Source organism: Tursiops truncatus, chromosome 1 (assembly GCF_011762595.2).
Source record: "Tursiops truncatus isolate mTurTru1 chromosome 1, mTurTru1.mat.Y, whole genome shotgun sequence".
NCBI lineage: Eukaryota > Metazoa > Chordata > Mammalia > Artiodactyla > Delphinidae > Tursiops > Tursiops truncatus.
Window position 1 is genome coordinate 32,059,712 of NC_047034.1, and position 113,485 is coordinate 32,173,196.

General features: G+C 47.0%; 2 protein-coding genes and 1 long non-coding RNA gene across 8 annotated transcripts; 1 reads left to right on the forward strand and 2 right to left on the reverse strand.

Moving 5' to 3' along the window:
- Positions 1-27,045: 27,045 nt before the first annotated feature.
- On the forward strand, positions 27,046-63,841 carry ADORA1 (adenosine A1 receptor). 6 transcript variants are annotated; one of them, XM_073801926.1, is made up of 5 exons: positions 27,047-27,183; positions 27,537-28,441; positions 59,200-60,022; positions 62,176-62,423; positions 62,639-63,841. In XM_073801926.1, exons 2-3 carry the CDS (start codon positions 28,101-28,103, stop codon positions 59,837-59,839), a joined length of 981 nt encoding a protein of 326 aa, XP_073658027.1. In that variant the 5' UTR covers positions 27,047-27,183; positions 27,537-28,100; the 3' UTR covers positions 59,840-60,022; positions 62,176-62,423; positions 62,639-63,841. The 6 variants fall into 6 exon arrangements, with proteins under 6 accessions (XP_073658023.1, XP_073658027.1, XP_073658030.1 ...); XM_073801929.1 differs by having other exon boundaries at positions 59,200-59,956; XM_073801924.1 differs by having other exon boundaries at positions 27,537-27,701; positions 28,044-28,441; positions 59,200-62,423.
- LOC141278223 (uncharacterized) lies at positions 40,091-43,563 on the reverse strand. The gene is made up of 3 exons (XR_012330570.1): positions 43,219-43,563; positions 40,924-41,137; positions 40,091-40,748 (listed from the first exon to the last, which is right to left on the reverse strand). It is a non-coding gene; the product is annotated as an uncharacterized lncRNA (long non-coding RNA).
- MYBPH (myosin binding protein H) lies at positions 61,666-77,585 on the reverse strand. The gene is made up of 16 exons (XM_033852058.2): positions 77,456-77,585; positions 76,597-76,718; positions 75,399-75,522; positions 74,627-74,809; positions 73,952-74,068; positions 69,772-70,012; positions 69,530-69,664; positions 68,607-68,774; positions 66,122-66,210; positions 65,548-65,743; positions 65,226-65,365; positions 64,446-64,605; positions 63,072-63,208; positions 62,737-62,923; positions 62,356-62,406; positions 61,666-61,803 (listed from the first exon to the last, which is right to left on the reverse strand). The coding sequence occupies exons 2-15, from the start codon at positions 76,713-76,715 to the stop codon at positions 62,390-62,392; spliced, it is 2,013 nt and encodes a 670-aa protein (XP_033707949.2). The 5' UTR covers positions 76,716-76,718; positions 77,456-77,585; the 3' UTR covers positions 61,666-61,803; positions 62,356-62,389.
- Positions 77,586-113,485: the final 35,900 nt, after the last annotated feature.

Below are 113,485 nucleotides of genomic sequence, written 5' to 3' on the forward strand. Positions count from 1 at the left end.
ATGCACATAAAAACTACAATGAGATATCATCTCACACCAGTCAGAATGGCCATCATCAAAAAATATAGAAACAATAAATGCTGGAGGTGTGGAGAAAAGGGAACACTCTTGCACTGCTGGTGGGAATGTAAATTGATACAGCCACTATGGAAAACAGTATGGAGGTTCCTTAAAAAACTACAAATAGAACTACCATACGACCCAGCAATCCCACTACTGGGCATATACCCTGAGAAAACCATAATTCAAAAAGAGTCATGTACCAAAATATTCATTGCAGCTCTATTTACAATAGCAAGGAGATGGAAGCAACATAAGTGTCCATCATCGGATGAATGGATAAGGAAGATGTGGCACATACATACAATGGAATATTACTCAGCCATAAAAAGAAACGAAATTGAGTTATTTGTAGTTACGTGGATGGACCTAGAGTCTGTCATACAGAGTGAAGTAAGTCAGAGAGAGAAAAACAAATATGCTAACACATATATATGGCGTCTAAGGAGAAAAAGAAAGGTCATGAAGAACCTAGGGGTAAGACGGGAATAAAGACACAGACCTACTAGAGAATGGACTTGAGGATATACACTGTGGTAGTGGTAGTGGTAGTATACACTACCAAACGTAAAATGGATAGCTAGTGGGAAGCAGCCGCATGGCAAAGGGAGATCAGCTCGGTGCTTTGTGACCACCTAGAGGGGTGGGATAGGGAGGGTGTGAGGGAGACACAAGAGGGAAGAGATATGGGAACATATGTATATGTATAACTGATTCACTTTGTTATAACGCAGAAACTAACACACCATTGTAAAGCAATTATATTACAATAAAGATGCTAAAAAATAAATAAAATAAAATGGCAATAAATACATGTTTGTCAATAATTACCTTAAATGTCAACAGACTAAGTACTCTAATCAAAAGACGTGGACTGGCAGACTGGAAAGAAAAACAAGAGCCTACATTATGCTGCCTATAAGAGACCCACTTTAGGGCAAAGGAGACACATAGATTGAAAGTGAGGGGATAAAAAAAGATATTTCATGGAAATAGAAATGACAAGAAAGCAGGGTTCACAATACACATATTAGACAAAATAGACTTTAAAACAAAGGCCATAAAGAAAGATAAAGAAGGACACTATATATTGATAAAAGGATCAATACAAAAAGAGGATTTTACACTCATCAACATATATGCACCTAATATAGGAGTGCCCAAGTACATTTAAAAAAATGCTAACATACATAAAAGAAGAAAATGACAGGAATGCAATAATAGTAGGAGATTTAACACCACACTCACATCAATGGACAGATCTTCGAGACAGAAAATCAGTAAGGCAACAGAGATCCGAAATGATACAATAGAACAGTTAGATTTAATTGATATTTTCAGGATATTACATCAAAAAAAAAAAAAGCAGAATACACATTCTTTTCAAGTGCACATGGAACATTCTCTAGGATTGACCACATCCTAGGGCACAAAACAAACCTCAACAAATTTAAGAGTATAGAAATTATTTCAAGCGTCTCTTCTGAACACAATGGCATGAAACTAGAAATCAATCACAGAAAAAGAAATGAGAAAAAAAAAGATTACTTGGAGACTAAATAACATGCTACTAAAAAACCAATGGGTCAATGAGGAAAGCAAAAAGGAAATTTAAAAATACCTTGAGACAAATGACAATGAAAGCACAACCATAAAAAAATCTATGGGATGCAGCAAAAGCAGGTATTAGAGGGAAGTTCATAGAGATACAGGCTTTCCTCAAAAAACAAGAAAAATCTCAAACGACCTAACCTACCACCTAAAAGAATTAGAAAAAGAAAAATAAACAAAACTTAAAGTCAGCAGAATGAAAGAAATAATAAAGATAAGAGAGGAAATATATAAAATAGAGATTCAAGAAAAAATCAATAAAATGAAGAGCTGGTTCTTTGAAAGAGTAGAAAAAATTGACAAACCTCTAACTAGGCTCACCAAGAAGAAAAGACAGAGAACACAAACAAAATGAGAAATGAAAATGGAGAAATATCAACTGATACTGCAGAAATACAAAACACCATAAGAGGATATTATGAATAATTATTTGCCAACAAATTCAACAGCCTAGAAGAAATGGACAACTTTCTAGAAACATACAGCCCACCAGACTGAATCAGGAAGAAATAGATAATTTGAACAGACCAACCACTAGAAATGAAATAGAATCTGTAATTTAAAAACTCCTTACAAACAAAAGTCCAGGACCAGATGTCTTCACAGGGGAATTCTACCAAACACACAAAGAAGAACGTATATTAATCTTTCTCAATCTCTTCCAAACTCAAACTCAATCATCATGCTGACACCAAAACTAGACAAAGATACCACCAAAAAAGAAAATTACAGGCCAATATCTTTGATGAATATAGACGCAAAAATTCTCAATAAAATATTAGCAAGCTGAATCCAACAACACATAAAAACGATCATATACCATGACCAAATGGGATTCATCCCAAGTTCATGAGGATGGTTCAACATACACAAATCAATCAATGTGATATACCACTTAAACAAAAGAAAAGACAAAAACCACATGATCATCTCAATATATGCAGAAAAAGGATTTGACAAAATTCAACATCCATTCATGATAAAAACTCTTACCAAAGAGGGTATAGAGGGAACATATCTCAGCATAATAAAAGCTATTTATAACACAAACACATGGAGGATAAACATGTTATTAAATAATCAATGGATCACTGAAGAAATCAAAGAGGAACTCAAAAAATACCTAGACACAAATGACAAATAACATGACAATCCAAAACCTAGGGAATGCAGCAAAAGCAGTTCTAAGAGGGAAGTTTATAGCAATACAATCCTACCTCAAGAAACAGGAAAACTCTCAAATAACAACCTATCCTTACACCTAAAGAAACTAGAGAAAGAAGAAGAAACAAAACCCAAAGTTAGCAGAAGAATAAAAATCATAAAGAAGAGCAGAAACAAATGAAATAGAGATGACGAAAACAATAGCAAAGATCAATGAAATTAAAAGCTGGTTCTTTGAGAAGATAAACAAAATTGATAAAACTTTAGCCAGACTCATCAAGAAAAAAAGGAAGAGGATTCAAATCAATAAAAGGAGAAAGGAAAAAGGAGAAGTTACAATGGACACCACAGAAATACAAAGGGTCAGAAGAGATTACTACAAGCAACTATATGTCAACAAAATGAACAACCTAGAAGTGGAAAAATTCTTAGAAGGATATAACCTTCCAAGACTGAACAAGGAAATAACAGAAAGCATGAATAGACCAATCACAAGTAATGAAATTGAAACTGTGATTAAAAATCTTCCACCAAACAAAAGTCCAGGGCCAGATGACTTCACAGGCAAATTCTATCAAACATTCAGAGAAGAGCTAACACCTATCCTTCTCAAACTCTTCCAAATAATTGCAGAGGGAGGAACACTCCCAAACTCATTCTAGAGGCCACCATCACCCTGATACCAAAACCAGACAAAGATATTACAAAAAAAGAAAATGACAGGCCAATATCATTGATGAACATAGACGGATAAATCCTCAACAAAATACTAGCAAACCAAATCCAACAACACATTAAAAGGATCATACACCATGATCAATTGGGATTTATCCCAGAGATGCAAGGATTCTTCAATATATGCAAATCAATCAATGTGATACACCATATTAACAAATTGAAGAATAAAATCCATATGATCATCTCAATAGATGCAGAAAAAGCATTCGACAAAATTCAACACCCATTTATGATGAAAACTCTCCAGAAAGTGGGCATAGAGGGAACCTACCTCAACATAATAAAGGTCATATATGACAAACCCACAGCCAACATCATTCTCAATGGTGAAAAGCTGAAAGCATTTCCTCTAAAATCAGGAACAAGACAAGGGTGCCCACTCTCACCCTTATTATTCAACATAGTTTTGGAAGTCCTAACCATGGCAATCAGAGAAGAAAAGAAATAAAAGGAATCCAAATTGGCAGTGAAGAAGTAAAACTGTCACTGTTTGCAGATGACATGATACTATACATAGAAAATCCTAAAGATTCCACCAGACAACTACTAGAGCTAATCAACAAATTTAATAAAGTCACAGGATACGCTGTTAATACAGAGAAATCTCTTTCATTCCTATACATTAATAACAAAAGATCAGAAGGAGAAATTAAGGAAACAATCCCATTTACCATTGCAACAAAAAGGAATAAAATACCTAGGAACAAACCTACATAAGGAGGCAAAGGCCTGTATGAGAAAACTATAAGATACTGATGAAAGAAATCAAAGACTACACCAACAGGTGGAGAGCTATACCATGTTCCTGGATTGGAAGAATTAATACTGTGAAAATGACTACACTATCCAAAGCAATCTACCGATTCAATGCCATCACTATAAAATTACCAACAGCATTTTTCACAGAACTAGAACAAAAAATTTTACAATTTTTATGGAAACACAAAAGACCCTGAATAGCCAAAGCAATCTTGAGAAATAAAAACAGAGCCAGTGGAAGCAGGCTCCCTGACTTCAGACTCTACTACAAAGCTACAGTAATCAAGACAGTATGGTACTGGCACAAAAACAGAAATATAGATCAATGGAACAGGATAGAAAGTTCAGAGATAAACCCATGCACCTATGGCCACCTAATCTATGACAAAGGAAGCCTGAATATACAATTGAGCAAAGAGAGCCTCTTCAATAAGTGGTGCTGGGAAAACTGGACAGCTACATGTAAAAGAATGAAATTAGAACACTCCCTAACACCATGCACAAAAATAAACTCAAAATAGGTTAAAGACCTAAATGTAAGGCCAGACACTATAAAACTCTTAGAGGAAAACATAAGCAGAACACTCTTTGACATAAATCTGATGTTTTTTTAGCAAGATCTTTTTTGACCCCCCCCAGAGTAATGAGAATAAAAACAAAAATAAACAAATGCGACCTAATTAAACTAAAAGCTTTTGCACAGCAAAGGAAACCATAAACAAGACAAAAAGACAGCCCTCAGAATGGCAGAAAATATGAAGCAACTGACAAAGGATTAATCTCCAAAACATACAAGCAGCTCATGCAGCTCAATAGCAAAAAAACAAGCAAGCCAATCAAAAAAATGGGCAGAAGACCTAAATAGACACTTCTGCAAAGAAGACATACAGTTGGCAAAAAAACATATGTAATGATATTCAACATCGCTAATTATTAGAGAAATGCAAATCAAAACTACAATGAGGTATCACCTCACACTGGTCCGAATGGCCATCATCAAACCTTCTACAAACAATAAGTGCTGGAGAGGGTGTGGAGAAAAGGGAACCCTCTTGCACTGTTGGTGGGAATGTAAATTGATACAGCTATTATGGAGAACAGTATGCAGCCACTATGGAGAACAGTATGTAGCCACTATGGAGAATAGTATATAGGTTCCTTAAAAAACTAGAACTACCATGTGATCCAGCAATCCCACTACTGGAATTTCCCACCCAGGGAAAACCATAATTCAAAAAGACACATGCACCCCAATGTTCATTGCAGCACTCTTTACAATAGCCAAGACATGGAAACAATCTAAATGTCCATCAACAGAGGAATGGATAAAGAAGATGTGGTACATATATACAATGGAATATTACTGAGTCATAAAAAGGAATGAAATTGGGTCATTTGTAGAGATGTGGATGGACCTAGAGACTGTCATACAGAGTGAAGTAAGTCAGAAAGAGAAAAAGAAGTATATTCGCACGTATATGTGGAATCTGAAAAAATTGGTATAGACAATCTTATTTACAAAGCAGAAATAGAGACACAGATATAGAGAACAAACATATGGATGCCAAGGGGGGAAGGGGAGTGGGTGGGATGAACTGGGAGATTGAGATTGACATATATGCACTATTGATACTATGTATAAAATAGGTAACTAATGAGAACCTACTGTATAGCACAGGAAACTCTACTCAGTCGTCTGTGGTGACCTAAATGGGAAGGAAATCCAAAGAAGAGGGGATACATGTATACGTGTAGCTGATTCACTTTGCTGTACAGTAGAAATTAACACAATATTGTAAAGCAACTATACTACAATAAAAAAAATTTTTAAAAACAACGTATGATGCTATACCTCAGAACATGAAGTCCATAACTTAAAAATTAATAACAATAGTGAAGCAGGATGAACAAATTTATGGATTTTTAACAACACAAAAGCAGTATAAAAGCAGTTAGATTAACATAATTTATACAAAAGTGCACTCTTATAGGCCTATGCTAGATGTGGGTTGATATGAGAGCATTGATGAAGTCCATGAGGACAGGAATTTAAACAAATGGAGTTGTGGAGGGTGCTGCATCAGGGCACCTCTCAACACAGTCTCCAGATTTACTTACTAGTGATGTTTCTCAGCACTGCCCTCAGTGGTTTCATGAGAAAAAGAAAATGGACCCAAGTGTTGCCCAGAGCTAGACCACAGAGTAGGATATTTTAGACTCTGGGATTTATCCAGTGCTTTCTAAAATTCTAGGAAAATTGAGTCTTCTTGGTGAGCATAATTCACTTTCACTATAATCAGTTCCTTGGAAATGAAGCCCCACTGATAGGACTGATGCTTGGTGATTAGACACATCTTCAAGTTTGCACAGAGTGGTTAAGAGCACAGAAGTCAGACTGCCAGGGTAGAGTCCAGGCTCCCCCACTTAAAAGTCTTTCTTCTTAACCTCACTGTTAATATCTGTGAAATGAGAATAATGCTAGAAACTACCTCTTAGGTTTGTTGTGAGGCTGGAATGAATGAGTACATGTAAAACACCTAGGCTAGTCCCTGGAGCATATAAGCACTCAATACATGTAAATTTCAAAAAGGTAAAAAAATATAAAACTTAAAGCAAGGTTCATACTTACCCAAATCTGAGAATTTCTCTTAAAAAGTGACTTTATGTCCATCAAACAGCACCGCATTTCTTCACTGTTGGTGATTTCATTGCACTTAATGTAGTGAAGCAATAAGAAATGAAAGCAGGTTCTAGTTGTCAGTCACTTAGTCCACATGTCCGGCTTAAGCTCAGCGTGAGCACTTCCTCCATCCAATGCATCAACAGTGTTTCACTTTCAAGATTAGAGTGTTTACAAGTCTTGTCACATCTGGAAGACATGAGCTGCCTGAGGTCTGATGAGTTGGGTCCCTCAAAGCCTTTTAATTCCCTGTGGTGGAGAAGCAGTTCAGTAAATCTTTCAACAAGTTTTCCATGACTTTACTACCCAACAGCATCGCCATAAACAAGGTCTCCATACTCTGCTTCATCTTTTTCTAAAATTTCAGTAAAGCGACAATAGTAAAAGCACAAGAACAAAGAAAATTCACAACTTTGTTGACTTCCTCCATGGTATCATGCAATGAGGTGGGTTTCAAAGTTCACAGTACATATTCTTCAAACAAATGATGCAATGCAGATGCCTTTTGATGGGAATAAACTGCTGAGATCCCTCTGCCGCATCTATCCTTTTCTTTGTGGGAGCCCAATCTACCAACAGTGAGCTCAGTTTTTGCATATTTATATCCGTACTCTCTTTAACAACCTCTTCTTGGGAGGCTGAGGTTCTGTCAAAAGTCTCTGGTGGACTGCCTTTCAGGGCCAGTGGGCCACACATCCCTCAACGGTTTTATGGAGAGAGGCAGCATGGTAAGTATGAATCTTGCTTTAAGTTTCTGCACTTTTTACTAGTTTTCTTTACTTAACATTTATTGAGCACTTACTACGTGCCAGGAACTATACTAGGTGTTTTCCATGCAATTCTTCCAACTGGGAAGGCAACAACAGGTTCCCTAAACCACAATTGGCCTTTCTCAATGGGGTGGTGGCAAAGGAAGAGTTGAGAGAACCAAATCAAAATGACCATGTGCCTCCAGACACACACTTACCCTGTGCTCCTTACCTTAGCCAGTGGTTCAACTCTCCACTCAACATCTGAGGTGGAAACCTGGAAGTCATCCTAGACCCCTCCTCCCTCCCTTCCCATATCCCATTTATTCCTGATCTCTCAAGGCCTCTCCCTCACTGGCTTATCTCTATCATAGCACTTTTCACACTGATCTGTAAGCAGCTGTCTCTCTGTCTATCTTCCCCTCTTAAGACAGACACTGTCTTTGATCACTGACTACCCAATGCCATAGGAGGTGCTCAAAAGTTGTTCACTAAATGAGTTAATGAATAAAGTTCTATTATTTCTACATAAAGATTTCTTGAGTTAATCCCTCTACCTTATGCCATTAATTGCCCCAGTTTAGGGTCTTACTCCTTATCGAACTCTTACAATAACCTCCTAATTTATGTTCCTTCTCTCCACTTTGCCCTGCTACCACCCACTTTCCTCATTGCCTCAACAGTCATCTCTCTAAAGCACAAATTAGAGTGTGCTATTCCTCTGATTAAATGCTTTAATCCTTCTCATTGCCCTTAGGATAAATTCAAGGCCTCATCTCTTGCCTCTGTTCCTCCTGAATCCTATGTTTAGCCATACTAAATGGTAGTATATGTGTGTGTGTGTGTGTGTGTGTGTGTGTGTGTGTGTGTGTGTGTGTGTGTGTGTGTGTGTGTTTAGGCCCTGATGCCTTTGCACTTGTGCCTTCTCCCTAGGATGTTAGGATGCTACCCCCCCTTTCTCTGTCTGATAATCTCCTGCCCAGTTTTTGAAACGCAGCTCAAATGTCGCTTGCTCATGAAGCCTTCTGCGAGCCTACGGCCTCCACCTACAGAGTTTTAGACCTCTATTTGAGCTTTTGTTGATTGGCTGTAATTGTTTGCTCACACATCTATGCCCCTATCTCTCTCTAGCCACTAGAATCTGAGTTTCTTGAAATCCTGAGCTTGGTATCCCTAACTCCTTAATAGGCTTTAAAAAGTACTGAAGGGAAGAGGGTGGGAGGTGAACATCTTCTGTGTACAGTGAAAACTGTTTTCAGTCCAAAGAGCCTGGAAGAAGAGCCTGAGTCAATACTATGGCTGAGGTGGCTGCTAAAGATGGCCCAGCCCTCAAAACATGGGCTTTACTCCAATCCCTCTCTTTTCATCTCTCTTCTCCTCTCATTTCTTCTTCCATGCCCTTCTCCCCTCCCTCTCTTCTTCTCCTTTTTTTAAAATTCATTTTCCTTTCCTTCCTTCTTCCTGTTGCTATTTAACTTTAACGTTAATCATATATTGCAAAACAATATTATGACAATATTAATGTAAGTAAGCAATAATAATAGTATGCCCACAATTCTGCTACTACAACAAATCAAATTGTTTTATTTGCCTATATTCCCTTCCCATCATTTTTCATGGTTGCCATCATAATGCAGTTTTAATTTTGTACTCTACTCTTTAACTTAATATCAGAAGCATTTTTCATACTCCTACATAGTCTTCATAATTATCATTTTAATGGCTACATAATATTCTGCTGAATGGATATGACAAATTTTACTTAACTGTTTCTTTTCCAGTAGACATTTCCAGTTTTATCCTGTTGCAGAGAGCACTGTCATATATGTGCCCTTTTACATCTTTCTCTTTCTTGCTCTTTTCTGTTCACTTTTCTTTCACTTTCTACTCTCTTCACTCTCTTTTGCCTCTCCTTCTACCTCACTGGGTGCACTCTCTTTCCTAGAGCAGTAATTTGTCCTCAGGTGGATGTAGAGATCATCTTAATAGGACCCAGGATTTTTTAAATTACTAAACATTTGTTATAAAATACTCCTAAGGACACTTTTGCCATTTCTGCACCCTTAAAACAGTATAAATGATAAATTTTCCTCTTCACAGGGGTAGGAACATAGGACCAGGCAGGACCAGGTTGGAGAAGCCTCAAGCATGTGACAGAACACAATGTTTATAATGGGAGAAAATGACAGAACCTGATGTCTATCAATAGGGAGATGGCTAAATAAACTGTGATGTGTCTATGCTAGGAATATCATGTAGCATTTAAAGAGATTGTTGTAAATCTATATGTACTGACTTAGATAAGACCTTTTTTTTTTCTTTTTTTTGCGGTACACGGGTCTCTCACTGTTGTGGTCTCTCCCGTTGTGGAGCACAGGCTCCGGACGCGCAGGCTCAGCGGCCATGGCTCACGGGCCCAGCCGCTCCGCAGCATGTAGGATCTTCCCAGACCGGGGCACCAACCCGTATCCCCTGCCTTGGCAGGCGGACTCTCAACCACTGCACCACCAGGGAAGCCCAGATAAGACCTTTTTTAGTGAATTTAGTTGCAAAATATTTGTAGTTTACAATTTATGTAAAAAATAACAGCAAAACCCAAACCCACACGATAGAATTATATATTTTCTATGGATATATTATGCAAATATATAGACAAGCTGGTAACAGTGGTCACCTCTGTGTTTAGGGGAAATGGTCTGGATTTAGAGGATTGATCAAAGGGAATGTGAGCCTGAACTGCAATGGTTTCATTCTCCCAATCAAGGAAAGTGTATTCACATATTGCTTGTATAATAAGAAATTAATTTTTAAAATGTTGCCACTGTGTCTCTTTCTGTTCACATTGTACACTGACCAGCCCCTGATTCAGGCCCTGGCCACGAATAAATGCAACATAATAAGAGAATGTTATGAAATATGCAAATGTCCTTTTGGGAAAAGTGGGCTTCTTGCTTTTTCTTCACACTGCACTGCAGGTTGTTTCAGACAGTGCTGGTGGGTCGGGGACAGGCAAGAACCAGGCCTGGTCTTCCAGGAGATGAGGGTGCCCCTACTCAGACTCTGCCTCTCAGCCAGTCCTCCCTACCCCAGTCCTGGCAGGTGGAAGTTGGGAATTTTTAAGTTTAGTCTCTTGCACTGGGTCCTGGATGGAGGACAACAGATGAGGCCACACTGTCCTGCTGTGCAAACCAAGGGGAACAGGTGGAGACCCTGGAGCCAGAGTGTGAATAGTGGCAATTCATGAGTGGTACAGGCAGGCAGAGTGCCCAGCTCAGGGCCAGTGACAGCTGGGCAGCACATGGGTGGGGGAGGGAGCAGGGGCATGGGGGTGGGGTGGGCGAGTTCAACCATGCGGGAGGAGGCATGAGAGGGCAGAGGACAAGGGAGGGAAAGAGGGGGAGCACCTCCTGTCCAACCCCCAGGGTGGAGCAGGCATGAGGTCAGAGGTCCCAGGCTGACCTGAAAGGCTTAGGAAGCTGCAGGGTAAGTGGACATAATGAGAGAAAAGAGTGTTCCTTATCTGGCCCTTCACCCTCTTCCCCCATCCTCAGCTGTCCTCTACCTAGCCCTAAATCCAAGGCATTTGAGCCGTTCCAGCAGCTGTGCCAATCCTTTGGCTGGGTCAGGGCCTGGGCAGGTGTGGGGAGAGCAGCTGTCACCCCTCCCTTTGCAGACAAGGGTAGGAGCAAAAGGAGGTGACCAGGTTGGGGACATTTCAAGCACATGACAGGATGCGCCACACTTTTCTGTCCAGAACTCCTACCTGACTACTGTACCCCTCATCCCACTCCTCTTTAGTTAAGTGATAGAGTAAGAAAGGTAAAAGAACTATGAAAATAATAATAATTTTTTTTTTTTTTTTGCTGTACGCGGGCCTCTCACTGTTGTGGCCTCTCCCATTGTGGAGCACAGGCTCCGGACGCGCAGGCTCAGCGGCCATGGCTCACGGGCCCAGCCACTCCGCGGCATGTGGGATCCTCCCGGACCGGGGCACGAACCCGCATCCCCTGCATCGGCAGGCGGTCGCTCAACCACTGCGCCACAAGGGAAGCCCAATAATAATTATTAATAACATTTACTGAACACGCTATATGCAGAGTGCTATTGATTTTATGATATATCACTGAATATTCCCAACAACCCATTATGAAAGTTAAGCCCATTTTATAAGTGAGAAAAATGAGGTTTCTTGGTTTTGTGCTCAAAGTCAGACACTAAGAAGGGACAGAAGTGAGATTTGATGCCAAATTTGTTTGACACTACAGACTAAACTCATAATCCTTGAGGAGGATTGAATTAACAAAAATCCAGTGGAAAGCCAGCAGACCCACCATCTCCAGAAGGAACAAGAGGTGGATGGGTCTAAGCTAGCCTTTCTCACTGTCAGAACTGAGAGCTGCTAGATGAGGTGTGGTGAAAAGTAAAGGAAGCTGGAAAATCCTCTCCTCTAGAGATTTCTCTGGATAGGAGCCATCCCATTGCTTTGGGCTGGTTTAGAAGGCTTTGCCTAGAAAAAGGGGAACAAAGTACTTTGGATTGGGCGTCAGGAGAGCTCAGTCTATGCATTCCCTCTGGGTGGGCTCTCCAGAGGAGATGGGCAAAGCCTAGAAAGGTTAGGGGGCATGAGCTCTGTCTGTCTCCCACAGGTCTTGTCCATTCTACCCGGGAGCATCCCACCTGAAGCCTTTCACAGTGCATCTGATGGTCCCCCTAGGCTTGAGCCTCCTCCCAGCCTCAGGAACCCAGCCCAGAGCCGGCCCAGGGAGGGAGCCTCTGCTGCTGGAGTGGAAGCCGGCCCTTCCAAGATCCTCACTCCATACCCAGGCTTCCGGCAGCCAGCAGGGGGACCCTGAGCCCCAGGCAACAGTCCTGAGCTGGGTGGCTTCTTCTGGCTTTGGATCCCTTCTCAGAGCATATCCACACACCTCCCTGCACCACAGTTTCCTGCTCTGGAAAAGGGAAAATAATTATACTTACTTCACCAGCAATGCTGTGAGTTAAATGAGTTCTAAATAAACAAGAAAGCATTGCTAGACTTCTTGTTGTTGTAGTCTTGTACTATATTATTCTGAAAATTCAGCATTCAATAAATGCTTCTTGAGCTCTACTGTGTACCAGGAGTGATTTTAAGCCTGAGATGGAATCCTTCCAACCCTTGGGCCAGGGACAGTGGTTGAAATAGAAAAGTCCAGCACCTGGAGAGCTCTTCTGATCAGCTGGATGGAGTGGATGGCTCTTAGGTATAGATGGACACCTCTGGCAAGCTCCTGTTTGTTCTCATGGCCTGGAATTTGGCACTTTGGGGTGGGCTCACAGAGGGGCCAGGGAGCCCAGGGCACAGCCTACCTCTCCATCCATCCTGACTTCAGGAAAATATACTTAGTGCAGAGTCTTTTCACACTCCCAGTGCTCTTTGGTGAAAGGGTCTTAGGCTCAGGGCAGAGGGGCAAGGCAGATGTGAATGGAATATTAAGAGCTCTGCTTAAGATCAGGGAATTAGGGCCAGGACAAGACTGGAGCTGAGAGAATGAGCTGAAGCCAGAATAAAAGTCTCCTGTCCATTCTTTTCCCAGAGCTGTTTCCCAGGAATATTGTCTCCTCAGTGTGATGGGGTGAGTGCCTAGTGCTTTGACTCCTGGCTCCTGACTCCTGGCTCTAGCCTTGATTTTTCCTTCTGCCCACTGAGGGAAGGGGAAGCAGAGAATCCTTGCCTTGCACCCTTAGAGGTGATGTTTGAGGGGTCCAGGAAATTGGGCATGAATATTCTGGCCAGGATGGGGTGGGCTGTGCCGGGAGGTGTGAGCTCTCATGGTAGTCAACTCCAGGTCTTCCAGCCTGTGGTGGGGTGGCAGATGGATTGCCCAGAGGTGCCCTTTTGGCTGCCGTCAAGGGCCAGAGAAGCCAAGAAATTCATAGCAAGTACCCTGTGGGCTGGGGTCAGGAGTGGGGGCTGGGCCAGGGGCCCAGATGAAGAGGAACCGATGCCGAGAGAAGGCTGGTTCTTTAACTGATGTGCAACATGGCAGGGCAGACTGCTGGCTTCCGGTCGGGTGTGGGTGGGGGCAGGGGAGTGGAGGGGCTTTTCGGAGAGACTAGGCTGGGGCAGGAGACCTGGGAGCCTCCCCTCAAGATTCAGTGGGGGCAGGGGCTTGGAGCACTAGTACTTCCAAGTTTCTGAGCATCCAAAACTCTGTGCCCAACAGCCTTCATTAAGCACTTAGGACCTTGACAAGCAGGGTCTCTTCTCAGTCTCTCTTCTCTCTGATTCATCTCTTCCTTGCCACTGCATCCCTCCCTCAGGCTGTGAGCATGCTCAGTTCTCCCCATCTAAAACCAACCTCTTTTTGACCCCACTCTCTTGCAGCTAACAGTCCATCTTTTATTCTCTTCCCTGCCAAACCCTTTCAAAGCCTCATCTACACCCACACCCCCACCATTTCCTGCCTGCTCCAGTGTTAACCTGTGAGATGGTACTTCTACCCCACTCTTCCCCCTTCTTGTCACAAAATCTTACCACTTCCCCCTCGTATCATTCACAGCTGCTCTCCAGCCCTGAACCCCCCCAGGACCCTTCTTCCTGAAATACCTGCTAGCCTGCTCCCCACTTTGGCTGCTCTCCTTCCCTGGTGCTATGGGCACAGCCCTGCTTCTTTCCAACTTCTCTTCTACATCCTCTCCCTGAGTGATCTCATCTCTCCCAGAACACACTTGAGATGACCCAGACATCAAGGGGAGTTCCAGTTGTCCCCTTCGCCATTTCCACAAGCCTGCTGGACCCTGTGCCTGGATGTCGCCATAGGCACATCCCACCAACCTGTCCAGGAGTGGACTTCCCATCCTTCTCCAGGCCCCACAACCAGCTTCTGCTGCTCCCTATCTCAGGCCTCAGCATTTGCCCAGGAGTTCAAGCTTGAAATCCAAGGGTGATCTTTGCCTGGCTGTTCTGCTCTACTGGGCAAGGAGCCCGGGAATCCTATGTGACATCTCTCTTGTTCATCTCCTCTGTTCCCACTGCTTCCTCTTATGTTTGGCTTTTAATCTTCTTTGACCAAGACTGCTGTTACCTCTGACAGGTCTCCCTGCTTTTACCCTTTCCCTCTTCCATCTCACTCTGCAGAGTCACAGAATGATCTTTCCAGAGCCTCTTTCAGATCCTTCAGTCTCCTGCTCAAAAATCTACAAAGTCTTTCCATCACCAATAGAATAGACCATGATATCTGCCTAGTGATTTACAACCTGAAAAACGCTTTCAAATAAACAAAATAGGTAATGTGATTGTCCCTCCTTTATGCGTAAGAGAACTGAGGCTCAGAGAGATGTGGTGAATTGCGGGGGTTCCCTCAGGGCTGAAGTGTGGAGCGGGGACAGGCACCGAGGCCTTCCAGCTTTACTTGGGTGCACCGCCCACTGCAGTCTTCTCAGCCTCCCCTGGGAAGCTTTCAGAAACATAACCCCTCACTATCACCCATCAGCCCAGCTGGAGACCAGTGCTCTCGCCAAGCCCCTGGCCTTGCCCAAAACATACCTCTCTTGCTCAGGCTGTTTGCTCTTGCTGTCTGCCCAGATTACTCTCCTCCATGCCACCAGCCCCTCTGCATAAAAACAGAGCGTCTTCCCCATCTTCCAAGGTCGCTACTAGCCCTTGCTGGCCCCATGTGCTCTCTCTTTTGTCTATGGCACTCAGAACACACCCCGGAGCAGACTTGACACTCCAGTCCCCGAGCTTTGAGCTCTTGGATGGCCCCCTAGAATAGTGTCGTCTTCATAGGAGGTCCATAATAAAAACCAGCTGAGCAAGTAAATGAATGGATGGGGCTGCTGGAGTTTCTCCTCCTCCAGAAACCCCTCTCAGACCAATTGGTTCAGTGGTTCTAATCACCCCCTGACCCTCACACACACCTCCCTGAGTAAAGCACATCACATCTGGGTCAGTCTCATCTCTGCTGCAAGGCTCTCCTTTAACTACCCTCAGCCTTGGTTTCCTCATCTATGATTGGGGTCTAATAACATACCCTTTGCTATTTCCCAGGTGTGTGGTGAGCATTAAATGAGATGCTGTTATGTGAGGCATAATGTGTGTTTGTGTGAACACTAAGGTGCTGTGCAACTGTGAGGGGGATTAATTATTGTAGAAATGTGTGTCCACCTGTGTATGTTCACAGCCTGCCTCCCTCCCATGTGAGATGGGGAGGGTGTGAAAGCCAAAACCCTCACTCAACCATGTTCTGAGTTTGAAGCGCTGGTGCTTGAGGGATTCTCTGAGCATGGCTCACCTCCAGACATCTCCCCAGGCACCAGGCTCTGCCTCCCAACTCATGGATGGGTTGGGACAAGTTTGTTGTCTTTCTGGGTCTCAGTTCTCTTATCTATACAATGGACAGGTTGAGTTGAAGCTCAGATTTTCAAATTTTTTTAAAGTTACATGGCTAATAAAATCTTATACCAGCAACCCATATGTCATATAAGTCAAAACAGGAACAGCTCTATGAACCCCTAAAACCTGACCCTCCTTCCCAGCCTTTGGAGGCTCCTTTGCCAAGCCCTGAGTGGATTCTCTGTTTATCGTATCATAGAGATCCTTCTAGCACTGGCGTGAGCTCTTTTCCATGCCTGCTGAAATTCAACAGGAGGAAGTACTCATCAGTGGGGGTAGAAAGACTGAGGTTCGACGTAGAAAACATCTTCCCCAATCCTGACAGGAGGGACTGTGTTTTGGGGTCGTTTATGCCTTCTGTTCCCCACCTGACTGGGAGGTTTTCTTATCTCTATATCCCCAGTGCTCATCTCACTGTCTGATACAAAAAAAGGCGTTCAATAAATGTCTGTTGAATAGAATAGGTGAATGGATTAATGAACGAATGAACAATGGGTTTAAGAAGAAATGAAGGTGACATCCTCAGGACTTAGGAACAGTTCCGTGCTGTCTGGAGGGACTTGGACTAACTGGCCCTGACTTATCCCATGCCCCCCTGACCTCACAAACACACCAATCCACAGGGAATACTCAGCCTGAGTCGACACTACTTCCTACGGACCCAGCATCTCCCCCCATAGGAGCCCCTGATCCTGGAAAAGGGAGAGAGGACGAGGGAGGGAGAAGGAGGCAGAGAGACTTAGATTCCAAATCTGAAGCGGGAAGGGTAGAGGAAAAAAGGAGAGGAAGGGAACTTCAGGGAAGCCGCTGCAGAGGCAGACTTGGCTTGGGGTGGGCCCCGCTGGGGAAAGGCCAGGGGCTTCCCTGCCATCCAGAAATCTTTTCCTTCCAAACTGCCTGTCGTTTCCCAGCCCTGCTCCTCTTCCTCCTTCTCCTCGTACACATGCTGCCCAGAACAATGCTGAAAAATAAGGCAAGGACCAAAATAACCTCCTGCTGTTGGGAAGGGGAGAATCCTAAAACCTCATTTACCCACCTGGAGCTGAGCCGAGCCTTGACACCCCCCTTCCCTGCTGGTGTCCTGAGGGGTGACTGGGAGAGCTTCAGCCTCCATGGGCAGGCCCCTTCCTGACTTGGGGTGTCTAGCCCAGTTTGGAGAACTCAAGGAAGGAAGACATGCAGGGCTGCCCCTCAGGAGTTGCTTCCACATCAGCCCTCCCTCTCCCCTATCCACCCTTTCCCCCAGTGCAGAGACTGTAGGTGTGAAGGGTCAGTGGAGAAACCCGGGACAGGGGCCTTGGGAGGACAGAAGCAGGACAAAGAGGTAAGGGGGTAGAGGGGGTGAGGGCCAGGCCCTGGGGGTCTTTAGACCCTCTGTGATGTTATCTTGCTCCCAGAACCACATGCCAAATAGGAGCTTTTCACTGGGTACCTTTAAGGACACCCAAACCTGGTACCTGTGGGACTTTAGCATGACTGGCTGCACAGAGCAGATTCCAGAATTTTTCACTCTTCTACTCTTTCCACCCCCAGGACTCCACCTGCTTGGTGCTGCCTACTTGCCTTATTGATAAAATATCTGTGCTAGACACACCATAAGTCAGCTCATTAAGCCCTCGTAACCATGCTATGGGTTGGTTTTCCTACGTCAATTTTATGGATGAGGAAACCAAGCCTGTGCTGTTCAAGGCAGGTGAAAGCGTGGAGGTGACATGTCTCCAGAGCATAAGTGGACCCTGGCCATGGAGAGGGTCATCTAGTCAGGGTGTCCTGGACATACTGTGAAAGCCGGAGTTTTTGGCTCAGTGTAAATTCCAGACACCTTTGTTCCACCTGTTCTGCCTACACCTCTCCACATCATCCTCTTGCCCACTATAGACCTCTGACCCCCTTCTCTACTTCCCCCACCACAAACCGCCCCTCCTCTCAGCCCTGGAATCTGTCCTAGATGCGGTGGCCTGGACTTAGAAGTTTCTAGATGGAAAAGTCAAGTGCCCAAGGGCTCCATCTTGGCATTTTTTCCGCCTTGGAACAGACTTACCGGCTGTCAGAGCAGGACAGGATGATAGATGTCAATTGTCTGAGATGACTGATGGATAAACTGAAGCCAGGAGAGGAAAATGAACGTGTCTGGGGCCATGTAGCCAGTGAGTGGCAGAGTATGGTCCAGAAGCCAGCTTCTAGCTCTTCTGACTCTCAATCAAGTGGTCTTTTCACTGCACCAAAGGGACCTGATGCCCAAGAGCACTGTGTTTACCACTAACACCCCCACCCTCTCCCGCCCAGCAGACTCTGAGGAGATGGTGTGCTTTTCCCAGAGCAGCTCTCCAGGACAGACTCTGACTGAATCAGCTCTGTTCTCAAAGAGGCCAGTCCAATCCCCCTGACCCTGGAAACAGACAGGGGGTGGAGGGAGGGAGGGAAGGAGGAAGGGAGGGAAGGAGAGAGGGAGGGAAGGAGGGAGGGAGGAGAGAAGGGAAAACTGTTTTGGTTTATTTTACCCAGAACTGAGGAACAAACACATTACCTACAGGTATTATGCAAATGTATCTACTACATGTCAACAATCCATGGTGAGGTGAGAAGAAGTGTGTGTGTGTGTGTGTGTGTGTGTGTGTGTGTGTGTATCTCTGTTGTCTCCAGAGCTGAAGTTGCTGCTGAAGTTTAGATAGGGTGACCCAATCATACACCCCTTGCCCCAAGCCAGGCCTGCCTGGGTCTTTGCAGGTTTTTATGACAGCTAGATGAGTGAAAATTAGGAAGCTAAGTGAAAATTAAGAGAAAGCCTTGAACCAAAAAGAATTTGGGCCAAGTAAAGGGCTGAGAGGCAGGGGCATGGGACAAAAGCCTTGTATGTTCACATGACATGGGGAATAAGCAGACCTTCAGGATGCCATCGGGAGTGTGGAGGAAATCTGTAGGGGAAGTAGAGGGGAAAGGCGGGAGGAGAGTTGACATGTCCCAGTTTCTCCAGGTAGGCTCTAGGGAAAGATTGCAATTTTGATATTTGAGGCATAGATTCTTTTCTCCCCGTGAAGGTAGAAATGGAAGTTAGCTTTCCCCATGCTGGGCTTCCTCCTCTCCCAGGAAGATTCAACCCACCCTTACCCTTTTCCTCCCAGCTACTCAGGTTCAAGCCCCACCCTAGGCCTCACTGTGACTCAGCACAGACTCCCAGCAGAAGTTGTGTGTTCACCCTTGTTGACTGAAAAAAATGCACAACATGAGAGTTGTGCATTAAGTTTTATTTGGGGCAAAAGGAGGACCATAGCCTGGAGACAGCTTCTCAAATAGCTCTGAGGAACTGCCCCAAAGAAGTGTGGGAGAGGTCAGTATATATGTGATTTGGGTAAAGGGGGATACGTGCAATCAAGCACACATCTTGGCAGAGGGCTGCTGCTGGTCACAAGGAGCAAATGTCTCCATAAATGATTTTAGTGCTTTTCTAGATATGAGAAAATATAAGAAATTGGGCTCATACAATCTTCTCCTGAAAATAACTATCTGAAGGCCTATTCTTCCAGTTTTTCCCAGAACACAGAGTTCCTCATTCCTGATCTCTGCCCTGAACTCCTGGGTGAAGGTCAGAGACTGCAGTGGCTAGTGACCTAATTTTTGTAGAGGCAGATGGCAAATGACAATTTTTAGCTAGCAGGAACCCCTCATGGTCCTAAATTCGACCATAGTTTGGGAGGCATTTTATGACCATTTTGTTCCATGGTGCTAGGAATGCTCATTCCTAGGTCAGGTGAGGATTTCGTTGATAGGCTACTCAATGTGCTATTTTTTTTCTTTACATCTTTATTGGAGTATAATTGCTTTACAATGGTGTGTTAGTTTCTGCTTTATAACTAAGTGAATCAGCTATACATAAACATATATCCCCATATCTCTTCCCTCTTGAGTCTCCCTCCCTCCCACTTTCCCTATCCCACCCCTTTAGGTGGTCACAAAGCACCGAGCTGCTCTCCCTGTGCTATGCGGCTGCTTCCCACTAGCTATCGGTTTTACATTTGGGAGTGTATATGTGTCCATGCCACTCTCTCACTTTGTCACAGCTTACCCTTCCCCCTCCCCATGTCCTCAAGTCCATTCTCTAGTAGGTCTGTGTCTTTATTCCCATCCTGCCCCTAGGTTCTTCATGACCATTATTTTTTTTTTTTTTTAGATTCCATACATATGTATTAGCATACTGTATTTGTTTTTCTCTTTCTGACTGACTTCACTCTGTATGACAGACTCTAGGTCCATCCACCTCACTACAAATAACTCAATTTCGTTTCTTTTTATGGCTGAGTAATATTCCCTTGTATATATGTGCCACAGCTTCTTTACCCATTCAACTGTCAATGGACACTTAGGTTGCTTCCATGTCCTGGCTATTGTAAATAGAGCTGCAATGAACATTGTGGTACATGACTCTTTTTGGATTATGGTTTTCTCAGGGTATATGCCCAGTAGTGGGATTGCTGGGTCCTATGGTAGTTCTATTTTTAGATTTTTAAGGAACCTTCATACTGTTCTGCATAGTAGCTGTATCAATTTACATTCCCACCAACAGTGCAAGAGGGTTCCCTTTTCTCCACACCTCTCCAGTGTTTATTGTTTGTGGATTTTTTGATGATGGCCATTCTGACTGGTGTGAGGTGATATCTCATTGTAGTTTTTTTTTTTTTAATTTTATTTATTTATTTTGGCTGTGTCAGGTCTCCGTTTCTGTGCGAGGGCTTTCTCTAGTTGCGGCGAGCAGGGGCCACTCTTCATCGCGGTGCGCGGGCCTCTCACTGTCGCGGCCTCTCTTGTTGCGGAGCACAAGCTCCAGACGTGCAGGCTCAGTAGTTGTGGCTCACAGGCCTAGTTGCTCCACGGCATGTGGGATCTTCCCAGACCAGGGCTCGAACCCATGTCCCCTGCACTGGCAGGCAGACTCTCAACCACTGCGCCACCAGGGAAGCCCTCATTGTAGTTTTGATTTGCATTTTTCTACTGATTAATGATGTTGAGCATTCTTTCATGTGTTTGTTGGCAATCTGTATGTCTTCTATGGAGTATTGTCTATTTAGGTCTTCTGCCCATTTTTGGATTGGGTTGTTTGTTTTTTTGATATTTAGCTGCATGAGCTGCTTGTAAATTTTGGAGGTTAATACTTTGTCATTTGCTTCATTTGCAAATATTTTCTCCCATTCTGAGGTTTGTCTTTTCATCTTGTTTATGGTTTCCTTTGCTGTGCAAAAGCTTTTAAGTTTCATTAGGTCCTATTTATTTTTGTTTTTATTTCCATTTCTCTAGGAGGCGGGTCAAAAAGGATCTTGCTGTGATTTATGTCATAGAGTGTTCTGCCTATGTTTTTCTCTAAGAGTTTGATAGTGTCTGATCTTACATTTAGGTCTTTAATCCATTTTGAGTTTATTTTTGTGTATGCTGTTAGGGAGTGTTTTAATTTCATTCTTTTACAAGTAGCTGTACAGTTTCCCAGTGCCACTTATTGAAGAGGCTGTCTTTTCTCTATTGTATATTCTTGCCTCCTTTATCAAAAGTAAGGTGACCATATGTGCTTGGGTTTATCTCTGAGCTCTCTATCCTGTTCCATTGATCTATATTTCTGTTTTTGGCCAGTACCATACTGTCTTGATTACTGTAGCTTTGTAGTATAGTCTGAAGTCTGTCAGGGAGCCTGATTCCTCCAGCTCCATTTTTCATTCTCAAGATTGCTTTGGCTGTTTGGGAGCTTTTGTGTTTCCATACAAATTGTGAAATTTTTTGTTCTAGTTCTGTGAGAAATGCCAGTGGTAGTTTGATAGGGATTGTATTGAATCTGTAGATTGCTTTGGATAGTAGAGTCATTTTCACAATGTTGATTCTCCCAATCCAAGAACATGGTATATGTCCTCATCTGTTTATATCATCTTTAATTTCTTTCATCAGTGTTTTATAGTTTTCTGCATACAGGTCTTTTGTCTCCTTAGGTAGGTTTATTCCTAGGTACTTTTTTCTTTTTGTTGTAATGGTAAATGGGAGTGTTTCCTTAATTTCTCTTTCAGATTTTTCATCATTAGTGTATAGGAATGCAAGAGATTTCTATGCATTAATTTTGTATCCTGCTGCTTTCAATGTGCTATTACTGGACTAGACCTTGTTAATGGTAGCCAAACGTCTCTGGACTGCCTGTCTTACTAGTCTGTTACAGTCCAGGAAATGATTCATTATTGTTGCTTTTTCCATATTTAGAGTTACACTATTACAATCGTTCATATAGAACTATGTGATTGGTCAACTGCTTCAAGTCGCCTAGTCATCATTTTATCAGAGGCTCAGTCATACATTTGATAATGCAAGAACAACAATTTTGTAAATCAGGCAAAATACAAATGCCAAGAACTTCCATTAGGTGCACCCCAGTATATCCCCAGTCATCTCAGTCAATTCTGTACCTATCCTTATCTTTAAGGGAAATTATATATTGGTTTTATTCATAAGGCACCCAACCCAGTTTCCTAGTGTTATTATGCTGGTTGTCCTTAATATGGTTCCCAACTTAAGGGGGACCTTAAACTTAAACGATTATAGCCTGGTGTTAGCCATATAAATCCATCCCACAACTGAGGGAGTTTATATTCCTTGGCTGAAATCTTAATTGTTGCTCTGACTGAGCTTGAGTAACTTTAGAAGAAAATTCATATTTATGGTCAGAGTCAGAGTAGGTATTATTAAGTGGCCAGGTGAGGGGATCCCACCTAGTAACACCAGATCAGTAATGAGCTGAACAGAGCTATAATTTCTTTCTTCTAGAATAATTCTCTAAGGGCCTTCCAATTAGAGCCTTGGAGTGGAGAAATCCACCGATGTAACCCAGAAATACTGGATATAGGTAATTGACCATAAACCTAACAATTGGATGAACTTTAACTCTGCATAAGATTGTGATATATAGTTGGTTCATAAGCAAAGGTGTGAGCAATTATCAAAGTAATTGGTATAGAGGCCTGGTCCAGCATCTTGGGTCAGCTCTCTACTTCAGATGTTGTCTTCCTCTTATCCTAGTCTGGTAGTTTCTTCTCTGCTTGAGCATTGTTTTAAGGTGATTTTAAGGTCTGAAGTCCTCTCTATAGGCTGGTTCAGTGCAGGAGCCCTTTCTAAGAGGACATACTAATCCAAGAGTCAATTCTCTTCAGTTTTGCTGTGCACAAGCTACTTAAGAGTACTTGATAAGGGTCCTTCCATCTAGGTTGGAGATAGTCTTTTAAATTATGTCTTTTCCAGTATGTATACTCCCCTGGTTTCAGGTCATGGGGCATCTGATCTTCATCCAAAGATAGATTACTGAGATAAGCTTCAGAAACAAACTTAGAGTGTTTTTTAATAATTCAATTAAACTTTACAATAATATAACATAACAGCAAAGAGCTATGTGTGAAGTCAGTCTTAGGCAGTGAATACAGACCTCAATTAACAAATTTAGAATTTAAAATCCACTGAAACATAATCTTTTCTCTCTAAAATTACCTTCATTTCTACCAAATACAGCCAAGTTGACTAATTTGTTTGCAAAATAAGTCTGGTTTCAATAAACTTGGTCTAATGACTCATATAATTGGTCATACAGGCTTTTTTAACATTTGGCTTTGTTGTAACTTGTCAGAAAGTTCTTACTATGAGTCTTCTTGAAGAGGAAGCATTTTTGCAGGCATAAGTGTAAAACAATAACTGTCTATGAATGACAAAGACTTAAGAAGGCACAGTTAAACACCTGATACGATGTCATTGACAAAGAAACTTGGTTACTGCTGTGACATACAACATTTTAAGATAATAACTAGAATTATGACTGATAACATTTTACCAGGACATACCATAGTTTTAGAAATTCCATATAATTTCTAGAATATCTAGATTAAAAACATTTACCCATACACTATAACCTAAGAAGATTTATTACCCATTTGACAATGCTTCCCATGTAATTAACATACCAAACGAACTTAATTAGTTTAATATCTTTCTTTGGGATGTTTTAGGGCCCCTTAAAGCATCCCAAAGTTAGCTAGAGGTCAAAGAAACTTCATTAGAATTTGATTTGGGAAGTTTGTCAAAAAATAACAAAAAGGTTTTAAAACACTTGGTCAAATAGGATCATAGGTCATTGTGAAATAATACTTATTCACTTAACCAAAGTGACAATAAAAGATTTCAAAGACAAATACAGAACAAATCACTAAAAAGGTAAAGAAGCTTAAAATCTATTATCAAATGTAGATCGACATTTTAAGAAAACTTTGTACTCTTTACAGAGAGAAAAACCAAATTCAAGTTTTGTACCAACTTACTTTTAAAATTTATTTACTCGATTAAAGATATTCTAAATTTAGCCAATTCTGACCATGCACGAAACTCTTCTCAAGGTTCCTTTCCACAAACCTTCCATCACTTTCTGTACCCATATTAGTTTTTCCCTTATTTTCCCCACCCAGAAACAACCAGCTCTAGGACAGAATTACTTTTCCCTTAGTGAAATGCAGTTCCATTCCTCATACCTTCCTTTAATGAAAATACACACCCTACTTTCTTGCTACATACTGAAATGTTTCCTTTATTATTTCAAGTAGCTTTAATGACATATTTAAATTAGAATCCTCAACTCTTAAACACCTTAATTTCTAGTGAGAATGAAAAAGTAAGCAATTGGGAACTGTCTTCTACATTAGCATTCTGTAGATTGAAAAACATAAATACTAAAAATAACTTCTAAAAACAAATGTGCTTTTTAATAGAAAATGTCTCAGTGTGGCACCAAATACATTTATTAATAATCCTCAATACCTTCAGTTTCTCTGTAAAAGGAAGCCAATGTTCAGTAATTAATGTTTCAGTATCCTATTTTATTTGGGAATGACTTAGCTATTCAATAAACTTCTATCATTTAACTTAACTAAGCACAACTCTAAACTTTTAAGTTACCAAATATCTGGAGAGGTTTTTTTTTTTTGGCGGTACATGGGCATCTCACTGCTGTGGCCTCTCCCGTTGCGGAGCACAGGCTCTGGACGCGCAGGCTCAGCGGCCATGGCTCACGGGCCCAGCCGCTCCGCAGCATGTGGGATCTTCCTGGACCAGGGCACGAACCCGCATCCCCTGCATCGGCAGGCGGACTCTCAACCACTGCACCACCAGGGAAGCCCTGGAGAGATTATTTTTAAGTAGACATTCTTAAAATATAATTACTCCTAAAGAGTTCACCCAAAAGCTCTTATCTCACTTACACTTAATTTACTTATAAAAGTACTGATAAAAATTTCATCATACCAAGTTATTTTTCTTGCTGACAAGTTTGCAACGGATGTAATAAGATCTTATTTGACTTCTATGAAATCTAGGTATTGATACAATAAAAATATTACACTTAATGTTGATGACTCTAAAGACATATCTATATTAATTAAATCTACAAACTTTAACTTTAATACCAGGTATTATTTTAATACTGAATATTTCCCAGTTCACATGAACACAAGATTCATTCTGGCAAGTTTCCTTTCTGAGAAATTTATATAAGCACTTAATTTACTCTAAGCCAATTAAGTAGAGCTAATACCATCAAAGGTAAAGACATATATGCCAACATAGACATATAGACAGATACAACCAGAGATCTCATTTTAACACTTAGTCATGATTCAAGTATTACAATCTAAAACTCATTAGAGTGCCTCGGTCCTGATCTCTGCCCTGAGCTCCTGTGCTGAAGATCAGTGACTGCAGTGGCTAGTGACCTAACCCTTGTACAGGCAGATGACAAGTGGCAGTTTTAGTTGGCACCCTCCTCTCAGCAGAACTCCTCTCTTGACATCCTGAAACCCAACAAGAATGCAGTGACCTCAGTGACTGGGGTGTGGCCAGGTGGCATTGGGGTCTCCCAGCCTGACTCTCTTCGCCCTCATAGAGCTCTTTCCCAATATCCATGAACAAGGATTTCTCAAGTCGTAAGGCACCGGTCTGAGTGAGCATCTGCCGTGGGGTGGTCCTTAGGCAATACCAGTGGCCCACCTAAACTGAAACTGTGGCAGGAGACAGCCAAGAGTGGGATCAGGATGGAGCACAGTGGTGGAGAGCCCTGTGCTGGGAGTCAGGAGCATGGTTTCTTACTCTAGTTCTGTTAGGATTTGTTGTGGGAACTTATGAAATTCCCTTCCATCCCTGGGTCTGCTTTTTCATCAATAACATGTGGATATTGGACTGGATACCTATGGCTTAGGTACTGTGCTATGAAGAGGGAGAAGGAGGAAAGAAAAGGGGCACACGAGGAGGTGACACTGATGTAGATGACCTTGTGAAGCTAGGTAACTTCTCTGAGCCTCAGTGCCCTCTTCTGTAAAAAGGAAATTACTAGATAGAGGAGAAAGGAACATAATTACTCAGGATAGAGCCTGCAAAGCAATGCGTGCTGGACTATGCAGGGGCTGATTTCATGGGAAAGCAGGGTTTCAGGACTGAGGGGTCCGGGAGTGTGCCAGGACTTCCAACTGACTGTTGGGGGAAATGGAGAAGGGGGGCATCCTGGAGTCTTGCAGGTGAGATGCCTTGCTGTGACCGGTGGAGGGATCGCTGACACCCCACATGTGAGAAGAGAGGGAGAGTGAACACAGGGAGGCTGCTCCGCTGTCCACTCTTGAGACAGGATTCACACATCAAACCCTACGACAAGCTCACATTTCCCAGCTTTTCTCGCCCAGAATCACTGCCTTTGTTTAGAGGAGGGGATGGGGGAGGAGACAGAGGGCCAGGAGGGAGGGGCCCCGCGGTGCCGCCGCCGCCCCCACCCCCTCCGGTTGTGCGGAGCCCGACTGCCACTCAGCTCTGGCGCCGTGGGCGACGGAGGCGCCGGGTGCCCGAGTGGAGTCCCAGATAGCTGCCATCCCTCTGGACCTGACAGGCTGGCCCTGGATTCTTCAGGCATCCCTGGAGCAAGAGGCTGCCCAAGGCGTGGAGCTGGGAGGGCGCTTGGACGGAACCGTTCAGGTGGCTAGGAGCTCTGCCAGCTTTGGTCACCTTGGGTAAGTCTGTACCTCAGTTCGCCTCTGGGTCATCCCCAGTGGGGATGCAGGAAGGGGTTGAAAGAGGCGACTAGAATGCCCCCTTGGGGCAGGGTGTGTGCGAGGGTCCCTGGCAGAGCCAGACCGGGACCGGGGACTGCTAGGAAGCAGGAGCCAGCAGTGCCTCTGGTGGGTGGGCGCAGGGCATGTGTGCACTGCAAGCTGGGGAGAGGGGACCGCGCACCCTGGCTTGTTGCTGGGCTCAGTCCTCCAGACCCACGTCTGCCAGACCAGTCCCAGGTGCGAAATAGGGGCGCTACCTCTTTAAAAGCGTCCGGGCTGAGCCTCTGCCGCACCATGTGATTGCCTGAAAGGCCCGGCTAGGAGCTCTGCGGCGGGAGCCTGGAGGACCGTGAACTGCTACGCGCGGTGCTGAGAGCCCAGCCCTGCCTGGCGCGGCCTCAAGCCCTGAGTGGCACCAGGTGTCCGGAACTTTGGGCACAGCCTCTGGGACTCCCTGGCCACCAGCAGACAGGATGGTGAGCTCCCTGCATCCTGTTCTGTGGGCACGGGTAGGCAGAGCCAGGCACTGGGGACCCCTGTGGGGTGAGTGTGTGCTGGGAACTGCCTCACACCTGATAAAATAGCCGGTGGAGGAGTGAGTGCTGCTCTTTTATGTTGTCGAATGGATCCGCTGGGACTGATAAGGGGAGGGGACAAAGATCCGGCAGAGAAAGGGTTAGGGTACCCCACCAGCTTGGGCAGGCACTAGATGTGCCAAGTGGGGCACATCTCCAAAGGGCAGCTGGACTTCCAGAGCTGCCTGGGTTCCCCTCCCCTTCCCAGGCAGGCCTTCCCACCCCAGGCTTCCGTGACCACAGGTGCTTGCCTCCTGCCCCTTGGTGCCTGTCTGCTGATGTGCCCAGCCTGTGCCCACCATGCCGCCCTCCATCTCGGCCTTCCAGGCCGCATATATTGGCATCGAGGTGCTCATCGCCCTGGTCTCCGTGCCTGGGAACGTGCTGGTGATCTGGGCAGTGAAGGTGAACCAGGCACTGCGGGATGCCACCTTCTGCTTCATCGTGTCACTGGCAGTGGCTGATGTGGCAGTGGGCGCTCTGGTCATCCCACTTGCCATCCTCATCAACATTGGGCCACAGACCTACTTCCACACCTGCCTCATGGTCGCCTGCCCTGTCCTCATCCTCACTCAGAGCTCCATCTTGGCCCTGCTGGCAATCGCTGTCGACCGCTACCTCCGTGTCAAGATCCCGCTCAGGTGAGTCCAGAGCAGCTGAGGGTACCTGCTGTGCCCCATGCTGGGTGGCTTGAGGGCCATCTAGAGAGGATAAAAGGTAGAGCATAAGACCCCAAGTAAGCTGGATATTCTCTGGGCCGTTGTGCCCCAGCCCTCACTCTGCCTTCCTCTCCTCTGCCCTGCAGTATCAGGCTGAACTCAAGTTGAAGCAGGAGGGGGCTGGCTGGCTGGAGGAATGTGAACCTGGCAGTGCTCAGGACCCCAGAGCTGAAGCTCTGCTGTTCTCCTGACCCGGCCAGGGAACCTGAGGCTGCCTGTTCAGCCTGGCCTGGGGTGGGGCGGGGGCGGGGGGTGCGGGGTAGACAGTGAGCCCTGGATGGGAATGAGCTGATCTCCACCAGTTCGAGGGAAGTGGAAGGGGCAGAGCAGATTGCTAGGGTGGGCTTAGGGTGGCACACCACGGACAGGAGTGCTGCTTCTCTAACCAGAACTGGGAAAGCTTCCTGAGGATACTCTTTCTTGTTCTGCAGATACGCTTGTGCTAGCCAGCTCCCTGCCCCAGGGCTATCCTGTTGAACCCAGACAGTCTGACTACCTCTGCCCAACTCCCACTTATGGGATCTCTGTTGCAGGCAGGAGGAGGCAGGCTCTTAATGTTCCTGTTGTGTTGCAAAACCATGTTGTCTTTCCGGTCACAGCAGAGGTGCTTATGCTATGTCCAGGCAGCACCAGGGTGGGTGACCTAATAGTGGCAGTCCTGTCATGCAAGTGTCCAGTCCACATTGGGGCTCTTTCCCTGGGCCTGCCAGGCCATAATCTTGTCACCAGGCAGTGCCTGGGCCACCAAGTGCCAGCAAATGCCTGGGCACACTGCCAGTGCTGGCCTCACTGGGACATTCTTGTGAGGCGTGCTTGCCCCCTCGTTAAATCCTCTCACCAGCAGATTCCCTTTCTACTACGGAGTTCTAGATGTCTTCAGCACCTGCTGTCCCTGCAGTAGCTTCCATACCTGGGACATGGAGCCTCTGGCCTCACCTGACAACTTGCCCAGGCAGGCCTAGGCACCCATGTTTCTCCTGTTTGCATTACATTTGTACACATTTAAGTTTTCAAAGATTTTATAATGCACCATGGTTTTCCTCTTTTCATCGTGATCCTATAAGGGAGGTGAAGTAGGAGCTGGTAAAGGGGAAACAGATCCAGAGAACCTCCTGAAGCTGATTGGGAGCAGAGGCTTGATTCCACTACTCCCCTTCCTTCCTGATTCCCCCAGTGTCCCAGCCCCCTGATGGCAGTGTTCCTGCCCTGTTTACCTCCTTCACAACCTCCAAGTTTCCCAGGGAAGGTGAGGTGAAGACTGCTGCTCAGGAGAGAAGGGAAGACAGGGAAGGCAGCCCAGAAACCCTGTAAGCTCAGTCACTGAGGGGCCTTCATGCTGCCATTAGCCCCAGGTTGTGGCTGAGCTATATACCAATGAACCTGATTTCAACCCATTAGCGTGGGCTGGGCCTCTGAGCCTGGTGATTATAACAAAGTGTTGCCACATTAGGAAAGTCATGCAGATACGTGAATATAGGAAGGCTGCTTAAGAAATCTGGTCTACTGAGTGGGTGCCAAGGCAAACCAAAGGCCTGGTCGTGATGTAACAGAGGTCACGGGCCCACAGAATGTGCCCTCCTTGTCCTGTGGGAATGGGGATGGCTGTGCTGGCAGAATTGCAGGCTCATTCTTCCAGAAGACAGCTTCTGTTGCTCCTTGCCCCAACCTTGAAGAACTGGGGGTCTTTAGGAGCTATCGTTGGAGGGCCAAGGCAGAGGTATGCATAGAGGCTAAGAATGCAGGCCTGGGTTCAAATCCTTGCTGTGAATTCCTAGCTGTATGACCTTGAGAAAGTCACTTATTAACCTCCTTCAATTTTAACTTCCACGTCAATAAAAGGAGACATTAATGATAGTACCTTCTTCCTAGGGTGATTGGAAGAATATAATAAACTCCTACATATAAAGCACGTGGTACTGTATAATGCACCTGGCGGTATATGCAAGCCATAAGTGGTACGTTTATTTTGTAGTTTTATTATCATTGTTAACATATGGCTCCAAGTGGGTCTGAATAGGCAAGCCCTGCGCCCTCACCCCCCCACACTGATGCTTTTACATAACAGCACATATGCCCTTATACACATGCACGCACACATGGGCACACAAGACATACCACATTTTCAGGGAGGTGTCAAAGTACTGTTAAGTTATATTTATACATGTTTTTCTCCCTTGCTAGACTGTCATGCCTCAAGTGCAGCGACCTGGACAGTGGCCACATTTTGTTCGTTTGTACAAATTCTCCAGAATGCCTAGCATAGTGTCTGGCGCATAGCAGACACTCAGTAAATGTTGATTGAATTGGATGAGTTTTCAGAGCTCACATGGTTGTGCCTCAGGCAGGCCTTCCAGGGGCCTAACCTCTAACCATCAGTGCTGTGGCCTGTATCTTCCCAGCATTCTACCTCAGGGCCCTGACCACAACTGCCCTTATCAGCTCAGGTGGCTCCTTCAGAGCCACACTCCAGTAGTGCCTGAGAGAGGAGTCTTTCTCCTGAGTTAGAGAAAGGCTGCTGGGCCTAGCTTCCAAAGCTGGGATCCTGGAGGCTGGGCTGAGGTGACGGGTCACTCCAGGTGCCCCCGCAGGAGGAACAGCATGCGCTGCTGCCCTCTGGGCAGCTGGAGTCAGCAGGCTGCTGGGTCTGGGAGAACACCTTTCTGCTGGAGGTCCCCAGGTGCCTGGCTCCCTGCCCTGACAAGCCAGTCAGAGGTAGATGTGGCCTGGGAACCAGGGAGCAATGCTGCTCAAGCATTGGTGAGGCATATATGGGGCATTCAGTGACAGGAGTCAGCTGGGCCCCTCACCAAGCAAGGCATGATTTGGTCAGTCAACCACAAATTTTATTTCCTTCCACTTGGCAGAAAGCCAAGAGGAAAAAAGGTTCACTTGGTATAGTGTGATCCAGTTACAAAAAAAAATAGCTTAAATTGTTGACGCATCAATAGCCTGTGGTTATTTATATGTATTTTACAGGTTATTTGCCTGCCACCTCCACATGCTTGGTAATGGATACCCCATTCCCCTCAGCTCCTACTTCTAGGGAATCCCTGGGTTTTCTTGGGGGCACTCTGTGCCAACTTGATACCTACTCCAGGGGGCTTGTTATGGGGAGGAGTGCCACTCCCTGACCACCACAGCCCTCTCTGTGGGAAGGAGACCTGAGCAAGGTCTGTCTGTGACCAGATGGGTTGGTGTGGGGTGAAGGGGTGATGGGTATTTGGGAGTCAGAAATACCTGAGTTTGAACCTTGCTGTTACAAACTAGCTGTGCAACCTTCTTGGTTAGGTTATTCAATCCCTGAGCCTCCTCTTCGCCACCACACCCCCTGCCACCGTCTGTTAAATGAAGGGAATGGATTCTGGATTCGAGGTCTCTGAGGTTCCTTTCAGTTCTAACTTTCTATAGTTCTTCCTGACCATGACTCCTGCCAATACTGTGTTGAAATCCTAGGAAGATTGTGTTGTGATTTTTAGCTCCTAGTGCTTATGAGCTAGGCACAGTGCTATATATATATTTTTTTTTTTTTTTTTTTCTTGCGGTACACGGGCCTCTCACTGCTGTGGCCTCTCCTGTTGCGGAGCACAGGCTCCGGACGCGCAGGTTCCGCGGCCATGGCTCACGGGCCCAGCCGCTCCGCGGCATGTGGGATCCTCCTGGATCGGGGCACGAATCCGTGTCCCCTGCATTGGCAGGTGGACTCTCAACCACTGCGCCACCAGGGAAGCCCACAGTGCTATATTTTTATAGTTTTATCTCATTTAATGCTCATAGTTTCTTGCTGGTAAAGGTTATTGTTATCCCCATTCTAGACACGTCTATAGATACACTGAGGTCTAAAGCTCAGGAAGGTTCAGTAATTTTCCCAAACATCTTATCAGGAGCCAAGACAGGATTTGAATCCAGGTCTGTCTACCAGAGATGTCTTTAACCGGTGAGCCCATATGTGTTTTGAATCAGCCTCGAGAAGCTATAGGATTTATGGAGCAGTTTCCTCACGGCTGTCAGCGGGGGTGATTTTTTCCCCTCTGATTTTTGCCATGGCCTCTGCACTCTGCTTCCAGCCCATGCTTGGTGCCTCTCCCTCCCTCCTCACCTTCACTCCAGTGGGCAGTTGAGCCCCTGGCAGCTCTGCCTCTGTCCACAGCTGGAGGCCTTCCCAACTGGGCTGCTGACCAGGGAAGTACAGCAGAGTGTGGGGGAGGCCAGACTGCTGGACCAGAGCTCTGGGAAAGAGATCTGGTAGATTAACATATGTTTGCTTTTAGGCATCAGTTTAGCCCTCTCCCCCGACCCCCCAGCTAGCTTGGGCTTTTCTGGACAACTAAAGTGCCTCCTGTGCTTGCACCGCAGCAGGTGACCATCTGTGGTCTCAGGGTCCCAGAACAGTTGCTCTCTGGTGGTACCACCTGCTTTCAGCAGAGGTAGGCCATCTCTAGCTCCTGTACGGATGGATTAGTCATTGGCCTAGAGTGGCTGAGATAGAAGAGGAGTGATAGCAAGCCCTGATGCCCAACTCCCTCACATTTGGACAAGAGGAAACAGAGGCCTAGAGTTCCAGCATGTTCAAGGTCACTCAGCCACAGGCTCTTTTCTCCTCCTAATTCTGACTCTGGCTCCCCAGCCTTTGATGTTCTAAACAGAACAGAGAAATTTCAGCCTCCACAGGTTAAGTCAGCAAATTAGTGGTGGGCTTAGTGGGGGAAAGTGATGGAAGGATGTCAACTTTGTGATTAAAAAGGTAATTTCTTTGTTTGAACTAGGGATAGCCTTCAGGTGGATTATGCTAAAGAGTGCTCTGGGCAATCCAGATTAGTATCAGTGGTGAAAGCTTCTCCCAGCTGACATTGGAATGAATCCTTTAGGAGTGCTGCTTGGAAGCAAGGGAATGGCCAGGATACTTTCTGAAGAACCCCTCTACCCAGAGGTCATGGGGCAGAGCCTTGGAGGCTGTGTTGTGTTTGATATTTATTTCCAAGCATAAAATCAATCCATGTTTATTGTTAAAAATTTGAGAAATATAGAAAAGAATAAAGATGACAAAATAACCAGTAATTCTGCCACCTGCAGATCACTACTGTTAAATTTCTGGTGTTCCAGAAAATTTTCCAACATATATAGATGATAGATGATAGATAGATAGATAGATAGACAGATAGATAGATGTTAGATAATTATTTTTGCATAGTTGGGTGCATCTATGGTTTTTATATCCTATTTTATACACTTAATATTACATTATAAGCATTTCCCCCATGTAAATAAAGAATATTTTCTAAGGATTTTTATAATGGTATAATATTGGATTGTCTTTTTATTCATCTTTTAGGTCTTAGCTAAAACAGCCCCTTCTTAGGGAGGCCTTCTCTGACCCCCTCCCCCGCTAGACCAGTTTCATTTCCTCTGTTAGTTACTCCAGGTGGATCTATTTTTCCTTCCCCATCTCTCCTGGCCCAGGTAGTTTTTCTGGGCTTGGTAAGCACCAAAAGGGCCAGGACCACATCTGCTCACATACCTGTGTAACCCCTATGCCTGGCACAGAGTAGGCATGCTATAAACGTTTTTTTGAATAAATGATTATCATATTTTATATGACTTTTATATTTTGTATGACTCATTTTTATAATTTTGACTAGATTGTTACTGATTTTTAATTTTTACAAATAACACTACAGTGATACCCACAATTCACATTGTTTGTAGGATCAGAGCCAAGCCTAGAACTTTGGGTTTTGCCTCCTAGTAGATAGCACAGCTTCTGTCTGTAAGGATTTTCTTATAAGGTTAAATATTTCCCAACTCCCTTTCCTCCAACTCTCCCTGCTCCTCCTGCCCAGTTTCACCAAAATTGCAAAACCCCAGAGATGCACCTGGCATTTCTCTGCCCATTTGCCCTTCTGGGCTAGGTAGGGCAGGACTGTCTGGGCCCCAAGTCTAGTCCATATTACCTAGTCTCTATTCCTCTTAGGCCTGGGCATCCTGTTTCTTTGTGTCTTAGTGAGGAGAGCAGTCCCTAGAGTAGAGGGCTTGGAGTATGGTACTTTCTGGTTGGCCTCATTTGGCAGGATGGTCACAGAACAGAGAGGAAGGAGGATACCTGGCTCTTTGAGCTGCATGAATCACCCCTTCAGCCTCAACCTCCTTCTTAACTCAAGCCCCAAGGAGGCTACCAGCTGCCCAGGCTACCTATAGATTGATTTTGCCTGTTCTTGAACTTTTATAAAGGTAATTGAGTAGTATATACTCTTTTCTGTCTGGCTTCTGAAACTTAAAATTATGTCTGGGATTCATCCATACTATTGAGCAAAATAGTAGGTTTTGCTTGTTTTTTTTTGTTTTGTTTTGTTTTTTCTCATTGCTGTTAGAATTCCATTGAATGAATGTGTCACGATTTTTAAATTCTGGATGTATTTGGAAGAAAAAAATTTTTTCTTATGGATTGGATATAGGGTGTGAGAGAAAGAAGAGTCAAGTATGACCAAACTTTTAGTTCTAAGCAACTGGAAATATAGAGTGTGCATTATCTGAGGTGGGAAAGGCTGCAGGTGATACAAGTTTTAGGAGCAATAAAAGGAGTTCAGATTTAGACACGTTGAGTTTGGTGTATCTATTAAATGCCTCGGTGGAATGTTGAGCAGGCAGTTGGATGGATATACAAGGATGGAGTTCAGGAGGAAGGTCTGGGCTGGGGATGTAAATGTGACAGCCATTGGCATGTAGATGGTGTTTAAATACGTGAGGCTGGATGAGATCCCCAGGAGAGAAAGTAGAAATAAAGAAGAGGATGAAGATGATATGATACTATACATAGAAAATCCTGAAGACACCACCAGAAAACTACTAGAGCTCATCAATGAATTTGGTAAAGTTACAAGATACAAAAGTAATATACAGAAATCTGTTGCATTTCTATACACTAACAGTGAAGTATCAGAAAGAGAAATTAAGGAAACAATCCCATTTACCATCGCATCCAAAAGAATACAATACCTGGGGATAAACCTACCTAAAAGGCAAAAGATCTGTACTCTGAAAACTGTAAGACACTGATGAAAGAAATTGAAGATGACACACGCAGATGGAAGGATATACCATGTTCTTGGATTGGAAGAATCAATATTGTTTAAATGACCATACTACCCAAGGCAATCTGCAGATTCAGTGCAATCCCTGTCAAAATAATGATGGCACTTTTCACAGAACTAGGTGATAATAATTTTTTTTTTTTTTTTTTGCGGTACGCGGGCCTCTCACTGTTGTGGCCTCTCCCATTGCGGAGCCAGGCTCCGGACACGCAGACTTAGTGGCCATGGCTCATGGGCCCAGCCGCTCCACGGCATGTGGGATCTTCCCAGACCGGGGCACGAACCCGTGTTCCCTGCATCGGCAGGTGGACTCTCAACCACTGTGCCACCAGGAAGCCCCCAAATAATTTTAAAATTTGTATGGAAACACAAAAGACCCAGAATAGCCAAAACAATCTTGAGAAAGAAGAACAGAGCTGGAGGAATCACACTCCTTGACTTCAGTCTGTACTACAAAGCTACAGTAATCAAAAGAGTATGGTACTGGCACAAAAACAGTCACATAGATCAATGGAACAGGATAGAGAGCCCAGAAATAAACCCATGCACTTATGGTCAATTAATCTATGACAAAGTAGGCAAGAATATACAATGGAGAAAAGACAGTCTCTTCAATAAGTGGTGCTGGGAAAACTGGACAGCTACACGTAAAAGAATGAAATTACAACATTCTCTAACACCATATACAAAAATAAAGTCAAAATGGATTAAAAATGTAAATGTAAGACCGGATATTATAAAACTCCTAGAAGAAAAACATAGGCAGAACACTCTTTGACATAAATTGCAGCAATACTTTTTTGGATCCATCTCCTAGAGTAATGGAAATGAAAACAAAAATAAACCAGTGGGACCTAATTAAACTTAAAATCTTTTGCATAGCAAAGGAAACCATCAACAAAACAAAAAGACAACCTACTGAATGGAAGAAAATATTTGCAAATGATATGACCAATAAGAGATTAAGAGTCAACGTATGTAAACAGCTCACACAAGTCAACATAAAAAAAAAAAACCCTGATTAGAAAGTGGGCAGAATAACTGAATAGACATTTTTCCAAAGAGGAAATGCAGATGGCCAAAAGACACATAAAAAGATAATCATCAGGGAAATACAAATCAAAACCACAATGAGATATCAACTCACCCTGTCAGAATGGCTGTCAACAGAAAGAACACACATAACAAATGTTAGAAAGGATGTGAAGAAAAGGGAACCCTCCTACACTGTTGGTGGGAAGGTAAATTGATGTAGCCACCGTGGAAAACAGTGTGGAGCTTTCTCAAAAAACTAAAAATAGAACTACCATATGATCCTGCAATTCCACTGTTGAGTATATATCTGAAGAAAATGAACACACTAATTCGAAAAGATACATGCGCCCCAATGTTCATAGCAGCATTATTTACAATTGCCAAGATATGGAAACAACCTAAGTGTCCATCAACAGATGAATGAATAAAGAAGATGTGGTATATATATACAATGGAATACTACTCAGCCATAAAAAAAACAAAATTTTGCCATTTGCAGCAACATAGATGGATTTGGAGGGCGTTATGCTGAGTGAAATAAGTCAGAGAAATACAAATACCGTATGATATCACTTATATGTAGAATCTAAAAAACACAACAAACTAGTGAATGTAACAAAAAAGAAGCAGACTCACAGATATAGAGAACAAACCAGTGGTTACCAGTGCGGGGGGTGGGAGGGGTGGGGGCAATATAGGAGTGGGGGAGTGGGTGTAACATAGGCTTAAGGGTGTATTGTACAACATGGGGAATATAGCCAATATTTTGTAATAACTGTAAATGGAAAGTAACCTTTCAAAATTTTATAAAATTTTTTTTAAAAGTTTAAGAAAGCAGAGGAGAGGACCAAGGACTGAGCATTGAGAGTTTGGGGAGATGATGAAGCACCAGCAAAAGGGACTTAAGGAGAGCTACAGATATAGGAAGAAACCCAGAGCCCCAGGTGTGGTGTCCTAGAAGCCAAGTAGAGAGTATATGAAGGAAGAGCAAGAGATTGGCTGTCAAGGGCTGCCAATGGGTCAAGTGAGATGAGGACTGAGAATTACCATTGGATTTAGCAAGAGCAATGTTAATAGTGATAGGAGCAGAAAGTCTAGTTGGAGAGGGCTCAGGAGAGAAGAGGAATGGAATTGAAAACAGCTGGCGTAGATTACTTTTTTGAGGTATTTTGTTGCAGAGTGTAAAGGCATGGGGCAAGAGCTGTCAGGAGAAGTGGAAACAAGGCATTTTGCTTTGTTGTTTGCGACATTAAGGACATTAGTATGTCTGTGTACTGACTAAGACCATCTAGTAGAGAGTGCAAAACTAATGATAGGGCAAAGGATAGAATTTCTGGATTGATGTCCTTGTTTAGGCAAGCAGGGCTGGGACTTAGGGCAAACACAGAGGGATTGGCTTTAGAGGAGCCTGGAGATCATCCAAGAGGCAGAAAGGCAGGGTATGTGGGTGCTGGTAGGTGACGTTCTCTTCGGAGTGTTTCGGTTTTCTTAGTGAAGTGGGAAGTGAGGTCATCAGCTGAGAGGGAGGAGGTGATGGAGAGAGTAGCAAGTGTGAAATAATTCTTTAGGAAGTAGGAGAAAGGCTAGACTCAGAAAGTCTAGTATAGTTGGAGGCAGCGTTAAGGGCCCACCTGAAGTTCGTGGTGATAAATTTGAGTGTTCAGATGCACAGGCCCAGGCATGGAGGAGGCAGCAAGTTCACTCCTTCACTAATTCAGAAGCACCAGACTCCATGCCAGACATTAGGTATCTTATCATGGCCAAGAAGTCGGTCCTGGTCCCTGCCCTCATGAAATTTAGAGACTATCTGGGAGAGAGCCAAGACACCGATCAACAAGGAGGTAGCTACAATTACAACTTGAGAAGTATTTGAGGAAGGAAGCCATCCTGGAAGTGACTGTGCCTGGCCCTTGTTGGCTTCTCTAAACCCTGTGTCAGTCCAGCCCTCACAGGGCTCAAGGACTAAGGTAGGGCCTTATAGGCCATGTGGTTCATGGTCAAGAGTTTGGATAGGATTCTAGGTACACATTGAAGCCTTTGAGTGCTTTAAGCAGGGAATGACATTATCCAGATTACATTTTTAAAATGTCAAGTCCTTAACCAAATATTAGCAAATCAAATCCAGTGACACATAAAAAGGATAATATATCACAACCAAATAGGTTTTATTCCATGTTAGAGTTAGAACCAACTGGTGATGGACTGGATGTACAGAGTGGGAGAAGGATCAAGTATGACTCCCCAGGATTAAGGCTGACGCCACAGGGTGGATGGGGTGCCAATTCTGGAGATAGGGAAGGGTGGGGAAGGGAGGGATGGGGAGAAGATTCAGATCCTAGTAGGTACTCAAGTGGTAGTGATATAATGGCGGGTCCACTAGTGGTCTCTCTCTTTGCTTGTTCCCCAGCTTCTGTCCCTTCATGTGGTCCAACAGATGGGCCCCCTTTTGCCTCATGCAGCACCAAAGAAGGAGTCCTTCAAATATCCAGCAAGTTTCCTGGGTGCCTCCAGCTGCCCCATCTACTGTTCCCACCTCACTTCTCAGCAGACTTTTGGCTTTCTTAGGCTGAAACCACAGCAATAAGGACATGTGGCTTTGGGCTCCCTAAAGCTTCCAGAAGGAGACAGCAGAGTTGGGGGTTCGTCCTTCTTGCCAGGCTTTATTCAGAATGAGACACAGTAGCTTCTGTGATAGCTAAGGCCCCCCAATTCTCTACCCATCCTCAGTCAGGTGGTCACTCTCCCTGGATGCTCTGTGCCTCCACAGCCTCATTTCCCACCCTTATCGCTGGAACCCACTAGTGGCCTGGCACTGGGGATTGTGTTAATCCCCTGCACAGTGGTCGCTGCTCCCCAGTTCCTCAGCAGGGTCCTCTCACAGCTGCTATATTGGGCACTGGGTGGCCCAGTTTCAGCTAATGTATCAGAGAAGATGGTCAGTCAATAAGCAGGCAGTTATCAAGTATCGGCTCCAGCCTAGCCCTGATGGGCAAAGCAGGAGGGCTGGGGGAGCCCCAAGGCTAGCATAGGGCACACGGGGACAGGGTCTCTGTCGTTCTGGACTGCTTGGTGGAGCACTGTCAGCTCTTCTGTGCAGAAACTATCTTTTGCCTTGTGTAGCAGAGAAAGCTTTGCAGTGCAGTTGGTGAGGTTGGTGCAGAACCTGAGGGTCAGACCTTGCAGCTCTCACCATGCAGCCTGCTCTCAGAGTCCACAGGCTTCCAATTCTCTGCTTCCCACCCCTGGGAGAGCAGGGGCCGAGACTACAGCAGAGCAAGAGCTACTTCTTAGCCCTTTTTTTCTAGCCCAGTGGAACCAAGAGCTCTGCTGCACACCCACCCAGCTAGAATGCAGTGTCCCAGGCAGTGATTCTCTTGGGGGCACCAGAGGGAAAGGTCTGTTGAAAAAAAGCCCCTCTACCCCAGATTTTTTGTTTCATTTTTTTATTGAAGTATAATTGACTTACAATATTAGTTTCAGTTGTACAACATAGTGATTTCATATTTTTTTACATTACAAAATAATCACCAGGATAAGTCTAGTTATTGTCTGTCACCATACAAAGTTATTACACTATTATTGACTATATTCCCTATGCTGTATATTACATTCCCATGACTTATTTTACCCCAGATATTTTTAACGATCACCTTTTCAGAGACACGTCTCTCTCCCCCTGCTTTATGGAGGTATGCGAGTCGAATGAAGGGTAAGAGCGGTCTCCCCAGACAGAAAGTTCAGGTACTTGGAACTGTGTCATCTTGGAGTAGTTACCTAACCTTTCTGAGCAAAACTCTTCTGCAAAACAGGCTTCTTAATACTTCCTCTAAAGGTTGTAATGAGGCTTAGGGATGAGATACATTAAGAGCCTGGCGCATAGTAGGCACTCAGTAAATGGGGACTGTTACTATCGTCAAATAATCCAAACTTGGTTCTCACATACCACTTGCTGTGTGGCCACTGTAGTTCCACTGGGACAAGTCCTCATCGAGATGAGTTGCGTACTCTGTGAGAGCAGGGTGTGGTTCTCTCCATCTGCCTCGCTCATTGTATTTCAGTACCTAACAACACATGCCTGGCTGGCACTCAGTAGGTGGCTGAATCAGTGTCTGTGGGGGGAAGGAAGCCTTAGTGGGGCAGACTGAGTAGCCAGGTAGAGAAGAAGTTAGTTGGTTATTTTACATTCACCCACAGAGGGCAAACGCAGGTACTGGAGAGTGAAGGGTTATTTCATTAAAACGTCCCCAGGAGATGAGAGGAGTAAAGGGTCTCGCTCAAGCTTACCTGGCAAGTTAGGGGGGAGTATTCTGGCCTCCTGACCCCCAGCTCAGCTCCTGTTGGTCCCCGTGCTCCTGTTTCTATGAGGAAAGGGTGTGAATAGTCCCTCCTGAGCTCTGCTTGTCTTCCCAAGGCCTTGTCCAGCCCTTCCTGGACGGTTGGCCTCTGAGGGAGCCAAAGCAAGGGTTCCGCTGGGGGCTGGCAGCTCCGTAAATCCTCTCTGGGGAGGAAGACATTCAGTGTGTTTGGGGACTTGCTGTGCTCAGCAGACACACCTGCCATGGTGGCCCATCCTCTGCAGAGTAAATACAACACCCCTTACCCCACATTATGGGCTCCTGGGGCTGCCATTCTCAGATGGCCCAGCAAGGGCTGGGGAGAGACGCAGAAACCACTCAGCCGCTCTGTCAGGCTCAGGGGCTGACAGTCTGGGAGCAGCCAGCAAGCCAGAGAGTGGTGTGAAGGCATGACACCTTCCCTCTGCCGTCATCACCTGTAATCATGACAGGAGGCCACGGTGGCTTCAGGCTCTTAGTGGTGTGTGTGTGTGTAGGGAGCTATAGCTTTTTTTAAAGGTCAAAAAATTATATCCTGGGTTTTCAGACCTTTCATTCAATTCTGCTTGCTCACCCCTGCCCCCGCCCATCCCAGTCCCTCATTCAAGGCCTTGTTGGGAAGAGTCCCAACAAGGCTAATCTCTTTCCTGTTTGTGCCCCACCCAATCCTCATGCCCTACCCCCACCATTAATCTTCCTTGACGTAGGAACACCGTTTATATGTTCAAGTTAAGAAATGTTTTCTGACAACACAAGTCCTGCCCTCAATGGCACAGACTCACAGTCTCTTGGGCAAGACTGACAATTTACCAGCTGCCACGCAGCAGGAGGCCTGAGCAAGCCTGGCGCACACACAAGCACACAGGGCCAAGGTTACTCCCCCAGCCTAGGATGCTCAACCCCACCCCACCTTTTACCTGTGCTCAAAACTCACCTTCCCTGCCTCCTAGCCAGTTATATCTTAACCTGTCCAGGCCTTGGAGTTGAGGAGAAAGATGAAAGAAGGATGTTTAATATCTAAGACCATGTCTAAAACACACACACACACACACACACACACACACACACACACACCCCTCAGAAATCTGTTCCCTTTTCTTTCCTAATTCCTACTCATTCGTTAATAGTCAACTCAGATGACACCTCCTCTCAGAAACCTTCCTTGTCTTGGTGTGTTTACAGCTCCCCATGCTCCCCTGTAACACAGCCCTTGTCAGATTGCACCGAGGTAACCTCCTTCACTGGCCTGTGAGCAACTTGAGGGTGGGGTCCAAGCCTATTCAACTCTCCTTCACAGTGTCCAGCATGGTTTCTGCCCATTTTTGGTATCTAATGCCTGACCAGTAAGTGAATGGTAATAGTAGCAAGTGACTCTCGAACACCTAACGTTTGCTAGGCCTTTGTGAAATACTTTATGTGGATTCTCTTATTTAAATCCTTGCACAATTTTATGAAGAGGCACTAATAGTGTTTTCTAATAGTAATAATATTTTCCACATTTTCTGAGGAAGCTGAGGCTCAGAGAGGTTAAACAACTTATTATTAGTCACACAACATCTAAGTGTAACTGGAATTGTTGAATGAACAATTGAATGGATGAATGAAAAGACCTGCATTTGAGCCTTGACTCCAACCTTACTGCTGGGTGATTTTGGGCAAATCACTTACTTCTTTGGGTCTCAGTTTCTACACCTATAGAATGGGCACAATTCCTTATGCCTACTGCAGAGAGTTGTCTATAAAGGAGTGCTCTCAGAAGAGGAAAATGGCTGCATTGTTCAGGGATGAGTTGGTTCTGGGTGTGTGTGTGGAGGCTCCCAAACCCCCACCCCAAGCTGTCCCCTGGCCTGCAGAGTACCGCCCAAGAGCTGGCCTGACTGCCTGGCACTGAGGTGGCAGAAGGAGCTAATGTTGGCTGCCGGGCTATGGGTACATGAGTGGAGCAGAGACAGACACAACTGTCACCGGGAAGTAAGAAGGATCAGGAAGTGGGTGCTGCCGCACGCCTGGCAGAGGGGCTGAGTTTGTCTTTGGAGCTGACGTTTAAAGAGAAAACCTCTTCCCTCTTCCCCCTCGGGTGTCGTGCCACACTGTCTACCACCTGCTCGAGCTGTAGACAGCTCTCCTGGCTGCTGGGAGACGGTGCTGCATCTCCAGCACTCAGTGGAGTGGAGGCCCCACACCAACAGCTCCCTGACCACACGAGGTGGGCGGGCACCTTGGGCCTGGTGGGGAGGGAACTCACAGTGACTGGATGTGCGGGCTACTGCTGGGCTTTAACTCCTCCATGATGGGCAGCTCCAGGGCCTCAAGGGGTCTGCACAGGAGCGGTTGTCACCTCCCACCGCTGAAGCCCACGCAGGCAAGGAGGGGCCATTCTCTAGGCCGCAGTCTTCCCGTCAGAACATGGCCTGAGTCTGAGCTCGGTCTACTGTCAAGGTTTAAAGGAAAAAAAACTTGGGAGGAGAATCAAGAAAAGGGGAACCCCCTCCCAAACCAGGGAGACCTGATCCCCCAATTCACTCAGTACAGAGAGAGACCCGGAGCTGGAACTCAGAGGCTGGAACTCAGTCTGCCGCTGTACCCATCTGGACAAGCCACCTCACTTCCCCGGCGCTGCATCTTCCTCAGCAAAGGGGACTCACAGTCCCTGCCTGACTTCTCAGGGTTGCTGCAAAGATCCAGCACGCAGTGTGTGTGCTGAGTCTGAGGAAAGAAGGGATGCTGAGAGGCACAGAGCTCTGAGTGCCTTAGGCGTCAGGCTGGCAATGCTGGTCTCTCAGTCCTGACTCTGCTACTTACTTGTTCTATGATCTTGCCCAAACTCTCTGAGCCTCAGTTTTACACGTGTAAAATGGAAATAATGACATCTTCCTCATTGGATTGTTGAGGGGATTACACGTGAAAATAATGTAAACCCACCGTCTCTCTCCAGTATCACAGGGGCTTGTTCTTCCCCTTTCCTGCCGTTTCATGGGAGGGAAGACGATGGATGGGTAGCGCATGCACACGTGTGTCTCTCTGTCTCTGTCGCGGTTGGGGCAGACAGTTAATACAGCCACCCTCAACTGTGGCTTGAGAGGTTCCTTTACATGCATGCCATGGCCTAACGTTGGTGAGCTCCACCTGGGGAAGTGGCCGTGGCACGGCTCGGAGGTGCATAGAGCCATATACACAGGTGAGGTGTGCTCTGTCACTGTTCTGGGTACAGTCCCCCTCTGCTTCAAGCTCCTCCATGAGTCCAGGGGCTGCCTGACAGGAGAGGATCCTGAGGAAGGAGACATGTGGTCTTGGGGTAGAGGGAGTACCTGCATGCTGGGTGTCCCCTCCATGTCAGGAACAGTGATGAGTGCCTTCTTTGGTAGCATATTTAATTTTATTTAGCCTTGCAAGGCTGGCATCAACACCATTTTTACAAATAAAGAAATAAGAGAACCAGGGAGGTAAAGGAACTGGAAAATAGTTATCCAGCTAGTAATTAGCAAAACTGGGATTTGTACCAGCTTACCAGATACCAAAGTGAATGCTGCTTGTGATATACCCACTAACCCAGCCACTCTCCTCAGGGATTTCCAGACTGTGGGGAACCACAGCCCCTGTCCTCAGAGAGCTTCTAGGCTAAGATGGAGGCAGAACACAAGATTTTGCAGTTAAGAGAAATTGGCACAGGCCGAGCTAAGAGGGCTGAGATTTCTGGGACAGAGGCTGCTAGTGGGCACAGGCCTGGCCTGACCTGCCATCTGGTTTCCTTTAGGCCCTGTGTGCTTTCTCTCAGGTTCTAGGGCCTGCATGTGCTCATTTGCACAGCTACCTCGATCACAAGTGCAGGGAAGTTAAATCAGGAGGTGTTGCTAACATCATGGCAGCAGAAATAATCCCATGAGGTCCGTGGAAGTGAGAATGGAGGAGGTGGGCTAGAGAGGCAGCCCAGCCGACCCTGGGCTGGGTCCTAGGGCTGAGTGTTGTGAGGGATTCCAGGAGACCTTCTCTGCCATCCACAGGTAGTAGCATGCATGCCGCAAAGAGCACTGGGCCAGGTTCAGAGGAACCTGGGTTCAGTCTCAGCTCAAACACTAATCAGCCAAGCTATAGCCTTGGGCACTCACTGAACCTTCTTGGGCCTCTGTAAAATGGCAACAACAGGGGCTTCCCTGGTGGCGCAGTGGTTGAGAGTCCGCCTGTCGATGCAGCGGACGCGGGTTCGTGCCCCAGTCCAGGAGGATCCCACATGCCGCGGAGGGGCTGGGCCCGTGAGCCACGGCCGCTGAGCCTGCGCGTCCGGAGCCTGTGCTCTGCAACGGGAGAGGCCACAACAGTGAGAGGCCCGCGTACCGCAAAAAAAAAAAAAAAAAAAAAAAAAAATGGCAACAACAAAATCTGCCCTGTCTATGAGGCAAGCTGAAATGCATTGTGAGGAGAGCTGTGCGCCCCACTATCATTTTGCTGAGGTGGGGAGCCTCTTGCCTTCCCTTCTCCCACCCTGGCTCCCTGCCTTTCCTCTCTCCATATGGTGGAGGTGGCTGTCCATGAACAGAAACAAGTCACACAGGTGGTTTGCAAGGGACCTGGCAGGGATTTGAGTTCCTATTTCCTGCAGGGTCCAAGACAATGCCTTTCCTTTTTCTGGGCTCCTCAGACAGGCTTCTCCCCAAACAAGGGTGGGGAGGGTTACTTCTGGGCCAGCGTTAGGCTGAATGCCATTGGGCCTTGCTTCTCACACACATTGCAGTCTGAGAAGCTTGGACAATAAGGGGTACTGGGGAACATAAGACTATAATCCCTATTCTCAAAGTCCTCACAGCCTCATGGGGATATTATTGTGTGAAACACAAAACCCTGGTTTGGGACGCAGCTGACCTGAGTTGCAGTTCCAATTCTGACCACCAGCTCTGTGACCTTGAGGGAGTTACCCAGTCTTCTCATCTGTGGAGATGCTGCCTCCCTCCTAAGATGATTGTGGGAAGAGGAAAGGAGAGACTGTATGTAAAGCTCAATGCCAAGTGGTTACTATAGGAACACTGGGAGGTGGGCTAGGCAGATAGCAGCTCCATTTTGGATAAGGAAGCTAAGATTCTGAAAGGTGATGTAATCTGCTAACACAGCAAGTTTGAGTCTGATTAGAGCCCAGGCCCTCTAATGCCTGTCACACGCCTGCCAGTGTTGTGTTATCTGGAGCCTTTTGCTTCCTTGGCCAACTGGTGTAACTCTGTTGGAGATAGTGGATACCAGCTATGGAGGTCAGAGAGGGAGAGTTTTGGGTGGTCAGGCCTTTGTGGGATTTGAAAGTTGGGGACCCTAGAGTTGGACCTTCCAAATGGCCCATATTGTTGGTATTAATATCAGCTGGGTGAGGGAGGCCACTTTGGTGTCCCCACCCTGTGCCTGCAGTGCCTGTCCTACCTGATTCTTGCCTGGTTGAGTCCCCAAGACCCATTGTTGTCAGCAATCTGCATTTCCTTTTTTGTGGCTCTGAGCACAGCACTTTGAAGTTTTTGTGAATGGTGGATGGGAAAAAAAGGCTTCGATATAATAAGCTTCCTCCGCTCCCACATACATCATAATGTGAGATTCCCGCATCGAGGGTCGTGGCAGATGTGAGTGATTTATTGGGCTTTGCAGAGTGGCAGAAGTGACTGAAAATATGGTCATTGATCAATGCTCAGAGAAGCTGCCTCTCCAGACCCCTGCTCTGGGATGCTGCCAGCGGCTCCATGCTGCTCCGTTATCCTGGCACAAATCACAGGGGTGTAGGGCAGCTCCCTGAGAACAGACTGTTCCCTACTTCCACCCAGGGACAGCTGTGAGGGGAAGGGCTGGTCTTGTAGTTAGAACCACCTAATTAAGTGGCTTAATGTATTAAGCTGGATGACTTATAATGGAAAGTGACTGGGTGACTGGGACAGAAACTGGGAATGGAAATCTCAAGGATTCTATGGAAGGTCCCTCATCTGGGTGGGCTGGGTGCAGGGTCTTCTACCTGCCAGGAGGGATGTTGTGGAGAGAAGCAAAAAGCTTCAAAGTGGCTTCCTCTTACCCTCCTTCCTACTTTACTCACATTTAAAGTGGTTATTGATATCATTGGATTAATGTTTACCGTGTTGGTACCTTTTCTATTCATTGGGTTTATTGTTTGTTTCTCCCCTACCTTCTCTTTTCCGCCTTCCCTGGTTTTAACTGAGCATTTTATATGAATCTATTTTCCTTTCTAAAAATATTATTGTGTGCCTTACTGTGTACCAGATACCACAGTGGGTGCTAGGAATACAACATTGAACCAGACCTGACTCCTGCTCTTGGGGTTTGGCATTCAGGGAGGAAACAAATAATTTTACTGATTGCCCCACATGGGGAAGAGGAGGGCATCAGCTCCCACCTTGATCCAGGGGATCCTGCTGCATGCTGTCCTGGGCAGGGGACTCTATGCCCAGCCTGTATCTACCTGGGCAAGACTGGGTGCTTCCCCACCTTCCACTGCATCAGGATCCCCCTATCCCCAGCTCATCTCTGGGGCTGGGGCAGAAAAGAGGAGGAAAACCTGCAGCAAATGCAGGGCGTTGGAGGGGCAGGGTGGGGCAGGGCTCAGGGCTGATAGCTGTTGCTAAACTCTTCTGCGTGATGCTACCTGAGTGGCTGCACTGGTTCCTGGATTGCGCCTGGCCTGCAGCTTCATGTAAATGGTCCCGCACACTGTGGGGCTCAGTGAATAGGCACGTGTTGGGACGTAAGACACAGAAAGCAACAAGAGGCACCAAGGAGGGATGATGGGAAACTGCTGGGTGCTGGGGTTCTTACCACTGTTATCTGGGCTCCAAACTCCACCAACCTGGATGTGAAGTGGGGAGAAAGTCCAGAACCTGGGAGAATATGACTGCAACTTCTTCCAGGTCCCAAGAGCAGGACTGCCTTGGGTTGTGGTGCAGCAAGAGGGACTGAAGTTAGATCCTGGGTAGGACTTTCTTTTTTTTTTTTTTTTTTCCGGTACGCAGGCCTCTCACTGTTGTGGCCTCTCCCGTTGTGGAGCACAGGCTCCGGATGCGCAGGCTCAGCGGCCATGGCTCACGGGCCCAGCCGCTCCGCGGCATGTGGGATCTTCCCGGACCAGGGCACGAACCCATGTCCCCTGCATTGGCAGGCGGACTCCTAACCACTGCGCCACCAGGGAAGCCCCTGGGTAGGACTTTCTGATGTAAAAGTACAAGCGATGGAATGGAGGGAGGCCTGAGGGTGAAGGTGGGACCTTTCTTTAGAAAGAGGACAAAAGTCTCCCTGTCTTCTCTGTCCTCCTCCCACATCCTGCCATCTGTTGCATCTTTTCTAGAATAGAGGGCTAGATGCTATGAACTTTAGGGAGCCCTGAAGGCCCAGGCAGCTAAAGCAGAGAAAGACCCCAAGCCCTATGAGAGCAGTTGCCTCCTCAGGGGGAGCATCCCTGTCCCCCAAGCTAGCCCCTGTGACTCCAGGCTCTGGGCACTAGGGCACTGGGTCTGCTGTCCGGCTCTCAGTGGACCACTGCCTTTGGGCTGCTCTGGAATCTATATAGTCTCTCTGGCCAGAGTTGGATCATGGTCCCTAGAGGGAAACAGGCCTTCAGGCAGATGTTGAGTACTCTGTGGTTCCAGACAGGCCAGGAGATATGCAGAAGGGAGGTGGGAGAAGGGGCATCGTGAGCTCCCCCTGAGTCTGCCTCGCCTGTCTCCAGTCTCTACACTGGCCACTTACTCAAGAGAGCTTTACTGCGCTTAACCAGGAAGTGTGGCTTCTCCAGGGCCCTGTGTGGGGTTTGTGCTGGGCTCAGCAACTCCCACATCCCTATCTGCTCCCCACCCAAGACTCAGATGCTAGGCAGACAGATCAGGGAACACAGACTAATTCTGTACCAGTCTTGAGTTAGGTAGGAGAGCTGAGTGCAAAATGGATACTAAAGCCATGTGACCAGTCTTTCCAAAGTGAAACAAATAACTTGTTGTTTGTCTGTGTCACTGCAACCTGTTCTGTATCTCTTCAGGAGCTGACTGTATTTTCTGGGGGAGTCGGGGACATCCTTGGGAGAGGGGTGGTGATAACACTAGGCACCAGTTGCCACTATTCACAGAGGGGCCTCATGGTCCCAGTGAGCCTGCCAAGCAAGTCTTCTTGTGCCATTATGCTGAGGACAAAAGCAAGGCTCAAGGGATTTTTACTTGGTCAAGGCCACAAGCTGTTAACTGGTAGAGCCACAGCTTGAACTCAGATCTGGCTCAGCAGCACTCTTCATTCCTTCACTCACAACAAATATTTATTTCTCTTTCCATTCCATGTTGCTCCCCATCTTCCTCTCCATGGGGCACATAGCTGGAGCATGAAATCCTTAGGGGGGGACTCCCTTCTGGGGAGTTGTATGTGCCTCTCAACTACTGCCCCTGGGATCCCCATCCCCAAACTGGTTTTTGGTGTTCCCTCCCTCCACTAGTGCCAAGCTCACCTCTTCGTATAAGATGATCTGACACATTTCAGAAGAGGGGAACTTGACCTGCCAGAGCTTGGGAAACATCTCATTCAGTCCTACATTATCCAGATGAGGATAGAGATGCCCCCAAAGGAGAGGAGTTTCACCCAAGGCCAGCTCATTCCCTCCCAACAAAGCCTGGACCAGAACCGAGGTCTGCTGGTTCCCACCACAGTGAGGTGCTCCAAGGGAGGACTGCCCTGCTCTGGGGGTCCTCATGTCATTGCTGTCCTTGCAGGCACCTTGATGGGCAGCGTGGGCCCCCTGCTCTCTCAAGCCTGGCGAGCTCTGCCCATTTCCAGCTCCCTCCTGCCCTCACCCTCTTGATGTGCCAGCCAGGCTGCAGGATTCCCTGCCACCTCTTAAAAGTGACCACTGTCTGCAAAGACCAGAGAGGCTGCTGGGGAATGATTCAATCAGCTCCCTTTTCCTATAATGTCAGGTCTTTCCACTTGGTTGGAAAAGAAATTTGGCCCCCTTTACTACAGTGGTCATCCCAGTAAGGCCTCACTGCGCCAGCCACTCGTAGGTCATTAAATCCATATGCAGACAGGAAAATTTTTTTCCATACTGCCGAATGAGTCAGAAAGTCTCCCACAGCAGGTGGGGTAATTTGCCCTTGGTATTTTCACCATCCTGGCCTTACCCCAAGAGCTGGAGAGAATCAAATCTCAGAGCAGGAAATGGCCAGGAATGCTGAGGTCTGGGTCCAGTTGTCCTGAGTTTACAGTTCAGGTCAGACACCCTCCTCCCTGAAGACCACTCTGTCACTGGGATGTGGGGCTGCACTGGTCTCAGGAGTCAGAGGACTGGGGCTGGGGAGGAGGTGGCTGCATCTCAAAATTACCTGGGGGATTGTGTCAAAGTGCAGTCCCTGGGCCTCCCATCGCCTGTGTGGGGACATTCTGATATGCCCCGGACTGCGGGAAAGGGTTGGGGATTGTAGGCAAGTATACTTTGAAAATATGCCTTCCCCAAACCTGAGAACCTCCCTCCCTACACTACCCCCTGCAGCCTCCTCTAGATCAGGGGCACTGGACAAATCCCAACGCCTCTTTGTAAGGATGAGAGGATGCAACCAGAGAGGAGAGGGGCTTTGTCACAGGCACACAGGCCTGAGGTAGAACTTGCAATGTCAGTTACCTGTGCCACCTTTCAGTCTGGAGTTGATGCCAGGAACTTTGGCCTCGTATGTTTTATTTAGCCTGGGCTGCTCTCCCATCAGACTGGGCATTCCCTCTGCTCAGGGGCTATACCTTCCCCATCAGATGGAGAACTCCTTTAGGTCAGGGGCTATGTTTTTTCTGCTCACTCCCAGATTCAAGGAAGGGGCTCTGAATCTGAAGCAGGGAGAATAGAGGACGTTCAGAATAGAGGACGCTACTGGGTCACATACATAGACATAATTGTTTTTCCCACCAGGCTGTTGAGTTGTTTGTCCTCAGAACGTGACCAGGAGTTATTTCCAAGGCCCATTACACTACTAGCCTAACTAATTTATCCAGCTCTCTTCTTTCAAGGAGTTCAGTGTCTGGGCCCGCTCTCTATAGTTCTGCAAACTAGCCTTGAGGGTGTCCAATGGATCCCCCTTTTGGGGATTGGTGACACTGATATTTAGAGTTGGTGGGTGATGCCACAGGTCCCGAAGCAAGCAAGATTCAAGGCAGGATTATTAGGACCCAGACATCCAAGTCCCTCCCCAGGGTCCCTGATCCAGACTCCCCCGGGGAATGTTACCGTTAAATATTTGGTCCCTGGAGTGTGCCCAGTGCCTTTGATTGTATCCGGTTTCCTGTTTCCTTTGAGAGGGAGAATTTCTCTGAAGGAAGTGGTTTATAGTCCTAAAGCCTTACTTCCCTGGTCTTGAGATCCAAGTTTCCAGTTACAACTAGCTGAGATCAATGATAAGGAGGGAGGCAAGGAAGGAGGTCACCAGAGCTGTGGAATATCGCTCCTTCTTACAAGGCAAGAAAGTGGGAAGGGAAGATGGAGGGTTCAGTCCCAGACTATCCAAACTGCCCATTGCAGAAAGATGCAGACATGATCCGGTCCCCTACCCAGCCGCATGCCCAGTGCCTTGGTGACAATAAACAGGGACAGCCAGGCCTGAGGACCCTGCCCTGGTCTCAGCAGTTCACAGGACACTTCAAACAGAGCCTTCAAACAGAGCCATGTTTAGCCTTTTCCAAACCCATCCTGTGGATTCTCTCTCTCTTCTTTTGAGTCAACACATATTTATTAAGCGTCCGGTCAGTTCTCTCATCCCTCGAGGAGGGAGTTCTTTGTGATAACTACATTCAATTTTTCCTGCTCCAGCTTCGCTCCTGAACCATTGGGATCTAACCAGGAACGTGGAAATCGCTTAGGCGTTTACAGCTGAGGGCTTTTAATGCCAGGAATTGGTCACACAGGTGATGAAGCATCTAAGAAGTCAAATAGGGGATAATGAGGTAACTCAGACATTAGCAACAACAGGAAGCTACCCCTAGGCTGAAGGGCAAAGGAAGGAGGTGGTCCTGGAGCCCAGGGGGGCTACAGGGGGCTAGTGGAAGCTGAAACCATAGGGGGCCTGGCTGGTGGGAGGTAGAGCCAAGGAAGAGATATAACCGCTGCCTGAGACCCATCTGTGACAGAGAGAGGGGGGTGGAAATATCCTTCCACCTCCTTCCTCCAGCACTCCAATGCCTTCCATGAACCCAGCGACCCAGGAGCTTGGGAAATGCAGCCTGCAGGGGTCAGCCGCCCTCCCCCGCGACTCAGAGCAGGGCAGGAAAAGGAGGGGAAGCTGAGGACATACAGCTTCAGGACCAGCCACTCCAGTCTTGTTTGTACAGTGACAGAGCAGCTTCTCTGAGCACCTTCCTCCGTTGGTCAGTTCTTGGTCCACCAAGGAGAGTTTTTGCGGATCTCTGTGCCGCCTGCCCCCCTTCTCTTTTCTCTGTCAAATGCATCTTTCCTGCCTAGGTCCCCTAGTGTGTTCACCACCTGATGGCATTCTGAGCTTTTCCTGTTCTGAGGAGGCTTATTGTTCACGTTCTCAGAGTCAGCTTAAAAGTCAGTCCCCAGTGGTGTCCAGGAAGAGCCCTCCTGTGAGGCTGTAGGCAGACAGAGGACACCCCTCTGTGCAGTCAGGCCTCCGACTGGATTTGATCCCACCTATGAAAGGGGCCTCTTCATGAAGCAAAGGACCAATGGGGAGCTCAGGCAGGCTCATGGCTCCTGCTGGGGCTTAGCTTGAGTTGGAAATGCTGCTCCTCTGGAAGACTCTGGGGAGGCTAGTTCTGGCCCGGGGTAGCCTCTCCTGGTCTCACCGTATGCAGGTACAGAGCTGGGGCTCAGGGCTGCCATAGATGTGCTGGAGGCTGGCTGGTGGCCTGGTGGCACTCACTCATACCTCTCATAAGGGGCCCTCATCAGAGCAACCTTATGTCACAGGACTTAAGCAGGGGACCAGTAGTTATCTGACTTAGCAGCAGATCCCCACAGCTTCTAGCCCAGTGGGTAATGAACAGGGGAAAGATTTTTTTCATCCAGGGCACTGTAATTGCTTCTGAGACTTCAGCTATGCCTTTCTAATCTGACTGTCTCTAATTGAGCACCTACCATTTAATCCTTATCTGTGGTTCCCTGACGTACTCACATGGTAGGTCCTCAATTAATCATGAATGATCGAATAATTTTCTTTATCATTTTTATTTATCATGTATTTATTTATCATTGAATAAAATGTATTTGTCATTGAATAAATCATAAATGATTGAATAAATGGATATATGGACTCATGTATCCATTTTTACGTCTATTTACTCATTCATTCAACAAATAATTATTGAGTACTTTTCTAGGTACTGGGAACACAGTTGGTGAACTTGCAAAATGAATCTCTGTCCTAATGGGGTTACATTCCACTGGAGAGAAACAGATAATAAATTCCTAAACACCTATATATTTATATCTATATCTAAACGAGAGAGGAAGCAGTTGTAGGGGGGGTAGATGAATGGATTCAGAGAGTCAAGAAGTGATAAGCTCTATCAAGAGAATTAAAAACAGCAGAAGGCTATGGAGTGAAGGGCTCCTTTTGCAGGGTGGCCAGGGAATCTCCTCTGAGGAGGTGACATCTAAGCTGAGATCTGGATGTGGGGGAAGGAGCCTCCTCAGCCCTCTCGGGGAGGTGAGCAGGAAGTGCAAAGGCCCCAGGTGGGAGGTGCACACAAAGAAGTGTCCGGCAGTGTGGTCTGGACTTCCTGAGTGAGTGCAACAGGACTGGGAGTAGGGGAAGGGCCCTTGGCCAGGGAGGGGTCAGGGTCAGGGAATGGCCCCACTCTCCCTTCAGTGGTCGGGATCAAAACACGAGAGTCATCCTGATGGTGCATTCTCTCACCTGGACATCCAAACTCAGCAACAGGTCCTGTTGGCTCTGTTCCCAAACACATCTGACAGCCAGGCACTCCTCCCCACTCCCCACTGCCACCCACGAGAGCTCACCACCTCGTCTCTTACCTGGATGGCTGAAATACGCTCTCCCCACGGTGTTCTTGCTTCCCCTGCTGCACACAACACACTCTCCACACGGCAGCCCGAAGTATCTTTTAAAAACAGAAATTGGAGATTACTCCTTTGCTTACAATGGCTTTCCCTGCACAAGAATAAAACCTTGGAACCTTTCGTGTGACCTGCCCAGCCCAGGTGGCCCTGCCCTGGCCCTTGCCTTCACTCTCCGGAAGCCCCCACTAGCGGCTCTGCTACCTGAGCCACTCGGGCCTCAGGACTTTGCCTGCTGGTACCTCATGCCTGGCTGTCCTAGGTGATCATGTCCCTCTCTGCTCAGTGTCTCCTCCCCAGAGAGGCTGTCCTGAGCACGTACACAACCTAAGCTAGCGGCACTCCATGCCCAGCCACTCGCTCTCAGGGTGTCCTATTTATTTCACTTGGTAGGTCTCAAACAGTCTGTTTATTGGTTTATCCCCTGCCTCTAGAATGTTACTTTCCTGAAAGCCTGTTCTCTTCGATATTCCTGAACCCGGCACTTGTAACCGGGCACCTAAGAGCCCTCCGTGAATATCTGTTTAATGAATGAAAAGGGAGGGTGCCTCAGCTGCCTACTTGCCCCAGCACTGACGACTAAACAGCTGAGCAGATCATGAACAGACCAGTCTGAGGGCTACAAAGAGGTTGGACTTGGAGGGAGGAGGGAGGCTCCCAGGCAGGCCTGCTGCCATCTTCAGAGCTGCCCAGTCCAGGGGGTTGCCTGAAGCAGGGGAGGTCCACCATGACTCCCTTCTTCTGTACTGGACCTCCACCCTCTGAGCCCCCTTGTCCTCCATCTTCCCAAAGTGGCAGAGCTGGGGTCCTTCATGGGCTTTGGACTAGGACAAATCTCAGTCTTAGAAATTCCATCTCTACCTCTTACTCACTGAGTGACCTTGGACATGTTTCATAATCTGAATCTCAGTTACTGCGATTAGAAAATGAGAATAATAATCATAATAATGCCTAAGTCACAGGGCTGTCTATAAAGTTGGTGCCAGCACATGAAAAGCGTCAATAAATGTTAGCTTCTATCAGCATTGTTATTATTGCTGTCAATCAGTTAACTATTATTTTTGAGCATCCCCCCTCCCTTAGCCTCCAGGACCTCCTCCCCTCCTATGGCAGCCCTGCCAAGGTGTCCAGGGAAGTAGCAAAGGCTTCCTCTGCCTTGCCCTATTTGGGTACAGGATTTGTAGCCCTCCTTCCCTAACTTTGACCTCTAAACCACACTTACTTATTCTTGCAGCAGCTATATTATGAAAAACTTGTTTGTTCAGCTAGGCCAGCTCTTGGCAACAGGAGACTCGTCGACCTCTTTCCTTAAGCTCTCCCTTTTCCTCTTGGAGTCTCTGCCACCCCAACTACTCTAGGTACCCAGTTTTTTCATTTTTCTCATCATCAATAAGAAGATACTGACAAATAAAGTAATTCATACTACGGAGTCAGCGTTATCTTGGCTTTAAAAATAACACACAGAGAGGGCGATTCTTAACCCAAAGGAACATCTCACCAATGGGGGAATTTTAGGCACTGTGTGGGAGCTACAGGAGCGGGCAGGGCTCTCCCTGGTTTCTTCAACAACGTCTTTAAGGAGCTGCCTGCCCTGCTTGCCTGTGGACAGGGCTCCACTTGGTGTTCCAGTGCCTCCATTCTGTTGCTTCCCCTTTGTCTGTCTGAGACTGCACACTCCTGAGGACAGCCATCTCTCTGGCTAGCTCTCACAGGGCTGTCTATAAAGTTGGGGGTTATGAGGCCTTGGACCATGACTTGGTGGGACAAGTGTTTGTGGCACATTCAGCACGCCCCACCCCATGTGCACTCTAGGACTTGCAGCCTCTGCTTCTCTTTCCCACGTGTAGGGAGAGGTAAGTTTTTCTCCCAGCTCTGAGAGGCAGCCCTTCCTGTGAGAGCCAGCCCTACCTCAGCCAAGGTCCTGGGTCCAGCCCTTTCCCACCATGGAGAAAATAGCAAGAAAAACAGATGAGAACTGATACCCTAAGCTGCAGGGTCTGCTGGGACCTGGCCCGGAGGAGCCCTAGGAAAGCTTTAACCCCCGGGGCTCCAGGCAGTTGGGAAGGGTGAGGGGAAGAGAAAAGGCGGTACCTCTCTAGCTAGAAGTTACCTCCTCCTCTGTCACCTGGGACACTGTCAGAATTCACCTCCTCTCTTGGTGGGTCATCACTGCCCAAATGTGGGTCCTGGGCGAGATACCCCCTCCCCTAGTCCTCAGGCTGGACGGCAATACCAGAGGTCACTTTGTTTACCCCCCTTTCTCTGGGTGGTACCACCTTTGAATAGGGTCTAGACATTCCCATTTTAAAGCTTGTAGGAAAGGGCTGTTCCCAATCTGCCAGTCATCCACATCTAAACAACCCACAGTCAGCCTGGTGCCCTGAGGAGAGCTGGTCTTGGAGTCAGGAGATGTGGGCAAGTCGTTGCCCATTTCTGGACCTCGAGTTCCTAATCTGTAAAATGGGGATTCCATTTTGCGCTGTACTCACCTCACAGGGTGGTTACGGGGATTACCTGGGACATGAACGTAAAAGGACTTTGTAAATGATCAATATGACGTAAATCATAGCTGTGATGGGCCGTGATAGGGGGTACTTGGCCTACATCCTTCCTTCCGCAGCTGCCGCTCCATTGGGCTCTGCGGCGGCTCACCACAGGGACCTGCACCCTGCCTGTGACAGCTGTGGCAGAGTACCTTAGCCTTTTTTTTTTAAATTTTTATTTATTTATTTTTATTTTTATTTTTTTTACATCTTTATTGGACTATAATTGCTTTACAATGGTGTGTTAGTTTCTGCTTTATAACAAAGTGAATCAATTATACATATACATATGTTCCCATATCTCTTCCCTCTTGCGTCTCCCTCCCGCCCACCCTCCCTATCCCACCCCTCTAGGTGGTCACAAAGCACCGAGCTGATCTCCCTGTGCTATGCGGCTGCTTCCTACTAGCCATCTACCTTACGTTTGGTAGTGTCTATATGTCCATGCCACTCTCTCACTTTGTCACAGCTTACCCTTCCCCCTCCCCATATCTTTTGATAGAATGACCTGCGCTCCTTTCGTCTCACCCCATGGACTTGCCCAGAGCTTCTTTCACTATAGGACATGTGGGAAGCACTTTAAGCTCATCAGAAACAAACCTTGAGCCAGATGTTTACAGAGCCATTATGCTGTGTTTGCTGAGCATCTAGAGATAGCAGGGTTTCTCCGGTGCGTGTGTTTTCAGGGGCTTGGAGGGTTAGGAGCTCAGGCACAGGAATGTTGGTGGCGTGCTTACAGGGCATTTCCCATATGTTAGCTCATCTGAAGTGGGTCCCACAGTCTCACTTTACAGGGGAAGAACTGACCTAGTAAGTTGCAGACCTGGGGCCCAGATATGGATCTCTCTGACTCCAAAGTATGCACCAGGCTGGCTTTCCTGCTGGGGATTCAAGAGGTGGAAATAGGCTTTAGTTACAGCAAGAGAGCAAGGATTAGACCTAAGAAAACTTCAGGAAGGCAGAAGCAAACTGGCCAGATTTCAAGGCCCCTTGGAGCTTTGGGGACACAAGGACCATATGATTACAGAGTAGGGGATGGGGCACCACACTGAAGGTGTTGGAGTCATCTAGGGGCCTCAGTCTCCCCACTGGAATGATGAGATTAGAAATGAGGTTGCTTATCCAGTGCTTGCTTTCTACATGGAGTGGGGGTGGGGTCCAATTTCTCCCATCCCTCACATCGTTCCCCTTCCCACTCCTGTAAAGCCTTCAAGGAGCAGTGGGCTTTGGTCCAGGGTGAGAGGGACCTGAAGAATCATTGCTGTGAAGGAGAATGCCGCAGATTCCACAGGCACGGGACAGAAGAAAACGGAGTCAGAGGGAGGCCTCCGCCTCCACACCTGTGGGTCTCAGTAGCCGTTCACATGCTCAAGAGGGGACTCCCTCCATCCCAGAAGCTACATTGGAAAATAACAACTGGGCAAGCTGCCGGGCTGAGCCAGCTCCTCAGCACAGAGCTGGGCGGGCCCCAGCCCTTGGCGCTAGCTCCAAGGCCAGTGCGTGGGCAGAGGACATGCTGGCTGCTGGCTGGATTGGTTTAAAGGGAAGTGGGGAGCCCCCCCTCGGAGGGGCATCCCCTCAACCCTGGGGGCAGGGGTGGGGGAAGAGTCACGGCCCATGGGCAGCCTCATCCATTTTCTGTGTCATCCAAATGTTTTCATCATCTGTGTATGTCATGGCATGAAAAAGCTTGGTAGCTCTGCCCCTTGACATCGTCCTGCTTATTTCCTTCAAAGGACATATCACAACCTCTAGCTGTCTTGTTTATTTATTTCCTTACTTTTGTGTTATCTATTTCTTCACCCAAAATGTGAGCTGCATAGAGGTAGGGATTCTTTATCTTACTCCTAGCACAGAGACCAATGGCACAGAAAGCACGCAAAAATGAATGAAGACACCCATGCATGCATGCATAAGTGGGAGTTCCTTGCGTGCAGTCCTCAGTGAACATCAGTTTTCTTTCCTGAGAATAATTCCCAATTAGCTTGGGGGTGGAGAGCTGGTTCTTGAGATCAGCCCTTCAGGAGATAAGTACTGTACATGACTGAAAGGGGAGGCGAGGTAAGGATGGAGGTGGGAGATGGGGGCACTGGCAGAGATGGGACGCAGCCAAAAGGAGGGGGTGTGGGAAGGCTTTTTATGATAGTGTGTCAGCTGGCCCAAGGGGAGGGGTGGTTTGTCAATCACCTTGTCGTTGTGGTCAGGAAGCACAGGACAGCGCTGCCACCCTCCATGTGGTCTCGGGCAGAACACGTGGCTACTCTGAACCTCAGTTTTCTCAGCTGTCAAATGGGCATTCATTCTGCTGGTGCTTTTCTACCCCATGGGAACTGTCATGAAGCAATGATAAGGTCACCAGTGGGGGTGTGCCAAGCACATGTGAGCAATTTTTACTTTGGTAATTTTAGTGAAACTCCTAAAGGAATTCATTTGTTATTTTCTTCTCTGTTTTTTCCCACCCTCAGCAGTAGACATGAACCAGTGCATCGCAAGTTCTGGCCTAAATTTTAGATCCCAAAGACTTGACCCTCTAGCCAAAGACATGCACCTCCCCACTCACTGGGCCCTGGCTGGGCCCTGAATCAGTTATAGAGACCCCCGGGGCTGGGTGAACTGAGGAGGGGACCTCACACTCTGCCCTCCTCTCCCCCAGGTACAAGACAGTGGTGACTCCCCGAAGGGCTGTGGTGGCCATCGTTGGCTGCTGGATTCTCTCCTTTGTGGTGGGCTTGACACCTATGTTCGGCTGGAACAACCTGAGTGCGGTGGAGCGGGCCTGGGTGGCCAATGGCAGTGTAGGTGAGCCCGTGATCAAATGTCAGTTTGAGAAGGTGATCAGCATGGAGTACATGGTCTACTTCAACTTCTTTGTCTGGGTGCTGCCCCCACTGCTGCTCATGGTCTTCATCTACCTGGAGGTCTTCTACCTGATCCGCAAGCAGCTCAACAGGAAGGTGTCGGCATCCTCTGGCGACCCGCAGAAGTACTATGGGAAGGAGCTGAAGATCGCCAAGTCGCTGGCCCTCATCCTCTTTCTCTTTGCTCTCAGCTGGCTACCCCTACACATCCTTAACTGCATCACCCTCTTCTGCCCTTCCTGCCATAAACCGAGGCTCCTCATGTACATCGCCATCTTCCTCACACATGGTAACTCGGCCATGAATCCCATCGTCTATGCCTTCCGCATCCAGAAGTTTCGGGTTACCTTCCTTAAGATTTGGAACGACCACTTCCGCTGCCAACCTGCACCCCCCATCGATGAGGATCCTCCAGAAGAGAGGCCCGATGACTAGACTCCACCTCCTGCCCCCAGCTGCGCACATCTGGGGCATCTCAGCCCAGTACTCACCTCCCTGCTGTCCTGCTCGTCTCCCTTGTCTCCCTGACTCTTCCCTACTGGCCTTTGGGCTGTGAGTGCCCTGCACCTCGAGGTCCTGGAGGAGTTTTGGGAGGGCAGTCCATGGGGAAAGAACGAGGTAACCTGAGGGGATGAGGAAAGTGGGGGCAGCACCCTAACCCTAACCCTAACCCTCCCCACCTGCCTGACCAACCCACAGGCAGCCCAGCACATCAGGCTGAGTGGGGCTTGGGGACACTGAGACTGCCATGGGGCCATGTGGGCCAGGAGGGCAAGCTCAGCTCCCGTGGCGGGAAGGGAGGGGAGTCTGCTTGTCTTAGGTGGTAGTGGTGCAGCCCTGGGACCAAGTGTAAGGAGAGGAGAATATCCCCGCCAAGATGGAGGGAAGGGGAGAAACTAGATGTCCTGGCCTTGTTTTCTCTCCTGTTCTGTAGCAGAAGGTGGCCAGAGCCACTGACAGGCAGGAAGCAAGGAGCCTCAGTCCCCACCTCCCAGAACCCTGTGTTCCTGGCCATGCTGCATGCCAGGGTGCCTGCTCTCTTTGCCCTGGGGATCCCAGGGTTATACTTGGGAGAGGCCGAAAGAACGAGTCCAGAAATAATTTCCAGTATTTGCTTTATTCTCCACTAGCCCTTGGACCTGAGTGGGGGCTCCGAGCTCTCTGGAGCTAATGTGGAATGGTAGGTGTGGGCCTCAAACAGCCACTGGGAGACAGTGTTGAGCCCTCATTCTTGCCTTGAGCCTCCCAAGTAGGAGACTTGGAGTGTAACTGCCTGTCCTCTGGGCCACCAGCTCTCGGTGATGGGCATGTGCCCTCCTAGGTGACACCCATCTCTGTTGCTTCTGAGCCAGATGGAGAGGAAAGCCCCAGACATGCCAGCTCTTGGGAGCATTCTGCCTGCCTGGGGAGCGGATGAAGAAGGGAAAGTGGGCTGCTGTGGTCATGCTGGGATGAAGTGTGACAGGGTGGTCAGGCCAGAGGAGACTACCCTCCTGGGTGTATGGGCAGGAAGGTCTTACCAGAATTTAGGTACCCTCAGTACCCCTGACACTTAGCACAGTGTTCATGGGCTTTGAGGCTCTGTTGCAGAGTCTAGGCCTTTAGCCTAAACCCTTGGGGAAGGGTCTACTCCTGGCCAAGCCCAAAGCTCCTTATACAGAAGAATGAGGGGCCAGGTTCTAAGTGTGAATAGCAACTCCAGACATGATTCCAGGCCCTCCCCTCTCTCAGAGGTGGGATATCCCCTGGCTCCCCGGGCGGGCCACTTGACTAATAAAAGACTGTGAACCCTCATGGAGAACGTACCCCACCACCGTCTGAGGGCAACAAACAACCTCAACAGAGAAAAAGCAATGGTGGGGGATAGGGAGAGGTGAAGAGAGGGGGCACTGGGAGGCATTTGGAGCAAGGAGGGTTCCAAAGAAGGGTGTGTCTGTTCCTATAGTTATCCTCTGAGGGTAGCAAACGCTACATGTGAAATGAGATCCTAAAAAATCTCATATCTGGAAAAGCCCCATGACACCGCAAGCCCCCTCCCACGGGCACCTTCCTCATGGTGTCAGAGGTGGAGACCCCCTCATGGTGACACATTCAACAGCCCCCTCGTGGTGACGCAGTGCCGCCCCCATCGTGATGATGCTCATTGTCACAGAGGCCCCTGCACTGTATCACCACACACCTTTATTCAAGTGCTTCTCGCCCAGTGTACAGCTCCCTGCAGGAGCGCTCCAGTCTCTGCACTTTCCAGGGCCCCTTGTATCCAGGAAGCCTGGCCTGGGGCCTGCTAGGCAGGTACCAAGGAGCAAAGCCATCAGTCATCACTATGGAGATGGGGACCTCTGGCCTCCGTGGAGCTTGATTCTGGGCCTGGCTGCCCTGAACCCTCAGGCCTGCAGCACCTAGCAGAGAACATGTTTTATGAGCCCCTGCTGTTAGGCAGAGCTGGGCTATACGTGCCCTGCTGAAGGGGTGATATGGGGAGGGCGAAGCAGTACCCCTCTTCCTTTCCCAGGCCTCCTTCCCCTTAGGCCCTTGGGCCCAAAGCCCAGGTCTCAGCTCTGCCCACTGCAGCTCCAGGATACATCCTCACTAGTCCAGGGCCTCAGAACCACCTGGGGAGGGCAGTCAGGGCAAGGATGTTGCCCCTACTTCTCTGACTGAGGAAACAGGTCCAAGGGAAGGCCCTGGCCTAAGGTCTTTCAGAGCCAGGACTAGATCCTGTCCTCTGACCATCCACTGAATCCCTTCCACTGAATGCCCATCCCTTCCAGGCCTCGCCAGCAGCACCCTGCCCTGCAGCGTCTGTGGAGCACCCCCAGGACTGTGCGTGTTCGTTGCCTGTGACTGCAGATTTGTACTCAGAGCTGGCTGCCCCCTTCCCTTCTCACTCCCACCCCTGCTCCTGGCCTCCACCCCCAGAGGCAGCGGAGGGAGTGCATGCAGCCACTTACCTTCCTGCTCATCACAGCCTCCACCAGTGGCTCTTCAGTGTGTGGCTGAGGCTGGGAGAGATCTGAAGGTTAGCGCTCAGGGAGGGGGTGGGTGTCTGCTGGGGACCCGAGTGGGGGGTGAGGGGGGGTGAGTGAGTCTCATGCCCTCACCCCAGTGATCCATCTGTCTACGAGGCAGACTCTACCACCTCCTTTACCCACATTAAGCCATCCTCCCTCTTAGAAAGTCCTTCTGACAGCCTGACCTCGATTTTCACTACCCCTGTCTTGCCTTGATTTTCAGCGCTCAGCCTCATCTAGTCCAGCAGGAGAAGAGGTGGCTTCTCCTGGTCTCCCATCCATTGGAGGGTTCCTAAGGAGTGACCCCTCTCAAGTCCTCACCTTTGACCTCCAGCCGGCAGTCCACAGATGCCTCCCCCAGCACATTGATGGCCTTGCAGGTGTAGACCCCGGAATCGAAGGGGCTGGGTTTCCGGATCTCCAGGGTGCAGACACCTTGCTCAGAGAGGGCGCGGTATTTGGGATCACCCTGGATGTCCATCTTGTTTTTCATCCAGATGATCCTGGGCTGGGGAAGCAAGGTCAGAGGAGAGCTGGGAAGTTTGTGGGCCAGGACGAGGCTCTCGAAGGCCATCCTCCACTTAGGGAAAGATGCCTGGGAAGATTCTTCAACCCCGGTGCCCCTGCCCAAGGCACAGCAGGGCCCTGCCCCTCACCTTGGGTGACGCTCGGACACTGCAGAAGAGCTGCGTGCTGTAGCCAGGGGTGGAGGTGTGGTCAGCCAGGGGCTGGGTGAACGAGGGGGCTTCTGAGAAGTCTCGCTCAACAAAACTTTTAGGTTTGGCAACAATATCTGGTTTGGAGGGAGAAAGTAGGGTGAATTTGAGGTTACAGGAGGAGACCTCTTAAGACTGACTTCATCCATTTTCTTAAAATCACTACAGCTTACACTTCGGTATGCCATTTAATCTACACAGCATTCTTTTGCAAGGATAAATTTGTCATCCCCAGTTGACAGATGGAAAACTAAGACCCTCCATAGATGAGGGACTTGCCCAATATCACGTAGTGAGTTTGCGGCTTACGCGATGGAAGGTCACATGATGACTATGGCTCTCTGAGCAGAGAGCTGGTGGTCTGGAGGAAAATTAAGGGCGGGAGACAATCCATTTCACCCCTGCCTCCTCATCTGGAGCCCCATGGCAGGACCCTAGGCTCCTGGGGTCTTTGGGAAGCCAGGCACAGCCAACATGCCGGAGCTTAGAGGCAGAACGTCTCAAAGAGGCAGAGGAAAGCCGGAACGACAGCTGGGTGAGTCACAGAGGGGAGGAGAGAGGGGAGTGGGCAGCAAAACCAAACAGATGAGATGATCCTGGCTGAGGGTGGAGACTAAAAACCCAGGGATTCTACATTTCATTTCTGTTTGTCTTTGGAGACTTGACTGGCTTTCTTCTTTTAAATGAAAATTTCTTCCTAATTCTGTGCAGTCCAGGCTAATGTGTGCTTTCTGCAGCCCGCACAGACTGTACGGGGGAGGGCCTTGGAGCACACAGCGGGACAGGGAGAAAGGGCTTGGAATTTCACATTTGACGCAAGAGGGCCATGTGCCTGTATAGAGACAGTAAATACCCATATCTCTCTTGTCCATCTATGTGGTGTTATATTAGGGTCGGGAGTTTGCTTTTAGCAAACTCACCAGTCTACCTATCCACACACATTGCCCTTCACAGTAGCTCCCTTGGGACACTGCACAGGCGACCCAATGACTGCTATGATGTTGGCAGCCATACAGCATCTTTAGAATAAGTGCACAGCCTCCCAAGGGGTGCTCCTCATTTGCATGGGTTTGCTCTGATGTGTTTGTTACAATCAATCAACCATGTCCATTTCTTTACAGTCACACGGTGTGAATGTGTGTGTGTGGGTAGCTGTGGAGTGGGTGTGGAGAGGGCAGCAAAAGCTCTGGCAAGTGGGCACCCATGAGAAGCACACAGGGAGGGGTGCTGACACACCAAGGAAACGTCAGAGACAGGGAGAAGGGTCAGCATGGCAAGGCCTAGCTTGGTTTCCGGGCTTGGACCCAGACCCACCTGTCTTCTGGATGTGGGCGAGCTCCTTGGTGACGGCCGCCGAGGCACTGAGTCCACACCGGTTTTCCGAGAAGACTCGGAAGGAGTAAGAGTTACCCACGATGAGGTCTGAGATAGTGCAGGTGGTCGGGTGGTAGCGCTCCAGCACTGTGAACCATTGCTGCAAGGACCCTGGGCCTGTCATCCTCACCTCCCCCCTGCCCTACCCCTCCCTGCTCCCCCTGTGGCCTCTGCCTCAGAGGGGCTTGTTCCACGCCCCAGCCCTGGGAGGCTGAAACATCCAGCTTTGGGTCTGAGGGACTTTAAATTGGGAGAAGGAACCCCTGGGAGAATGAGACCTTGCTGGGGTCTTCAGAGAATTCTAGAACTTTACTGGTCAAAATGTGGCCCGAGGTCCTGCAAAGTAAGAATCACCTGAGAACTTCATAGAAGTTCAGGATCTCAGTCCCCACCCCAGACCCACTGACTTAAGATCTGCGTTTTAGCAAGATTCCCAGGTGATTCATATGCACATTACATTTCCTGAAGCACTGCTCTAGAGCTTGAAGGGCCTCCGAGAGCCACCCTTGCAGTCTTCAGGAGGAAACTGAAACCCAGAGATGAAAGAGATTTGCCAAGAGCCACACAGGGAGTCAGGTTAGTGGTAGGCAGACCAGAGCTCTTCAGTCCGTGGACTCTTGGTGGACAGACCTTCCCAGACACCTAGGCCACTTCTTCCCCCACAAACCCAGCCCCAGTCAGACCTTCCTCCCCCCCTTACTCTGCTCCAGCGGGCCTCACCCCTGTCTTTTTGTCTGCCTTCTGCACTGTGTAGCCCAGGATCTCTGTGTTGCCTGTGTCCTGGGGTGGTGTCCACTCGAGGGCAGCGTTGCAGCCCCAGACATCCAGTAGCCTGATGCTGCTGGGGGATCCAGGTTTATCTGTAGGACCAGAGTGTGAGAGAGAGTGACGGGGAGGGCTGGGTTTGCTACAAAATCCCCCCACCCAAGATCTGGCTCTTATCACTCTCTCTTGGCCTGACCCCATTGGCCATCAGTTCTGGGGCAGGAGGTGAGGTCTCTGGGTCCCCAGCAAGTCAGCCCTGCCTCCCCTGCCCCCATACCGATCACCAGGATGTCGATGGCTGCCTTGGCCTCCAGGCCTTCCAGCTGTACCGTGAGCTCATAGCAGCCTGAGTCGGAGCGCTGGGCTGAGCGGATGAAGAGGATGGAGTCCTGGTCCCCGGTGCGCACATTCACCCGCTGGCTGTCCAGGGCGTGACCGTTGTGGGTCCACGAGGCCTGAGGCTTGGGATTCCCCTGGGAGGGAGGAGCCCTCAAGGTGAGCGCAGAAGGCGCCAGCACCCCACACCCACTCAGCTCCAGGGATCCCTGTGCCAGGGGAGCTGGCCCCATTGGCCCTTCTGAGCAGGGGCAGCAGAGGCTAGAGCCACAGGTGCTGCCTAGAGCCTCATTCTCTGGATGTCCCGCCAGCCCCGGGGCCACCTGTCCTGTTCACCGGCTGGAGAATCACAACTGAGTCACGTATACAACAGAGGGAGGATGAGGCCATCTTGGTGGGTGGGTCTCAGGCAGACCTCCACGGGGATCCTGACATTTCCTGGGCTCCTCTAATACACCTCACGCGGGGGCCCTTATTTCACCCAAGCTCTTATCCTGGGCAGGAGGCATACTCACCTGGAAGGGGATTTGCAGGTTAATCATCTCTCCCACCTGACGGACATAGGTCTGACGAAGGTGGCGGGGAACGCGGATCTTGGGGGCCTCTGCATTAAAGCGAGAGGCGAGGCTTAGCACAGCACGGGGCTGCTGATCGGAGGCTTCTGTGGCAGGGGCAGGGGACAACTGGAGAAGGCTGCTGGCTGGGCAAGAGGTCTGAGTGTGCTCTGAGGCTGCCTCCCTGTGGACAGGGCAAAGCTCACTCCCCAGATCCAGGGACCCAAATCCTCTGAGGCCCTTGGGGACTTGCGAGCCAGGAGGTTCCAGGAGGGCAGGGCCTCCACGGTGTGAACTGGTAGGCATCCGGGGCACTCCCTAGGTGCCCTGACCCTGCCAGGCTGGGATTTGCCCTGCAGCTCTGGTATTCCTGGGCTCCAGATGGGCCCCAGCTGGCTCCCTGGCTCCCCGTGGTGGGCAGCGTGTGCTGCGCCTGTGGGCCTGCATTCCCTGGAAGGGTGGCGACACTGTCTTCCCAGTCCCTCTGCCCTTCTGCTGTGAACAGCTCAGGCCTTCAGAGAAGCCCCTGTGAGACTCATTTGCCCACTGCTCTGTCTCCAAGCCATATGGGAGGACTGGGATCTTTCCCTTTTTAAATGAAGCCAGAGCAGACCTACCCCCCTTCCTTCTCTCTTACTCCTGCCACTACCTTTCAGTCTGCGGTGGGGGAGTCCTTCCAGACACTTTACTTCAGCCCCATGCTACGGTAGAGAACCACCTTCCTATCACCTAATCAGGTGCAACTGCTGAAACTTTCGGGCATTCCAAGGGAAGCTGCAACAGCCCCTGCCACTCTCCCCCTGGGCGGGAGCAGGGGTGGTGGTAGCTGAGGCTCCTCAGTGGCAAACAGGTGGCAGCAGTTGGTCAGTGGCATGCAGGGCAGAGAGGGAGGAGACAGAAGGAACACGGTGTCTCTGAGGATTAGCTGTGCAGGCACTTGGCCCTGGGAGCATCAGGCGTGGAATGTTCCAGGGGCAGCTGCAGGGGGCCAGGAATGCTTGGCAGCTCCAGGTGGCTGAGGAGGGACAGCTGAGCAGCTGAGGACTCTGGACAGGGTCCCCACCCTGCCCTGCCCATGAGGGGGGTCTGGCTGGCTGCTCCCTGTTTATTCACAGCCTTCTCCCCTCTTCTCTCCAGGAAATCCCCTTCTCTCCTGCCAGAGGAATTTTAATGGAGTAGAGGGCGCTGAGTCTAGCGGACTCCTCCAGTGTTCGGCCTTGAAGTAGAGGACCCTGGCCCCTGCAGGCTCTCAGAGTCTGAGATCCCTGGGCCCTCAGAAAAGGTCCAGGATGCCCACCAACCCCACTCCCCAACAAGGAGGGCTTCCTGGCACTCCCAGGTTAGAATCGGTGAGTCCATATTAAGCTGCCAGGTGGCACCATGTCTCACCAAGACTCAAAGGAGGGGAAAGGCCTCTGGTTTTGAAAACCACCAGAAAAAGAGTCCCTGCTGCCTGGTAAGACATGAACTGGCCTGTGTGGGAGTCAGGTTCTGGGACTGCCACTAATAGGCTAGGTGACCTCAAGGGAGTCCTGGGTGCCTTTGGACCTGCTTGGCTTGGATGGACAAGCCGTGCCAGTCTACAGTTCTACACTCCCAACCCCCTGGTGCCCACATCTCTCAGGCCTTAGAGTTGAAAAGTATTTCCTTGAATCCAAACTTGACCTCCTTCTGTGGCCATGAAATCCCCTCTGTCTGGAGGCCTTGCCCAGAATTATGGGGTCAAGATGAGGAGGGGGGAACAAGGAGAAAGGTGGAAAAGGCCTCAGGCCACCTGCTGGCTTATGTCTCTTGTCACCCTGGGGCTCTGGGCTGTCCCCAGAAACCTTGGATCAGACCAAGTGACTCACTGCCATTAACAGACTGAAACCTGATCGGTCCTGGGAGGGCTTGAGGCTAATGCACCCTACAAATAGAAATCTTAGCAAGGGGACAGCAGCTGGCCTCCCAGGTTCCCAGGGCAGCACTGGCCTCTGGGGATGGAGAAACCTTCACCGGCCTATTGTAGGGCGTTAATCTTCTTCCCACTAGGGACGTGGTGCAGCAAGAGGCAAGCAAAGACTCCTATCTGGAACCTAGGCCATATGAAATGAGCAGAAAATGAGCTTCCATGGCCGCTGAAGGAATTAAGATTAGGTAGGAAGAATGAAATGACTCTAAGCATTGGGACTCTGAGGCAGGTGACCTGGGGAGCTTGAGCTCTCACTTCTGGAGGTCAGGAAGCTTGGGGGCTGGGCCATTCAGGGAAATGGCCTCTTTGACCTCTAGAGGCCCCTTGCTGCTGAGGAACCTGGGACTTTCTTAAGGCAGAATGGCGATAGCAGGTGGCTTGTGCACGTGAGTGTGGGATGGGGGGAAATGACTGCCCTGTTCACTCTACCCATTGGCCTCAGTTTCTCCATCCATTAGATAAGGTGCCTGGGAAGGGCTGGGGAGCAGGATTTACCAATGATCTCTTGGATGTGGACAGGCTGGTCCAGCACAGCTGGTGGGCCAGCCCCTGCAGAGCTCACTGCAGCCACACGTATGAAGAACTTGTCACCTAGAGCCAGGTTCCGCACGGTCTGCTGGGTCACCATCATGGGCCGGGAATTCACAGGCACCCACTCCAAGGCTGAGAGAAATGAAGAGCGTGCAAGGCCCTGGCTCCATGGCTGTGGGCACCCTTCTCAGTGGGGCTTCCCTTCTCGCTGATGATCTGAGGAAGCTGACCTCCCTTTCTGGGACTTATTTTCCCTTTGCTTCCTTGACTTCTTGTTGTCAAATGGCATCAAAGACACCTGACGTTAGAACCCTTGAGTGGTGGCCAGAGATGGGTTTGCCCGGAGCCCAGAGAGGGTTGGGCACATTTGCCAAATCACACAGCAAGGTAGGGGCAAAGGCAGCCACACGTATGAAGAACTTGACTGCCATGGAGGTGGATAACAGGATGCTGGCATGAGGAATTTGGCCAGAGCCGCCCGTCCCCTATTTCTCCTCACTCTCTCTTACAACTTACCCTCCCCCTCAGCTTCTTTTGCTCTCCACCTCCTGCTTGCCCTCCCCAAGCAGGGTCCTCTGAGACTTAGCACCTCCTTCATTCTCACAGAGGAGTGCCCCACTGTCACCTACCCTTTTATCTCTGTTACTCAGAGGCTTCCTGGAGCTGGAGGACAGGGGGCCTCCTAAGGCCGTTTGGACATCCTCCTGCTTTCAGAGGTGCGTTGGTGGAGCAAGAAGCTGTGTGTGAGTGGCCTGAGCGGACTGCTTCCTCTCCCTCTTTCTGTATCTCCCCTTGGACTGACCCAACTGCAGAGTCTGGGGGCTTGTCCCTGCTGCCCTCTAAGCCCACCTCCCCTGGGTGTATGCAGGGCTTAGCCCATAGCTCACCTCCCTCTCGGCGGAGTTCCAGAACATAGCCCTGGAGCCCCAGCTTCCCTAGCCTCTCCGGGGGTTCCCAGCTCACAGTCACCGAGCTGTCACTCACGTCCTCCACAGCCAGCAGCAGCGGGGCACTGGGGACATCTGAGGGAGAAGCAGGGGGAGATAAAGAAGTTCGTAGCCAAAAGCTCTCCCCGCACCACTCTCTGCCAAGGCTGCCTCCCTCCTCCACCTGCCCCGCCTCTTGTCACCTTCACTTGGAGGTGCGGGTTTAGAGGCTGCGGGGGCAGGTGCCGCGGGGGCAGGTGCCTGAGGGGCAGGCTCCTGTGGTTTGGGAGCCTGCTCTTCCCCGGTAGACTTCGGTGCCGCCATTTCTCCAGAGGGCTCTGTGGTGGGCACATTTGCAGACTCAGAGGCAGTCTCCTCCGGACCACAGGCAAGGGCTTCCCGGGTGGCTTTTCCTCTCATTGCAAGGATTGCTGGAGGTTCGGGCTGGAGGGCGCAGGTAGTAGCACTGGAGGGTCTGTGCTTCCAGGGTGCCTGGGACACCCAGGTCCAGGCTTATATAGTCAGGGGGCTGCCCCACCCCCAGGCAAATGATTCCCAGCTGTGGGGTCAGGTCAGGCAGGGGGACTGGGGGGGTGCGTGGGGAGGCGCTGAAGCCAGGAATAGCTCTGGCGGAGGACTGCAAGGGTCCCTTGAGGAGCGCACGACCTCGTCCATCACCCCGACTGGATCTCAGCAGGCAGGGTTCTGGTGCCCAGATGGGAGGAGGGTACAGATCGGTGAGATGGGACATTGCCAGGAGCCTGCGCCAGGGGTCAGGGCAATGGGAACGAGAGCTTCCATCTGGAGAACGAACCCAGATCAGGCTCTGTGTGTTTGGCCTCTGGGGGACCACTTGTGCCCAGGGCTTCTCAGCTTGGGTGCTGGGGTTCCAGACAGCCTGGAAACAGCCTTCTCTTGGGAGCACTCCCAGCTTTGTCCCTAGGGTCCCACACTCCCCTGGTCCTCACATTCCCTGAGGTTGAGGGCCTAGAGAGGGAGGGAATTGGGATGCCCAAGGTGGGCCTGATTGGAGGAAGGTCTTCTAGCAATGGGACCCCAGGAAGGGAGTCTAAGGCCCCTGGTTACCCAGCCTCTCCAATCCCTGCTCTGGACCTCAGTTTCCCCATCTGTTACAGAGAACACTATGACAGTCCCCTAGCCCTTGGGGGTAAAATCAATTCATAAGACAGGTCTGGAAGAGACCTTGGAGGAGGACAGCACTCTGAGACTTGTATTCTTCAAAGCAGGACATCTGCATGCCACGGGGAAATGAGGCAGGTACACCCAAATTCCTAGTCATTGAGTCATTCATCCAATAAAACAGTAAGATTGGGAATGATTTAATAAGCCTGAAAATAACATGTGTCAGGGAGGAGGGGAAGTAACAAGAACTCTCATTGCTGGTGGGAGTGTAGATGGGAGCAATCTCTTTGGAAAAAGTGAGACAGTATCTAGTCAGATTGAAAATGTGCAAATTCTATGACCCAGCAGTTACACCCCCAGAAAGTCTCACACCTGTGCCCCAGGAGACATGCATGCAAACATTCACAGCAGCATTGTTTGTAACACCAAATCTGGAGAACACAGCTCTCCCTCAGCAGGGGAATGCCTAAATAACTGTGACATGTGTGTGCTCCTCTAAACCAAAAATGGAATATAAAATGAGCAAACTTCAGCTACATGGTTGATCTAACAGACATAACAGGGAGCAAAGGAGCCAGGCACAGAGAGTGATGAGACACCTTTCATATTCAATTCAGGCACGGGGAGCACCAGCTCTCTTCTTCAAGGGGTGTCTCTAGCGGGTGAGACCACAAAAGAAGGCAGGGAAGGTCAGGACAGTGCCTGCCTCTGGGCAGAGGGACAGGGAGGTATGTGACTGTGGAGTTTCAGGGGCACTAATGAGGTCTCATTTCCTGTCCTGGGTGGTGGTTACACAGGCTTTCACTGTATAGTAATTCTTTAAATTAAACAAATACATTTTACGCACTCTTTAGCTTGTATGATACATCCCATAATTTAAAAATCAATACACATGTAATTTATTTAGGTCCCTCAGTGGTATGCATGCTCTCCCCCTGCCCCAGGGCTTAGGGGCACAGGAGTGTGGCCACCTCTCACCAGTGGCTGTCCTTGTTGGGGAGAGGCAGTGGAGGGCCTGGGGAGCCTCCAGATCCTGCCCTGCTTGGGTGCCCGTGCCCTCTGCCGGGTGACTCAGTGTCCTGCTGGGCAGTCCTCCAGGACTGGAGACCCGATCTCTATCCCTGGCCTCTGACTCTGCAGCTATAAGTGAATGTGACTAACTCTGCAGGACCCTGAGTCAGCCCTCCAGAGACTGTCTCAGGATGGGGGAAGGGTGGCCAGGGGAGGTAGGGTGGGGGTTGACTTCCCTGGAGGACTCACAGCCCCTGGCTTTTCAAAGACCCCTGTGTGGTAGAGTAGGCAGTGGGCAGGGATGAGGGAATGCTTGGCCCATTGGCCAGCAGTGAAATGCCAGGTACCCCTGAAGCTCTGGCCAAGTTCTCACTCTCTTTTCCTTTAGCTTGGCAGTGACCTTGGGATCAGTTGCATCTGCCCTGCTCCAGCTGGTTCAGATTTCAGGGAGGCCGATAGGTATTTTCTTCCCCACACCTCAAACCAGTGTCACAAATCACTAGGCCAAGTCACAGATAATCCAAACACTAGGGAATCCACAGATAAATTCTCTTTGGTTTTGGAGCATGCAGCTGAACTCTCTTGGGATACAAGGCATGTTTGGGGCTCTGGGAGTTCACAGAAACTGCTGAGAACATCTCTACTTCATAAAGCCTGGAAGGCTGGCTGGTCTGCGCTCATCCCGTTTGACTCATCCCGTCCCATCTGGCCCCCACCTCATGTCGCAGGCTCAGCTGAGGAGTCTTGGTCTCTGCATGGGCTGAGGGCTATGTCCCAAGAGGGGAGAGACAGAGGGCTGGGTTACAGCCCTAGGACATCTGACTGATTTCAGTCCAGCAATGGAAAGGGTTCCTCTAAGGTAATGAGCAACTGGTCACTGAGAGTGTGGGGGGAGGTTGGAAGGCTAGCTCTCAAGCCCTGTAGAGACTCTAGGCCTGGGACGGAGGGAGAGTATGTGAGATAACATAGGTGTCTCCTTCTAGCCCTGAGAGTCCAGGGTCAGGGCTCTCTCTAACCTGACCCTGTGTTGGCTCCTACATCTCCCCGAGGTGAGAGGAGATGAAGGGTTGGTGTTAAAGGGTTTCCTTCCTAGTGCTTGCTAGCCCCTGGAAACAGAAAAGGCTTCTTTCAACAAGGAACTGTATCGAGAAGTCTGGACGACAATGACTTTAAGATCCGGAAGCCCATCAGCCCTCTTGGGTTAAGTCCATGACTGATGGGTCTGGCGATGCTTGGCTCTTTGGGGGACTTCTTGGGGCCCGGCAGAGGACAGGGTGGTCTCATTTTCCGCAGCTCAGGACTACCCAGCCTGAGAGAGAGGAATCCAGAAGAGATGGGGGAGGTGAGCCCCGTGGGTCCAGTGGGACCACAAAGATAGACTGAAGCAAGCGCTAGTAACTGGCGGGCCCCAGTGCTTTATTGAGCAGCTGCAGAATCAGGAAAGGGAAGTGGAGTGGGGACCTGATTATGGCCCTGAGTAAAGGTTTCAAGCTGGGCTTTGCAGAGGATATAATTAGCGTGGTCGCTGCTTCTTGTAAGATATTTCACTCTGCAGTGGTACAGCTTGCCAAAAGGGTGTCCTTAGGCATAGAGGCCTGGGGGTAAGGGAGTGGAAGAAATCTCCTTGTGTGGGGCCTGGAGGAGTTGAGCATGCTCCTTAATCAGCAGCTATGTGCTGACCCCGTGTCTTACACTGTGCTGGTCCCACAGCCCCACTCCTACCTGCCTGTCCACCAGAGCTGAGCTCAGATGGCAGAGCTGTGGCCCTCCGCATGGGCCCAAGGAAGGGAGACTGAAGCTCAACAGGGGACCCAGCAGGGCAGGTGATCAGGCTCCTAGCCAGTCAGGGCCAAGTGATCTCTGCCCCACTGTGTGCCCAAGAACCGAAGGCTACACCTCAGCAGCGCATCCTCGATAGCACTGGTGAGAGGGAAGTGCAGATTCTGTCCGCAGAAGGTGCCCTGAAAGTCATCCAAGTCCAGGGCCCACACCATGGCGCCAGCCAGCTCCCTGTTCCTCAGGTACCGCACCTGCTCTGGAGACCCAGAGCAGGCAGGGCTGGGTTCCCTGGGCCAGGGTGCTTATGGAGGGCGTGCTATCTGGACACCTCCCCATGGGAGAGAAAAGCAGACACCTGAGACCCCAAACACCTCTGTAGCCAAGCCCCACCCTCGGTGCAGGGGGCTTCCCTCCCCCTCTTCAACTTGGGGTGTGGCCTTAGGTACATACCTTGTTTTTGATGCTCTCCTGGTCGTCATACCCCACCCACTGGTTGCCCTTAGTGGCATAGGGGACCTGCTGACCAAGGAGTCTATGGACCGTGGCTCCGCGGAGAAAGTCACAGATCTGAACAGAGAACAGGGCAGGCGTGGTGTGGGGAGCTGTGCTGAGACTTTGCGGGTCACCAGGGGGACGCCACAGCCCAAATCTCTCAGCCCCTTGCTTCTTCCTGCAGGCTACATCTTCCCCTAGAGACTGCAGGCTTCGCACAACTTTACTTAAAACAGATGCAAAGATCCCAGGATTCTGTAGCTGCTGTAACCTGAGGGCATTATGGGGGCTCTGATTAGCTTCCTGCATCTTAAACAGGGATGTGGGAAATAGTGCTTTGACACTGAGGACCGGCCCAAGGCAGCACAGAGCAGCAGAGGATGGGCCGAAACAAAAGAACCTACCTCTTGGCCATTGCTTTTTCCTGGGCTAGAAGGAAGGCCCCCAACTTGGTGGCCAGAGGGGGTGCAGACAGGATGTGCCTGGCCTCCTCCTCCCTCTTCTCCAGAGTGCTAGGTCTGCTGGAACATTTTTTTTAATTTCCAAAGGAGTAAAGTGTGGGTGGGGTGGGAGGCTCATATTCCTCGGGGCTGCGGGTGCCCCGGGAAATCTTACCTTCTCCCCAGCTCATACCTCATAGTAGGTGAGGGTCCCTTTCTCCTTGGTGAACCGACCTGGTATTCCTGGCCCTGAGGTCGGGGCTCCCACATCTGTCTTGGAAGAGGCCAGGGTGAAGCTCCTCCCAAAAGTGGAGATACCCATCACCAGCTTATTGGCCTGGGCCCCCGGCCTCAACACACAGCTCACAGCGTAGTCCTGTGGGTGGGTAGGGCAGGACAGTTTGAGCAGTTAGATGCTGGTGGTCTAGGAGGGGAAAGGTTGTGCAGTTCCCACTGCTGCCTTGAAAGGTGGAGTTCCAGGTCTAGACGCGTCTGGAATTCCCTTCCTTCTGGGAACCTATTATGTCAGTCTAAAAAGCATTGTGTAATTTCAGTCTTGAAAAAAATCCTCTTAGGTATAGGAAGGGATTATTACTGTTCGATAGTTGCAGAAATCTGGCGATTGGCCCAGGTTACACAGCAAACAATGGCAGATCTAGACTAGACTCTTGCCCTCTCAGCCCCCAGCCTTCTCTGTGCTCTCTTCAGTCTGCCCTCTGCCTTCACTAGGTCCACCCTACAGGTCCATCAGGAGATGTCCTGACTCTTTATGGAAGTATCACCTCCCCAGTTCCCAGAGCTGTGGAGAATGCATAAACTTTGGGCCTCAGTTTCCTCATCTGTGAGGTGGGCCCTATAACCCCTCCCTTGCAGGATTACTGAGGAGTGGAGAGGTTGGTGTCTGAGCTCTGGCAAGTGGCATGTCTGTGGTCCCCTCTCAGCCCTCCCTCCTTTGGGACACTCACAGCATTGCTGAATCTGTCAGAACTTGTATCTTCCCGGCCCCGGAATAGGGGGCTGTGATGTGCTATGGTCTGGCGCCACGCTCCATGAAAGTCGTAGGTCAGAAGGCTGATGAAGTGCAGGTGTCTGTGGAAGGGTGGATGCAGGGCAAGGCGAAAAATTGAAAAAGCGCGCCACCCTAGCAGGATGTGAGCTGGAGAAACAGGCAGCCAAGAGAAAAGCCATTAACCCCAAACCCAGCAGAACCCAGTGACCCGCTGTCTAGGCTGCTGGACCACGTCCCTTGTGCCACACTGGGACGTGGGCTCAGGGTCCCACAGGAGCATTCAAGGCAAGAATGGGGTCCTTCCAATCCGCCCCCAGCACACAGTTGGGAGCTGGCCTCCAACACACGTCACCCCCTCCACTCCAGCCACATTCATCTTTGAGAAAGCAGATTACAAGTGGCATCAACAGCTAGCCTTGTCGGGAGAGAGCAGGACCAAAGGATGGCCTGAACCTATGATTCCTCCTGGTGGGAAGTAAGGTTTCCACACACAAAGGTGTAGGGTCTGCAGGTGGATTGCATGAACATGAGCTTCAGGTGTTTGGGGCAAATGGTTGAGAGCCACCTCATTCCCACCCTCTAAGTGATCAATTAAAGCACCAAGTCTACACTCCCTAAGACCCTAAAGAAGATTCTAAAGTCAGAGCGAAGAGCCTTTGTCTTTCACTCTTGGGTTTCCTAAGACCCATGCCGTTGTTGCACCGAGAGGTCAGCCTGCTTGGCTGGGGACCGCTCATTCTCACGCATGAGGAGGCAGGCGAGGAGGAGGGGCGGGGTGAACAGGAAAGGGAGGGGGCCACCTGCATGTGACAGCACTGTGAGGACTCCCCAGCAGCCTGGAAATGAAAGGTATCATTACTGCTGCCTTGCCCCTCCAGAGACTAGTGACTGGCTGGTTTGTATAACTTTCCCTGCTTCCTTTTCCACAAATACATACATTCATAACGACTTTCTCAACTGAGCAGCGCAATACCCCAAATGAAAAGGAAGGACAGGGATCGTTTTGCCCCGTTTGACAGATGGGGAGGCTGAGGCACACAGAGGGGAAGTGACTTGCTCAAGGTCACACATCTTTGGAGAAACTGGGACTAGAAGCCCAGTCTTCTGATTGTACATGGAGTGCTAGGGCAGAGTGCATCAGGAAGGAGATTCACCGGGATATCTGGGCGATGTCATAGCCTCTGTCAATGGCAATCTTCCCAGCAGGCACTGCCGCGCTGAGCAGGAGTTGCTCTGCTCCTGCCTGGGTTTCCCTTGCAAACTCAGCCTCCATTTCCTGTTGGGAGAGAGGCAGGTGAGTGACAGCAAGGCTTGAGGCGAAAGATCTCTGAGCATGTCATTGGCCTTCGCTGTCTGCTGTAATCTCCAACCTGACTGGAGCTCAGTGGGAACGATAAAGTGGTCTCATCCTCAGACTCACCCATCTTTTTCCTAAAAAACTGTTTGGACCAATCTCGTCCCTACACCCCGTGCATACTCATCAACACTCAATTATTCTCTGTCCTGGAGGGACCATGAGGATAGAGAGTGATCCCACTTGGTCCTCAGATGATGCTGGAAGATATTTACCTGTTGGTCTGTACTTTGTTCAAGCTTATAAAGGAGAACACAAAATTAAAGTGATTTATATTGTACCGTGAACAGTTTGTTTAAATGATCACTCTGTCCCTGGGGTAACTGAGTACCTCTGATGCAGTGCATGCTGGGGAGTGGGCAGTGTTGGTTTGGGAATGAATACAGGCAGTGAGGAATGGGTTCTCCGCTTAGTGACCTCTGCCTCTTAGAACCCCACCCTACCTCCCACTGTTGTCAAAAGACGTCTTCCTTGCTGTGTGAGATCTCAGGACACAGGCTTGTTTGTCTTATCCCTGGTCCAGATCTCAGGACCCTGCAGCAAAGAGGCCTCAGTCCCCCTTTGCCTGCCTCAGGAGAATATCTCTGAAGACAGCTTCTGCCCTCCCCACTCCCTGATGCTCCCTACCTCCCTGCCCTTTTCCCTGACCCAACCAGCACCTTGACCAGAGCGGTGAGATGCTGCTCGTCTCTCTGCCCGGGGTAGAGCCAGGCTCGGTCCAGTCCATCAAAGCCATGGGTCCGCAGAAATGGTGGCACCAGCTTGATGAAAGTTCTGCGACTCCAGGTGTTGGAGGTTATTTTGGAAAATCTAGAACCGAAATCAGCCCAGTAGAGGGCTCAGTACCAACACGCTGGGTGCCTTAGCCCTCTGGAAGGGTCTCTGGGGCATGTGGAGCTGGGAGTCTGAACCCACACAGCTCTAGGAGGGCATGGTTGGGACAGGACCCACCTCCAATTATCTTAGAAAGACCATGTGCTTTGGAGCCAGATATCCCTGGCTCTATCACCTACTAGCCAAGCCACTTTGAGCAGGTTATAACCTGAACCTCAGTTTTCTCATCTGTAAAATGGGCATAAATGTAACACCTCATAGTGCTATTATGAGGATTACATGTGATAATGGTTGGATAGGATGCCTGACACATAGTAACAGCTCAGTAAATGAGAGCTGCTATGGCCATCTTTGCCCCCTTTTTAAAGCCTGCTCCAATTCTACCCACTCCAGGATGTCCTCACAGGGGCTCCACTCCCAAATTTCCCATTCATTCCATCTCTCTCCTTCCAGCCCTTAGGACATTATCCCTCGCCGCCCCAAATTTCTTTGTTTTCATGTCTGAGAAGTAGTAAAAAGGGCATTGGCTGCCACCTTGCTGTGTGACTCTTGACAAGTTCCTTTCCCTCTCTGCGCTCTGATTTCGTGGTTGTACATGAGGCAGGCTCCTGACAACCATTCAGACCCCTGTGCCTGACCAGTCTGGGGTCCCTGTGACCCCCATCCAGTGGATGAGGAGAAAGCTATGCCTCCTCCTATTCCATCAACCTCTGGGGGATGAGTCATCCTACCTTTGAGAACCAAAGTTCCATCCTCCAACAGATAGAAGGGTCTTCAGGTTGGGATTCCTGTGGGGCACAGGGAGGCAGGAGGGCAGGGGTTGAGTGAAGTTGCTGTGACATGGGGTGGCCCCACATTTAGGAGGCTGTATCAGGCTTCTAGCTTTGGGTGGGAGGCTGAATCAGGCCTCTGAGGTCCTTCCAACCCTGAGATTCAGTATTCTAAGACTTTCTAAGCATTTGTGGCAGTTACTCTGAGATATGTTGCCCATATTTGTTCCCTCCAGTGGGGAAGCCAGGATATGGCAAAATAGAGTCATGAGGACCTTCTCCGTGGAGAGGCACCCTCAGAGGACGGAGAGGGGTCCTTTTCCCAGGGGAGCTCAGCTGTACCTTCTTCTATGGTCTTCTTCTACACCCTGACACCTGCCCTCATCACTTCTTCCCACTTAAGCCAAGGCCCTCCAGTTCTCCACCCAGAGGTGAGTACTGGGGACCTCGCCCACCCTCTTGAGCAGGAGTACGCTGCCCTGAGACCAGCCCTGCTAACCCTCCATCTTCCTCCTTCCCTGGCCAGCCAGTGGCCCAACCTGTTCTTGAGTGTGTTCAGTGTGTCATAGAGTGTCACATCATTCCACTCCCAGGTGTCGATCGCATTGTTGCTTATGTTGGCAAAGCTGTAGATGATGTGGGTACAGAGGAAGGGGTCGATGGCGTCTGGGAAGCAGCTCCCATCACCCTCCCGGTACTGGGACCAGCTGGTGTAGTAGCAGATCAGCTTGTATGCAGCACCTGAGGAGAAGGCCAAGACTGAGCCAGGGACCCTCTGGCTGAGCCCTGAGCTGAGCACTAATGGGGTTTTGGGGGGCGGGGTTGATGGGCAGAATTGTGAGCAAAGTTAGAATTCTAAATGCAAAGGGCTGGCTCAGGGGAGTCCTCTGTCTGATGAAAATAAGGTCTATTTTGAAAATGCTTAGAAAAGATCAAATATAGTAGATAAACATACTGCAGACTAAGAACAGAACACTGTATGGGGTGAGGGGGGTGCCTATGAATAAAGATGAAATGGGACTTGGTACAAGTAAAGAAGGCTTCCTGGAGGCAGTGACTTTGAAGGAGAAGAGGGACCCGACAGCCATATCAGAAGACCCTGGCCTTCAGGCGAGAGTCTTGCAGGACCTTCAGTGGAGTCCTTGATCTGAGAGGCTCTGGCCCATCTCTTCTCTGCCTTCCTGTGGGAGTGCCCCTAACTTGTAACCCACCCAGAATGGCAGCCCCCAGGCCCCTTCAGTCCATCCCCCGAGCTGGGGCACAATATCCCAATGGACCCGGAAGTTCCTCCTCCCTGCTCATTCTAATTTTTCCTGCTGCAAAGTAGGCCTTTTCTGCCCTCTTGACTGTGGAGGAATAACTGGGCATCACTCATCCATGCTGCTACTGGTCTCCTGTTAGTGGTTCCCAGTAAGTGATTAGTTGAAGCCTTCATTGAACCTGAGCCTTTGAAACTTTTTAATTTTCAAAAATTTTAAATATACAGAAAAGTAGAGAATAGTATAATCAACACCTATATACTCATCACCTTGGTTTAACAAATGTTAATATTTCTGAACCATTTGAATCACAGAAGAAACTGGAAAAGCGCTACCTCAGTGGCAAGGTCCCTTCCACACAGCCCTCACCACACCCCCACCTCCCGTGACTTAAAAGGGGTTACTTACAGCTCTGGGGCAGCACCAGGACCACAAAACCTGAAGGGAAATCCAGGGTGAGACCCCCTGCAAGTACCTCCTGCCCTTCCCCCTGCTCCCTGCACCCCCCACCATAAAGGAATCCAGGGCCTCCTCACACCCGCCTCCTCATCTCTCTCCCCGCCAACTCTGCTACCCCTCCCACAGTAGGTAGGAGGCCAGCCCCTCTGCAGAGCGGCTCTGTGGCCAACCCAGAGACCTGTCTGAGCCACCCTCAGACCCATCCTGGCTGCAGCAGAGGGGGGCACGGCATGGCCTCTTCCTTTGCCCTCAGGCTCCTGGTGCCCAGCTGCCTAGACAGGATGCTTCCCTGGGCGTCCAACTTCCTCTTATACCTGTCCCACTCCACTCCCCCGCACCCCAAACCATGCCATGTACAGGAACTGAGCTGTGTGTCAGTGAAGGAACTAGCAGGCTGGAAAGTGGCGGGGCTGAGCACTGCGGGCCGCCTGAGGTGGATTGAGAAACCCTGGGGAGTTCTGAAAACGTGGGCCAGGTCTTCCTGAGGCACCTGCCGGCAGAAAAGCCATCAGGTGGATGATCTGGGGGCTCCTGTGGCCAGTAACTCAGCCTCCCACTCACCTTCCTCCAAAAGCCAGCAGTTTCTGGGCTTTTCTGGCAGCCTCTACTTTTGCCTCTCCAGCCCTCTGTCCGGGCCCTTGGCCAGGTTGAAACTGGGCACAATTGAGTTCTGTAACCAGCAGTAACCCCCGCAAAAGGCTGTTATTTATTCTCTCCCTGAGCCCAGCAGCACCCTGCCTGACCCACTCCCCCTCGCCAAGCTGTTTCTCACAGCTGGCCTGTGCTGATTATTTTAAAGAAAGGCTGGAGAGGAGTGGGAAATTGCTGAGAATGCTCTGAGACCTGGTGCCCCTTTGCTTCCTTTTTGAAAGGCCCGTTAAAATGAGTATGAATCTGGCAAGCCTGGGGCTGCAGTGAAGTACCAAGGAGTAAAAATTCAGGGAACTCTTGATTTCCCCCAGGAGCAGACAATCTCAGGAGGTAAATAATCTCCACACTCTCAGCTCCTCTCTGTTGACACCTGAGTGTAATGATGCCACCCCTTTCTAGATCCCTCAGTGGTTTCTTATCGCTCTTCAGATAAGAACAAAACTTCTTAACAAGGCTCTGCATGATTTGTTCCCTGTTTGTGGATACTTTTTTTTGGCCAAAGATCCTGGACAACTCCATTCTTTGCAGGCTATAAATTAATTAATAGGCAGGGAGTGAAAAGTTCAGAACTCCAATTGCCAGAATGGGACAGAGGGCTTCTGAACAGGTACCTTTATTTTTACAATCATATTAGGTAATAATCCAATGTTAGCCACACTGATTTCACAGCCCTCTCTTGGTGAGGTCTCTCCCTCTGTCCCCCTTCTCTTCCTTCCTCTCCCTAGAAACATCTCTTTATTAAGAGAAATGGTCAGAAAGCAGTTTGTCCAGAGTCATACTCACGAATACTAAAGGGTCATGGCTTCACCCTCTTAAGGCAACTAGCCTTCTTTTGTACCCTAGATGATTGACAGCAATGATAGTCCATGACAACTTTCCCTTGTTTGTTTAGGGCACTGGGAAGTGGACTTCCTTGAATCTCTAATAGAAGTATTTCAAAGTAGTAGGCACGTAAAAATGTTCATAACAGGGTGCAGGATGTTAAGAAAACACCCAAGTTCACTCTTCCTTTGTTAAAAATTACTTCATAGGCACAGATTAGCCCAAGCCTTGTCCTGTGCTCCCCCAAACCCAGTTTATTAGTTCCACATGTCCTGCATGAAGGTGGCATTGTCATAACAGCCAAGACATCCCCTGGGCCTGCCCCAGCAGGATTGGCCAAGGGTCCCATGGCACACCACCTCTCAGCTTCATCTCACGCCATGCCCCCTTCACTCCCTATAACTCATCCATTCATGCCTTCTTTCTTATATTTGCTCTACTCTCTCCCACCATAGAGTCCTTGTATATGTCATCTACTAGCCTGTCAATAACTATGAAGGGCCTGAGATTTTATACTACTTGCAAGTTAATGAGACAGACAGAATCTCATGGATTCTGGCAGAAGACACAAGAACCCGAGGTCAGAGACAAAGGACTTATTCATGGCACGTCAAGCAGCATGAACTTCATGTTTGCATCACTTCCTGTGAAGAGGCAGCTATTTTGAGTTGCTGCCTAGGCATTTTACAGTATAACTCTGCTCACACCCAGAGTCTGGACATTTAGATAAGGACCTGAGTTTAGGATTCCAGCCACAAGGTCCTGCTTTGCATTTCCCAGGACACCTTTTAAAATAAGCACTTAAAGTTGAGCCTTGGAAAAGTTAGTGGTGCTCCCCAACCACCTTATAAGTAAAAGGCGCTTACTCTCTGTCTCCTGCTGGCTTGTGACCCAGGACAGAGGACTGCCCCCGCCCCCAGCTCAATGCACACCTCCCTCCTCTGTTTCTGGAATCTGTAAGTAATAAATCTTGTCACTTTACTTTCTTTGTGTGAGTGTATTGAAACTGTGCCTTCAATCAAAACTGCCCTGGGGTTTTCATTTCCCCAAAGCGGAAGCTCAGACAGTGAGGGTGTTACCTGCCCACTCTGTGTGTATGGTTTGTGCATCCTTATTCAGCAGGTCATACTCTGCATATGCTTAATTAAACACTCCTACTCATCCTTCAGATTGCAGCTCAGCAGGCACCTGTGGAAAAGGCAGACTCCCTAGTGAGGGATAACCCCTATTGGGTCTGTCAGTGTACTTTGTACCTCTCCTCCTAGCACGTGACTCGGTTATAATACATCTCGTGTGTCAGTGTGGATGTCATTAATGTCTGCCTCCCTCACTAGACTGTAAACTCAGTAAAGGCAAGGACTGTGTCTGTTTTATTCACCTTTGTGTCCGTCCCTAGTACTTGACACATAGTAGATGCTTAGTAAAGTATTTATTGAACGACTGAAAACATGAATGATCTCAAGATGGTACATAACTCCAAACTCTTCTATTTTGTTTGGAACCTGAAATTCTAGAAATTTCATCTCTTTCAATAGTTCTTGTCACCTTGTGAATAACCAACACAGGAGGTACGATGAAATCGCGAAACAAACATCCTGACAATTTTTCCCTGGTCCAATTGTTCTAAGCCCCCACGCTGCTCTTATCATTCGTTTACTCATTCAACCAATGCTTACTGAGCACGCACAGTTGCCTTGCACCGTGGGAGGTGGTGAGGGCAGAAAGGTGAGCGAAAACAGAGAATCAGTGCCTGTCCTCATGAAGTACATGGTCTGGCAAAGAATATGGACATTAAACAAAGGATCACATAAATTATTACAACTGTGAAAAGTTCAACAAGGCAATTCTGAGGGTTAGGAGAGTTTATAAAAGGCTACAGGTGGTCAGGGAACTCTTCCTTGGGAAATGATGTTTCAGCTGAATTGTGAAGGAACAGGTACTAGCTTGGCAAAAACATGTGAGGCAGGAGAAACAGAAGAAGCCTGGGGTGGGAAGAGGCTGCCATGTTCCAAGACCTGGGAGGATTCAAGAGTGGTTGAAGCATGAGGTAGGGCAAGAGAGGCACAGACGAGAGGGGTGGCCTCTTGGGCGTAACTGTTTTGAGGATCCGTTCCTTTTGCATGGAGTGTCAGAGCAAATGAAGGTGGTGTTAACATCCCGCCAAATATCTGAGGGGAAGTTCTTTATTTACAGGCAGGTGTCTTCCTCCAAGTTCATTTCCAAGTCCTCAGCTCCAGCATATGGTGTTAGTGTCAGCACATAGTAAATGCCATCAAAGACTCAGAGACAGAAACATTTGGACAAATAAACAATTTACTGCAAAAGCAAAAAGGGAGTCCAAGTTCAGAAAGAAAGATTGGTTTGTCAAATACAAATCACAACAAGTATTTAAAGGGAAAAGAAGATGACCAAGGCTACAATATTCATGGTAGAAATTAGCAGCTTTCTCACATGTCCATCATATTCACAGTTTATCTTCACTTGTTAGCATAGTAAAAATCAAGGAGAAAAAAATTGTTTTTGCCAGAGTCCATCTTTATGAGAAATAATCAGAGTTTATTATTTTGGAGTCCTGAGCCAGTCACGATAGCTTGTTGTTTTTGGATTATCTCCAGATGTAGAATGTCCCCACCCCCACCCCGCAGTGGTACTCAGTCATGAATGAAGCAGAGCAAAGTGTCAGGTTTTGCTTCTGCAGTTCTTCTTTTCCTGTGGGCAAGTTCTTGCCTTTGAGAAAACCTAAGCCGATTAACAGTTTTCTGACTCAGTGTTATTAAATTGATATTTTGTTTTATTTGACTAAAATTTATTTCCACAGGCATAACAAGAGGAGTTTATGTAACATATAAACACTTCCTTTTTGAGTGGCTAACAGAATTAGAGCCACATGACATTGAGGCTTGACAGTGAACTTCTGTCTGGAGGCTTGTAAAACTCCTAGGGCTGGAAATAACTTTTGTGTCAGAAGAAATTTTACCATCCTTATTAGCACTATTTTCTCTAAGATTCCCATATTTGTTAATATGCCTGCCAGGAAATGAAATTTTTACTACCAGTAAGGCTGGAATTTCATAAGTCATAAAGCCATCCCAGAGAAGTTTTCCTGGGAGGACTTCATAGATGTCATTCTCACATGTAAAATGTAGTCTTTGTTCCTTAATAAAGGGCTTATCACACCTAATTAAGTGGAATTTTTGGCATAGTGAATATTTAATTATATTCTGGTAAGAAAAAGGACAGATTCTTATTGAACCTATATAAATAATCTACATGACCATAAGTACCGAAATCACTCTAGAGGTAAATAAGGTACATCAATTTGGTTCCATTGCCTCAAACTTATAAAATAGGGAATTAGGCCATAAAAAGTATAGGAACTGGGGGGGACCTTCAAGATGGTGGAGGAGGAAGATGTGGAAATCACCTTCCTCCCCACAAATACATCAAAAATACATCTACAAGTGGAACAACTCCTACAGAACACCTACTGAATGCTGGCAGAAGACCTCAGACTTCCCAAAAGGCAAGAAAATCCCCATGTACCTGGATAAGGGCAAAAGAACAAAGAAAAAGCAGAGGCAAAAGAATAGGGACGGGACTTGCACCTTTGGAGGGAGCTGTGAAGGAGGAAAAGTTGCCACACACTAGGAAGCCCCTTCACTGGTGGGGACGGGAGGTGGGCAGGGGAGAATCTTCGGAGCCACGGAGGAGAGCACAGCAACAGGGGTGCAGAGGGCAAAGCGGAGAAATTCCTGCACAGAGGATCTGTGCCGACCAGCACTCACCAGCCCAAGAGGCTTGTCTGCTCACCCGCCGGGGCGGGTGGGGGCTGGGAGCTGAGGCTCAGGCTTTGGAGTTCATATCCCAGGGGGAGGACTGGCGTTGGCTGCATGAACACAGCCTAAAAGGGGCTAATGCACCACAGCTAGCTGGGATGGAGTCCGGGAAAAAGTCTGGAACTGCTGAAGAGGCAAGAGACAATTGTTTTGGGGTGCGCGAGGAGAGGGGATTCCTTCCCCATCTGCCCACAGAAGGCAGAGCACCACCTAAATGACCTCCAGAGACAGGCACCAGCTACGGCTGTCAACTCAGACCCCAGAGATGGGCATGAAATACTAAGGCTGCTACCGCTGCCACCAAGAATCTTGTGTGCAAGCACAGGTCACTATCCACACCACCCCAGGAGCCTGTGCAGCACACCACTGTCAGGGTCCTGTGATCCAGGGACAACTTTCCTGGGAGAACACACACCATGCCTCAGGCTGGTGCAATGTCACACCGGCCTATGCCACCACAGGCTCGCCCCACATTCCAATTATGACTACTGTACCCCTCCCTCCCCCTGGCCTGAGTGAGCAAGAGCCCCCTAATCAGCTGCTGCTTTAACCCCCTCCTGTCTGGGTGGGGAACAGATGCCCTCAGGAGACCTACACCATAGGCGGGGCCAAAACCAAAGCTGAACCCCAGGAGCTGAGCGGACAAAGAAGAGAAAGGGAAATTTCTCCCAGCAGCCTCAGGAGCAGCGGATTAAATCCCCACAATCAACTTGATGTACCCTGCATCTGTGGAATACCTGAATAGACAACAAATGTTCCCAAAATTGAGGCGGTGGACTTTGGGAGCAACTGTAGACTTGAAGTTTGCTGTCTGCAACTGATTTGTTTCTGATTTTTATGTTTATCTTAGTTTAGTTTTTAGTGCTTGTTATCACTTGTGGATTTGTTTATTGGTTCAGTTGCTCTCTCTTTTTTAAAAAATTATTATTTTTTATGTTAATAATTTATTAAATTTTAGTTTTTTAAATTTTTAAAAAATTTTCTTTCCTCTTTTCTCCCTTTTCTTCTGAGCCATGTGGCTGACAGGGTCTTGGTGCTCTGGCCTGGTGTCAGGCCTGGGCCTCTGAGGTGGGAGAGCTGAGTTCAGGACATTGGACCACCAGTGACCTCCCAACCCCATGTACTATCAATCAGTGAGAGATCTCCCAGAGATCCCCATCTCAATGCTAAGACCCAGGTCCACCCAACGGCCAGCAACTCCACTGCTGGACACCCCATGCCAAAAAACTAGTAAGACAGGAACACAACCTCACCTGTTACCAGAGAGGCTGCCTAAAATCATACTAAGTTCACAAACACCCCAAAACACAGCACCGGACATGGCCCTGCCCACCAGAAACACAAGATCCAGCCCCACCCAACAGAACATAGGCACCAGTCCCTCCCACCAGGAAGCTTACACAAGCCACTAGTTCAGCCTCACCCACTGGGGCAAGACATCAAAAACAGCAGGAACTACGAACCTGCAGCCTGTGAAAAGGAGACCCCAAACACAGTAAGTTAAACAAAATGAGAAGACAGAGAAATATGAAGTAGATGAAGGAGCAAGGTAAAAACCCACCAGACCAAACAAATGAAGAGGAAACAGGCAGTCTACCTGAAAAAGAATACAGAGTAATGATAGTAAAGATGATCCAAAATCTTGGACATAGAATGGAGAAAATACAAGAAACATTTAACAAGGACCTACAAGAACTAAAGAGCAAACAAACAATAATGAACAACACAATAAATGAAATTTAAAATTCTCTAGAAGGAATCAATAGCAGAGTAACTGAGGCAGAAGAACGGGTAAGTGACCTGGAAGATAAAATAGTGGAAATAACTACTGCAGAGCAGAATAAAGAAAAAAGAATGAAAAGAATTGAGGACAGTCTCAGAGACCTCTGGGACAACATTAAATGCACCAACATTCGAATTATAGGGGTCCCAGAAGAAGAAGAGAAAAAGAAAGGGACAGAGAAAACATTTGAAGAGATTAGAGTTGAAAACTTCCCTAACATGGGAAAAGAAATAGTCAGTCAAGCCCAGGAAGTGCAGAGTCCCATACAGGATAAATCCAAGGAGAAACATGCCAAGACACATATTAATCAAAATATCAAAAATTGAATGCAAAGAAAAAAATTAAAAGCAGCAAGGGAAAAGCAACAGATAACATACAAGGGAATCCCCCTAGGTTAACAGCTGACCTTTCAGCAGAAACTCTGCAAGGCAGAAGGCAGTTGCAGGACATATTTAAAGTGATGAAAGGGAAAAACCTACAACCAAGATTACTCTACCCAGCAAGGATCTCATTCAGATTCGATGCAGAAATTAAAACCTTTACAGACAAGCAAAAGCTAAGAGAATTCAGCACCACCAAACCAGCTTTACAACAAATGCTAAAGGAACTTATCTAGGCATGAAACACAAGAGAAGGAAAAGACCTATAAAAACAAACCCCAAATAATTAAGAAAATGGTAATAGGAACATACATATCAATAAATACCTTAAATGTAAATGGATTAAATGCTCCAACCAAAAGACACAGACTGGTTGAATGAATACAAAAACAAGACCCATATATATGCTGTCTACAAGACATCCACTTCAGACCTAGGGACACATTAAGACTGAAAGAGAGGGGATGGAAAAGATATTCCATGCAAATTGAAATCAAAAGAAAGCTGGAGTAGCAATTCTCATATCAGACAAAATAGACTTTAAAATAAAGACTATTACAAGAGGCAAGGAAGGACACTACATAATGATCAAGGAATCAATCCAAGAAGATATAACAATTGTAAATATTTATGCACCCAACATAGGAGCACCTCAATACATAAAGCAAATGCTAACAGGCATGAAAGGGGAAATTGACAGTAACACAATCATAGTAGGGGAATTTAACACCCCACTTTCACCAATGGACAGATCATCCAAAATGAAAATAAATAAGGAAACACAAGCTTTAAATGATACATTAAACAAGATGGACTTAATTGATATTTATAGGACATTTCATCCAAAAACAACAGAATACACTTTATTCTCAAGTGCTCATGGAACATTCTCCAGGATAGATCATATCTTGGGTTGTAAATCAAACCTTGGTAAAGTTAAGAAATTTGAAATCATATCAAGTATATTTCCTGACCACAATGCTATGAGACTAGATATCAATTACAGGGGAAAAAAATCTGGAAAAAATACAAACACATGGTGGCTAAACAACACGCTACTAAATAACCAAGAGATCACTGAGGAAATCAAAGAGGAAATCAAAAAATACCTAGAAACAAATGACAATGAAAACACAATGATCCAAAACCTATGGGATGCAGCAAAAGCAGTTCTAAGAGGGAAGTTTATAGCAATACAATCCTACCTCAAGAAACAAAAAAAAAAATCTCAAATAAAAACCTAACCTTACACCTAAAGCAATTAGAGAAAGAAGAACAAAAGAAACCCCAAAAACCAAAGTTAGCAGAAAGAAAGAAATCATAAAGATCAGATCAGAAATAAATGAAAAAGAAATGAAGGAAACAATAGCAAAGATCAATAAAACTAATAGCTGGTTTTTTAAGAAGATAAACAAAATGGATAAACCACTAGCCAGACTCATCAAGAAAAAAAGGGAGAAGACTCAGATCAACAGAATTAGAAATGAAAAGGAAGTAACAACTGACACTGCAGAAATACAAAGGATCATGAGAGATTACTACAAGCAAGTATATGCCAATGAAATAGACACACTAGAAGAAATTGACAAATTCTTAGAAAAGCACAATCTTCTGAGACTGAAACAGGAAGAAATAGAAAATATAAGCAGACAAATCACAAGCACTGAAATTGAAACTGTGATTAAAAATCTTCCAACAAACAAAAGTCCAGGGCCAGATGGCTTCACAGGCGAATTCTGTCAAACATTTAGAGAAGAGCTAACACCTATCATTCTCAAAGTCTTTCAGAATATGGCAGAGGGAGGAATATTCCTAAACCCATTCTACAAAGCCACCATAACCCTGATACCAACACTAGACAAAGATGTCACCAAAAAGAAAACTACAGGCCAATATCACTGATGAACATAGATGCAAAAATCCTCAACAAAATACTAGCAAACAGAATACCAACAGCATATTAAAAGGATCACACACCATGATCAAGTGGGGTTTATACCAGGAATGCAAGAATTCTTCAATATATGCAAATCAATCAATGTGATACACCATATTAACAAATTGAAGGAGAAAAACCATATGATCATCTCAATATATGCAGAAAAACCTTTCAACAAAATTCAACACCCATTTATGATAAAAACTCACCAGAAAGTAGGCATAGAGGGAACCTACCTCAACATAATAAAGGCCATATATGACAAACCCACAGCCAACATCATTCTCAATGGTGATAAACTGAAATCATTTCCTCTAAGATCAAGACAAGGTTGCCAACTCTCACTACTATCATTCAACATAGTTTTGGAAGTTTTAGCCACAGCAATCAAAGAAGAAAAAGAAATAAAAGGAATGCAAATTGGAAAAGAGGCAGTAAAACTGTCACTGTTTGCAGATGACATGATACTCTACCTAGAGAAACCTAAAGATGCTACCAGAAAACTACTAGAGTTAATCAATCAATTTGGTAAAGTAGTAGGATACAAAATTAATGCTCAGAAATCTCTTGCATTCCTATACATTAATGATAAAAAAATCTGAAAGAGAAATTAAGGAAACATTCCCACTTACCATTGCACAAAAAGAATAAAATACCTTGGAATAAACCTACCTAAAGAGACAAAAGACCTGTATGCAGAAAACTATAAGACACTGATGAAAGAAATTAAAGATGATACAAACAGATGGAGAGATATACCAGGTTCTTGGGTTGGAAGAATCAACATTGTGAAAATGGCTATACTACCCAAAGCAATCTACAGACTCAATGCAATCCCTATCAAACTACCAATGGCATTTTTCACAGAACTAGAACAAAAAATGTCACAATTTGTATGGAAACACAAAAGACCCCAAATAGCCAAAGCAGTCTTGAGAAAGAAAAACAGAGCTGGAGGAATGAGGCTCCTTGACTTCAGCCTATACTACAAAGCTGCAGTAATCAAGACAGCATGGCACTGGCACAAAAACAGAAGTACAGATCAATGGAACAGGATAGAAAGCCCAGAGATAAACCCATGCACATATGGTCACCTTACTTTTGATAAAGGAGGCAAGAATATACAATGGAGAAAAGACAGCCTCTTCAATAAGTGGCGCTGGGAAACTGGACAGCTACATGTAAAAGAATGAAATTAGAACACTTCCTAACACCATACACAAAAATAAACTCAAAATGGATTAAAAATCTAAATGTAAGGCCAGACGCTATAAAACCCTTAGAGGAAAACATGGGAAGAACACTCTTTGACATAAATCACAGCAAGATCCTTTCTGATCCACCTCCTACAGAAATGGAAATTAAAACAAAAATAAACAAATGGGACCTAATGAAACTTAAAAGGTTTTGCACAGCAAAGGTTACCATAAACAACACAAAAAGATAACCCTCAGAATGGGAGAAAATATTTGCAAATGCAGCAACAGACAAAGAATTAATCCTCAAAATATACAAGCAGCTCATGCAGCTCAATATCAAAAAAGGAAACCACCCAATCCAAAAATGGCATAAGGTTTAAATAGACATTTCTCCAAAGAAGATATACAGATTGCCAACAAACACATGAATGGGTGCTCAATGTCACTAATCATTAGAGAAACGCAAATCAAAACTACAATGAGTTATCACCTCACACGAGTCAGAATGGCCATCATCAAAAAAATCTAGAAACAATAAATGCTGGAGAGGTTGTGGAGAAAAGGGACCTCTCGTGCACTGTTAGTGGAAATGTAAATTGATACAGCCACTATGGAGAACAGTATGGAGGTTCCTTAAAAAACTGAAAATAGAACTACCATATGACCCAGCAATCCCACTACTGGGCATATACCCAGAGAAAACCATAATTCAAAAAGAGTCATGTACCACAATGTTCAATGCAGCACTATTTACAATAGCCAGGACATGGAAGCAACCTAAGTGTCCATTGACAGATGAATGGATAAAGAAGCTGTGGCACATATATACAATGGAATATTACTCAGCCATAAAAAGAAATGAAATTGAGTTATCTGTAGTGAGGTGGACGTACCTAGATCTGTCATACAGTCTGAAGTAAGTCAGAAAGAGAAAAACAAATATCGCATGCTAGCACATATATAAGGAGTCTAAAAAAAGAAAAAAATGGTTCTGATGAACCTAGAGGCAGGACAAGAATAAAGATGCAGACGTAGAGAATGGATTGAGGACACAGGCAGGGGGAAGGGTAAGCTGGGACGAAGTGAAAGAATAGAATTGACATATATACACTACCAAATGTAAAATAGATAGGTAGTTCGAAAGAGCTGCATAGCACAGGGATATCACCTTGGTTCTTTGTGACCACCTAGAGGGGTGGGATAGGGAGGGTGGGAGGGAGAAGCAAGGGGGAAGGAATATGGGGATATACGTATACATATAGCTGATTCACTTTGTTATACAGCAGAAACTAACACAACATTGTAAAGGAATTATACTCCAATAAAGATGTTAAAAAAAAAAAAAGACATCACAAGTAAAGGGGAAAAAAAAGTATAGGAACTTAGTAAATGCACTTTCCATATTATTTAACCTGTGTTATCATTGTTCTGTAGACAAGTCCAATCAATACATGTCATTACAATTTACAAAATTGTTCATTTATTGTTTTCTTTTTTTTTTTTTTTTGCGGTACGCGGGCCTCTCACTGTTGTGGCCTCTCCCGTTATGGAGCACAGGCTCCGGACGCGCAGGCTCAGCGCCCATGGCTCACGGGCCCAGCCGCTCTGCAGCATGTGGGATCTTCCCGGATGGGGGCACGAACCCGCGTCCCCTGCATCGGCTCTCAACCACTACGCCACCAGGGAAGCCCAAAATTGTTCTTTTAAAATTGTCCTAATGAGGGGGCTTCCCTGGTGGCGTAGTGGTTGAGAGTCCGCCTGCCGATGCAGGGGACGCGGGTTCGTGCCCCCATCCGGGAAGATCCCACATGCTGCAGAGCGGCTGGGCCCGTGAGCCATGGGCGCTGAGTCTGTGCTCCGCAACGGGAGAGGCCACAACAGTGAGAGGCCCGCGTACCACAAAAAAAAAAAAAAAAAATTGTCCTAATCATACATTAGCTTATAATCTATATTAGGATCACTCATGGAATATTTTTTTTCCTTTTGAAATTTAAAAGTTCAATTGGGACAAAATGACATTCAAAATGTGATTCAGGGCTTCCCTGGTGGCACAGTGGTTAAGAATCCGCCTGCCAATGCAGGACACACAGGTTCGAGTCCTGGTCCAGGAAGATCCCACATGCCATGGAGCAACTAAGCCTGTGCACCCCAGGTACCGAGCCTGCGCTCTAGAGCCCGCAAGCCACAACTACTGAGCCTATGTGCCACAACTACTGAAGCCCGTGCTCCTAGAGCCCATGCTCCGCAACAAGAGAAGCCACTGCAATGAGAATCCCGCACACCTCAACAAAGAGTAGCCCCTGCTCTCCACAACTAGAGAAAAGCCCGCGCGCAGCAATGAAGACCCAACGCAGCCAAAAATAAATAAATTAATTTTTTTAAATGTTAAAAAAAGGGATTCAATGGGCTGTAAGTATAAAAATAAACACTGCATTTAAAATAAAATTGAAGATAGAGAATTTAAAATGTAAAATATCTCTAATATTTTTTACATTGATTACATGTTGAAATGTTGATATTATGGATATATTGGGTAAAATAAAATATATTATTTTAAAAATTTTAGGTATATTCTAAGTAGAGGATAAGAAATATATTAAAAGAGAAAGGGTTTTTTTTTTTCTTATGTCAATTAATATAAATGTTAATCATATGAAATCGGTTCATTTAGTCCACTTAGTTGTAGGTAATTCATTTTTATTTTATTGATCTGGGGTTAGGTAGTCTACTTCTACAAAGTTGTATGCTTTTAGATCAGTTGCATACTCTGTTTGCAACCACTCAATCCTGCTGTCGTAGTAGGAAAGCAGCCATAGATAATAGTGACTCAATGAGCATGGCTGTGTTCCAATAAAACGTTATTTACAAAATCAGACAGCTAGTTGGATTTGTCCCGAGGGCCATAGTTTGCTGACCCCTGTTCAAATCTAGACCAAAACCACTCTAGGAATTCTGACTCAGTCACTTGGTTCAGTCTAATAGATCCATGGTAATGATGTCCACTTATTTAGGGAGGTCTGTACCCATGAGTGTATCCTATCATATCCAAGTCAAGAGTACCGGGTTCAGGGACTTCCCTGGTGGTCCAGTGGTAAAGAATCCGCCTTACAATGCAGGGGACGCAGGTTTGATCCCTGGTCAGGGAACTAAGTTTCCACAGGCTGCACAGCAGCTAAGCCCGTGCACCAAAACTGCTGAGCTCAGAGCCTCAGCTAGAGAGCCCACGAGCCCTGGAACTCGCGCGCCACAACTACAGAGCCCACTTGCCCTGGGGCCTGTATGCCACAGCTAGAGAGAAGACCACGCACAACAATGAAGAGCCTGCGTGCCACAAGGTCTCGCATGCCTCAATGAAGATCCTGCATGGCGCAATTAAGACCCGACGCAGCCAAAAATAAATAAAATAAATAATTAATTTTTTTAAAAAAAGAGTACCAGGTTCAGTTTTTTTAAATTGATGTTCCTTTGTTATTTCTTTCAGAAGACTGAATTCCTGATCTTTAGCTTGTAGCAGGGGCCTTTAGTAGATGCAAGGAAAAGTAATCTGTAATTATGATTAATTAACTATCATCTGTAATAAGAAGATTAAATGGTTCTGGTTAATCAACAGATTGTAGGAATGTAGAGCCTTTTTAATTCAAGTATAATATGCAATCAATTTGTGTGAGAGAGTGAGGATACTAACAAATCTCCCGGGCCTTTATTTTATGCCATAAAGTAAGAATGTCACCAGTTGACAAGGATATTTAAACCTAGGGACAAAACCTAAAATAAATAGATGTGTTGGCAATTATTGTGTCAGTTTTTGTACATGAACATCAGAATGTTTCTTTTCAAATTGAAATGTGAGTATGATTGTTTTCAATGGAATCACTGAAATGGTTATAAATACTTAACCCTAAAAAGCTGAATGTTTCTTTTTGATAAGCAGGAATGAAAAGGATGGCTCTAACAACTGTGTTGAGCTAATCAATCATCTGGAGAATGTCAAATATAACTAATTATTTTTCATATCTCACCTTTTATAAGGTAAAAAATAAATTCACGTGCTACCCATGGCCATCTAAAAAAACCCATAAATAGTCTGGTAAAAAAAGACATCCTAACAGTTTTACGATTCTGAATAAGGGGTCTGAATTTGGGCAAGATAAAATTCGAAAGAGTTGTCAGAGGATACAAGATATGAACTTACATCAAAGTATTTAAAGGCAAGAAATAAACAATGTTTTTTTAAAACACTCAGATATAGGTAGTAATAATTATTAGAAATATTAACTTTTTCAAAAAGAAGGATCTTTGTTAAAATGTAAAAACATGCCAAAAGAACAGATAATTAATATTAACAGAATATATTAATGATAAAAAGAGATTTCTATTGTTTTGGAATAGGTTAAATTGATTATATAAATGGGCAGAAAAATCTCAGTAAGGGAACACAATACTAATGAGTAAATTAATTAACATTGGTCTAACTGCATTTAAAAGTTTAACATATATAATTATGCTTTTCAAACTCATTATTTGTAGCTATTTTAAACACAAGAAAATAAGGTTTACTTCCCCTCAGACCATCTAAGCTTATGACACAACCTCAGATTTGTCTCTTTTATGTTTTGACACAGCAAGAACATTTTCAGTTTAAGATAAAGTTATTCCTTTTTTTCCCCTTGATAAGCAAAAACACATCCATTATCTTGCATACACATTTCCCTACTGGCCCAGACATTTTGTACTTTTCTTAAAAACTCAATGTGTACATTAACATAACCCAAAGGCATTTACATAAGCTTCCAACCTGTTACTGTTGGCTATGTTAGGATGCATTAAATAACAGTGGGAGAATTTTTAAATTTGTTGTTTGAGTATCCAGAGATTATTACTAATTCAAATTAATACAGTATTGGTTTAAGGTCATAAAGTTAGCTAAGGGTCTGGAAATTACAATTTAAGTTGGCACATCAAGTCTATGTGATCTTTTAGCATTACATAAAATAATCTCCTTTTACAAAGATATTACTTATTATCATCTATTTAGCTGAACTCTTTAAGTTGCAATTTTATAATCTTAAATAAATTGATGTTAGTTTATATGACCAGAAAATACAGTAGGGGAAATTTAGGCAATCCAAAATAACTGGATTTTTCAAGAGAAAATAATCCCAAGAGTTACAAACTAGAATACTGTGCCTGCATTGTTTTTAAATGGTGGTAAAATCAGGGAGAAGGCACAGAGGTGCTTTAAGCCAAAATCGTTAAACCAGTTTAATTTTTCCAAAGAATCATCTTGATGAGAATACTACACAGATTTTTCTTCTTATACAATTATATATTAGATGTTAAAACGGCCACCTTATTTAACAGTAATACTTTTGCTTCTTATTTTGTAACCTAGAAACAAAGGTCATTAATTAAACCCAGAGTCAAAACCCTTTTTTTTTCTTTTTCCCCTGAATTACAGTTTTAGGGGAAAAAAAAATCTGAAACGGTCAACAGATTTAAAGCATGTAAGTAGAAAATATTTTAGAAATCTTTGGATTCTTTACATTTGTGTGTTTGATATGATAGTATTGTTTTTAGAAAAAAGACGTTTGGAACATGAGTTTGCTCCACTAGATTTTAAAACCTTATAAATGGGACTTCCCTCGTGGCGCAGTAGTTAGGAATCCGCCTGCCAATGCAGGGGACATGAATTGTATCCCTGGTCCGGGAAGATCCCACATGCTGTGGAGCATCTAAGCCCATGCACCACAATTACTGAGCCCGTGTGCCGCAAATACTGAGGCTGCGTGCTGCAGCTACTGAAGCCTGTACCCCTAGAGCCGGTGCTCCACAGCAAGAGAAGCCACCGCAATGAGAAATCTGCACATCACAAGGAAGAGTAGCCCCCACTCGCCACAAGTAGAGAAAGCCTGCGTGCAGCAATGAAGACACAACACAGCCAATAAATAAATAAATAACTTAAAAATAAATAAAACCTTATAATCTGATTTATTAACTCCCTCCAGGAGTTTAACTATATCAATTTGTTTGCTCAAAATTTTTTCATATTTATAAAGTAGATAACTTTATCAACTCTTATACAAGTTGGAAGAACTAAAAGGATCACCTAAGAAAAACCTAAAAGGTGGTCCATTAAAACATATAATTAAGCACCATTAGTTCTTTTATGGGGGGAAGTATCACTGTTGAAAACCTGAGTAATTGGGGGATTTCCTTCTGAATTCAGCAGGCTAAGCTCTCTCTCTTCTAATGTCCACATCCCTTTTTTAACCTTGTTATTTTTGAATCATTTAATTTTTTAGAGAAATTAAAGAAAGCTGATTTGTTTCCTTTCAACTTAGGTATAGGAATTTCACCTTTGTAGCTATAGTAGCTATTGGGACCATAATGAGTTATACACTTTAAAAGCCAGAACTTTGCGGGCTTCCCTGGTGGCACAGTGGTTGAGAGTCCGCCTGCCGATGCAGGGGACACAGGTTCGTGCCCCGGTCCGGGAAGATCCCACATGCCGCGGAGCGGCTGGACCCGTGAGCCATGGCCGCTGAGCCTGTGCGTCCGGAGCCTGTGCTCCACAACGGGAGAGGCCACAACAGTGAGAGGCCCGTGTTCCGCAAAAAAAAAAAAAAAAAAAAAAAAAAAAAGCCAGAACTTTGGGATGAGAAAGGAGGCTCTGAGTTAACAGAATCCCCATTGGCACCAACATGAAACACATCGACACAGACAATTCTATCAATAGTCATAGAACCACCAAAACCAAAAAAAATCCTTTTTTCAATTCTGTATTCTCAAATGCCAGGAAATATTAGAATCCTCAGAAAAACATATTATCCCCCAAAAGACTACCAGGGAATCAGATTCCAGAAACACCATCTATTGCTCCCTGACAGAAATCACTTAATGGCCAGATCATGTACCATTCCTGCTGCCACTAGTGTGGGCACAACTTGCTGTGCTCCATCAGAGCCAGAAGCAAAACTGGCTAAGAATCAGCTTTAGCTCCATCACCTCAAATGAGAGTCCCCAGAGGTGTCAGGGGAGGGTGACTACAGAGTCCCCTCAGAGGGACTATGTAGGTTCCATGTGTCTGTTGGCATCATTGGTGGAACCTCTAGGAATAAGTTGTCAAAGGAGGACCAGAGACGAAAGCATTTAGAAAATGGAAGAAAACACTCAATTGTGAAGTCTGTGAATGAATTCGCCTTCAGACAACTGGCTGGCCAAATACAAAGCACAAGTGTTTAAAGGAAAACATTTTTAATGGCCAGGATGACCATGTTTATATTAGTCTATTCATGGTGGAAAAGAGCAACTTTCTTACATAAGCATCATATTCACATCATATCCTCACATTTCAGCATAGCAAAACTCAGGGATCAAATTGTTTTTGTTAGGGAGTCCAAGTTTCTGAGGAATATTCAATATTTGGGGGACCTGAACCTGTTAGGCCAACGCTGTTGGTTTGTTTTTCCCCTTTTCCTGGCATGTGAGTGTTTAGTCATTTTGGAAACAGGGAAGTGTCAACTTTTGTTTCTTCAATGCTCAACACATTTGTTTGCTGTTGATGGTCCCTCATAGGATCATGAAAACCATGGTCTCTCTGGAGAAGCCACATGAAGATAATGGACAGGTGGTTGTACTAGGTCTCCTTGGCTGACCTGAAATCAGTTTCCAGGTAAGCAGACTGGATGGGAAGTGACCCAGGCACCATTTCTCCCTGGAGAGATGGGATGGCCATGCCGGGGGTGTGAGGGGGTCCTCTGTAAGGAAGCAGTGGCTCCCTGTGGGTCTGTGTTCTCTGAGAAGTGGCCTGGGAAGAGATCCAGTTGATCCAGGCGATTCCCCATCCAAGGCCTCAACTGGCTAGCTCTCACCTCTCTTGCCTTTACAGGCCTCTCAGATGGTAAGCTTCTCTCCCAACTTCAGCACTCTGGTGCCAACCCCCTACTTCAGTTTTCCTTTCCCTGATTCCAGACTCATGTCCTCCTAGAACCATCCCTCTTTAACCAAGCTCACATCGAATGGCTCTTTCCTCTGTCTCTGGCTTTACAACCATTGAACCATGTGGGTTTGGGAACATTTGCCCTGTAGTGGTGTGTTTAGTGCCTATGGGTTATAGCATTCCTCTCAGACTGGGAACTCTCTGAGGGAAGAGGCTGTCTCTTTCCCAAATGCCACACATGGCTCTCCCTGAAGGTAGGGCTCTCTCCTCCTTTCCATCTCAGATCTGAGGGCAGGGATTACGTCAATATCTGCCGGACTTCACCGCCGTATCTAGGCAGGGTTATGACTCTCAACAGACCTCTTTAGCTCAAGGACCAAAGTCTCTGACAAAAGTCTTTGGATAATAATGGTGGTGATTTCAAGCCACTGCTTTGAGGGATATTTTGCAGTCATCAACAAAGTGAATACAGAGGTGGTTTTAGTGATTCTTTGCTGGGCCTCCCTTCCTGTCCAGGTGACAATCTTAATCTCCCATCCAGTAGGGCATTCTCCCCCATTTCCTCTCCATTTGAATATCCAGAGGTAAGTAGGAATTAATTTTCCTCTCTCTCCTCTGTAAGCTCTAATTCTCATTTACATATGTGTAGCTCTAACCTGTCTAAATATAGGCATTTTCACCATAACCAATGGTCCCCTCATTGGGATTGCTTATAATGCCAAGAGAAAAGAAATGCTGGTAAAATATAAAACCAGGGCTCTAGTGACCCCCCCACAAACCCCACGGTGTGCTGAGGAAGACTCAGAAAGAACCCTTTCACTCTCATTCAGCTCTGCCACCTCCTTACATTTGAGGCTCAATTTCTCCCCAGGATTAAATGAGAGGTTTGTATGTAAGGGCTGGGTGCATAGCAGATGCTCAGCAGCTGCTAGTTACCTTCCTTCTCCACTCCCCACCTTAATTTCTGGCTCTTCCATAGAATTTCCATCTTCAGTTGAAATGTTTCTGTGGCTCTGCCACTAAGTACTGAATTTGTGGAGCACTTGGTCAGAGCTACATGGATCTCTTATACCATAGCCAGAGATGATTCCTTTAAGGGCTTTCAACACTAAAACAGGCAACTAGAAGAATCTACAGATCCTCCATTCTTAGGGAATCTTAAGTCAGGCCTTTTGAACTGAGATGAGATAAGAAGATTCTGGAGCCTGGGAAATGGATGAGGTTTGAAAAAAACAGCTTATATAGTAAGAAGATTACAGTAGACAGAATACTGGTTTCCCAAAGTTACCCACATCCTGATTCTTAAACCTGAGGATACAGTACCTTACATGAAAAAAATGGCTTTGAAGATGTGTCTAAGTCAAGAATCTTGAGATGGGGAGATTTCTCTGGATTATCTGGGTGGGTCTGATATAATCACAAGAGTTCTTCAGACACAGAAAAGGGGATGTGATGATGGAAGCAGAGGTTGGAGTGATCAGCTTTGAAGATGGAGGAAGGGGCCACAGGCCAAGGAATGCAGGTGGCTTCCTGAGGGTGTAAAAGGCAAGAAAATGGATTCCACCCTGGAGTCTCTAGAAGAAATGCAACCCTGCTGACACTTTGATTTTAGCCCCATAAAACTTATTTTGGATTTCTTACCTCCAGAACTGTAAGACAATAAATATGTGTTGTCTTAAACCACTAAAGTTCGTGGTAATTTGTTACAGAAGCAGTAGGAGACTAACACAGAGGTTGTTTTCTCCATCTGGCAATAAGGAAGCTGAGAGTACGTGACCTTTCCAGCTCATTCAGCTGCTGTGGCAGAGCCTGCCCTAGAGCCCAGACCAGTTTTGTTTCACCAGGCATAGCTTACAGCAGACCTGAGCTCAGGGACTGTGAGGCCATTCCTGAAAGTGAAAGTTCTCCTGCAAAGTGGTGGCCTTGGGGAGGTGAAACCTCCACGGGGTGAAATGAATACCTCCGGAATGTTGAAAGGGACATTTCGGCTCCCTTAATTAAAAAAAACTTCAGGCAGGACTGCCCGAGTTGGCACTGGAAGAAGAATTCCTACATGGGAGGGGCAATTGGACCACGTGATCCCGACTCTGTCCCCAGGATTCACCAAGATGCACCTTCCCCTTGAGAGGCTATCACCAATGTGGCTTTGGGGACACTGGTTGTCCCTTAATAAATAATCTAGCCCAGGAGGTGGCACACCTTTCCTCTGCAGAGCTGACTCTGAGCCACGGCATTCAAATAAGACTTTAGGGAAGGTTCCAGGGTATCAAAGGGAAGTGCACACTGAGAGATGGATACCAGAGGAGGAGACCTCCCAGCTATGCTTTCACCCTGATCCCACAGGAAGGGGGCCATCTCACAACCCATTTTCAGGGATGCACCCCTGCTCCCAAGCTGGGACCAAGAGAACCAGGCCCAAGAGATGGGTGACCCTCTCCTGTCTGCCTAAGATCAGTCTTATGAGCTCTGATTTCCAATAAAGATTTGCCCTTTCCCCACTTAAGTGCAGCCCTTAGTCCCAAGCCAACTCCTCTTCCCTTCCCTCCTCACAGAGACCAAGCTCCTGCCCTACAGACATGACCTGGCTCACCATTCAGGCCACAAGAATGTACCAGTCAACCAATGTACCATCCAATGTACCAGTCATCCAATACCATATCAGTTTCATGTGTACACTATTTGGTTAAAACACTAAATTGTTCACTAGAGCCTAAGAGTCTGTTACACCATTTATCCACCTGAGGGGGAAGAGGGAACTTTTTATGGGTTCCAAATGCTTGACGTGTATTATGCCAGTCACCGCTTTGGCAGTTCCTGGAATGGAGGTATTGTTCTTATCCTATTTTACAGATGAGCAAACTGAGGCTTGAAGAGGATAAGTAATTTGCCCAAAGTCACACAGATTTTATGTGGCAGAGCTCAAGGGCTTGAACTAGACCATGACCTTTGAACTACTGAGTGTGGGGGTAATTTAAGAAAGGTTGTTGTCATGGGAGAAGGGCAGGAAGAGAAGGGTAGAGCAACCATATGGTAAGAAAACTCATGGTATGTAGTCAGACACTAGAACAGAATGGTGGGAATCGGGACTGTCCTAGAAACTGGAAAGAGCTTGCCAAGAAGGGCAGTCAGGAGCTAATTATATAGCACCACCATGTCCACAGGAGCTGCGTCAGGCCCTTGACTCTGACACTTCTCCCTGTTGGTGATCTTCCATTCTCTCCACTCTTCCCCTGCAGTGACTAGCTTTTAAACCTGAAACTGAAGGTGACAGCAAGGAAGCAGGTAGCAAAGGAATCTTTGTCCAATTGTGCAGCTAAATTTGGAGAAGAAAGAAACCCCACAGTACGGTGCTTGTGTGGGCAGTTTTGAGAAAGTGTAAAAATGAGGGGAGGGTGCTGAGTCCCCAGTGGTGTGGAAGGAGGAAGAAAAGAACTCACAGGAGCTGGGACCCAGGGCTGCAGCTATCCATCCTTTCAGGAAGTATCTGCTGAGTCCCTGCTAGGGACCAAATCCTGGGCTAAGCTGGGGGCGGGGGCAGTGATGAGTGGGTGGAGGGACTTACTTTAGTTTGGATGGCCAGGGAAGTCTCTCTGGGGAGGTGAGCTTAAGCTGAAATCTGAAATGCCAAGAGGTGGGAAAGTGATCTAGGCAGAGAACACCATATGCAAAGTCCCAGAGGTGAGAAACAGCTTTGGGCATTAAAAAAAAAAAAAAAAAAAGTAAGAGAAGGCCAATGTGGCTAGAGTATACTGAACCTAGAGGGAGAGAGGCAGGGGGCCCAGTGCAGAGAGAAGAAGGTCTGGGTCAGGGGGCCCTTGTAAACTATGGAGGGGTTTTGCTCTGTGTGCAATCAGATGCCACTGAATGTTTAAGCAAGGAGATACATGATAGGATTTTTATTTTAGAAAGTCACTCTTGCTGCTCTGTAGAGAATAGATATGGAGGCGGGAAGAGGTGAGAACATAAATAGCTATTAAAGAGGTCCAGGCAAGAGATACAGTGGCCTGGACCAGGCTGGTGAGGATGGGGATGGAGATAAGTGGGCAAATTCTAGACATTTATTGGAGGAAAAGTAACAAACTTACTGCTGTAAAGGGATGAGGGAAAAGGAAGAATCAGGAACCACACTGGGCTTCTACTTTTGGCAACTTAGAGAGGATTGTGGTAATTTTTTAAAGAGAGGAACACTTGGGGTAAGGATAGGCTTTAGAGTAAGGGGTTCTATTTCAGGCATAGTAAAGATGAACTGTTTACACTTCATCTGAGTGGAGATAGCAAGAAGGCTTGTGGATATATGTGTCTGGAGCTCAGAGGGGACCCTGGGACTGGAGCTCCCCAGTATAAGTATGGGAGTCATTAGCATAAAGACGCTATTTAAAGCCATGGGAATGGATGAGATCATCTAGGGATAGAAGGGCAGAAGGCCCCCTGTTCAAACCCTGAGGGATACTGACATTTAGAGATCAGGTGGAGGTGGAGGAAACCAAGAAGGTGCAGCTGCAACTATTTCATTCAACCAAACATTTATCAAGCCTACAGTCTTGGCTGCATATGCCACAGATGCTGGGGACACCAGGGCAGTAGGACAAGGCCCTTGTCCTCAAGGAGCTCACAGTGCGTAGGAGCAAGTGTATGAGCTGGTAGCTCCAGTACAACATGGTAAAGTAGTTTAGAGATGAACCCAGGAGAATGGGCTGTTGGTCTCAGGTCTCTGAACCTGGGGGTATGGCCGAGTCTATGGGAGGGGCCATGGGCCCCCAGAAGATGAAGACAAAGGGTGCAGAGGCTTGGAATTATTCCAGATCTGGTAGATCTCCCTTGAGACTCCTTGAGTCTGCTTGAACCCAGCTTCACCTCTCTTCCACCCTCCACGCCCTGGTTTTCCTCTACCAGAATGCCCACTGTCCATGCCAACACCACAGAGCCCTGCTCGTTCTTTGTTTCCATCCCCGTCTCCAGTCCCCCAGGTCTCCACCCCTTCCCAGACAGGCTAGCACCCTTAGGAGGAGAACTGTTTTCAAAAACAGGATTAACTTCAGAGCAAAATGACCACAGCCTGGAACCTTGCCCTCTAACAAGGCAGGATGTTGTCTCAAAAACTGTTGCTTAATTTCCTGCTGTTGAGAAAGCATGTGTGTTGACCAGCTTGTTTTTCATACCGTTTGAAGAAACGAGAGGAATCTGTCTCACTGAGCTTCTCAGAGAGAAGCCAGGTCAGCCCCCTCATGACTGCAGGTGAGGACCCTCCACTGACCACCCTCCCTCCTCCCATCTGCTGCTGAGTGCAGGGGGCTGGGCTGCACTCGTTCACTTTGCTGCCTGGGTCAAGGTGCCCCCATGGCTAATTCTCCCATGGCTATGGTTCAGTCCATGAACCTGCACAATCTGGCCCCAACCTCTCCTTCCGTCCTTGTCTCATGCTGCCTCCTTCCTGTGTGCCTTGATCAGTCAGTCTGGACGTGCCCTGGGGATCCTGGCACTCAGTCCTTGCCTGGGTAATGCTCTGCCTCTGAGACTGAGGAAGGTCTGAACCCACATTCAAGGCTCAGTCTCAGTGCTGGCACCTCTATCTGTTAAAGCCCTCACCAAAATCACCCAACCAAAGAGTTCTTCTTCCTTTGAACATGCTTAGTTTGTTCCTTTCTCACTACTTATGGCTCATTTAATCTTGAACTATAATGCTTCATGGGCATGCTTATTGCCCCTTCTAGACTCTGTAAACTCCAGGAGATCAAGCTTTGAGTCTGGGGTCCAAATCTCATTTATCTCCATCCACAGTCTCAGCAAAGAGCTTGGACAGGCTTGTGGAATGGATGAGTTTTGATTAAAGTGTAGGGGGGAACCTAAACTGATGTGGAAAATGCAACCTAGGACTTGATTTTATTGGTTCTCTGGGAAAAATGCACCTCTATGCTAAGAACAGAGTCCATAAAGGGATAGAGAGCAGTTTGTTCATCCATCCATCCATTAATTCAACCATACATTCATTCAGCAAACAGTTATTAAGCACCTACTATGTGCCAGAAATAGTGTTAGATGCTGGAGATATAGTAAGAAAACTGATAAGTTCTTGCTCATGTGGAGATTCTGTTCTAGCCCAGAAAGACAGATGATAAGCAAGGAAAACATCAAGTAGTGGTAAGTGCCATGATAAAAGAAAAAATAAGTCAGAGTGACGTGATAGTGTGACTGGGAAGTGAGTGAAAGGGCTCTCAGAAGAGGTGACACTTAAGGAAAGACCTGAAGGGTGAGCACAGGTGGCCATGGAAAGTTCTGGGTCTGTGAAGGGGGAAACACAAAGCTTTGAGGTTGGGGAGAGAGATGGAATGAGTTTAATGGGCGCAAGGAATGGAAGGAAGGAAAGAGTGACTGGGTCATGGGGAACAAGTGTTCAGTAGGGGGGCAATGGTGAGATAGCCAATAAGAGATGGCGTGGCATGTAGAGGTTTGGAACAAGGTATGAATTTGAGCTCTGATTCTAATTATTAGTGGTGTGTGAACTTGGGCATCTTTTCTGGGTCTTAGTTTCTTCATTTGTAAAATATCTCATTTTTAGAGCTCTTGCGAGGATTAAATGATATAACAGAAATAAGCACCTATCATGTTGACTCTGTATAAGTGGTAACCTATAATCCACATAATAACTCAAAAACAAGCATTACAAGGTTAGGGATGACCAGGAGCATGAAGCCCAGAGAGTGACAAGTTAGCAGTTGTCCTAATGAGCCTTCCTCGCTCTCTCCTAATTTCATCTTTCTTTCTCCCTGACTTTTCTCTCTCCTTCACCTTTTATCTTATATTTTTATCTTTCTTTCTTTTCTCCCATCACAAATTTCTTACTTTTGCTCTCCTTCACATTATTTCAAGTCATATCGCAACTGCCCAAAATTTGGATTAAAGACATATTTTCAAATATTGCTTATTCTGTATAGTTTTGTCTTCCTTTTACAATCAGGTGTGTTTAATGCTCATGCACCTCCTCTAAGTTAAAACGCAGCAGCAGCATCCACACCTCAATTAAGTAAGTTTATATGATTATATGACCCTTGGTTGTTGTGTTTTTCCACTGAGGTCACTGTCTCTTATTAGAAAATGGCTCCAACCTACTGGATTAAAGGATTGGAAAGAGATTGTTTCAAGGCATTTGAGGACTGGTGTGCTAAGAGATCTCTCCACCCCTGGGGAGTGGAGGTCTGGATGCCCTCCAAAGGCCAGTGACCTCTGAATCACTCCAAGGATGCTCTGGAACACAGCCAGAACATCACGCTCAGCTGCCGGCTGGCTTTCGCTCTGTGGCTGCTCCTGCAGATGTGGCAGATGAGAGGGCAAGGGAGGCCTGGCTGAGGTCGCTAGTGGAGATGGAGGCCCCGAGAAATGTGTAAAGACACACTCTGGCATGAAATGAAGGGTAATGTAAGATTCTCCATCCCAGTGTTGCAAGTCCCTTTGCTTAGCTAAGAAAGCACAAGTTCCCTGTGCGTGTGTGTGTGTGTGTGTGTGTGTGTGTGTGTGTGTGGAGGAGAGAGCCGCAGAGCAAGCCCCCAACATTCAGCTCAAGACTTATATTAAAAGGGGCCTTTCACTTGGGAGAGCAGGGTAAAGGGGTAATACTTAAGCCAAAGGGAGGCTCTGGCCCCCCCTTGCTTTCCTATTTCTTGGGAAGAGGTGTTCAGTGGTTGGTTGTGGCTGGCTGTGGCCAGTAAATCCAACCCACCCGCCATATGGCAGGAAGCTGAGGACTCAGGATAAGAAGCAACTTGCCCAAGTCCACACAGGGAGGCAGAGGTAAAAGCCTAGTATACTTTCTTCCTTATCAAGTCACTTTTGAGTCTGGGTAATGGTGGTAGGAATAGGATAGGGTGACAACCTCTCTGTACTTTGACTTTATGGGTCCCAGATGTCTAACTTCAAGTCCTGCCCTGGCTCGTGTTACAGGGTCTGAGCCCCTCATATTCGAAGTCTGCCTTTCTGTGGGGCAGGGCTGAGTGAAGGAGCATTGGGTTGTACACTGGAAGGCAGCCCAAGACTTAACCATGGACACAGAAAAGCCATATCTGGCAAATTGAGAGCTAACTTTAAAAATGAATAGGGTGGAGGTTTCCATCCTTACAGGGGTCCAAATAAGGTCATGTGATCTATTGCTACAGCACAACACTCTCAAATTTAATGCTAGGAAGGAGCTTAGGAAAAACAAGACCAAGGGCCTATGCTCTGGGCTGGTTTAGACTGGTCTGGCTCCTCAGTATCCCAGCTGTTCTGCTTCAGAGGAAGGCCAAGGGCAAGGTGTAGTGATGATGGAAGTTATGGGCACTGAGTCCTTCTGCCCTTTTCCTCCTGATGCCTCCCCTTCTCAGGTTGCCCTTTCAGTGTCCTTTCTTGGAGTGTGGTCGCCAAGAAATGAAGGGGCTGAGTGGGTGGGAGAGGTTATCCTCAGCTAAGCCTGGGATCCTGGCTGCCTGGCATTGTCAGTTTCCTATTGGCGTGGGTGACAGCTGGGAATAGCAAGGACACTCTGAAGGAGGGAACGTGTGATGCTGGGGCCATCCTAAACTCCCAAGATCTCACATGCCATATGGTGGAGGCCAACGAGGAGAGGGGGAATGCCAGGAATGTCTGCGTGTTCTCTTGTCCCCACTCCCATGCTGAACAAAATGAGGTAAGGCTCAAGAGAAATTGGACAATGAGCTTTCGGAAGCTATGCTTTTCTACTTGAGATGTATTTAAAAAACATAGTTTGCTGAATGACAGAATTAATTATTGGATTAATTAATTAATATATGACTGGCTATTTCCTCTTGGCACCAAGCTCTGAGCACGAAGAAATGGGTTTTACTTACAGCAGAGGACGGTGGAATGAGCTCCAAGAGTACTTGTTAGCAGTGATTCCACACTGAACTGGGTGGTGGCATCTGGAGAAGATGCTTAGAAAAAGTAGCTGCCCGGACAGCATGACACGGCAGGTGGTGCCCAGGGATCCCTTAGTAGCTCCCCACTCCCGATATACCCTCCACCACCCTCTCAGAGGCAGCTCCATCTAAAATGCTTTGCTATCCTTCTCCATTTTGGCACTGGCCCCTCAGCCATGATCCTCTCCAGTTTCCCCCAAACTCAGGGATAGCAGGACGTAGAGTCAAGGGAAATGCATGTGTCTCCCAGGTGAGAGCCTTACAATGCAGGGAGAGTGGCATTCTGAGGCTTTTGCCTTGTGGGATGGGGGTGGGGATCAGGGCAGAGGAAGGAGGCAGAGAGGCATGGAGGAGGCTGGTTCATTGAGCCTGAACTCCCTGGACATCCCTGGGGGTGACTGAGAACTCCCTTAGTGGGAGGATATAAGGATGGCGCCTCTAGATGAACAACATTTTCAGGAGGTTCATAACTGTCCATGAGACCTTCAAAAATCTGAGTCCACTCCAGTGACCTCTGAGAAAATTGTGGGTTTACAGCCTGACCCAACCCTCTCCAGGCCACTTGGGAGGGACAGATGGGAAGAAGAGAGAACCAGCAACTTCCCTGACTTTATCTCAAATAAGGGCTCTACCCAGGAGCACAAGGATACTAAGTTCTGAGTAAAACAAAAGCAAGCTCTAGTGCCACCAGCTATAACCCTTATACCCATTGAGGAGGAAGGGGAGAATCTTTGGCCAGGGAGGAATAAAAAGCTTTAGCCCTCAATCTACTCAAGGAAAATTAGAAAATGCAATGGTCCTGTAACCACAAAGAGACATTGAATCAGCAGTTACAAATCGTCCTCAACAAAAGCATGGGGCCAAGGCAGCATTAGTAGGAACTGCTCCCAAACATTCAAGAAACAGATAAGGGACTTCCCTGGTGGTGCAGTGGTTAAGAATCCGCCTGCCAATGCAGGGGACACGGGTTCGAGCCCTGGTCTGGGAAGATCCCACATGCCGTGGAGCAGCTAAGCCCCTGGACCACAACTACGGAGCCTCCGCTCTAGAGCCCGTGAGCCACAACTACTGAAGCCCATGCGCCTAGAGCCCGTGCTTCGCAAAGAGAAGTCACCGCAATGAGAAACTTGTGCACCGCAGTGAAGAGTAGCCCCCACTCGCCGCAACTAGAGAAAAGCCTGTGTGCAGCAACGAAGACCCAACACAGCCAAAAATAAATTAATTAATTGAAAAAAAAAAAGACAAACAAACAGATAAGTGCTTCCATACAACTCTTTCAGAGAGTAGAAAGAGGGAAACTCCCCAACTCATTTTATGAGGTTAGCAAAACCTCAGTACCTCAAATCAGTTTATTATAAGCCTGGAAGGCAGCAAGGGATGGCAAGGACATCCTAGAATGTAAGAAAGAAAACATGCAGGCCCATCTTACTCATTAATATATAAGTACAAAAACATGAGACACAATATTAACCAGATCCAGCAATGTACAAAAGCAGTAATCTATCATGACTCAGTTGGATTTACCCTAGGAATGCAAGATGAATTTCACAGGGGGAAATTGATGACTGTAATTTACTTTGTTAACAGAATAAAAACAAAAAGTTACTATAAATAGAAACCATTTGACAAAATTCACAGCCCTTCTTTTATTTTCTAGAGCTTTACAATGTTTCAGCTTTATTCCTTAGCTTTTTTTCTTCCAGTTTTACGAGATATAATTGATATACAGCACCGTATAAGTTTAAGGTGTACAGCATAATGATTTGACTTACATCATGAAATGATTATCATAGTAAGTTTAGTGAATATCCATCATCTCATATAGATATAAAATTAAAGAAATAGAAAAAAATATTTTCCTTGTGATAAGAACTCAGAATTTAGTCTCTTAACTTTCATATATAACATTCAGCAGTGTTAATTATATGTATTGTGTTGTTCATTACATCCCCAGTACTTATTTATCTTATAAGTGGAAGATTATACCTTTTGACTGTCTTCATCCAATTCCCTCTTCCCCCATCCCTGCCTCTGATAACTACAAATCGGATTCCTTTTTCTATGAGTTTGTTTGTGTGTTTTTGAAGATAATTGACTTACAACACTAAGTTAGTTCCTGTTATATGACATAGTGATTTGATATTTCCATACATTTCAAAATGATCACCATGGTAAGTCTAGTTATGATATTTCACCATACAAAGATACTACATAGTTATTGATGCTGTACATTTCATGCTGGTGACTCATTTATTTTGCATCACAGACCTTCTCTTGAAAACTCTCAGCAAACTAGGAATAGAAGGAAACTCCCTTTGTCTTATAAAAGGCATCTATGAGAACCCTACAATAAATAGCATACTTAAGGGTGAATGTTGCAAACATCTCCTTTCTGGCCAGAAACAAGATAAAGATGCCCACTGCCACTGTTTTTATTCACCACTGTACTGGACAGTCGACAAGAAAAAAAAGTCATAAGGTTTGGAATGTAAGAAACAAAACATTAATGGAGATGATATGATTGTCTACATAGAACTTTTTGCAGAATAATCACTGAAACTAATAAAAGGGTTGGGAAAGTTTCTGGGTACAACACTGACACCCAAACATCAATGACATTATTATACACTAGCAATAATTAGTGAAAAAAATTTAATTTTTAAAAAGCATAAAATTTATCAAAAATTTAAAATCTAGGAATAAGTATCATAAGAGATGTATGACATCTTTAAGAAGAAAATTACAAAATTTTATTAAGATATGTTTTAGAAGAAATAACTACATAAAAAGATATACCATGTTTTTAGAATGGGAGACTCAATATCATAAAAATGTCAGTTTTCCCCAAATTGACCTATATATTCAATGCAGTTCTTGTCAAAACCTAAACAGAATTTTTAATGGAACTTGGCGAAAGGATTCTAACATGTACATGGAAAAGTAAGAGCTGAGAATAGCCAAGACATTCCTGAAACAGAAAGCATAATAGGATTTACCCTCCCATATACCAAGACGTATTGTAAAGCTTTAGTAATTAAGTCTGTGAGTTACTGTGGCAGGGGTAAAAAAATAGATCAAGGCAGAGAAAGATACCCACGCATAGATAGAAACCTGATTTTTTAGTATCAAAATGAAAATGATGGATTATGCAATAAATGGTTCTGGGACAACTGGTTATCCAAATGGAAACAAAATTATTTTGGGTCCTACCTCACAGCATACTCAAATGTCAGTTTCAGAAGGATTAGAGACGTAAAGAAAAAAACTATAAAAATTTTAAATGACAATCTAGGAAAATATCTTTCTGACCTCAGACTAAAGAAAGATTTCTTAAACACAGGAAGCACAAACAATAAAGGGTATAAGATTACATTAAACAACACCTAAAAAGAATGAAAAGCCAAACCTCAAACTAGGAGAAAATATAGCCAAACTTGTAACTATCAAAGGATTTGTGTTCAGAATATGTAAAGAACTCCTACATTTCAATAAGAAAGAGACAAACAAACCAACAGAAAAATGGGCAAGGTACACTCATTCTATTCACAAAAGAACACAAATAGCTTATGACACAGGAAAAGATGCTAAAATAATGAGTAATTACGGAAATGCAAGTTTAAACCATAATGAGATACCATTTTGCACCTCTTGGATTGGTATAAAGTATAGTGTAGTAAAGGTGGGGATGGAATGCAGTGTGAACTTTGCAATGGGAGGGAAAACCTGTACGACCACTTTGGAAAAATATTTGCCTGCACCTAGTAAAACTGAATTTGCATATGCCCCACATCCTATCAAGTCCACTCTTGGACAAATTCTACACATACTTACCAACAGTCATGCTCAAGAGTGTAGCAATATTGTCCGCATTAGCCAAAAGCTGGAAGCAACCCAAATGCCTATTAATAGCAGAATATATAAATTGTGGTATAGTCATGTGATGGAATACTGCACAGCAGTGAAGGTGAGTGGGTTACAGCTCTGTGGAGCATAAGAAGTGGGCCACAGAAGGTACCACACAGTATGTTTCTATTTATTTAAGTTTCAAAACAGACTAGACTAAATAATATCTTGTTTAGGAACATACACACGGTTGGTGTGTATAAGAAAAAAGAGGAAATGACTAACCAAAGTCTAGCTAGAAGGGTGTGGACTAGGGAGAGGCACATGAGTAACTTCAAAGTTGTTGGTAGTGTTGTTTCCTTACTCCCGTGATGGATTCCTGGGAGATACTGAACATACGTATTTTTTTAAACATTCTTTTGCCCGTGTGGTAGATTTCATAATTGAAACAAAATAAAGACAATAGCGCTTCAGTTCCCATGACTCCAGGTAAGGTGTGGTACATCAAGAAGTGGATGATGTCAGAGCAGGGGACTGTGGGCCCACCAGGAGAGCTGGGTCCTGGGGTGTGGTGGGGGTTGAGGATTTGCCTGGTGTTCCAGCAGGTATATTTGACATTGTGGTGAATGCTCTGAGTCTGCTCAGAGAGAAGACCAGAGGAACTTCTCCTCTGTGGGGCTGAAAGTGGTCATTGCTGTTAGAGAGAGTGGCCAGACATTCATGGACTAAGCCACTAAAGCATAAGTGACCCAAAATTCCTTTACAAACTATATTGCTCAACGCGAAGCAAACCTAACAATCCAGGCAATATTTGCACTTGACTTTAAAGGCCTACTCCATACAACGGTACGTCACCTAGGTTATAAAGTTGGGGGTGGGTGGGTAGGGCAGACAGGTGGGTAAAGGGAGACAGTCTTGTTTAAAGTACACAATAGGGGGCTTCCCTGGTGGCGCAGTGGTTGAGAGTCTGCCTGCCGATGCAGGGGACACGGGTTCGTGTCCCAGCCCGGGAAGATCCCACATGCCGTGGAGCGGCTGGGCCCGTGAGCCATGGCTGCTGAGCCTGAGCGTCTGGAGCCTGTGCTCCACAACGGGAGAGGCCACAACAGTGAGAGGCCCGCGTACAGCAAAAAAATAAAAAAAATAAAGTACACAATAGTATTTGCTTTGGGACAGGGGCTCAAAACTCATAAGAGTGACGGTGGACATCTGGGGGTCCCACATGAGAAGCTGGCGTGGCTGAGTTTAGTAACAACAGCTGGGGTACCTGGCAACTGAACTGGGGTTGGACGATAGGAATGAGAGCAGAAGAGACTGGGCCTTGATAAAGTGTCTTGACACTGTGCTGATGACAGAGACTTTAGTCTTTAGGCGGGAGGAAGCTGTTGGTAGTTCTTAGGCATGGGAAATGACAGGGTTAGATTCCTCATTTAGAGAGATCAAGCTGGTCACAGTGTGGAGGTTGCACTGGATGAGAGAGGTACAGGAAGCAGAGAGCCCAGTGAGAAGGCTAGTGAGAGGTGGTGCTGATCACGTTGGACCCAGCTAACACGCACTTACTTCCCCTAATCCTCACCCACCCTGACAGGAGGAAGCTGTCCCCAGCTGCCGGATGAGGGCACTGAGGCTCCATTTCTTTGCCTAAAGTCACACAGCTGGTAGGTGGTGGAGCCGGAAGTCGGTTCTGCAACTGTCTGGTGCTAAGCCTCCCGCAGCCCCCGCCATAAGGAGACTTCCATCCTAGACTCCATTCTGAGCAGAGACAGGTCTCAGCTGAGACCTCAGAGGAAGGAACATGGGCAAAAGCAGACCTGTGCTCTGGACTGAAGAAGAGCAGATTTCAAAAGGCTTGAGGACAGGCAGGGTGTAGAGGGGAAGTCACCGCTAGAGGGATCTGGTGCTGCCTGTACTCATGTGAAGGGCCAGCTCATCTCTCTCCCCACTTGTCCCCATACCCAGCTGCCCGAGTCCCACCCAAAACACCAGCTTTGGGTGAGTGCATGGCAAGCTGGACCATTAGATTATGTGCAGATTTTCTTCAAATTGACCAAGAATCAACTCAAAGCTTC

Bases quoted from the DNA above. Each gene is read 5' to 3' on its own strand.
- ADORA1 (XM_073801922.1), top strand. From the start codon at position 28,101: ATGCCGCCCTCCATCTCGGCCTTCCAGGCCGCATATATTGGCATCGAG. The intron at 28,442-59,199 runs GTGAGTCCAGAG...CCTCTCCCCCAG, and splicing joins CGTGTCAAGATCCCGCTCAG to GTACAAGACAGTGGTGACTC.
- MYBPH (XM_033852058.2), bottom strand. From the start codon at position 76,715: ATGGAGGCTGAGTTTGCAAGGGAAACCCAGGCAGGAGCAGAGCAACTC. The intron at 65,366-65,547 runs GTATGGGGGCAG...CTGGTCCTACAG, and splicing joins CATCGACATCCTGGTGATCG to ATAAACCTGGATCCCCCAGC. The intron at 62,924-63,071 runs GTGAGGGGCAGG...TTGCTTCCCCAG, and splicing joins GTGTCCGAGCGTCACCCAAG to CCCAGGATCATCTGGATGAA.